Source organism: Lepus europaeus, chromosome 14, assembly GCF_033115175.1.
Source record: "Lepus europaeus isolate LE1 chromosome 14, mLepTim1.pri, whole genome shotgun sequence".
Lineage (NCBI taxonomy): Eukaryota > Metazoa > Chordata > Mammalia > Lagomorpha > Leporidae > Lepus > Lepus europaeus.
In genome coordinates this window covers 28,518,769-28,658,305 of record NC_084840.1, presented here as the reverse complement: position 1 = coordinate 28,658,305, position 139,537 = coordinate 28,518,769, and the positions used below count along the sequence as shown (strand labels likewise).

Here is a 139,537-nt window from a genome sequence, read left to right as displayed (position 1 = left end):
AGATTTTATTTATTTTACTTGAAAATCAGAGCTGGGGCTGGCACCGTGGCACAGTAGGTTAATCTTCCACCTGTGGTGCCGGCGTCCCATCAGTTCTAGTCCCAGCTGCTCCTCTTCTGGTCCAGCTCTCTGTTGTGGCCTGGGAAGGCAGTACAAGATAGCCCAGGTCCTTGGGCCCCTGCACCCATGTGGGAGATCGGGAGGGAGATGCCTGGCTCCTGGCTTTGGATCGGCGAAGCTCTGGCCGTTACAGCCACCTGGGGAGTGAACCAACAGAGGGAAGACCTTTCTCTCTGTCTCTCCCTCTCCCTGTCTGTAACTCTACCTCTCAAATAAATAAATAAAAATCTTTAAAAAAAAAAAAAAAGAGCCATACAGAGAGAGAAGGTGAGGCAGAGAGAGAGTAAGAGAGAGAGGTCTTCTATCCTCTGGTTTGCTCCCCAGATGGCTGCAATAGCCAGAGCTGTGCCGATCTGAAGCCAGGAGCCAGGAGCCTCTTCCAGGTCTCTCATGTGGGTACAGGGGCCCAAGGACTCAGATCATCTTCTACTGCCTTCCCAGGCCATAGCAGGAAGGTGGATCAGAAATAGAGCAGCTGGGTCTCGAACCTGCACCCACATGGGATGCCGGCGCCCTAGGCCAGGGAGTTAACCCATTGTGCCACAGCACTGGCCCCTCTCAAACAGTACTTTTTACATTGTACATGTGTGTGGGTGCAAACTGTTGAAATCTTTACTTAGTATAGAGTTGGTCTTCCACATACTAAGTTAATTAAAAATGAATCTTAATGAAGAATGGGATGAGAGAAGGAGTAGGAGGTGGAACAGGAGTGGGCATGGGAGGGTAAGTATGAAGGGAAAAACCACTATATTCCTAAAGTTGTACCTATGAAATTTGCATTCATTAAATAAAAGCTTTAAAAAAAAGAAGTGGAGCAGCCAGGATTAGAACCAACAATCATATGGGATGCCAGCATAGAGGCTGGGGCTTAACCAGTCGTGCCATAACCTCAGCCCCTTAACTTTACATCTGTATCATGGATCCTCTTCAATCAGTGCTTGTTACAGCAGCTTCCTATGGGGCGTTAACTCTCCCTTGTCACCTCCTCTCTGCTGGCAGCCACCCTATCCAGAGAGTGTGCACACTTTTCCCTGGCTGCTGAAGGCAGCCCATTCACCCTTCATGGAACACTCTGTTGCCTGATTCAGTTCTTCTAAACCCACACCAAGATCCCTTTTGTTTGAACTTTTTAGCACTTACAATTTATACCACATGATTGAGCTGTTAAATTTTTTTGTATCGTTCTCTAATTTTTATGTTACTCTGACTTATTTTACTACAAACACCCTATGTATAGGGATTACATCATATTTTTCTGTATCCCACATAGCTCTAAACATATTTTATTTTTTATTATTCTTTTCCTTTAGCACCACTTTACTCAAATGGTCCCTTGGGTCAGAAATATTCTTGGCTGACATGGGCAGCATCCTCAAGATGCTCTCCTGGGAGAAGAAATGAATAGGACATGAAAGCAGGAACATCTTGTAAATTTCCAAGTCACTTAACCTTTTCCAGATGATCTCACTGAACAAGGCAGATAGCACAGAGAGCTAAAATAATCAAGAGGGGTTTCTTCCTCTGCTCTTTTCTCTGTTTGAAAAACAGAGAGACATGAATTATGGGTTCTGAAATTGGAAATGTTCTATTTACCCACTTCAAGAAAATAAGCATATTAACATGCAATGTTTATTTTAAAGTTTTCTCCCGGTGGCATTCAAAATTTACAATCCAAATGAGTCACGAGTCTATCTTTATGTTTAATTCAGGGACCAGAAGTAGTCAAAATCAGTGAAGAGCTGAGTGGTGACAGGCGGGTGTGAACCACGGTGGTCCATGTAGTTTATGGTGCTCCTTCCAGGAGTCTCAGGGTCACTTCACTAACATGGATTAATTTGATAGTTAGGCAGTTAGAATTTAAAATAGTTCATTAGGGAAAGTATTGGATGAAGTGCTGATTATTGCCCATACTGTAAAATGAAATGTGAAGTACTTTTCTATCTTTTCCCATAATAACTTTTACATGTACACATGCATGACTGAAGAACAGAGGGTTATAATAACATGGGTTTCCTTAAAAGTCTTTCACGGCTGGCGCCGGGGCTCAATAGGCTAATCCTCTGCCTTGCAGCGCTGGCACACCAGGTTCTAGTCCCGGTCGGGGCGCCGGATTCTGTCCCAGTTGCTCCTCTTCCAGTCCAGCTCTCTGCTGTGGCCTGGGAGTGCAGTGGAGGATGGCCCAAGTGCTTGGGCCCTGCACCTGCATGGGAGACCAGGAGAAGCACCTGGCTCCTGGCTTCAGATCAGCGCGGTGCGCCAGCTGCAGCAGCCATTGGGGGTGGTGAACCAACGGAAAAGGAAGATCTTTCTCTCTGTCTCTCTCTCTCTCTCACCGTCCACTCTGCCTGTCAAAAAAAAAAAAAAAAGTCTTTCACTAGAGTAGGCATTTGAGTCACTGATTAAGACATCATTTGGGATGTCCACATCTCATATCAGAGTCCCTTGGTCTGGCTCCTAGCTCCTCTTCTCAGCCAGCTGTCTGCTAACGCATACCTGGGAGGCAGCAGACGATGGCTCAAGTATTTGGGTTTCTATCACTCATGTGGGAGACCCAGAAGTGTTCCAGACTCCTGCCTTTGGTCTGTTCTAGTCCTGGCCACTGTGCACTATGGGCATTTGGGGAGTGAATCAGTGGGGTAAAACGTGTGTGTCTGCCTTTCAAAATAAATTATTATTTTTAATTAAAAATAATCTTCTACTTAAGATCGACATCAACTATACTCTATTCCCAAGAAGCCTTAAGTCCCCCTTTATTTCTAGAAAGGTTTAGACAAATGAGAGCCTTCCGCCTCACCACCTCTGTCTCTGGTAACAACTCAGCAGGTCACTTAGGGTTTGTCAGCCACTGTCAAGGGAACATACTCTGAAGGTCTTTATAGCATGAATTATAAATGAAAGAGGTTAGTCCTTAGCTGAGTAGCATCCATCTAAAGATTTAGAAAAGTGCTCTAGTGAGTTGAGAAGGAGTGGATTTCATGGGCTAGAAGAGGCGGAAGAAAGCAGAAACAAGGAACAAAAAGTGGATTGATCTTTTGTACAGGGTTACTTTCTTTATGAAGTTAAAATGGAAGGGACTTCCCATCCTGTCAGCTCTGGAACTCTGGGCCCCTACTGATTGGTTGCTGTGACTATCCTGTTTTGTTTTTTAAACTGGCCAACTTTCAAGTTCAGTTTGACCACACGGCACCTAGCCTGAGAGACTCCATTCTGATTTGGTTTGGGCTGCTGGGCCTAGTGCAGGAGCTAAGTCCAAATCAATGGCTTCCCATAGATTTTAGCTAACACTGCTCACTGCACCTAATTGAACATGTCAGAACCTAAGGCTGCAGTTCCCTGCAGTTCTCAACGTGGGAGAGTGGATCAGAGTAGTCTTAAAGGAGAGAAAAAAATGCAATGCAGCAAAGAGAAAATGAGGCCATGACTCCGATCTTCAAAGGAACTCACACTCTAGACAAGAATGATACTTGATCATCTTTTAAAGTAAAGTAAGAATTTATATAAAACAAAGTACTCTTGTGCTGACACAGAGCAAGAACTGGGCAGTCCACTGCTTAACATGGATGTCTTCCCATTATCTTCCCTTAAAAATTCCATCGGCCATTTCTTCAGTCACTACAAGTTTGGAGATGTAGGCACACCTCTTAATTCTAAATAAATTGTGCAATCAATTAACTATAGGCCAATTTTAGTCGTTACTTGAAGAGCTCCAAAATCTGACCATCCTTGAATGATCGCCATGAAGTGACAAAATCAACTCAAAAACATGGAGCTTCCAACCTGGTCTAGCATCATGATCTTTAATATGAGCAGCCTGCAAATAACAACATTTGAGGAAAGCTTTGTTGAAGATAAAAGCTAAATTAAATAAGGGCAAAAAAAATTGAGAAATATAGTCTGGCCCGGAAGGAAGAAACTGAAAAAGAAAACTATCACGAAAAATCCTCAGAGGAACTTTTGGATGCCATCAGGATAGAGTAACAGCAGGGGACTTACTGATCATCCTGCATTAAATACCTAGTAACTGAATATGAAATACCGGTTTTTGGATAGTAGACAATAGGCAGGATGGGATTATAGTCTCTGAGAGCAGAGAAACCAATGAAGAGCATTAGAGTTGCCTGCTTTGAGGACTGCAAGGCAGGGAGAGAACCTAAAGAGAACCCAGAGGGGCAGGCATTCAGCACAGTTGTAAAGATACTGGCTGGGACACCAACATCCCAAACCACAGTGCCTGGGTTCAAGTCTTGGCTCCACTTCTGATTCCAGCTTCTTGCTAATGTGCACCCTGGCTTCATCCTGGCCCAGTCCCTCCTACTGTGGGCATTTGGGGAGTGAATAAAAGGATGATCCATTTAGACAATTCATTAGATAGATAGATAGATAGATAGATCTCACTTTCAAATAAATAAAAATATTTTACATGAAAGTCCATAATTCAGGAGACAGAGATGGGTTTGAGGGAAGCCTGGATATTTGAAATTTGCAGGACTTAATACAAGATGGAGTACTGCAAGGAGAAAGAGCACCTGAATTTTGGAGACCAGAGGTTGAGGTGGACTGGCACATGAGTACAAGGTGGGAATAAACTATCAGAAAGGTGAGGAATAGCCCCCAAAGGCCAAAAATGGTTCAAATTTCCACCAGCCTTTAGATAGCAGGGAAATTGAGCCACAAAGTGTACAAGAGTTGTTCAGGAAACTAGCTTTTCCTAAGAGGCCTTGTGGAACCATTTAACCTCGAAACTATGTGTCTATACATTTTTTAAAAGATTTATTTATTTATTTGAGAGGTAGAGTTACAGACAGAGAGAGGGAGAGACAGATAAAAAAACTCTTCCATCCGCTGGTTCACTCCCCCAAATGGCCACAGCAGTTGAAGCTGCACCAACCCAAAGCCAGGAGCCAGGAACTTCCTCCAGCTCTCCCATGCCAGTGCAGAGGCCCAAGGATCCTGGACCATCTTCCAGTGCTCTCCCAGGCCATTGCAGAGAGCTGGATTGGAAGTGGAGCATCAGGGACCCAAACTGGCACCCATATGGGATATTGCCACTGCAGACAGCCGCTTCACCCACTATGCCACAGCACCAACCCCTATGCATCTTTAATAAAAAACAACTTTTAAAAACACTCACTACAACAGCACTATTGACAATGACCCAAAAGTGAAAACAGCCCAAATACCTATCAACAGAGGAGTGGATAAACAAACTGGTAAACAGTCACACTGTGGAATATTATTCAGCCATAAAAAGGAATAGAGTCCAGATACATGCCACAGAATGGACGGATCTCCTACACATTATGCTAAGTAGAAGAAGTCAGACAAAAAAGAACACATAGTATATGATTCCAGTTATGTAAAATAGCCAGAATAAATAATTTGATTGAGACAAAATGCATAATATTGGCTGCCAGGAGCTGAGGAGAGAGGAATGAGGAGAAACTGCTTCATGGGAAAGGGACTTTAGTTGGAGTGATGGAAATGTTTCAAATAGAGGTGGCAGTTGTACAATACTGTGATCACACTAAATGCCACTGCATTGTTCATCATAAAACATTTCACTTTGTGTCATGTGAATTTTACCTCAATAAATTATTTCTAAAAACACTTAATAAACAGAAACAATAGCTGCCATATGTCATCAAGTTTCAGATGAAAATGGGTAATTAGCTGCGCTCTAATTGGGTTTTGTAGTAACCAACACAATTTATTTTCTCCAGAAAGCTTGACAGAAAGATTTCCAAAAAATGAGATCCACAATAAATGACAGTCATCACTGCTAGAATATTAATATAACAAGCACAGCTGCAAACTCACTTGCAATTTACTAGAGAAGCAAACATTGCCAAGAGACTGGGGGTGGTGTTGATGCTAAATCTCTGCCATATTTGGACAGAAATGCCTGAATGCACCTTTATCTATTAACAAAATAGATTGCCTTTTTTTTTTCCTGATTTGAGAGGAAGAGAGAGGGAGAGAGAAAGGCAGACAATGGACAAGAGAATTTTCCTGTCTTCTGGTTTATTCCCCAAATGCCCACCAACACCCTGGCTGGGCCAGGGTTAAAGCAAGGAACTTAATCCTGGTCCCCCATGTGGGTGGCAGGGATCCAGTCACTTGTGCCATCTTTGCTGCCTCCCACAGTCTGCACTCACAGGAAGCTGAGGTCAGGAAGCAAACCCAGGTGCTCCAATGTGGACCAGGGATCTTAACTGCTGGGGCAAAGGCCCACTGCACAAATGGCTTTTTGATTCCACACTGCTACCACAAGTGGGAAATTTCTCCTAATTTAAACTCGGTTTAAGATGAGAACTATAACCAAGTGTGCAATGAATGATAGCTATTTAGAAAGATGAATTTAATGTGGCTTGTGGTAGTTTGTTCCTTTTCAAGAACAGAGGTGTTTGGCTTCCCCAGCTTGTGTTTGTCTTCTGACTGTGAGGATGACATCTAGATCTGTGTTTCACATGACAGCGTCATTTGACACTGAAAAGTCTGGGAAATGTGATAACTTGGGGATTAGTTTTGTTTTTGTTTGACAGAAAATCAGATGACATGGAAGCATCACAGCTCTTTTTTTGGTAATATACCTTTTCCTTTTTTATTGTAAAATAATTTTAGTTTTATAGAATATTTGCAAAGATTGAACCCAACATTCTTATTTATTCTGCACCCAGCTTCCCCTAATGTTAACAACTTTTTTAAAAAAAATCTATATATTTAAAAGGCAGGGTTATGAGAATGAATGAGAGAAAGAGAGAGAGAGAGAGAGAGTTCACCCCCTAAAATGGTCACAAAACAAAGGCTGGGGGCTAGCCCAGGCTGAAGCTAAGAGCCAGGAGCTTCATCGGGGTCTCCCATGTGGGTTCAGGAGCCCAAGTACTTGGGCCATCTGCTGCTGCTTTCCCACACGCAGTAGTAGGGAGCTGGATCAGAAGTGGAAAATCTGGGACTTGAACCAGGACCCACATGCAATGCTGGCTTTACAGGTAGTTTAACCCACTGTGCCACAACACCAGCCCCTAATGTTAACATCTTACATAACCATGGTATATTACTCAAAACTAAGAAAATAACAGCAATACTATCAACTAAGCTACAAAATTTACTCAGTTTTCCCACTAATGTCCTTTGGTTTTCCTTTGGATTATTATTATTATTATTATTATTATTATTATTATTAATTTGACAGGTAGAGCTATAGACAGTGAGAGAGACAGAGAGAAAGGTCTTCCTTCCATTGGTTCACTCCCAATTGGCCGCCAACTGCTGGAGCTGCAGCGATCCAAAGCCAGGAGCCAGGTGCTTCTCCTGGTCTCCCATGCGGGTGCAGGGGCCCAAGCACCTGAGCCATCCTCCACTGCCTTCCCGGGCCACAGCAGAGAGCTGGACCAGAAGAGGAGCAGCCAGGACCAGAACCGGTGCCCACATGGGACGCCGGCGCCACAGGCAGAGGATTAACCAAGTGATCACAGCGCCGGCCCCTCCTTTGGATTTTAATATGGAGGCTTTGTGAATATTGGGAAAAGTAACTGGGGTTGGGAGTTGGAAGCACTAAAGTTTGAATCCAGATTCATTCCCTTTCTAAGTATACTTATACTGCAGTGCACATAGTAGGTGCTCAGCACTTGGAAGCTGTCTTTTCATGATCCAAAAGAAAAGGTTTGAAACCAAAGAGAATGGAAGAATAGGAGAAAGGAAAGTGAAAAGGAAAAACAGAGAAAGCAGAGGGCCAGGAAGGACAGAGTCTAATGAGATACATAAGAGGGTTTCAAAAAGTCTGTGGGAAGCTTCAGCCTCCCACCCATGAAATGATCTGTCCTCTCCGGGTGATGCTGGTACGTAGCTGAGGTCACATTTGCTCATCTATATTGTAAACAGTGGATTTTAAAGATAATACATATTTTTCATGAATTCATATATATGAAACATAATGCAAGGATCCTGAACCTGTGCCCCTAATCTTCCTTCCATTTAACTACTGTGCCCTCCCATTTTCTTTTTTCTTTTTTTTTTTTTCCTCTTTGGGGACATTCCTTGAATGGGCTCATCAGTGTTCAGTTCCCCTTGTGTAGTACCAAATAAGTACGCAGCATTCATGAACGAGACAAAATGACAACAAAACACTGAAGCACACTGGTTTGGGGGACCAAATTTTGACTAGATTTGAACATAGCAGGAATCTAGCCACTGGAGGCAAAAGACCACAGAAGAACTTCATTTTTCTGGCTCTTTTCTCTACTATAATAACTATAAGCACCACAGGATGATACCAGGGGAAAAATGAAATCGTGGTAAACACATCTCCCAGGGGATAACATAGTATTTTATGTTTTTCTCCCCAGTCTTTATTTTCTAGTCTTGTGGTCTTGGACTATGTAATATGATACTGTCTCCTGATGTTTTAGTGTTCAGTATATCATGATCATTTTCCATGTTATTACTTTCCCAAACTCATCATTTCTATTTGCATATATGTATCTTAGTTCATGCCACAATGTTAAAATATCAATGACAAGCTTTCTATCCCAGCCCCTCGGCACCACCCAAAGCACTTCTCAGAATAGTACCATGGCTCCAAAAGATATGGTTCATGCAGCAGGTGGTATATGCCCTTGGTGTCTTCTTTTTACAAATAAAGATTGAAGGTGTATCTGGAAAAGCAAAGAAAGTTGGAAAAGACTGGGAGATAATGCTGCTCTTCCCTGAGTGTGTTTTACTCCCTTGTCACTTCTGTGTGGAGTCCCACATGGCCACAAGCATAAAGCGCTTCCCTCTCTGTCCTGTTCCTCCTTGCAAGGCCATGTCCTCCAGGACAAAAAGAGATCACTTTGGCTGCAGACTCGCTCAGGCCTTGACTTTTTCATTAGTCAAGGAGGCAATTTGCCAAGAAAATCAATGAGGTCGTGTTGCAGCTGAATGCAAAGTACTCCATTTTCCCTAAAATGCTATCCAATCTACCCTAGACCCAAACTAAAAATTAAAAATAAGGATAAAAAATCATTCAGATGCCACCTTGAGCATCCCTTATTATTTATTTCAAACAAGAAAAGAGGAGGGCCGGCACCGTGGCTCACTTGGTTAATCCTCCGCCTGCGGCGCTGGCATCCCATTTGAGCACCAGGTTCTACTCCCAGTTGCTCCTCTTCCAGTCCAGCTCTCTGCTGTGGCCCAAGAGGGCAGTGGAAGATGGCCCAAGTGCTTGGGCATCTGCACCCACATGGGAGACCAGGAGGAAGCACCTGGCTCCTGGCTTCAGATCAGCACAGCGCCGGCCGTAGTGGCCATTTGGGGAGTGAACCAACAGAAGCAAGACCTTTCTCTCTGTCTCTCTCTCTCACTGTCTAACTCTGCCTTTCAAATAAATAAATAAAAAAAAGAAAAGAGGAAATGTGCATTTTTTTTGACTTTCAGGTGACAAGAATTAAAGAAAGGCATCTTAAATATTTCCACTCCTTTCAATATTTTAGCCACCAAAAACACCACCACCATGTGCTAACTATATGTGGATAAATGAGCGAATGTACTGTAGCAGTTAATGGCATGGAGGAATCAGAAACCAGAGAGGAAGAGTGCAATCGCATGAGATTCTGTGTTGGGGACAGAGGGGCATAGAGAAGCCTCCCCGGTTTGGTTTTGTACAAGTCACTTCACACTTATTTTTCCACACACACATCTCTAAGCCCCAGTGTGCCCAGCGTAACCGTCCTCCCTGGGCGATACTGGCTATCAGCTGAGCTCGGGGTTGCCAACCTCGGTCAACAGCAGGACAAGCGGATGTGCAGACCGACAGACACCAGCAGATCTTCACCGAGTCAAACTGCTCAAACTACAAAACCTGTCTCTTCCCCAGTGAAATGGGGATAATACGAATTCAGAGAACAGCAAGTTTCAAATGTCGCAATATATAGAACATGCTAAGCAGGGCCTAAATTTAACAGTAAAGGGAAAAGCTTCTTTACCAATTAGCTTCACGGCAGAAACTGGTTTGGGGGCTGCCCTCGTGGTTCAGGGAGCTGCACTCGGGCAGACTGAGTCCCCGTCTCGCATGAGCTGACCCAGCCGCTTCAGAGTTTTGGCTGTCTGCAGGCTCCACTTCTTCTCCCAAAACTGACTTTCCCAGCCATAAACTACTCAGTTTTCAGCACTTATAACTATTTAGATATAGAAGAAGTTGCAATTAACTCTTGATGCCACAATAAGAGAAAAAATTATTTGTATTTAATTATTTCCTCTCTGGTAATTTCCTGATCACAGAACAACTTTTACTATGCATGACATAGATATCAGGTAGAATTCTCAGAGACCCCTCGTAGTTAGCTTCAAAGACATTTAATGGGGCTAGGGCTGTGGCATAGCAGGTAAAGCCACTGCCTGCAGTGTCAGCATCCCATATGGGCACCAGTTAAAGTCCTGGCTGCTCCACTTCTGACCCAGCTCTCTGCCATGGCCTGGGAAAGCAGTAGAAGATGGCCCAAGTCCTTAGACCCCTGAACCACATGGGAGACTTGGAGGAAGTTTCAAGCTCCTGGCTTAAGATTGACCCAGCTCTGGCCATTGCAGCCATTTGGGGAGTGATCCAGCAAATAAAAGTCAGTCTGTCTCTCTCTCTCTCTCTGCCTCTGCCTCTGCCTTTCTGTAACTCTACCTTTCAAATAAAACAAATAAATCTTTTAAAAAATACATTTAATAAACATTAGTGATGAAACTTTGAGCACAGTTTCATAGAAGCTTAAGGAGTCTACCTCAGAATTGCCATTATATTTCATTAATTATTACCAGCAAGGGCTGGCACTATGGCACATCAGGTTAAACAGCCACCTACAGGCTGCCAACCCATATCAGAGCACTGGTTCAAGTCCCAGCAGCTCCACTTCCCATCCATCTCCCTGCTAATGCACCTAAGAAAGCAGTGGGAAATGGCCCAATTACTTGGGTCCCTGCCACCCATGGGAGACCAGGATGGAGTTGCTGGCTCCTAGCTTCTGCTTTGCCCAGCCCCAAACACTGCAGTCATTTGCGGAGTGCATCAGTGGATGGAAGATAACTCACTCTCTCTCTCTCTCTCTCTCTCTCTCTCTCTCTGTAACTGCCTTTCTTACTAGCAGAAAACATCATTTCAAGGACATATTTTATTTAGAAAACTATAATAAACCACAACCATAATAATGGTGAAGCTAGTAGGATTCAAAATTATTCTAATAAAATAGAATTTTTAAACTAGAGAGAAGCGGATCCAGACAAATAGCATGAAAATTTTGCTGCAAGTTAATGCCAAAAGAAAATAACATATGTATCTGTCATAAGTGGATCCTTTATCTTAATAGCTTAGCATTATAATAGGCATGCTTTTATATTTCCTTTTTATCATACTCTTTTACTCTAGTTGAAGACTATAAATTAGAAATCAAAAGACATGTAGTTTTTAAAGTTTCTCCAGCCTGACATGTAAATATTTATTGCTTAGAAGGCTCTTAAAAAATCTCTTTACTTAGAAACCTAGAGAACCTATAGCATAGTTATGATGTGTGTCTATTACATCACTATCAGCCCTCAGTATTTTTGGTTTTGTAAAAGAAATCAGATATTGTGTCTTTAATCTTCTGATAATCTTTTTATTCTTTTATTCTATTTCAAAGATCATTTGACTGCATTTCAAATACATATCAAGAACAGATAAGCCTGATCTTGATGAGATGAGTTAGCTAAAATTTGCATTGTTGCAGTCAACTCATAATCATTTTTAGGTTTACCAAACTAATCTTGCAGATGAAATAGTTGTTTTAATCCGTTGTGCTCGCAGACAGTACAGGGAGCCCCCAGCCTTCCTTTTGTAACACATTTTTACTGCTGCCTCCAAAGTCTTCAATTAAAACACTTGACTACTGTGTGTCTTACTCCAAATTCTTTAGGCGTTGATAGAGGTGACGTAGGTCACTACACATTTCTTGGCCTGCTGTGTGTGAAGCACAAGAGAGAATGGGCATATAATTCTCTTGTTTTGGAAATCAGTGTCAGGGTAGATTTACTTCAAAAGCCTAGGGTCTAGCTTTGAAGTTCACTCCACTTCAAAAGCTTTGCCTTGAAGTGGGTTAGAGAGAGAATACACACACACACACACACACACACCCTGAGTTTAAGGTTTATTGAGAATTACTTCCTGTGGTGAAAAATAAAACCAAAAAATAAATGGAGGCTACTCAGTCTGAAAGCAAACTCAAAAAGGTATAGAAATCAAATTTTCCCTTAACAACAACAAAAAACCTAAATGTTTATTTTGCAGAGTTCAGCATGCTTTTTCTTCAAGGTTTTTTACTTTACTAACTTCCAACCAAAAGTTACAAGTTGTTCATCCTAAACAAGATAATATTGTAAAACATTGTAGTATTTTTAAATTATTATTTATTTATTTATTTATTTGAAAGAGAGACTCACCAAATGACCATGACAGCTAAGTCAGAGCTGGGAGCCAGGAACTTAAACCAGAGTTCCCACAGGGATGACAGGGATCCAGCCACTTGAACCATCACCTGCTGTCTCCTAGAATGCTCATTAGCAGCAAGCTGGAATCAGGAGCAGAGCTGGGACTCAAATCCAAGCACTCTATTGATGTCGATACACACTGGGTCAAATGCTCACCCACATGTTAGTACTTTTTAATCCCAATAAAATTTAAGATAGCAATAATGAGATAAATCTCATATAAAGCCAACAATAAAACCAAAAAGTGAGAGTACTATTTGTCTCAGTCACTTAAAAATAAAAATGTTACTTCATGCCCTTTTATGATTTCAATATTATTTTAGTTCTGTCTTCTGGCTTCTCTAGCTGTTTAGAACTTCACCTTGCTTCCACAGTTGGGCTCCTCCTTTACAAATTCTACTCTGAGCATTCCAACCACCATCATTACCACCTTTTCTGAACACTTGCATGCATCAGTAAGTTGACACTCAACAAAACTTCAAATGTTCAGTATAATTTTATGTATGTCCATTCTAGGCCCCTCAACTGCATGAAGACTGAAGACTGACATGTTTTGTATCTCCTAAGATTGGATTTTAGGTTGCCAAACCCTAACCCTCCCTCTCATCCCAGCCCTACCTTACCAACCAGAAAATAGAGATCATAAAGTAGATTAGATGATGTAGTTGGAATCTGAGGCCAAACTGAAAACTATTGCACATGTAAGACATTTGCAATCAGAGAACATACAAAACAGCCAATCTTCTTTTTTTCATCATTAGTCCCTTAAAAAAGAAGTACTCACTTCCACCCCAGGAGCCTAAGATGTGGAGGATGGTTAGATAGGCCTATTTGGCATGACCACAGACCACAAACATCTCCCAAGAGGGAAAATTCTCACTGTCTTTCTATGCAGTGAGCTTGCTCCCAACTATGAGACCAATGTAGGTCAGTAAAATCAGCTAGTCAACCTAATTAGGTGAGAGAAGAAGGAACTTCACTGTTTGATCCAATAGCCCACACTCAGCGGGAAGAAGAGTAGTAGCATTCTTCTCTCATAAAAATACAGGAAGACGACACCTAACCAGAACAACGCTATCCTATGATGAATGAACTGAAAATGTTTAGGGGACAAAAACCAAATTGTTTGTGATGAGATATGCTGCTGTACAAAGAGAAACTGACACAGACATTCATGTTCAAATGATGTCTGACATACAACATTGGCTCCTTGCACAACAGCTACAAGTCAAGATACTGTAAGCTGAGCTGCTGTCTCCCATAAGTACACTATTATAAACTAAGTCTTCATAATGGTAACACATTTAACACCTAAAAGGTGATAACAATGGAGAAGCATATGCTTAGGTTTCTATAGATACATCCTAGGTAAGACAACAAAACACAAAACTGCATTGTAAATGATCCTTTTGAAGGGTGATGGCTCTCTCACTGACGGGTGAGGCGAGGTTCTTTCAAAGAATGTCCAAAGATGATTTTGTTCCCTGATCGATTTCCCTACAGCCAAAATATCCTTCTTTCCTCCAAGGAACTGATCTGCATTCAAAACTGAGATCACTTCAAGGAGGGCAATGTGGCCCAGTGAGTTAGGCTACCACCTGAGATGCCCGCACCCCATATCAGATTGCCAGTTCAAGTCCTGACTTCTCCACTTCTGATCCAGCTCTCTGCTAGTGCAGCTGGGAAAGCAGTGGTTGACGTTCAAGTACCTGAGTCTCTGCTATGCACATGGGAGACCTGGAGGGAGTTCCTGGCTCCTGACCTCGGCCTGGCCCAGCCCTGGTTGTCGCAGTCATTTTGGGGAGTGAAAAAGCAGATGGAAATCTCTCTCTCTCTCTCTCCCTCCATGTCACTCTACCTTCCAAATAAATTGTAAAAACCTTTAAAAAAGGTAGATAATCTTTTCTACAATTTCTGCTGCCCATGTAACATGCACGAATGTCTCCAGAGGCTTTTGAGCAGTCAATGGTAAGAGGGTGGGGAGGGGAATGGAAGGGAGAAGAGATTGTAGTTTCCATAGTGACTTCTTCAGTGTAACCAATAGATCAGCAGAACATTGGTTCAGCCCTGGTTACTTTCTTTAGACCGCTACCCATAAAGGAGAATTAAGGTCATAATAATAAACGGCATAAATGCAGCAACAGGAGGATGGTTTGATCAAATTACTGAAATGATGAATGTCCTATGCCAGTAAGTGACGGGAGTTCTGCCTGTTTATTCATTCCCTAGTCTCTGGCTTCACCAATTAAGTAAGAAATGAAGAAAGAGAAATCTGTACACGCTTATGTCATGTAAGGGCCCAAGTACACGACTCTATCCACCTCCTATCTAGCAAAGTGACAAACCCCAAAATCTATTTGAGATGCAGAGACAAAAGTTTCTGATGAAGGGAAGTACCATACACCACACATGTGGAGCTATGAATACAAAAACAAGGAGTAGCAGCATCTATTGTCCCTTCTAAGTTGTTTACCATAACTGGGTTAGCGAAGCAACCAACTGCGGAGCTGGACTCAGTGCTGGCTCCTGAGTTTGCCACTCCTCTTTCCACCGTAACAAAAGGAGTATCAAGGGTGCTCAGCAGCGAGGCTGGTGTGTGAGCTGCATGGTAAGTGAACATGAATAGGCTACTGGAAGTCCTGAAGCTTTTGTTCTATGAGCCTCTGCAGCTGAGAGTTCATAGGCTGTGACCTTCTTGAAAGGAAAATTCTTAACAGCCTAACACCAAGAAAATCAGTCACTATAACCAGTAAAGAACAACAAGCGCAGTGGCTCAATAGGCTAATCCTCCACCTGCGGCGCTGGCACACCGGGTTCTAGTCCCGGTCGGGGCTCCGGTTCTGTCCCGGTTGCCCCTCTTCCAGTCCAGCTCTCTGCTGTGGCCCAGGAGGGCAGTGGAGGATGGCCCAAGTGCTTGGGCCCTGCACCCACTTGGGAGACCAGGAGAAGCACCTGGTTCCTGGCTTCGGATTGGCACAGCGTGCCGGCCACAGCGGCCATTGGGGGGTGAACCAACAGAAAAGGAAGACCTTTCTCTCTGTCTCTCTCTCTCTCTCACTGTCCAATCTGCCTGTTAAAAATAAAAAATAAAAAGGCTATGTAAACATCAAATTAGTAAATGCTTTACCATAGAGTAACAGCTTCGTCCTAAGTGTGCACTAAGCATGTACAGAGATGTTAAGTATCTGTGCTGGATGTTGTAAGGAAATACAGTGACGAAACGCAAGCTGTGTCTGCCCTAGGGAGCTCACAGTCTGGTCTAGAGGTGACCACGCACAGGTACAATACCTCTGGACACAAACAGATATTCCAAGAAATCACTCTAGGATCAAAGAAGAAACTATACTGGAAACTGCTAAATGCTAATTCCTGAATAACTATGACAACATTGCATGGCAACTCTTGTGAGATACACTAAAGCCCTGCTCAAAAAAGTTTTTATAGTTTGAATTAGAAAAGTTGAAAGGAACTGAGTTGCATGTTCAACTTGAGATGATAGAAAAAACAGAATGAACCCAGAAGAACAAAAAGAGGTAACCTATAGCAATAAAGGTACACACCAAGTAAGTTTAAAAAAAAAAAAATTAGGGCCAGCGCTGTGGCGTAGCGGGTAAAGCCACTGCCTGCATTGCCAGCATCCCATATGGGTGCTGGTTTGAGACCCGGCTGCTCCACTTCTGATCCAGCTCTCTGCTATAGCCTGGGAAAGCAGTAGAAAATGGCTCAAGTCCTTGGGCCCCTGCACCTGCATGGGAAACCTGGAAGAAGCTCCTGGCTTCAGGCTTCAGATAGGTGCAGCTCCAACTGTTATAGCCAACTGGGGAGTGAGCCCACGGATGGAAGACCTCTCTCTCTCTCTCTCTGCCTCTTCTCCTCTCTATGTGTAACTCTGACTTTCAAAAATAAATAAATTTTTAAAAAACTAAAATGTGATTAACTAAAACAAAACTAGATCCTTTGAAAAGCTACAAGTTCTGGAAGAATGTTAGAGGGAAAAGGAAGAGCTGAAAAAACCAAACACAGAATAAAAAATGGAAAACAAAAATATATTTATCTACTTGAAAAAGCAAAAAGATAACATGAGCAATCATAAACTGAGATATCTGGCAATCTAGAAGAAATGGACATAATTTTGGAAAAATATAGAACAAGAAATCGAAAGAAATAGGAAACTTGAACAGACCCAGAAGATTGCACACATGAATTCCATCCAATATTAAATTCACTGAATACTTCTCTATTATAAAAGTTATTCAAATAAAAAAAGTTGTTCTAGAAAACAGAGAAAGAATCTACTTTGTGATTAAAATAATCTTGATTATAAAGTTTTAAAAAATGGGACTGGCCGGTGCCGCGGCTCAATAGGCTAATCCTCCGCCTGCGGCGCCAGCACACTGGGTTCTAGTCCCGGTCAGGGCACTGGATTCTGTCCCGGTAGCTGCTCTTCCAGTCCAGCTCTCTGTTGTAGCCCGGGAGTGCAGTGGAGGATGGCCCACATGCTTGGGCCCTGTACCCGCATGGGAGACCAGGAGAAGCACCTGGCTCCTGGCTTCAGATCATCACGATGCGCCAGCCGCAGCGGCCATTGGAGGGTGAACCAATGGTAAAGGAAGACCTTTCTCCCTGTCTCTCTCTCTCTCACTGTCCACTCTGCCTGTCAAAAAAAAAAAAAAAAGGACTAAATTTTAAATATAGGTCTATTTCACTTAAGATTGTAGATGCAAAAATATCTCTTAAATAAAATACTAACCCATCAGCTGATTTAAAATATCATGAGCAAATAGAGTTCATCACAGGAACATAAGATAGTGAAATCTCAGAAAAATCAATGTAATTCACAACATTAACAAACTAATGAAAGAAAAATATCACGTGATCAGGGGCAGACATTTGCCGTGGTGGTTAAGACACCACTTGGAGCACGTGCACACCACACCAGAGTGCCTGGATGTGAGTCGTAGGATCACTTCTGATTCAGCTTCCTGCTAATGTACACCCTGGAAGGCAGCAGGTCGTGGCCTAAGTATCTGGGTCCCTGATACCCACATGGAAGACCTGGACTGATTTCCTGGCTCCTAGCTTCAGTCTAGCCCAACCCTAGCTGTTGTGGGAATCTGGGGAGTGAACTAGAGGACAGAAGTTCTCTCTTTCTCTTCCTCTTCATTTTCAAATTAAATACACACACACACACACACATTTTAGAAAAATCACTTGATCAGTATGATCAATCCAGAAAAGGTTCTGAAATAATTTGATAAGTCAATTTCAAATGATCAGAAATTAATAATACAATAGAATTCCCTTGACATTGTAAAGGCTACTTACCAAAAACCTCAGTAAATATGGCTCCAAAAAAACCTTAAAGGGATTCTTTTTAGATAAGAAACAATACAAGAACGTCTTTATCATAGTGGAGAAGGTTTTGTTTGCCACAGTAACTAGAACGGTGCCAAGCATAAAACAGGTGCTCAGTAACTATTTCTAAAATAAAAGACTATTGGTAGTGCTTCAATACACCAGGACAGGGAGAGGAAAAAAACAGTCTTTTTATTTTTAAGATTTTTTTGTTTATTTGAAAGGCAGAATTATAGAAAGAGGGAAAAACAAAAAGAGAGAGAGATCTTCCATCAGGATTCAAACTGCCACTCGTATGGGATGCCAAGGTCACAGGTGGTGGCTTAACCTGCTGTGCCATAACACTGGCCCCACAAAGAGTTCTTAAAAGCATCAGAAAGACAGTTAAGCAAATGGTTTCATTACTTGCACAGAAAACTCAAGCAAATCAATCCAACAGGCAAACAGCAGTGTTCAACAGAACTACAATCACGTACTACATGATAACATTTCAGTCAACAGTGGTCCTGTAAGATCACATCTCCTATGAAATCATAGCTCTCTGAGTTTGTGCCAGTGTACTCAACAATACAACCACTAAATCGCCTAACAACTCATTTCTCAGAATACAAGCAAGTTGTCTACGGCCACACCACCCTGAACCCACCTAATCTCGTCTGATCTCAGAAGCTAAGCAGGGTCAAGCTTGGTTAGAACTTGGCGTGGAAGTGTTCAGTGACACAGGATACTAAAAAGAAAATTCAAGAATTATTATTCACAAGATCAATCCACACAAATCACTCACGTTCTCCTATTCCAGTGGTATCTGAGTAGAAAATATAATGAAAAATAAGACACATATCAGTTGAAGCTTTTGTTCACTGACTTGTACCAGAAAAGAACTTCAAGGTAAACAAACCAGTGTTGACTTTTCTTATATATCTGAAAGTGGATGGATGTTTGCATTCATTCATGGGTTCAATAATATCAGAGACATTGTTCTGTTTTTTCTTGTGGTTGCAAGATTGCTGCTGTGGCTTCTGGCATCACATCCATATTCAAGGCAGAGTGAAATGGGGAAAGATCAGACTAGGCACATCTGTCTCTTTTTTTTTTTTTTTTCAGGAAAGTAAAATATTTCACAGGAATCCTCTACACAGCAGGCTCTAGCTTGTATTTATTGGCAAAACTGTATCACAGAACCACCACTAGCTGGGAAATAAAAGTATCTCCTGAGAGCATATTTGGTAGCTAGAGAAGACAATACAAATCCTCTCTATGTCATCCAAAGCCAAAAAAAAAAAAAAAACTAACAGAGATAATGGTCAAAATCATCAAAAACTTTACTGAGAAGCTTTTTAAAAATTCTCTTAATGTTTTGCTTTTGTTGCTGAGCTATCAGGACCTTATCCAAGAAATCATCACCTATACCAGTGTCTTGAAGTATTTCCCCTACATTTTCTTTTAGCAACTTCATAGTCTCAGGTCTTAAATTTGGGTCTTTATCGTGGGTTGATTTTTCTGTATGGCGAGAGGTAGGGATATAATTTCATTCTAATATGAATAGATATATCCAACTTTGCTGGTGTCATTTACTGAAGAGATTATGTTTTTCATCAATGTAAGGTCTGGGCACTTTTGTCAAAAAGTGGGTCCAGGCCTAGCCCAACCCCAGACATTGTGGGCATTTGGAGAGTGAACCAGGGGATGGGATCTTGATCTCTCTTTCTCTCTCTCTCTCTCTCTCTCTCTTTATCTCTAACATAAGTAGAAAATAATACTTTTTAAAAAATTTAAAGCCAAGGTTATTTGTCAAGAACGAGATAACAAAGATGTTAGAAACATAAAAAATACAGAAAAGTTTTGAAATCCTATTGTCTACAATTTTTCATCAGCCCTCTCTTAGATTTTTGAAGCTCAGTATTGTATATAGGAAATATCAAATAAGAGGCTGAAATCCCACCATGTGATTAATAAACTGCAATTTGTGACTCTGATCCTGCAAACAACCTCTTCATTCACTCCATAAGCATATGTTCTACAACTGACATATCTGCTCTCTGGCCAGTAGGGCTCTCTGCCAATCTCAGACAGCATGGAAGAAGCTGGTTTTATGTAATTTGCTGAGTTTGCATTGTTTATAGAGGGGAATAATTAGCAAAATACATCCATTACTATGATGAATATTCACACTTATTTTGACCACAAGATGAGATCACTAAGAAACAAAAGCAGAAATCTGTGTTTGTAAACAATTTAATTTTAGCTAAAATAATTACAAAAATGTATTCAGATCTTAGTAGTGATAGCTTCCTCAAATTTTTTTAATAATATTCATGTGATCTCAGTTTAACCATTTTCCACTATATTAATCAAGAGCAGAGGACATCTTTAAAATGAATGCCACGTTTTTTTAAAGTGATTTAAATTATGAAGGAATTAGGTCGAACTCTATTTTTTGTTTGTTTTTTAAAGGCTTATTTATTTATTTGAAAGTCAGAGTTACACAGAGAGAGGAGAGACAGAGAGAAAGAGGGGTCTTCCATCTGCTGGTTCACTCCCCAGTTGGCCACAATGGCCAGAGCTGTGCTGATCCCAAGCCAGGAGCCAGGAGCTTCTTCCGGGTCTCCCATGTGCGTTCAGGGGCCCAAGGACTTGGGCCATCTTCTACTGCTATCCCAGCCATAGTAGAGAGCTGGATCAGAAGTGGAGCAGTCAGGTCTTGAACCGGCACCCATATGGGATGCCAGCGCTTCAGGCCAGGCCATTAACCCACTGCACCACAGCAGCGGCCCCGAACTCTATTTTTTTGAAGACTAACCATAACATTTTTTGTGGCATCAGTTTCTTATACACAGAGGATGTCAGCATCCTAATGTTTTGTTTTGAATTTTTTTTTTGCATGATAGATATGTAAGGGTGAAACGTGCATAAAACTTGATTTGTAATCTACACATTAAAAGTACGTTAAGGACGGGCCGGCACCATGGCTCACTTGGCTAATCCTCCGCCTGCGGCGCTGGCATCCCATATGGGCACCGGGTTCTAGACCTGGCTGCTCCTCTTCCCGTCTAGCTCTCTGCTGTTGCCCAGGAAGGTAGTGGAGGATGACCCAAGTGCCCAGGCGCCTGTACCCACATGGGAGACCAGGAGGAAGCACCTGGCTCCTGGCTTCGGATTGGCGCAGCGCCAGCTGTAGCGGCCATTTGGGGGGTGAACCAACGGAAGGAAGACCTTTCTCTCTGTCTCTCTCTCTCTCTTTCTCTCACTATCTAACTTTGCCTGTCAAAAAAAAAAAAAAAGGTACATTAAGGGCAAAATATAATCTTAGATTCTTCATGAGCTCTCGATTAGTATGCAATTGATGTTTACAGTGCTTGTTTAAAGTTTAATTTGAATTGAGTGGGCAGTGGATCATCCCTCCAGGAAAATTCAGTACAAATCTTTTGAAAATCAGTGCATCTTTTTGACAGAAAGGAACTTTGTAGGGAGAAGTCTGTTCCTACAATGACTGCATTTCCCTGCTCCAAAACCGTCTACAGACTCGTTCTCCTTTTTGAACAGCCTCTCTTCCACATGAGGATGTCCATTTGTGTAATTTTCAACCAATTGCTGCTGCCTCTTAAAACTCAGCTGCAGATAGTACCTGACAGTCACTCGGGATTAATGGAAGGTATACGCTCAATGCCTTTCCACCAGATATTATGACACACTTCTTGGGGACTTGTAACTGTAAGTTAAATTTTTATTTCATTTGCTAGGAGCAGTAGTTGCCCTCTCTGCATTTTCCCTAATAAACAAGGAAAGTCCCTTGAAAACAACCCCAAAGCTTTGTGTGGCTTTGTGTGGCTTTGTGTGTGTCTTTTATGTTTTCCCTCTTCAGCTGGAGTGAACACAAGAGACAGTTACCGCACACAGTGAAAGAAGTAAACAGCAGTCTGTGCTTTTCCTTTTCGCTCCCTATTTCATGTGGTCAGTACTCCATATTTGAAAGAATTACATAGTTTGCAATATGCTACTTCTTAACACACCAATGATATCCTATTTGGTCAAAGAACAGCTAATAGAAATTCATATCCCAAGGATTGTATGATTTTTCAAAATTTACATGCACTACTGGGACCAACCTCTAAAACAACTAGTTCTAGAAAAACAGCTACATTTTAAATAGAAAACTTGGGCTTTGCTCTATTCTGAAGCAGGTTAGTTCATAAATTCAAATCAATTATCAAGCGATACAGTAGGTACAATACATAGATCTATCTATAAGAGAAAATTCAGATCTCTCCTAGAAGAATTCTATAGAGCACCAAATAAATATGACAGGCCTCACACCTGGATAGAAACAGACCTGAGGCACTTCTTTTATTGTGTTTCTGTGTCTTCCTATGATTACCTCCCCTAAATATCAAGCTGTTTCAGCACCAACCAGGTCTCTTCAGAAATCTCTCTCTCTGATTGCAACTCCTGAAATTCAAGTTTGAATTTCACCACCATCTGCCTTGATTTACATACTCAGTCTAGTACTGTTTGCTTTGCACAACAATTACAAGAGGTTACTGCTTGTCCTCAGAGTTCAGCACTAGCTGCAGCTGCCTGTCATGCTGAGAGCGGCTGGTTCCTCTTCCTCTGGAATGATGCAGAGTCTGGCTCCTCAATGAACCTGTGAACACATCCATGTGGTGCTGGTGAGGGTGGGGGAAGGCGTGAAAGCTTGATAGTTGGACTGTTCTCCCATTGTGTGGAAAAATTGACTTCTTTGTTTCCTGGGCCAGGTGACCCAACATGCTCTGCCTTCTCTTCCCAACCTCATCCCTACTCACTCACCACAATGAGAGCAGTCTAGGAATGTGCTATTTTAAAATATCTTGTGGGGCTGGTGCTGTGGTGCAGTGGGTAAACCTGCCTTGTGCAGTGCCAGCATCTCACATGGTTGCTGGTTCGAGTCCCGGCTTCTCCACTTCCACTCCTGCTTCCTGCTAATGCTCCTGGGAAAGCAGCAGAGGATGGCCTGGGTACTTGGACCCCTGCAACCATGTGGGAGACCCGGGGGAAGCTCCTGGCTCCTGGCTTCAGATCAGTGCAGCTCCAGTCGTTGTGGTCAATTGGGGAGTGAACCAGTGGATGGAAGACCTCTCTCTTTCTCTCTCTGCCTCTTCTCCTCTCTGTTTAACTCTGACTTTCATATAGATAAGTAAATCTTTAAAAAAATAAAATAAAATAAAAGGGGTTGCACTTTGGTGCAGCAGGTTAACGCCCTGGCCTGAAGCGCCAGCATCCCACAGGAGCGCCGGTTCGAGATCCAGCTGCTCCACTTCCAATCCAGCTCTCTGCTATGGCCTGGGAAAGCAGTAGCAGATGGCCCAGGTCCTTGGGCCCCTGCATCCGGAAAAAGCTCCTGGCTCCTGGCTTCAGATCATTGCAGCTCCAGCCATTACGACCAATTGGGGAGTGAATCATCAAATGGAAAACCTCTCTCTCTCTCTCTCTGCCTCTCCTCTCTGTGTAACTCTGACTTTCAAATAAATAAATAAATCTTTAAAAAAAAATAAAAATATCTTGCCCAGGGACCAGCATGATAGTATAGCAAGTAAAGCCACCACCTGTGACACCAGCATCCATATGGGCACCAGTTCATGTCTTGGATGCTCCACTTCCTATCCAGCTCTCTGCTAATGGCCTGGGGAAAGTAGCAGAAAATGAGCTAAGTGCTTGGGTCCCTGCTACCCATATGAAAGACCCGGAAGAAGCTCCTCGCTCCTGGTTTCAGCCTGGCCCACCTCCGGCCATTGCAACCATCTAGGGCATGAATCAGCAGACGGAAGCTCTCTCCCTCTCCTTCTCTCTCCATAGCTCTTTCAAATAAATAAATCTTTAAAAAATAAAAATATAAAAATATCTTGTCCAATATGTGTTATCTATGTGAATAATTTTTATAGATTGAATAGTATGAAATTGTCTGACCTACAAAAATGTCAGTTCCATATGGTTCCAAACCAAAAGTTCTACTCTAATATTGACTTCCAATACATTAAAATATGCAGTTCTTTTAAATAATGGTCATCTTCAGGATGTCAGATGTTATATTACTATCACTTTTCTTACAATTAAATAATAAGTCACAGGGGCTGTCATTGCAGTGTCGCAGGTAAAGCCACCGCCTGCAATGCCAGCATCTTAAACAGGTGCCGGCTTGTGCTCCCAGCTGCAGCATTTCTGATCTAGCTCTCAAAGCAGTTGAAGATGGCCCAAGCAGTTGGGCCCCTGCCACCTACATAAGACTCTGGGGAACAAACCAGCAGTTGGAAGGTCTCTCTGTCTCTTTCTTTTTTTCTTTCTTTCTCTCTTTCTCCCTCTCTCCCTCTCTCCGATCTCTCCTTCCCTCTCTATAATTCTAAGTCAAATAAATAAATCTTTTGAAAAATAATGATCCATCACATATCATTGTTTTCATTTGCACCTACGTCATGTCATGAAGACATCTGATTAGTATCCCAGATTCTATAATTTAGGAAGACAATTTCCCAGGCAGCTGTGGCTAATCCACGCATCTGCTTGTCTCTGTTATTACCCCTACCTGTCTTTCATGTTGCGTTAGCAACTGTCTCAGAAAATAGGCAGGAAGAAGCAAGTAAAAATCAAACTAATTTTCCCAATAGTTTACAGTCTTGGCAACTTTTTACTATGAACAAGGCTGAAACGAGATTTAGAGATTAATCCACTGCTGATGTCCCCTTTCCCTGGAGAAGGCTGACTGCCAATTGCAGATCTAATGATGAAACAGAGACCTGCATCATCACCCATGAAATTCCCTGTAACTTCCAATGTAATTTTCATCCCATCAAATAAAGTGTACGTGATTATGTGAAGCCAGTACGTGCAAAACCAAGCAACAGAATCTTCTAAAACACTTTTCAGAGGAAACTGGATATGATGTGAATTCTCAAGAGCCTTGTGTTGCAAAATTAATATTACACACAAAAAGTATATAAAAGGCCAAAGGCATCATGGGAAACAGAAAAAGCAAGCCATCACTCTAAAGGGACTCATATTTAGATAATAATTCTTTCTGTAGGGCCTAGTAATTTGATTAATTTAGTGAATTACAGTGTATTTCTATTATATCCTAAAAAGATCATCTAATTCTAACAGAGAATATGTATCTCACCTGTATTACTAGGAATTCTACACATAATCTTAGTGCTTGCAGTCAATTTTATGTCTCTTTTGTGGATTGCTCAAAAATAACAAAAAATACAACAAATTATCTATATGTCTAGGTTTTTTAAAGATTTATTGTATTTATTGGAAAAGCAGAGTGACAGAGACAGAGACAAAGAGAGCAAAAGAGATCTTCCATTCACTAGTTGATTTCCCAAATCACACAACAGCTGGGATTGTGCCAGGTCAAAGCCAGGAGCTAGGAGCTCCACCCGGGTCTCCCACATGGGTGGAGGGGCCCAAGCACTTGCGCCATCTTCTGGCCCTTTCCCAAATGCATTAGCAGGGAGCTGAATCAGAAGCACAGAAGCCACGGCAAACTGGCCCACCAATGTGAGACACCAGTATCACAAGAGGTGACTTAACCCAACGCTCCACAATGCTGGCCCCTACGTTTCTAGTTTTAAAATAAACCCTATGGGACCAGCGCTGTGGCGTAGTAGGTAAAGTCGCCACCTGCAGTGCCAGCATCCCATATGGTGCCAGTTCAAGTCCCAGCTGCTCCACTTCCAATCCAGCTCTCTGCTATGGCCTGGGAAAGCAGCAGCAGATGGCCCAAGTGCTTGGGCCCCTGCACCTGCGTGGGAGACCCGGAAGAAGCTCCTGGCTCCTGGCTTCAGATCAGCACAGCTCCGGCTGTTACGACCAATTGGGGAGTGAACCAGTGGATGGAAGACCCCCCTCCCTCTCTCTCTCTCTGCCTCTCCTCTCTTCGTATAATTCTGACTTTCAAATAAATAAATAAATCTTTAAAAATAAATAAATAAACCCTTGCATCACAACATTTTACATAAAATGAGCATCTCCATTTCACTTACAAATATTTTTTGTTCTTTTTACAAGGACACTAGGGTAAAATGAAAAATTTTCTGGAATTGCATATACGTTTCTAATGTTCCCTACTAATACAAGAATCTTTTTGGATATTTCACTAAATTTTTTCAGTAGACTCTACATTTTGAATTTTAAAATGTGAAGCAAGGCCGGCGCCGCAGCTCACTAGACTAATCCTCTGCCTTGCGGCACCGGCACACCGGATTCTAGTCCCGGTCAGGCACCGGATTCTGTCCCAGTTGCCCCTCTTCCAGGCCAGCTCTCTGCTGTGGCCAGGGAGTGCAGTGGAGGATGGCCCAAGTCCTTGGGCCCTGCACCCCATGGGAGACCGGGAGAGGCGCCTGGCTTCTGCCTTCGGATCGGCGGGGTGCACCGGCCGCAGCGCGCCGACCGCGGCGGACATTGGAGGGTGAACCAACGGCAAGGGAGGACCTTTCTCTCTGTCTCTCTCTCTCTCACTGTCCACTCTGCCTGTCAAAAAAAAAAAAAATGTGAAGCAACTCCATAATTTCATTGGTTTGCTTCTAGCTGAACTCACTGATAACAGATTTCATATACTAGCTTTTGGTAAGTGACATTACTTTCATTTTAATTGTATTTCATTTGCCGATTTTTTACAATATTTGTCTTTTTTTTTTTTTTTTTTTTTTTTGACAGGCAGAGTGGACAGTGAGAGACAGAGAGAAAGATCTTCCTTCCATTGGTTCACCCCTCAAATGGCTGCCACGGCTGGCGCACCGCGCTGATCCGAAGGCAGGAGCCAGGTGCTTCTCCTGGTCTCCCATGGGGTGCAGGGCCCAAGCACTTGGGCCATCCTCCACTGCACTCCCAGGCCACAGCAGAGAGCTGGCCTGGAAGAGGGGCAACCGGGACAGAATCCGGCGCCCCGAGCGGACTAGAACCCGGTGTGCCGGCGCCGCAAGGCGGAGGATTAGCCTAGTAAGCCGCGGCGCTGGCCCACAATATTTGTCTTCTTAAAAGCTCCTGTATGATAAAAGACTTCAAAATCAAAATGAAGGGGGCAGTGCTGTGGTGTAGCAGGTAAAGCCACTGGCTGCAGTGCTAACATCCCATATGGGTGCCGGTTCAAGTCCCGGCTGCTCCACTTCTGATATAGCTCTCTGCTATGGCCTGGGAAAGCAATAGAAGATGGCCCAAGTCCTTGGGTCCCTGAACCACATGGGAGACCCGGAAAAAGCTCCTGGCTCGGGCTCTGCCCAGCTCTGGCCATTGTGGCCACCTGGGGAGTGAACCAGCAGAGGGATGATCTCTCTCTCTCTAACTCTGCCCTTCAAATAAATAAATAAATCTTTTTAAAAATCAAAAAACAAGTTACACCTGAGAGAAAATAGTTGCAATACGTGTGTTGTGGGCAATGAATGTATTGATTTCCAGTCCAGGTTCTTGTCTCCCACAGAGGTAAAAACGCTAAGCAGAGGATAGTGATGTGCAAATAGGAACAGAACTTATTTAGCAGTAGGGGAATAAACACACAGTCACATGTGAGCGTGGGCCACCCCACACGGAGACACGGCCAACATGAGTGGGCCAAAGAGTCACCTATGAAAGGAACCAGAACTGGTACCTCTCGGCGAGAACAGGAGAGGTCCCTCGTGGGCCAGTCCACGGCAGACACAGAAAACGAGAGGTCCTAGCGCGTCCCACGGAGGAAAAGAGCTCTCTTCCACCTTCCGCCTCTTTTTATAAGGAAGGGGCGGTACCCAATCAGATCCACAACCAACCGTAGGGTCTCAGCATGCGCCCTGCTCCCAGCTACCGACAGCTGCATCTTGGGAAGGTGGGCGTAGCAAGCCAACGGTTAAAGAGACAGCTTTATTTTGCAGGGTTACAAGTTGCAGGTAGTCTAAACTTTTACTGCCTAGTTCCACCATATCATGTGCATCAGGAAAAAAAAAAAATGTTAACTCTCACAGATGAGAAGAGTCAATAAAATCCATGACAGGAACACTTCCACATCTGGAAAAATGGAATAGATGTACTCTTCACATTCCTCTTACCAAAAATAAAAACCAGACACCGTCCATAGGACAAACATAACAAAACCCTTTTCCTAAATGTTTGTTTATTCATTTTATTTATTTGAAAGGCAGAACAAGAGAGAGAGAGAGAGATCTTTTCATCCAGTGACTGCCCAAATGCCTGCGGCAGCCAGAGCCAAGCCAGGCTGAAACCAAAAACCAGAAACTTCATTCTGTTCAGCCACGATGGGGGGGGCAGGGACTCTCAAGTGCTGAGTCATCAGCTGCTGCCTCCCAAGCGCCTTACGAGGAAGCTGGATCAGAAGCAGGGGCCGGACTTCATCCGAGGACCCCAAGGGGCAGCCTAACACCTTGTACCACACCACCACCCCAACAAAACTCTGAAGATGGTGTGAGGAATGCAGACTGGCTGGAGACCTTGGGACCCAAGGAAAAACACAGTGGTGAGTTCTCCAGATTTTTTTTTTACCTCATTTAGCGTGGACTTTGAAGCTGAAGAAGCTGGCAATCAAGAAATGCCAGTAGCCTGCGCTGCGGTTCAACAGGCTAATCCTCCACCTTGCGGCACCGGCACACCGGGTTCTAGTCCCGGTTGGGGCGCTGGATTCTGTCCCAGTTGCCCCTCTTCCAGGCCAGCTCTCAGCTGCGGCCCGGGAGTGCAGTGGAGGATGGCCCAAGTGCTTGGGCCCTGTACCCCATGGGAGACCAGGAGAAGCATCTGGCTCCTGCCATCGGATCAGCGCGGTGCACCAGCCACGGCGGCCATTGGAGGGTGAACCAACGGCAAAGGAAGACCTTTCTTTCTGTCTCTCTCTCTCACTGTCCACTCTGCCTGTCAAAAAAAAAAACAAGAAATGCCAATGGACACCACACAGACCAAAGAAGCTCCAAGTCTGCTGTTTCTACTCAAAGGGCAATGAGAGGGGCAGCTTGGCACAATAGAAAAAGTTGAGATGGTAACCTCTCAACTCCAAAAAGCACCACAGAAAACACATGGCCTCACTGCCAGCCGTGCCAGCGTAAGAGAGGGGAGATCAGGTGTCTATCCTCCCAAGGCTATCTGCTCTACCTACTGCAATGGTATCAGAAGAGGCCTAGTGCAGACTTGACTTCCACCATCACCCATTTGGAACCAGTGCAGACATCAGGAGAACAGGAACTTTTGCCCTTGCCCAAATGTTTATAGATTCTATACAAATACTATGCCATTTTATCAAAAGGAACTCAAGCATTTGTGATATCTTGTTGAGAGATTTCTGGAACCAGTCCTTTGAGGACACAAAGGGATGATTCTATACACCTGTAGTATTTGATCAAGAGATCAATTGAGGTGGCCAGTGCAGTGGCTTAGGAAGTTAAGTCTCCACATGCAGCACTGGCATCCCAAACAGGTGCCAGTTCGAGTACCGGCTGCTCCACTTCCAAACCATGTACCTGGGAAAGCAGCGGAGATTGGCACAAGTACTTGGGCTCCTGCAACCACATAGAAGACCTGGAAGAAGCTTCTGGCTCCTGGCTTCGCCCAGGGCTGACCATTGTGGCCATTTGGGGAATGAACCAATGGATGGAAGATATCTCTCTGTCTCTTCTTCCCTCTCTCTTTTTGTCTCTGTATCTCTGCCTATCAAATAAATAAATAAATGTTTCCTGAGAGAGAGAGAGAGAGAGAGAGAGAGAGAGATCTGTTGAGGGGCTGGCATTGTGGCAGTGGGTAAAGCCACTGCCTGCAACACTGGCATCCCATATGGGCACTGGTTCATGTCCTGGCTACTCTACTTCTGATCTAGCTCCCTGCTAATGGCTTGGGAAAAACAGCAGAAGGTGGCCCAAGTGTTTGTGCCCCTGCACCCACGTGGGAGACCTGGAAGAAGTTCCTGGCTCCTGGCTTCAGCCTGGGGCCCAGCACTGGCCTTTGCAGCCATCTGGGGAGTGAATCAGCAGATAGAAGATCTCTCTCCCTCAGTCTTTCCCTCTCTCTCTGTAACTCTTTCACAACAAATCTTTAACAGAGAGAGAGAGAGAGTCTGCTGAGTGCTCTATACAAACAGAAAAGGTTTGTGTGCCAGCACTGTGGCATAGGGGGTTAAGCTGCTGGCTCCAGTGCTGACAACCCATATGGGTGCCAGTTTGTGTCCCAGCTGTTCCACTTCCAATCCAATTCCCTGCCAATGTGCCTGGGAAAGCAGAAGATGGCCCAAGTGTTTGGGTCCCTGCCGCCCACATGGGAGACCTGGAAGAAGCTCCTGGCTTCGGCCTGGCCCAACCCTAGTTGTTGCAGCCATTTGAGGAGTGAACCAGTGGATGGAAGATCTCTCTCTCTCTCTCTCTCTCTCTCTCTGTAACTCTGCCTTTCAAATAAATTTTTGAAAATAAAACTATAGGGGGCCGGCGCTGTGGTGCAGCAGGTTAACGCCCTGGCCTGAAGCGCCAGCATCCCTTATGGGCACCGGTTCGAGACCCGGCTGCTCCACTTCCAATCCAGCTCTCTGCTATGGCCTGGGAAAGCAGTAGAAGGTGGCCCAAGTCCTTGGGCCCCTGCACCTGTGTGGGAGACCCGGAAGAAGCTCCTGGCTCCTGGCTTCAGATCGGCACAGCTCTGGCCATTGCGACCATCCAGGGAGTGAACCAGCAGATGGAAGACCTCTCTCTCTCTCTCTCTGCTTCTCCTCCTCTGTGTAACTCTGATTTTCAAATAAATAAATAAATATTTTTTAAAAAGAAAACTATAAAATGATAGATAGGTGAGAGTATTTTTGTAGTCAAAGAGGGGAGAGGCCTTCTCAAAGAGTTACAATACCAGAAATTATAAACAAACAACTGCCAGAACTGACTGTACAAAATCAATTTCTCATTTTTTTTTCCTTTTTAACTAACTATATTCTGAAATAATTGTGGATTCACTTGCAATTTTAACAAGGAATACAAGGAGATCAAGTGGGTCCTTTACCCAGTTTGTCCAGTACTAATATCTTACAAAAGTCAAGTATAACAGACATCACCATGGGAATATTGACATTCAAATAGTCAAGAAGGCACAGAGCGTTTCCACCATCACCGGGGAACTTCAGATAACCTTTTAAGAACCACACCCACTTTCTCTTGTCCCCACCCCCCCCCCTTCAACCCCTTGAAACCACTAATTTGCTTTCCATTCATACAATTTGTCATTTCAGTGATGTTGTAGAAATGCAATCATACAGAATGTAATCTTTTGGGATACTTTTAACTCAACATAATTCTCTAGAGATTCCTCTAGATTGTTGTGTGTACAATTATCCCTTGGTATCCATTGGGGACTGGTTCCAGGTTGCTGAAGTCCCTTAAACAAAATGGTAAGAAATTTGCAAATAATGTACACACATCTTCCCATGTACTTGAATCATCTCTAGATTATTTACAATACCTAACAGAATGCAAATACTGCGCAAACACTTGCTACACTGTATTGTTCAGGAAATAATAATGGGGGAGGGGGAGTCTGTACATTCTCAGTACACATACATTTTTTTCCAAATACTTTTCGAACTGGCTGAATCCACATTTGGAACCTGCGGGCATAAAATGCCAACTCTATACACTTGTCATAAACACACACACCTGACTTGAATTGTCTAAGAGACTAGTGGTGATGCTAACATACTTGCATTCTCTTAAATATCATCAACTGTGCAAGCAAAGCACTTCATATTTCTGATGTAATAGAAATTTATTCAGGTTGGCACCGTGGCTCAATAGGCTAATCCTCTGCCTGCGGCGCAGGTACTCTGGGTTCTAGTCCTGGTTGGGGCGCCGGATTCTGTCCTGGCTGCTCCTTTTCTACTCCAGCTCTCTGCTGTGGCCCGGGAGTGCAGTGGAGGATGGCCCAAGTGCTTGGGCCCTGCACCCGCATGGGAGACCAGGAGAAGCACCTGGCTCCTGGCTTCAGATCAGCGCGGTGCGCCGGCTGCAGCGCGCCAGTCGCAGTGCACCAGTTGCAGCAGCCATGGGGGGGGGGGGGGTGAAGCAACGGTAAAGGAAGACCTTTCTCTCTGTCTCTCTCTCTTACTGTCCACTCTGCCTGTCAAAAAAAAAAAAAAAAAAAAGGAAATGTATTCAAATGTAAAAACTAATGATTTCATTAGGAAGTTTGTTGCCAACCATAAAAGCAGGCCGGGGCAGGTTTCTGGAATAGCAGTTAAGATACCACTTGGGACCTCCGTATCCCATATCTGAATGGGTTCAAGTCTCAGCTCTGATCCTGATTCTAGCTTCCTGCTACTGTATTCTCTGAGTGGCAGTGGATAATGGCTCAAGTAGTTGGGCCCCTGACACCCACACAGGAGACCTCGATTGAGTCCAGGATCCTGGCTTCAGCCTGACCCAGCGCTAGTTGTTGCAGACATTTGGGGAGCTCCCTCTTCTCTCTCTTTGGCCCCTCATCCATTTTCTCTCTTTGCCTCCTAGACTTTAAAATAAGAAAAAAAAAAATTAAGAAATAAAAGTAGGCCAGCAAGTCTAAGTTTCAAGTTAAATTTCTGTTGCACTGTTATCCTGAATTAAAGTTACCTAAGGCAGTGGTGCAGGCACACATAATTACAAATAACACCATTAATGTAAGCTATAATCTGTGCACGCTTAGATGTAGCACTTTTAATTCAGCCAGGACTCGTCAGGCATCGTTCCCTATCTGCATTCTATAATGTCCAGATGCTGCAGACTATGGACCTGTAACAGAAGAAGCAAAGCTTATGGGTGGATGGAGGGAGGGTTACAGGCTTAGGTGTTGAGAAACGCTTGTCAGGAGAGTTGAAGGAGGGGCTGAGCCTTCTTCCCAAATACTCTACACTGGCATCTGACTCTGTGAGTGCTGCAAAGAACAGTCTCTTTTCTCTACCTTGCTCCCTCATCTACCTGAATTCTAGAACTCAAGTGTGGAGATGAACAGACAGCAGCCTGAACACCCAGTGACAGAACAGAAAGACAGAGACAGCCAGGAAACAGATGCAGGGCGAAGAGGCAGCCCAAAGGCTTGACCTGCCGAAGGCCACAGGACTCCCTGACATTTGGAACACGATTTTCTCTAACATTCTGCAGCTGACAGCTCAGGAGCGCAGCCTGGAGAGATCAAAGAAAGCATGATAACCCCAGGCTCCTTCTCAGCAGAAGAGACGCAATTGTCCTGAGCCAACGGGTGATTGCAGATCCAGAGTCCTGTTGAAAGGAGCTACTTCAACATCCATAAACGCTGGCCAAAAAAAAAACTACCTTAATTGTTCACTTTTCTTGAGAAAAAAATAATAAAATGGCATCACATCTAGTATATAAAGAGAATTCAAAACGTATGTGGAAAAATGGAATTAAAAGACAAGCTTACTTCAATGCAAAAATCATTTTTGGAAATGCATGCATGGTTTGTTCACAATGTGCATTCCCATCAACTTGTTGCAGACCCCCAAGGATATAGGCAAAGAGATCTGTTCATGTCAAGAGTATGTTCTCAAAATGTTTCATCAGGGGCCCAAGAGCTGGCATTGTGGCGCAGCAAGCTAAGCTCCCACCTGTGATGCCAGCATCCCATATGAGCACCAGTTCAAGCCCTGGCTGCTCCACTCCTGATCCAGCTCTCTGCTAATGTGACTTCAAAAGCAGAAGATGGCCCAAGTCTTTTGGTCCCTGCCACCCATGTGAGAGACCCAGCAGAAGCTCCTGGCTCCTGGCTTCTGCCTGGCCCAGCCCCGGCTATAGTGGCCATTTGGAGAGTGAACCAGCAGAGAGAAAAATCTATTTTTCTCTATCTCTACCTCTCTTCAAATAAATAAATAAACTTTTTAAATGCTTAATCATTAAGAATGGTTGTAACAGTTGTTCAGTACAACACCTAGGGTATGGAGTGCTGAGCCCATTTTGAATAGAGGTGTAATGTTGTAGGGAAAATATTAGCTTTATTTGCCCCCCCCCTGCTTAAAATAAATGGGCATACAACTTAGTCAAAGAAATAAATGTAAATGAAAGAATTTCAAAACGGAAATCTAGCTTTCTCATTGTTATCCTAGAACCAATAAGAAATTGTCATTTATAAAGCAATTCAAACATATTTCCAGCAAAGAAAACAGTAATATTTTATTAGTGTTTTGAAGATTTAAAACCTAAAGATTGGGATTGGTGATCAATGAAGACACCAGTTGGGATGCCCATATCCCATGGAGTGCCTGGGTTAAAGTCCTACTTCGAGTTCCAGTTTCCTGTTAATGTGCACCCTGAGTTCCTGGCCCCCAGCTTCAGCCTGGCCTATCCCAAGTCTCTGTGGATATTTAAGAAGTGAGGCAGCAGATGGGAGCTGTGTGTGTGTGTGTCCCAAATAAAATGAATTTTTTTTTGAAATTTAGAAAGATTTATTATTAGAGTCAAAGACCCCCCAGCCAGAGCAGCATGGAGGGGACCTTCCAAGAGAGGAAAAAACCCAAGGAATCTTATATAGCACTGGGGTTTTTAACTACAATTTTGAAGGGAAAAAAAAAAAAAAAAAACTTGACATCAGATTGGCATTCAGTTACCAAATGGGGACAAAATCTATCAAAAGACCTGATTTACAATTTCCCATCCTGTCTGGCCAGCTAAGGGTGGGGTAGATAACTTGTTTTCACAATAAGCTGTGAGCTCAGGAAGAGCCCCCTTGCTATTCTTGTGGTAAATTAGAAGATTCCGAAGGAAGAAGGGCAGCCTGTTTGTTCTTGCTAGAGATGATATTTTGGGGGGGGAAAGCAAATATTTTATACCCCAAATTCCATTGGGACCACCCTGACTACCTAGTAACCCATTTGACTCCTCACATCCACCCCTTAACAAGACTGTACCCTAACATCTGTTAGGAGGGACTGGACAATGATCACTCTGGCTGCTTCATGCTGAAAAGGGGCATCTTTGGGAAGTGAAGTCAAGACAGGGTTGCAGCAGGACGTGGCTTCTCAGCAGGAGGAGGCTTCTCCAGGGGGATGCAATGCCAGCGTGCAGAAACTGCTTCCATCAAAGGCTTCATGTGCATGGCCACCTAGAATTTTATGTTTTCAGGTCTGGAGAAAACGAATCTAACAATCAGTTTAAACTCACAGGATCTAAAACTGAAGACAGAGTCATTATTAGAGGCCCTAAGAAAGGTGTCTAGACCAGGAGCAAGTTTCCTCACTGAGAGGAAAATAGAAACTGACAGAAAAGGCTTGAAAATAATCAGGTGGGTTTTAAGGCCTTGCCAGTTTTGAAGCTCAGACCTATTTATCTGTTTACAGGGAGTACATGATAAGGGAAGCACCCTGTTGACTTGCGTTACCTAGCTGGCCCGGGAGCAGAGCTGGCTCAAAGAGAAGGTAGGTGGCCTTTCTAAAAGGAAAACATTCTTGTTTAATACACAGCTCTGCCTGCAATGCTGCTGACCCCACCTGGCCACCCGCTCGACAGCAGTGGTTACTTTGGAAGCTGGGATGAGTGAAGGGCTTTTCAGCTTAGAGTGAACAAGGCCTTCAGCTTAGATTCTGCGGCTCCTACCTGGAGCCCTTAAACTCCAGGACAGGTCCGTTTCCAGTGACCCAACTCTTGGCTGGCAGAGCTGCAGGGCTCATCATAAACTGAGTTCTGCTGAAGCCCTGGCTTTCCACATCAAAAACCAACGCAGGCCTGGCCTGTTGGGTCTGCTTGATGGCAGATCACTGTGCAAAGCAGCCATTAATTGGCCTGCCACCTATCTTTACATTGCTTCTACAGCCTAGCTTCCTCTTCCTCCTGGCTTTTTGTTAAAACAGACCAGAGGAAACCTTTAAGAGAATGCAAGCCAAGATTAGGGATGCTCTGTCCCTAATCTTTGGTGTCCTAAACTAGAAATCTGTAGTCACAGGCATGTTCTAATAGTGTTTTTTCTTTGAGGTAGAACATGTCCATGAGAAAAGCTATGTCAAAATGATGACCACCTTAGCTAAAAATTTTAAGTCATTAGTAAAACTGTCTCCATTTGTTTGGTTGAAAAAGGGAGGTTTTGCCTGTTTACTGTACCCATGGCAAAGTAATCTAGCTGTGGAATCATAATTTAAGCTCTCATTTTGGTTATGCTATTATTACAGAAAAATGTTAGCCATCCCTTTTATAAAGTCTAAAGATTAAATTGTACATCCTAGAGAGTCCTTCAGAATAGAATTAGTTTCCCGTCTGGAAGGGAATAGAGAAATGAGGGAACAAGTCAGGCTTCCTAGATCGCTTAGTGACAATAAGAATACCAAATGAAGACTTAGCAAATAATTTTAACTGCTAAATAACAACTTATGAAAACATTTACCAGGAGGTCCAATGCCTTCTATAAATTTCAAGGCAAGAAGTTCAGGTATTTGGAAACATTGCTTAAATATCTAACACAAATGTAATTTGTGTGACCAGCAACCCCAAGTACAAACATGTCAACAAATTTAAAACATCTGGTACAGAGATGTAGGGCACATGAACCAAAAAGGTACCTTTGATTAACTTAGCAGTTTGAATTTATGGGTAATATTTTATCTATAAACCAAATAAAACAGAGCTCTTAATGAATTTTCCCATGTAGACAAACAATATGTATACATATGTAATGTAACATACAAGATAAAACAGTAAAGCAGCTTCAGTAATAGTTCCCTAAAATCTTTAGGTTTTTTTTAATTACCATCAACCAATTAAAATCATTTTCACTCTTAACAATCTGAATTAATCATCCTTTTTGTAAGTTGGAATCTGTAGTACATTATTGGATTTATCTGCTTACAGAACTGTCCCAGAGTATAGAACACAATAGAGGTCAGGAAAAAAAGAAGTCCTTTGGAACCAAAAAGGACATATTTAAACACAGAACCAACAATGTTTTAACTTCATGAGTAATAAATCTGATTTTTAGGGTTTCGAGAATATAAAACTGTGGATGCCAAAGGCTTCAAATAGCCATGTTTAAAAATATAAACTCATTAACCAATAAGAGTAGGCACTAACTTATTCTACATGTATTTTTAAAAGCACCTGTAGAATTTTATAAAATATTTAACCCTTTTATACCTCTGGGCCTTTTTCATTAAGATAATTATCATGGTAACACAAGACTTTTGTAATCTTTGGACATTTGTATCAGTAGCATTTTATATTATCAGAACTTAAAATTTAGTACTACTAAATGTATTTCTACAGTACCTTTAATATAATCCACATAACCTTATTATTTGGTATCTCTACAAGATGAGAGATATATCCTTTGATATTTCCAGAGACCCAACTGGAAATATCAAAGTCTGATCATTTGGAACTTTGATTTTTTTTTGAATGCCTGTCAAAGAAGTCAAGAAGGCTTAAAATATCTGGTTGAGGCTGGCGCCACCATAGCTCAATAGGCTAATCCTCCGCCTGTGGCGCCAGCACACCGGGTTCTAGTCCCGGTCGGGGCACCGGATTCTGTCCCGGTTGCCTCTCTTCCACGCCAGCTCTCTTGCTGTGGCCCGGGAAGGCAGTGGAGGATGGCCCAAGAGCTTGGGCCCTTGCACCCACGTGGGAGACCAGGAGAAAGCACCTGGCTCCTGGCTTCGGATTGGTGCAGCACCAGCTGTGGCCGCCATTTGGGGAGTGAACCAACGGAAGGAAGACCTTTCTCTCTGTCTCTCTCTCTCTCTCTCACTGTCTATAACTCTACCTGTCAAATAAAAAAAAAATAAAACACAATAGATTACTTCAACAGAACACAAATTCTGTCTCTTTGGTCATCCCAAGGATCACAAATAAAAGCTTAAATTAGTTAGCATATGGAATTATCCCAAAATTGGAACAATTTTAACAGAGTCAGAACTAAGGAAGAGAAAATAACTTATTGGAGCTGGCTAGAAAACTGAGAGAGAGTCACCAATTAAACAAAACTATTAAAATGAGATGCTGCAGGTATTAAACAGATTTTTAAGAATATTTTAAAATATTTACTAACACATTGTAATCCATAAGCTGTACTTTGGAAATTTACATTCATTAAATAAAAGTTTAAAAAATATATATTTACTAACACAGAGGCAAGAGACCAGTTAGGAGACAGAGTTTTGAGATGGGGAGTCAAAGTAGAAGGGCTGGCACTTTTTACAGCTCACGTAGGCTAAGTTCTCCACCCTCTAGCTTGTAAGCAGGCCAGATGGTGGTGCAGAAGAGAAGAGGAATTTCTCTGTAAGCTCAGGGGTCAAAGAAATAAAGTAGATGGTTTGCCTCCTGGCTGGAATGAGAGCATTAAAAATGGAAGTGTACTTCAGGTCTTAGGTCCCCAGAGTTTGAGAGGTCTCTCAAAACTCTCTCACTGCCTGTGGCTTCTGGACATGCACTGAAGCCCACAGGGAAGGGAGGCAAGGGTGGGATTGGCATGTGTCACCCACTCTCACTCAGCCTTCCATGCCTGTAGCCTAGGGTACATATCTGTCAGAACAGCACATGGAGTGAGTGATCAGTTCCTTTACTTGTGGTTTGCTATACTGGGCCTCTGCCTGGTCAAATCTATACTGTCCCTTTGTTCTTAAACATAAGGAAAAATGGTTGTTCTAAGCCTCTTAACCTTGAGTCTTGTCCAATAGGCCTGATTTCAACAATGAGCCTTCATGGCGAGAGCCATAGCAGAGGTGTTTTTAAGCTAGAGTTTGGTGAAAGAATGCCAGTACTGGTTACTACCTAGACTGGTGACAAGGCAGGTGGAGGAATAAAGGGACCTAGTAAACCTCCCTGAGGTGGGTACTGCATAGGAAAAGTCTGGCACGGGAACCCAAAAGAACGGACTCAAAGGAAAGGAAGTGGGGGATACCAGAGACCTGCTGAGACTTGCCTGCACAAGTTCAGGTCACGTGCAGAGCTGAAGCTAATGGGAGCCTAGGTCAAGAGACTGCCTGTCTGCAAATGAGATAGTTAGACTTTAACCCAGAACTAATGAACAAATTATCTAGGAAATACCCACTAATGAGACCAGGAAATCGAGTTTGTAGGAATTGTGGATATTTGACAAGGTACAGAAAGCGTTTAGAGAAGCAGAGAGAGACGGAGATCTTGTTGAGATCTGAGGTAAAGGAAAAACTCACTGAGGCATTGAGCCCAGAGCCCATGGCCTCACTCCAGGCTGCACCCAGTCTCACCAAGTTAATCTATGGAAAGGAAGAATAGAACGTAGTTTTCAGCCAGCACCTTTATGGCCCATTGTGATCTAGGTCCAGTCAGGGAGTCCTTGAAAAACGACGTAGAGTGGCCCTGGTCTGAATTTCAAGGTTACTCCAAACCTTTCTCCCAGTCCCGTGTGTCGGGCCAATCCCCGTAAAAGGGAGCTCAGTTGGACCAAACCAGCATTCCCAGAGCTGAGACAAGAAGCATGCAGAGTGGTCCTCTGGCTTTGCAGCTCGTGACAACTCCAAAAGGGCAGGGGACTGGCTCCGCGCTGGAAAGTGCATCTCTTGGCCCAATACCATTCTGGCAGTCAGAGTCTGGTGCCTGGCCAAGAGGCCTCCTGTTAACACTGGAGTGTAGCCCCAGCCAGAATCCATCAGTTGTCTTAAGGGCCAATCCATGCAAGAGGGAGAGGAGGTGTTAGGATAGCATCTCAACTTCAAGGAATTGATCTGGCCTTAATCAGCAAGCTCGCCCCTGAGTCTTAAGACTGGTAGCCTCGCTAATCACTTTTAACTGGCAACAGGGACCCAGTGTTTTTGAGAAAATGTGAGTTACTGTGAAGGAGAGCAAGTCTCTCTGGAAAAAAGCGACAGTGGTCTGCATGCTCACCGGTCCGGCAGGATGATCCAACGCTGGCTGGAGTCAAACTCGAGTGGGATCCACATCACGTTGGAGTTGCAATCTGAGTCATGGCACCAAATGTTACAGGAAAATGGCGGTGGAGAAATTATTATTATTATTACCTCAGTTGTCTCGCATGGAAAAAGAATTTCCAAGTAGACAAGCAGGGAGATTTTAAAAGATTAGTCAAAGACCTCCAGCCAGAGTGGCAGGGGGGGGACTTCCAAGAGAGGAAAAAAAACCCAAAATGAATTTTTTAATATAAAAGTAGGGTGGGTGTTTGGCTCAGCAGTTTTTGGCTTAATTTTTATTAACACAAAGAGGACATATTTCATGTATTTCATAGGTAAGGTTCTAAGAAGATAACCATACTTCTCTCCCTCCCTTAATCCACCTCCTTCTTTCCTTTCTTCAATTTTTGCAAAAACATAATTTCAATCCACTCTATAATGACAGGCTTAATTCACCACTAACCATAATTTTCAACAAGTAAAAACTAGGAAGACTACTGTTCTCAGAAGTATAAACAAGGGTGAAAAATAGTAATCATATCCAAGAAAACCATTTTATTCCTACAGATTTTTTCATATTCTATATTAACTGCTACATATCAGAGAAAACATATATTTGTCTTTTTTGAGATTGGCTTATTTTACTAAGCATAGTGGTTTGCAGTTGCATCCATTTTGTTGCAGAAGACAGGATTTCATTCTTATTTATGACTGAGTGGTAGTCAATAGTATAAATGTATTTACCACATTTTCTTTATCCAATCATCAGCTGATGGGCATCTAGGTTGATTATGTATCTTAGCTATTATGAATTGAGTTGCAATAAACAAGGAGGGTACAGATAACTCTTTCATATGCTGATTTCATTTCCTTTGGGTCAATTCCCAGCAGTGGGATGGCTGGATCATATGAGTAGATCTATTTTCAGATTTCTGAGGAATCTCCATACAATCTTCCATAATGATTGTGCTTGCTTGTAGTCCTACCAACAGTGTATGAGGATACTGGTTTTCCCATATCCTCACCAGCATTTAGTTTTTTGGCTTTTGGATGATAGCCATTCTAGCTGGGGTAAGGTGAAACCTCACTGTGTTTTTTATTTGCATTTCCCTGATGGTTAGTGATCCTAAGCATTTTATCATGTGTCTGTTGGCCATTTGAATTTCATCCTTTGAAAAATGTCTGTTCATGTCCTTAACCCATTTCTTAACTGAATTGTTTGTTTTGCTGTTGTTGAGTTTCTTGAGCTATTTATAGATCATGGATGTTAATCCTTTATTAGTAGTATAGTTTGCAAATATTTTCTCCCATTCTGCTGGTTGCCTCTTCACTTGGTTGAGTGTTCTCTTTGCAGTGGAAAAGCGTGTTAGCTTGAGGTAATTCCCTTTGTCTATGTTTGCTTTTATTGCCTGTGCTTCTAGGGTCTTTTCCAAGAAGTCTTTGCCTATACCAATGTCTTGCAGTTTTCCCAGTGTTCTCCTCTAGTAATTTGATGGTATCAGGTCATAAATTTAGATCCTTGATCCATTTTGAGTTGATTTTTGTATAAGGAGTAAAGTAGGGGTCTTATTTCATACTTCTGCACACATAGATCCAATTTTCCCACACCATTTGTTGAAGATACCGTCCTTAATCCAGGGATTTATTTTAGCTCATTTGTCAAGGATGAGTTGGTAGTAGAAGCATGGATTGATTTCTGGGGTTTCTATTCTGTTCCATTGGTCTACATGTCTATTTTTGTGCTGGTACCAGGCTGGTTTGACTATAAATGACCTGTAAAATGTCTTAAAATCTGGTATTGTGATGCTTTGTTATTGTTGTTTAAAATTGCTTTAGCTCTTGGGGTTTCCTGTGATTCCATATGAATCTTAGCATCTTTTTCTACATCTGAGAAGAATGTCCTTGATATTTTGATTTGGATCACATTGAATCTGTAAATTGCTTTCAGTAGTATAGACATTTTGATGATATAAATTCTTTCAATCTTGTAGATTTTTTCCTTTTTTTGAATCTTCTATTTCTGTCTTTAATGTTTTTTAATTTTCATTGTAGAGAGATTTCACATCCTTGGTTAAATTTATTCCAAGGTATTTAAATTTTTTGAAGATATTGTGAATGGTACTGATCTTATAAGTTCTTTCTCAACCATGGCATTGTCTGGATATACAAAGGTTATTGATTTTCATGTGTTAATTTTATATCCTACAACTTTACAAAACTCTTCTGAGTTCCAATAGTCTCTTGTTGGAGTCTTTTGTTTCCCCTATACGTAGGATCATGTCATCTGCAAACAAGCATAATTTGACTACCTCCTTTCCAATTTGTATCCCTCTGATTTTTTTCTTGCCTAATAGCTCTAGCTGAAACTTTCAGAACTATATTGAATAGCAATAGTGAAAGCTAGCATCCTTGTCTTGTTCCAGATCTTAATGGAAAGGCTTCCAACTTTTTCCCATTCAATATGATGCTGGCTGTGGATTTGTCATATATTTCTTTGACTGTGTTGAGGAATATTCCTTCTATACCCAATCTGCTAAAGGTTTTTATCATGACATAAACAGAGAAAATCCTCATTATGAAAGCACGTTAAGGCAGAAAATCTCCTAGTAAAAGTACAAAAAAAAAAAATCCAAAGCAAACAACAGGAATATTTATAGAAAAATGGTGGGACCAAGTCATTACTTATCAATAATAACCTTGAGTGTAAATGGCCTAAATTCTCCAAATAAAAGACACAGACTGGCTGAATGGTTTAAAAAACAAGACCCATCTATTTGCTGCCTATAAGAAACACATCTCACCAACAAAGATACATATAGATTAAAAGTGAAAGAATGAAAAATGATATTCCAAACTAATGGAAAGCAAAAACAAACAGAAGTAACCACACTAATACCAGACAAAATAGATTTTAACACAAAAAAAATGTTAAAAGAGACAAAGAAGGGCATTATGTGATGATTAAGGGATCAATTCAACAGGAAGATGTGACTACAGTAAACATATATACACACAATGCCAGAGTGCCTGGCTATTTAAAATAAATGCTAATGCATCTAAAGAGAGACTCCAACACAATAATAATGGGGGACTTCAAAACCCCACTTTCATCAATGGATAGATCAACTAAATAAACAACAACAACAAAGAGCTAATCTATACTACAGACCAAATGGATCTAATTGATATCCACAGAACATTTTATCCCACAGCTACAGGATACACATTCTATTCATCAGTGCATGGAACTTTCTCTAGGACAGACCATATGCTAGGCCATAAAGCAAGTATCAACAAGTTTAAAAAAAAAAATGAAATCATACCATGTATCTTTTCTGACCACACTAGATTGAAACTGGAAAGTAACACCTTAAGAAACTATAGAGGCCGGAGCCACGGCTCAGTAGGCTAATCCTCCACCTGCAGCACTGACACACCAGGTTCTACTCCCAGTCGGGGTGCCGGATGCTGTCCCGGTTGCCCCTCTTCCAGGTCAGCTCTCTGCTATGGCCCAGGAGTGCAGTGGAGGATGACACAAGTCCTTAGGCCCTACACCCACATGGGAGACCAGGAGAAGCACCTGGCTCCTGGCTTCAGATCAGCGCGATGCGCCAGCCACAGTGCACCAGCCATGGCGGCCATTGGAGAGTGAACCAATAGCAAAAAGGGAGACCTTTCTCTCTGTCTCTCTCTCTCTCTCACTACCCACTCTGCCTGTCAAAAAAAAAAAAAAAAGAAGAAGAAGAAGAAGAAGAAGAAGAAACTATAGAAAATATGCATACACATGGAGACAGAACAACATGTTCCTGAATGAATAGTGTGTCATAAAAGAAATCAAAAGGGAAATAAAAAAATTTTCTGGAAATGAATGAAAATGGCAACAAAACAGATCATTACTTATAGGATACAACAAAAGTATGTTAACAGGGAAGATTATAGTAATTAGCGTCTACATCAAGAAACTGGAGAGGCCGGCACTATGGCACAGCAGGTTAATCCTCCACCTGCGGTGCCAGCATCCCATATGGGCACTGGTTCTAGTCCCGGCTGCTCCACTTCTGATCCAGCTCTCTGCTATGGCCTAGGAAAGCAGTAGAAGATGGCCCAAGCGATTAGGCCCCTGCACCCGTATGGGTGACCTGGAAGAAGCTCATGTCTCCTGGCTTCAGATGGGCTCAGCTCTGGCCATTGCAGCCATCTGGGGAATAAACCCCCATATGGAAGACTTTCTCTCTGTCTCTCCCTCTCACTATCTGTAAATTTACCTCTCAAATAAATAAATAAAATCTTTTTTTTTCTTTTTTTTTTACAGGCAGAGTGGACAGTGAGAGAGAGAGACAGAGAGAAAGGTCTTCCTTTTGCCGTTGGTTCACCCTCCAGTGGCCACCGCGGTAGGCGCGCTGCGGCCGGCGCACTGCGCTGATCCAATGGCAGGAGCCAGGTGCTTCTCCTGGTCTCCCATGGGGTGCAGGGCCCAAGCACTTGGGCCATCCTCCACTGCACTCCCTGGCCACAGCAGAGAGCTGGCCTGGAAGAGGGGCAACCGGGACAGGATCGGTGCCCCGACCGGGACTAGAACCCGGTGTGTCGGCGCCGCAAGGCAGAGGATTAGCCTAGTGAGCCGTGGCGCCGACCAATAAATAAAATCTTAAAAAAAAAAAAAAGAAACTAGAAAGTTATTAAATAAGTGATCTAACAATGCATCTCAAGGATCTAGAAAAATAAGAACAAACCAAATCCAAAATTAGTAGGAGGAAAGAAATAATTAAAATTAGATAAGAAATAAACAAAATTGAAACCATAAAAAAAAAGATACAAAAGATCAGTGAAATGAAGAGCTGTTTTTTTGAAAAAAAAAAAATAACAAAATTGATGTTATTAGCCCAACCAACCAAAGAAAGGTAGGGAGAGAAGATGCAAATTAATAAAATCAGAGATGAAAAAGGAGATGTTACAATAGACACCACAGTAATAAAAAGAATCATCAGGAATTACTACAAACAGCTATGTTCCAACAAATTGGAAAACCTAGGAGAAATGGATAGACTCCTGGACAAACTAAAATTGAGCCATGAAGACACAGCAAACCTAAATAGATCAACAATGAAGATAGAGATTGAATCAGTAACAAAGAAAAGCCAACAAAGAAAAGCCCAGTACTGGATGGCTTCTCTGATGAATTCTACCAAACCTTTAATGAACTAGTTCTAATTCTTCTCAAGCTAATCAAAACAACTGAAAGTGAGGGAATCCTCCCAAACTCCTTCTACGATGGCAGCATTACCTTAATTCCAAAACCAGAAAAGATACAATAAAGAAAGAGAACTATAGACCAATATCCCTGAAGAACATAGATGCAAAAATCCTCAACAGAAAAAATACTAGCTAATCAAATCCAACAACACGTCAGAAAAGAGTATTCAGCTGGACCAAGTGGGATTTATCCCTGGTATGCAGGGATGTTTCAACATATGCACATCAGTAAATGTGATACATCACATTAACAATTTGAAGAATAAAAATCATATGATTATCTCAATAGATGCAGAAAAAGTACAGCAGCTGAGTCACTGCTTGGGATACTTGCAACCCGGATCTCAGTGACTGGTTCAAGTCCTGATTACTCCACCTTCAATCCAGCTTCCTGCTAATGTGCACCTTGATGGTTCAAGTATAAAACTAATGGAGGCCGGCGCCGCAGCTCAATAGGCTAATCCTCTGCCTGCAGCGCCGACATACTGGGTTCTAGTCCAGGTTGGGGTGCCGGATCCTGTCCCGGTCGCCCCTTTTCCAGGCCAGCTCTCTGCTGTGGCCCGGGAGTGCAGTGGAGGATGGCCCAAGTTCTTGGGCCCTGCACCTGCATGGGAGACCAGGAGGAAGCACCTGGCTCCTGGCTTTGGATCAGTGCGGTGCGCCAGCCGCAGCATGATGGCTGCGGCTGCCATTAGGGGGTGAACCAACGGCAATGGAAGACCTTTCTCTCTGTCTCCCTCTCTCTCACTGTCCACTCTGCCTGTAAAAAAAAAAAAAAAAAAAACCTAATGGAAATATTTCCATCCCTTGCTTATTTCAAGTAACACCAACTACAGGTGATTTCCAATATATCACATGAGTCAGGCTGCAAAAGTGAGTGAGTTTACAGGCACATGAAACACCTCTCTGTGAAGGCACTGAGCTCTCAGTCCCAAAGGCACCGTGTAAATTAGAGGGACTGCTGCTATTTCAGCCAAGCCTAGCTGCTGGACTAGCTTTTTGCTCACACAAATAAATCTCTTTGTTTCACTTTTTAATTTTATTTATTTGTTTTCATTTTTTATATATGAAAGGCAAAGAGACAGATGGAGACAGATTCCATGTAGAAGATCCAGATAGAGTTCTGGGCTCTTGGCTTTGGCCTGGTCTAGACTTGGCTGTTGGCTGTTGCAAGTATTTGGGGAATGCACCAGTGATGGGAAAGTGAATCCATCTCCATCTCTTTGCCTTTCTAGCAGATGTAAAACTCTTCTGTCTCTCCCTCTGTTTGTAACTCTGCCTCTCAGAAAAACACATAAACTTTAAAACTAAAAAAAAATTAATCTCATAAACTTTGGTCAACAACAAAACACACTGAATTGTGATACCTTGAGTTTATAATGCAACTGAAAAATTCCTACCACCTTGTGACATCCTAACTACAAGATCATATCGCAAACTCATTGCTTGAATGTTTGTGGTGAGGCTGATATAAATAGTCCTGCTGTGTTGCCAATAAAGAAAAGTGTAACACACTGTACATAACACTTGATAATGATCATAAGCAACCACGTTACTGATTTGTGTAGTTGCCTTACTATACCTTGCATAAAGTATATTCCTTCTTTTTTTAAGATATATTTATTTAAGAGAGTTACACAGAGAAAGAAGGAAAGGCAGAGAGAGAGAGAGAGAGAGAGAGAGAGAGAGAGAGAGAGAGAGGTCTTCCTTCCACTGGTTCACTCCCCAATTGGCCACAACAGCCTGGGCTGCGCCAATCTGAAGCCAGGAGCTTCTTCTGGGTCTCCCACGCAGGTGCAGGACCCCAAGCACTTGGACCATCTTCTACTGCATTCCCAGGCCATAGCAGAGAGCTGGATCAAAAGTGGAGCAGCTGGGACTCAAACCGGCACCCATATGGGATGCTGGCATGGCAGGCAGCAGCTTTACCGGCTACATCATAGCGCTGGCCCCTCCTTTTCTTTTTTAAAGTATACTGTGAAAGCAATCTGCCCTGTTTCAACAGCCACAACCTTATACATTTTGCACTTACTCCTCTCTGCATCATTTCCTCTTGTGTTTGATTTGATCTCACATTGTTTTGCTCATCATGGCCCTAAGAGCAATGGCCCCAGGTTACACCACATATATACATATATACACTATATAGCTAGGCGTGCAGATTACACCATGTAAGTACTCTCTAGGATAGTCACACAACGAAATTGCCTGATGATGCATTTCTCAGAACACACCTCTGTTATTAAGTGATGCACGACTCTAGATGACTTCAAACTATAGCATACATATAAAGCCAATGAAGAAGGAGCCCAGACAGTGTAACAGAGACTGACTTGGACCACATGGGAAAAGCAGGTCTGTGTAAAAAGCTGAGACCTGAAAAGGATGCAGAATCAGCCCCATGAAGGCTCTGAGCATGGAAGGAGGCAGGGCGCAGAAGCGGAGGAGAATGTGAGAATATCATAACAACCTCAGCTCGTTTGTTCTTTTAAAGTTATAAAGAGATGCCAACATGTGGTTCATTCTGTTTGATCTCCCTATAGGCTGACAACAAAAAGAACAGAACTCAAGTGCTCCCACAAGACTTGCAAAGAGAATACCCAAAAACTCATTTGTCAACCCCTAGCCTACCACCAATCTCTAGGGTATAACAAGGGCTAGACTTGAAAAGATGAAGAGTAAAGATTCCTGTGAAGTTATAATTATGCCCTGTCTCCCCTCAAAAGGGGAATTACAGGGGTGTTTTACCCCTACACTTTGAGATTTAGTAAAGGGGTTCAGGAGTCTACATAATGGACCATGTCTGACTCAGCTGACAAATGAAAGATGAGAGGCCATAGTTCACCCATACTAAGGCACAGCATTCAGAGAAAGCGGACGGCATTGGAAGTAAACTGCACTTTCGCACAGGCAAACATGTGAGAGAAATTCCCACCAACCATGGGTCTTGTGGTCTTGAGGGAGCCAGGCTGGAGTCATCTTCAAAAGTCCTCGATCAAGAGATTTACCAGACAGAGTCTGTGGGTGCCCAGGGACCCAAAGCTTGCGTCTTTGAGTGGCCAGCCATGTTCCACATCACAGAACTAGACATTGGAGGCTCCTAATGGGCAGTCTTCTAGAAACCCACAAAACGTCTCCCAAGAGAAAGATCTAGGTTCACATTTGCCAAGCCTCATGAACACTGAGGGCATATCACAAAAATACTAATCTTTGAAGACTGAGGGAGATTGTTGATAAATATGAGATTAAAGTGCAGTTTTGGAAAGCATTAGGTCTGAGACTCCCACTGGTCAATACACTGGAGAAACAGCATAAATGATTGTATGCATGGATCAGACAGAATCATCTAAAACTTGCAATAAGAACCCCAACATAAGAGAAAAAGCAGCATGAGTATATGAAAAAATGAAGGGGGTAGGTATAGAACCTTGATGGAAAAGAAAAACATAATAGAACTAGAACATAGATTTCTGCCACTCTCTTGATCCAAAGAGATTCTGTATGTATGTATATGTGTGGACATGTATGCATATATTTTTCCCTTGGTAATTTAAAAAGTTTTTTCATACTAGCTATGCTTCTAAAGACACTCTAGCTCTCTGGATTTTCAGTTTTTGAGGTTCTTAAAATGAGACATGCCCTCATATCTTCTGACTAGGGGGAAAGAGCAGAACGCTTTGGTGAGCAGTGGTTAAAGCTTGGAGTAGAATATTGGAACATGTTCCTATAAAATTTCTCTCTAGTTTCATCCATTCATTTTTTCTTGACATCACATCTATCAAATGCATTATAAGGCAGCTAGTCTTGGAAGAATCAGCATCCCACTAACCTATCTTCCTAAGGAGTACTCAGCGCCCAAGTAGAGAATCAGCCTACTTTCCCAGGAGAGTCTCCTTTGTGGTACCATCCCAATAAGGTTCATTGGAGCCAGATCAGTTCTGTATCTCTTGGCATTGTAAGCAAAACATTTTTTGGGTTAGATGAAAGAAATAAACATCCAAATCAGTGTCCTTAATAAAACTGAAAATAGTCTTTTCCTACTTATAACTTGGAGTAAGGTCTTTCTCCAGTCATTTATTTAAAAATTTAGAGTACCACATTTCTCTTAAATGCAGACCAACAAAATTTTTTTATAGAAGAGAATGCTAATTGCTTTAAGCCAACCAGTATGTAATGAAGATTTTTGGAGTCCTCTTCATAAAGTATAACTTAATTGTCCATGATTTGAGAATCAGGGCTGCATTCTTTGGTGAAACCTCTAACCACAACAAAAAGGGAAATTTAGTCTTTCTGCGCCCAAAGAAATTGCAACTAGAGGTCAGAGGGAAAACTAAATGTCACTCTGACCCAAAGGTTTGGAAGGATTGTAAGAATTCTATTATGGAAAATGATAGGACAAGAAAAATGGTGGTAGTATTGTCAAACTTCTAGGTACACTCCAGGGTTGATTATGTTCCCATAAGGGATGGAAACCAGTACTCAGCAATATCAACAGTCTGTTCCATTGAAGTTCAGAGTGGAGGCAAAGAAATAAAGTGAGCTACTCAGATCTCCATCATCATATGGCTCTGAGACACTGAGTAATTAGGAGACAGACAGCAATGAAGCAAACACCAAAAACATAGAAGGGAGAATAAACATAGCCAAGTGAAGAAAACAATTTGTATTTAGTTAAACTCAGAAGATTCAACTTTGATTTGTAAGCCAGGGGAAGAACAGCTACAGGCTGGGAGGGTCGTTTATTTTGCCTCAGATCTAATGATCCTAATGATGTTAAATGTTCCTAAATTATTCCCTAGACTTGATTAGATTTTATATTGGGGCCATAGTTCAGATAGCAAATGCTGAGTTATTCAAAATTCAATTAACCCAACTCTCAGTTTGCCAGCATTCTGGGCCTGTCGGTACAGTGAGTGTTGAAATTTATACTCCCACCCCTAAATTACTTCAAGATTATAACATCCCTTTGGAATTACTAAAGTACAGTTTCAGGATTAACTGTACTGGCTTCTCTCCTGTCTTCTGTTTCATGATTGTTGTTTCCTATTAAGAATATGTGGAATTTTTCTGTTTCAACCAGAACATTCATCTGATTAAAAACCCCATTCTAAAGAATGGTGCTACACAACAGAACTTCAAAATACTCAGCGGTGTTGAACGTGTTCTATATCCTTGTAGTCCAATGTAGCAACTACTAGCCCCAAGACATTAAGTGCCTAACATATGGCTAATGTATCCAAGAGAACAGCATTTTTAATTCATTAACTTAAATCTAAATTTTATTTTAAAGAGTCAAATGCAGTAAATTGGTAGTGGTACAGCGGGTGGTACTGCTCTGGAACAACAGAGGAACATTGCCTTATGTCTGACTCCTGTCTTGTGATGGAGAAAGTATTATTAGCCTGTAGACAAATAACTTCTTTTGTGTGCAAACATGTCTAAAAACACACGAGTTTTGCCGGCGCCGTGGCTCAATAGGCTAATCCTCCACCTGCAGCGCCAGCACACTGGGTTCTAGTCCCGGTCAGGGAGCCAGATTCTGTCCCGGTTGCTCCTCTTCCAGGCCAGCTCTCTGCTGTGGCCAGGGAGTGCAGTGGAGGATGGCCCAGGTCCATGGGTCCTGCACCCGCATGGGAGACCAGGAAGAAGCACCTGGCTCCTGGCTTCGGATCACTGCGGTGCACCGGCCGCAGCGTGCCGGCCACAGCAGCCATTGGGGGGTGAACCAACAGAAAAAGGAAGACCTTTCTCTCTCTCTCTCTCTGTCCACTCTGCCTGTCAAAAAAAAAAAAAAAAAAAAAACACCACACGAGTTCAAGCCACACTATAAGCCAAAGCAGTTTGTCTTTCATTATATGAACTGCAGATACAGGCCTGGCCTAAAACTGCTAACAAAGTAAGGGGGAATTTTAATTTCCTAGGACTGCCTGAACAAAGTACCAAAAACTGGGTACCCTGAAAGAGTATAACCTTATTGTTCCACCATTCTGAAGGCCAGAAGCTTGAGATGGAAGCGTCAACAGGACATCTTTGCCTGATGGCTCCAGGGGAGGTATCTTTCTTGCTTCTTGTAGCTTCTGATGTTTACTGGCAACCTTTGGTATTCCTGGCCTTGTAACTGCCACTGTGTGTCTCTGTCAAAATGTCACCATTTTGGCCAGTGCTGCAGCTCACTAGGCTAATCCTCCACCTGCAGTGATGGCACCCCAGGTTCTAGTCCCAGTTGGGATGCCAGATTCTGTCCCAGTTGCTCCTCTTCCAGTCCAGTTCTCTGCTGTGGCCCAGGAGGGCGGTGGAGGATGGGCCAGGTGCTTGGGCCCTGCACCCACATGGGAGACCAGGAGGAGGCACCTGGCTCCTGGCTTCAGATCGGCGCAGTGCGCCGGCCGTGACAGCCATTTGAGGGGTGAACCAACAGAAGAAAGACCTTTCTCTCTGTCTCTCTCTCTCTCGCTGTCTAGCTCTGCCTGTCAAAAAAAAAAAAAAAAAAAGTCACCATTTTATAAGGATGAAAACATATCTCATGCTTGCACATTAGCTTCACATTCTGAGGTACATGAGGTTTGACTTCAACACATCTTATTTTTGTGGGAGAAAAATTTGAACACATGACATTTGGTGTAGCAGTAATTTTCTGGTTGGCAGTAGGAGCATCTCTGAAAGCTGACATGGCCCCTTTCCCCTTCCAGTCCTTTAAAAGCACAAGGACCAGGGCAGACTCCCGCTTCCCTGCAAACAGCAAGTGGCATCGAGGAGCTGACTCCACTCTGGTCTCATCTTCCCTGGTGTTTTCTTTGCTCAGGGTGCTGCAGGTTCAGCAGGAAACCGAGGAGAGAGTAACTTGAATGGAGTCTAAGTCATCTTCTTCCTAGCCGTTAAAACAGACCAGCCTCTGTGGCCTGGGCTAGGTGGTGGTGCTGGCTTCAGAACTCACCACCATTCACTGCTTCTCAGAAGTTCAAATGAGGAAAGTCTTCTCTTTGAAAGATTAAAGTTAAGGGCTGGTGCCATGGTTCAATAGGCTAATCCTCCACCTGCGGCGCCGGCACACTGGGTTCTAGTCCTGGTCGGGGCACCAGATTCTGTCCCGGTTGCCCCTCTTCCAGGCCAGCTCTCTGCTATGGCCCGGGAGTGCAGTGGAGGATGGCCCAAGTCCTTGGGCCCTGCACCCCATGGGAGACCAAGAGAAGCACCTGGCTCCTGCCTTCAGATCAGTGCAGTGCGCCGGCCACGGCGGCCATTGGAGGGTGAACCAACGGCAAAGGAAGACCTTTCTCTGTCTCTCTTTCTCTCTCACTGTCCACTCTGCCTCTCCTCTCATCTTCCCCACAGTGCCATTTGCTAAGGCGCTCTGATGTTCCTTTTTAACGGGTAGTACCCTTCTATTATTGGACAGAGCATTCCACCTGTTGCTTTAGAGAACATGGTAACATTACATGCCCACCAAGGACAAAGGCACATGCCCTCCAAGATGAAGGCTGACCTCAGAGAAGCCATGAATCTTAATGAGTTGGGCTCATTAAAGTTCTGCTGGTGAAGCGGGAGACCCAAAGCTGCAGGTGGGCTGAGCTGAGGCAGAGCATATGGATTGAGTAAGAAGCCTGAAAGCCACAAAGGGATGAGGTGTGAAAAGACCAAGGAGATAAGGTGGTCCAAGATGGCTTGGCAAGGCCTTAGAAACTCAGCAGAACTAGGCCCTTGTGATGGTTAATTTCATCTGCCAACTTGACTGGGCTAAGGGATTCTCAGATAGATGGGTATGTCTGGGAAGAAATCTTTAACCCTGAAATCATTAGACTGAGTCAAGAAGATCTCCCTCACCGATATGGTCAGGCATCATCCAACCCATTAAGAGCCTGGAAAGAACAAAAAGGTAGAGGATGGGCAAATATATCCTCTTTTTTTTCTGTAAAGGGGAGTAAATTTTTATTTATTCACTTGAAAGGCAGAGAGACACAGAGAGAGAGAGAGAGAGAGAGAGATGGAGAGAGACACAGATAGATTTACCATCTGCTGGTTTACTCCCCAAATGCCTGCAATACCCAGGGCTGAACAGAAGCCAGGGGTCTGGGATTCCATCTGGGTCTCCCAAGGTAGTTACAGGGACCCAATTAATTGAGCTAAAACCTGATGCCTCCCAGAGTACATATTATCAGGAAGTTGGATCAGAAGTCAAGTGTGGAAGACCAGCACCATGGCGTAGCGGGTTAAGAGGCCACCTGCAGAGCCAGCATCCCATGTGGGCGTTGTTTCAAGTTTCAGCTACTCCGCTTCTGAACCACCTCTCTGCTAATGGCCTGGAAAAGCAGTAGAAGATGCCCCAATTACTTGTGCCCCTATACCCAAGTGAGAGACTGAGAAGCTTCTGGCTCCCAGATTTGGATCAGCTCAGCCCCAGCTATTGTGGCCATATGGGGAGTGAATCAGCAGATGGAAGATCTCTCTCTGACTCTCCCTCTGTGTGTAACTTTGCTTTTCAAACAAAAAATAAATTTTAAAAAAAATGGAGTGGGGATGTGAACCAGAACTAAGATATAGAATCCTGTGGCCTGAGTGGCGTCTTAACAATTGTGGCAGGGGCCAGTGTTGTGGCACAGTGGATTAAGCCACTGCCTGTGATGCCAGCATCCCTTGTGAACATCGGATATTTGTCACCTCTGCTCACACTCCTATCCTTAACCTAGAGTATTTGTCTGAAGTCTCTGTCCTACTTAGGCTGTTCCATATATCTTCAAGTATTTGTCCTGCTGACATTGCCGTTATGTGACCTTTACTACATTGATTTGTTATAGTCCATTCCAATGGAGGGCCGTAAACAACTTCCATGCTCAATCCCTAAGCTGACTCACTCTTCTAGTCCTCTGCTTTGTCTGATGTCTTTCCAGAAAACTCTACTCTGATTATTTTTTCTGGGCCTTCTCCTACCCTATATTGGCTGCTTATTACTGGATTTGAGTATTGGATCCTTGGGTATTCTTTGATGACCTAAAATGTAAACAAAAGAAAGCAGCAAGAGGAAGCTTTCTTTCAGGAACAGTTCCATCAACTAAAATGTTACTGTCAGTGTCCTAATGAAACACAATCAGAAATCAGAAAAGAAAATCACAAACATCATTTTTCTGTTCAGTTTTCTAAATGTGTTTCTACCTAAGGCAAGAAAATATCTAAAGTAGCAGAAGTTCCATCTTAACAGTGGACTCCCACGGTAGCCAGCATCTGGCTGCATTTCAAAATAATAAGCATTTGATTCAGGAGGCTGTTTGAAGGAAATAAAAAAGGCATAAAATCTCCATCATCCAATATGGTTTGTATTAGAATAAATTGATTACCCAAAACCTAACGTGATCAGAGCTCTGCCAAGAGTCTGGCAAGCAATAATTGTTGACATGGCCCAAATCCTAATCAGCTATTTCTAACAAGTGAGTATTTAATAAGCACTCACATTCATCTTTGCTCTTTGGCCAAATGAGAAAAGGAGAGGGAGGACTCCTCAGAGGAAGTAAAAAGATCTCCAGGTCTATTTTTTCACTCTGAGTACAAGGAAATATATTCTTGGGCAATAAAAAGTATATGTTGTCAGTCAGACCTGGCACAGTGAAAAGTAAGTCAACTTTTCTGCGCCTGAACTTCCCAAAGAGTTGACTTATTAAATCATTCCTCAAAGTGAAAATACTAAATGATGCTTCTTCTAAGGTACAAATTCTTTTTCCTATTGTGACATGTATACAGTATAGAATATCCTTGAATCATACTGACACAAATAAATTACTGGATAAGTTAATAAATGAGGGATAAAAGATAAATCTCCAAGAATTTCAAGCAATCTCCTTAGATGCTCTACCCTCAAGGAGCAAGAACAAAACTCCTAAGGTTCTAAGTGTGGGTTATATGGAGTACATTCTTGTCAAAGAAAAGAGCTGTGGAAAGGATTGGAGCAGTGATTCCACAATAGACAAACCTGACAGACAGGAATCTAGAAAAGTGATCAAGCAGCCAAAAATCATGGTGTCAGTATCCACCCTTTGTACAATGCAATGAAAAAATCACTGTAGTGATCTTCTTCCCCCAAAAAACATAAACTCAGTCTAACATGAGAAAAAATGTTTAGGAGCTGGCATTGTGTGGATTAAGCCACCGCCTGCAATGCTGACATCCCATGAGTGCTGGTTGGAATCTCAGTTGCTCCATCTTTTTTTTTTTTTTTTTTTTTTCAAGATTTATTTATTTGAAAGGCAGAGTTACAGAGAGGCAGAGGCAGAGAGAGGTCTTCCATCACTCCCATCACTCCCCAAATGGCTGCAACAGACACAGCTGAGCCGATCTGAAGCCAGCAGCTTCTTCCAGGTCTCCCATGCAAGTACAGGGGCCCAAGAACTTGGGCCATCTCCTACTGCTTTCCCAGACTATAGCAGAGAGCTGGATCAGAAGAGGAGCAGACGGGACTCACACTAGTACCCATATGGGATGCCGGCACTGCAAGCGGCAGCTTTTACCCACTGTGCCACAGCACTAGCCCCAGCTGCTCCATTTCTGATCTAGCTGCCTGCTAATAGGCTTGGGAAAAGCAGCAGAGGATGGTCCAAGCACTTGGGCCTCTGCAACCATGTGGGGGACCCAGATGGAGATCCAGGTTACTGGCTTCAGCCTGGCCCAGTCCCAGTCATTGTGGTCATTTGGAGTACAAACCAGCACATTCAAGTTCCCCCAACCAACCCCCTTTCATTCTCTTTTTACTTTTCAAATAAAACAACTTTTAAAAAAAAAAGACAAATTCCAATACAGAGGCATCCTGCAAAATACCTGACTGGCATTCCTCAAAACTCTCATACTGTCAGTCATTAAAAACATGGAAAGACTGAGAAACTGATGGACAAGAGGAGCCTGAGGAACCATGACAACAAATTGTAACATGATACCTCAGATGGGAGACTGTAAAAGATATTAGACAAAATCTAAGAAAATCTGAATAAACTACGGATTGTAGTTAGTAAAATGAACAGTCTTGCTCATTAATTTTAACAAATATTGCATTCAAATATCTGATGTTACTAATGAGAGGAAAATACCTGTGAGGAATAGCTTTGTATTAGCTTCTCAATTTACTTGCAAACCTAAAATTGTCCTAAAAAATAAAGTCTATTTAGAAAATTGAATGAATCATTAAACTGTGGATCTCCAGGACAAGGCCTGTGGTTTTCTTCTCTTCAGTATTCCAAAGAAGTGTCTAGCTAGGAAAACCTTCACACGTTATTAGGTCTAATTCTTTTCTCCCATCAACATGCACAGATGAAACAGTGGACAAAAGGCCTATCTTCAAGGAACACATCAGTCAATAATGAGATGGGTTACTCTGAGTTAATTACATTAAAGGGTTTCATTTCCATCATCTGCAAAATATGTAGAGATAAAAACAGCTGCTTCATAGAATTATCATCATGAAAGATTTAAGGACAAATATCCCATAATGAAAAAAAAATGAAAGAAAAACAGAAGTTCTTAGCAAATGAGTCAGAGCAAGGAGTACCACATCTGAGCTCAGAAATTCTCAGAGGAGTTTTCCTCTGACCTCAGAATAGCCGGCTTCAAAGACAGAGTGTCTATCCCTAACCTCCACTGGCACTCATGCTGAGCGATGTAAAAAGGAATATTTGGATCAATTTTGCTACTCCCTTGGAGGCTACATCTCCCCCTGGTAGGAGTAAGAAAGGCCATGATCAGCAGCCTCCTGGGGGTGATGATGCTTGTGGTCTTGTGTCACTTCTTCCTGCGATTTGGAAGTGTCACAAGAGTGTGGCTGACTTGGACACTCCTGTTATGAGCCAGCCCCTCTTTCTGGGGATACGAGTGTGTCAGGCAACAGAAAACAATGTCAATTCTTACTGCAAATGGAAAATTTTGCATTTGTTTTTAAGTCCTTTTTTAAAAAAATTATTTGTAGGCCGGCGCCGCAGCTCAATAGGCTAATCCTCCGCCTAGTGGCGCCGGCACACCGGGTTCTAGTCCCGGTTGCCCCTCTTCCAGGCCAACTCTCTGCTGTGGCTCGGGAGTGCAGTGGAGGATGGCCCAAGTATTTGGGCCCTGCACCCCATGGGAGACCAGGAGAAGCACCTGGCTCCTGCCATTGGATCAGCGCAGTGTGCCGGCCGCAGCGCACCGGCCACAGCGGCCATTGGAGGGTGAACCAACGGCATAGGAAGACCTTTCTCTCTGTCTCTCTCACTGTCCACTCTGCCTGTCAAAAAAAAAAAATTATTTGTATTTGAGAGGCAGAGTTACAGACAGATAGAGGGACAGAGAGTCTTCCATCAGCTGGTTCACTCCCCCAAATGGCTGCAATGGCCAGAGATGGGCCTATCCTAAACCACTTCTTCCGGGTCTCCATGTGGGTACAGGATCCCAGGGACTTGGGCCATCTTGTAGTGCTTTCCCAGGCCATAAGCAGAGAGTTCGGTCAGAAGTGGAGCAGCCAGGACTCAAACCAGTGCCCATATGGGATGCTAGCACTGCAGTATTTTTTTTCACTTTGTGTTACTATATGGGGGCAAACTGTTGAAATCGTTACCTAATATATACTAAACTGATCTTCTGTATATAAAGAGAATTGAAAATGAATCATGATGTGATTGGAAGGGGAGAGGGAGCGGGAAAGGGGAGGGTTGTGGGTGGGAGGGAAATTTTGGGAGGGGGAAGCCATTGTAACCCATAAGCTGTACTTTGGAAATTTATATTCATTAAATAAAAGTTTAATTAAAAAAAATCAACTTTAAAAATAGGCTCAACTTTCCTTCTAAGACCTTGTTTATCATTTTAAATTCATTTTAAAATCTATTCCTCCCAGATAATTACAAAAACAGATGGTAATCCATATACAGTATCAAAGACATTTTCTTTTCACAAATTCCAAATTTATGAAGAGTGGATACATTAGGCCATACTGTATTTGCTGAGTCAGTTAAGGTAATTTATGAAAAAGCCAAGAGATTGAAGCACTTCCTAACTTCCTGGGGTTTAATTTCTTGACCTTTCCATGATAAAAATCCTTGGACTAAATCCCATCTCAAAGAAAGACTGAGAGCAGGTTGTACTGAATGGCAAGCAAATAGTTAGCAAACAAGTAGGAGCAAGTTCTTGTCAATGTATCATTCTCTTGGATAATGAGAAAAGCTCTGTAGATTCTGAGAAAGACCTTAATCACATGAGAATTTTCCACAAGATGTTCACCCAACACATTCACTGAAGCAGCCATGCTCAAAAATCTGGTTGTTTGTTATTAGCTATTTGGTCTAGACTTTAATAAAACCAAACTCTAGAAGGCAGCTCATACTACCAGCCAGGGTTAAGTCTGAAAAGTCAATATATATCCTTCTTGTGTCCTGGTAAAAGAGAGAAGGCAACTGCCATCCAGCTAATAGTCATCAATAAATATTCATAGGTTGGGCTCTGTACTTGAACTGAGATTATAAAGTGGTAAGGACACTTTACAATCCTCAAATGTGATCTAATTCAGATGCAGAAGTCAGAATATACTTACAAATATCATATGTTTCATTGCTATGATTGAAATGACAACCAAATGGGAGGTCATAACCAAGGGGTGGGGGGGTGGATCAGAGAAGACTGTGCAAAGATACAGATTACACTTGGAATAAAAGGATTAGGTTGGATCAGAAGTTGCGCAAGGTCCGCTGAAAATAGTAGTTAATAATAATAATTAGAATGGGGCCGGCGCCACGGCTCACTAGGCTAATCCTCCACCTGCGGCGCTGGTACCCCGGGTTCTAGTCCCGGTTGGGGCGCCAGTTCTGTCCCAGTCGCTCCTCTTCCAGTCCAGCTCTCTGCTGTGGCCCGGGAAGGCAGTGAAGGATGGCCCAAGTGGTTGGGCCTTTGCACCCGCATGGGAGACCAGGAGGAAGCACCTGGCTCCTGGCTTTGGATCGGCACAGCGCGCCAGCCATAGCAGCCATTTGGGGGGTGAACCAACAGAAGGAAGACCTTTCTCTCTGTCTCTCTCTCTCTCTCACTGTCCACTCTGCCTGTCAAAAATACAAAATAATAATAATAATAATAATAATAATAATAATAATAATTAGAATGGGTGGATTAGGGAACCATAAACCATGTATTTAGAGTGAATGTTTGTTCTAAGGTTTGATGAAATGTACTATTTCAAGAGGAGATCATGGCTACTACAGCTTTAAAAATGAAACACAGGAAACGTTGGAGCTTTCTTCTTTCTGGCAAATATACAAAACTGTGGTCTAAAACCCCACCATGACATTCTTGACTTTCTACTTGTAAAAATCTATATTTAGATATTGAGCAATTTTAGTTTTTTTAATTACTAATTCAGCTACTGGTTGATCAGTAACTATTTATTGAAACTTTTTTCATGCAGGGTACTGTGCTGGGATTCCCAGTTCTACAACAAATTTCAGAGTATGTTCTATTTGTAGACAATGGGCATGTTAAGATAAGCAACAACAATTTAAGGCAATACATGATAAATAGAAAATGAGTAACAAAAGTAGTGATGCCTGCTGTATGTCTACAACTCAAGTAATGGCCACCCCATTGGACTTTGGCTAACTTTAAGCCAGTACTGTGCTAGACAGTAAAAGGAGAAGGAAGAAGAGAATAGCATATGGAGCTGGTTGTTGGGGAAGCAGTCTGCAAGCCAAAGGATGCAAGAAAATCCCATTACAAAGCTGGTGCAGTAGGTAATCCAAGTGACTCTTATAAGAGGGTGGTATTGATGGATATGGAAAAATGGATGGAAGGAAGAGACTTTTAGGGGTAGAATAAATGGCCCTTGGTGACTGATCTTATCTGGGATATGGGTCAGAGAGAGACATCAAGGACATCTCCCAGGTTTCTGGCTTAAGACCCAAGTGAATTTAATCAACTGAAGAAAAAGGGAGCCAAGAAAGGAGGGTAAAGATGATGCCATCTCTTAATGATGGATGATAGATTATTTCTTTTGGTTTGTGTTCTATATTTCCCAAATTTTCTCAGGTGAACTTGAATTACTTGCACAATAAGGAAAAAAAGGACTGCAATTAAGATGGTAGAGTAGGGAAGGAGATTGCTGCTCAACTATAGAAGATACTTTAAAAAAAAAAATGCAAAGGGTACAGTCTCAAGGAAGAGTTATGGAGAAAACAGCAGAGGAAACTACACAAATTGCAGGAACACAGTGAACCTACATGGAGAGTGAGGACGCACACAACTTAGGACTCAAGCAGCTGAGAGCCTCTGCACCAGTGGTGAAGAGTAAGGTGAGACTAGACTGCAGCATCCCAAGCCACAGGAAAAGAAGCTGCAGGAAGAGCCTAGAGGGAATCTGTTTTGGAACCCAGTGAGGGGATACTGTACCTGCCAAAAATGATGCTGAAATTCATATGGAAACACAGGAGACTCCAAACAGCTAAAGCAACTTATACAATAAAAATAAAGCCAGAGGCATCACAATACCAAATCTCAAGACATACTACAAGGCAGTTATAAAAAAAAAAAAAAGCCTGGTACTGGTACAAAAACAGGTGGATAGACCAATGGAACAGATTAGAAGTGCCAGAAATCAATCCAAGCATCTACAGCCAATTTATATTTGACAAGGAGCTAAAATCGATCCCTGGAGCAAAGACAGTCTCTTCAACAAATGGTGTTGGTAAAACTGGGTTTCCACATGCAGAAGTATGAAGCAGGACCTCTACCTTACACTACACAAAAATCCATTCAAAATGGATTAAAGACCTAAATCTATGACCTGTCACCATCAAATTATTAGAGAACACTGGGGAAACCCTGCAAGACATTGGCATAAGCAGAGTTCTTGGAAAAGACCCAAGAGGCACAGGTAATAAAAGCCAAAATTAAATAATGGGACTACATCAAATTGAGATGCTTCTGTACTGCAAAAGAAACACTCAGGAAAGCGAAGAAGCAACCAACAGATTGGGAGAAATTATTTGCAAAGAATGCAACTGATAAAGGATTAATAACCAGAATATATAAAGAGATAAAGAAACTCCACAACAACAAAACAAACAATACAATCAAGAAATGGGCAAAGCCCTGCCTTTACCTGGCCAGCTCTCCTCCCAGGCCAGCCAAGTAATGAAAGTCAACAGAGTGCCTTCCCCTAGGAGGTTCACACCTCCCTTAGGATATACCCCATGTGAAGAGATAGATAGGTCTGGGCCTCTTAGCTTACAAGGCCTAAAGCCCAACAGATTATTATCAAGCCCCTTCTATCAGGTTCTATTTGCCTCTCAATCAGAAAAATTACTTGTAGCTTAGACAGCACCTTTCTTAGCTCCTCTAATAATGACTCTGTCCTTTGTTCTAGACCATGTCTAGTCCACTTGGGCCTCATTCCTTTGTAATCATAACCTCTACTCTACCACCAATGGCTCTACTCCCAACCTGTGTGTACTGATGGTCCTCTTCCCCACTTAATGCTGTATAATTGTTCAGACCTGGTTAAGGCCACTCTTAGGATCATTGGTTACTATCCTCAACCTGTCTTTTATGACCTTGTCTAAATATGATCAGAGTCGGGGAACTTGGAAGGCTTCCATAGCCTTGGCAACTCATGACGACAGCCTAGGGTGGTTACTGGCGCCATAAACTAGAGTGTCAATTTGTTGGGTCAACAACAGGAGCCACTGTGCGCTTGCTCCTGATGTGGGATCTCTGTCCTTAATGTACTGTACATTTTGATTTAATGCTATAACTAGTACTCAAACAGTATGTTTCACTTTGTGTTTCTATGTGGGTACAAACTGTTGAAGTATTTATACTAAATTGATCTTCTGTATATAAATAGAATTGAAAATGAATCTTGATGTGAATGGAAAGGGAGAGGGAGCGGGAGAGGGGAGGGTTGCGGGTGGGAGGGAAATTATGGGAAGGGGAAGCCATTGTAATCCATAAGCTGTATACTGGAAATTTATATTCATTAAATAAAAGTTAAAAAAAAAAAAAAAAGAAATGGGCAAAGGACTTACACAGATGTTTTTCAAAACAGGAAATCCAAATGGCCAGCAGACACATGAAACAATGTTCAGGATCATTAGCTATCAGGGAAATGCAAATCAAAACCACAACAAGGTTCTACCTTACTCCAGTTAGAATGGCTTTCAAACAGAAATCAACAAACAACGAAGATGTGGGGGAAAAGGTATACTAATCCACTGTTGGTGGGAATGTAAACAGGTAAAATCACTAAGGAAGTCAATTTGGAGATACCTCAGAAATCTAATATAGACCTACCATATGATCCAGCCATCCCACTCCTGAGAATTTACTCAAGAGAAATGAAATCAGCAAACAAAAGAGTTATCTGCACTCCCATGTTTATCGCAGCTCAATTCACAATAGCTAAGACATGGAATCAACCTAAATGCCCATCAACTGAAGAATGGATAAAGAAATTATGGGATATGTACACCATGGAATACTACATGGCAGTTAAAAAAATTGAAATCTGGTCATTTGCAACAAAATGGATGAATCTGGAAAACTTCATACTTAATGAAATAAGCCAGTCCCAAAGGGACAAATATCACATGTTCTCCCTTATCTGTGATAATAGAGCTCCTAAAAGGAAATCTGTAGAAGTGAAATTGACACTTTGATAAGCAATGACTTCAACAGCCCTTTTCTTGACTGTCAGGAACAGGTTTTTCTTGTTTGTTTTGTTTTCTTAATAGAGAATGGAACTAGAAATGGGAGAGGGAGGAGGAGGTGGAGTGGAAGTGGGGATGGAAAGCCAGGTATGGTGGGAAGAATCACTATATTCCTAAAGTTGTACTTCTGAAATTTGTACTCATTAAATAAAAGGATTCTTTGGGAAAAAAAGAAAATTCATTCTATTTCAAATATCAATACGTAGAACGAAGGGATTAGACAGGCTTTTTGAGTCCTAACTAAATGTTGGAGTAATGGGTAGACTTTTCATTCCTTAAAAACATTTTTCAGTTGACACATAATATTTGTAGATTTTTGGGTTTAGTATAATTTCATACATGTATGCAATGTGTAATCAATCCAGGCTAATTTTAGCACTTCTATCTCTAAAATTTATCATGTTTGGGATTCTTCTAGCTATTTTGAAATTATCATAAAATATTGTAGACAAGTTATTCTACTATGCTGTAGAAGACCAGAACCAGTTCCTCCTATATAACCACTCTCTGTCCCCAACCCCCTTTCCTTGCCAGTCTCTAGGGAGTACAAATCCATTTTCTTCTATGAGATGGAATTTTTTTTAGCTTCTACCAAGTGAGGAGAATTTTTTTAATTCCATATTTTTAAAAATATTTCCTAATTTGCCAACAATGGAGGTGTATATGGGTATACTTTACCATTAGGAAAGAAGTTCTCTATTTTGTTACCTGTGTTTTTTGGTAGAATGTCAAAGTCATACTTAATGATTAACAGAACTAGTCAGCCTGGTCAGGAACAGAAGAGTCATGGATCCAGGCCAAGACAAGGGGAAAATGAAAGGGAGAACCAAGACCAAGAGAAAAGGGCAGATCAAAAACCACACTCTAGAGGCCGGCACTGTGGCATAGTGGGCTAAGCCTCCACCTGCAGTGCTAGTATTCCATATGGTTGCTGGTTCATATCCCAGCTGCTTCTCTACCAATCCAGCTCTCTCAAATGGCCTGGAAAAGCAGTGGAAGATGGCATAAGTGCTTGGGCCCCTGCACCTGTGTGAGAGAGCCAGAAGAAGCTCTTGGCTTAACACTGATGCGGCTCAGGCCGCTGCGGCCATCTGGGGAGTGAGCCAGCGGATGGAAGACCTCTCTCTCTGCCTCTGCCTCTCTGTAACTCAGCTTTTCAAATAAATAAATCTTAAAACAAAAAAAGAAAAAAAAATCACATTCTGCGGCTGGCACTGTGTAGTAGGTTAGGCACCTGCCTGAGGTGCCAGCATCCCATATGGGCACCAGTTTGAGTCCTGACTGCTCCACCTCTGATCCAGCTCTCTGCTGATGGCCTGGGAAAGCAGAAGATGGCCCCTGCACCTACATGGGAGACCCAGAAGCAGCTCCTGGCTACTGGCTTCAAATCACCTCAGCTCCAACCACTGCGGCCATTTGGGGAGTGAACCAGTGGATTGAAGATCTCTCTCTCTCTCCCTCTCCCTCCCTCCCTCCCTCCCTCTGTCTATAACTCTGCCATTCAAGTGAATAAATAAATCTTTTAAATAAATACATAAAAACTTTTTTAAAAATCACATTGTAACAGCCTTGAAGACTGAGCCTCCACCCTGCGGACACAAGAGCCAATTCCTTGGCCAGCGCCGTGGCTCAATAGGCTAATCCTCCGCCTTGTGGCGCCAGCACACCGGGTTCCAGTCCCGGTCGGGGCGCCGGATTCTCTCCTGGTTGCCCCTCTTCCAGGCCAGCTCTCTGCTATGGCTCGGGAGTGCAGTGGAGGATGGCCCAAGTCCTTGGGCCCTGCACCCCATGGGAGACCAGGAGAAGCACCTGGCTCCTGCCTTGGGATCAGCGCAGTGCACCGGCCGCAGCGCGCTGACCACGGCGGCCATTGGAGGGTGAACCAACAGCAAAGGAAGACCTTTCTCTCTCTCTCTCTCACTGTCCACTCTGTCAAAAAAAAAAAAAAAAAAAAAAAAGCCATTTCCTGAGTGATTCAACCCTTCAGGCTACAGGGACTCATCTAAGGGAAGTTTCCCAGAGATAGGAAAATGGAATACACAAAAAATCACCGTGGTCCAAAGTCTAACCTTTCCATTAAATTTCCCTCCCTACTACTGACTTTACTTTCAGATGAGCGTTTGACTTCATAGGTGGCCAATGAAATCGTACAAAGATGTTCATCTTCAGCATCATCTGAATGAATTGTGAATTTTTATATTATTGAGGCTTGTTTTCTATTCTTTTTTTTTTTTTTTTGAGATTTATTTATTTTACTTGAAAGTCAGAGTTACACAGAGAGAGCAGGAGAGGAAAGGAGAGAGGGGAAGGGGGGTGGATAGAGAGAGAGAAAGGGGTCTTCCATCCACTGGTTCACTACCCAATTGGCCACAATGACTGGAGAAGCACCGATCCACAGCCAGGAGCTTCTTCCAGGTCTCCCACACAGGTGCAGGAGCCCAAGGACTTGGGCCATCTTCTACTGTTTTCCCAGGCCATAGCAAAGAGCTGGATCAGAAGTGGAGCAGCTGGGACTCAAACAGGTGCCCATATGGAATGCTGGAACTGCAGGCAGTGGCTTTACCTGCTACGCCACAGCACCGGCCCCTGTTTGTTTCTTTACTGATCATCTATCTGCTTTTCCTGACTAAATCCCACTCACAGTATATTATCAATTACTTGTGGAGTATCTAAGCCAATCAGTCTTTAAAAGCTCCCTGGCTTACTTATTTAAATTATTTTCATTTTACTTTGGAGACTGGAAACCAGTTAAAGTGGGCATTTAATACATGAGACCAAAAAAAAAAAACCAAGAACTCTGAAATGTTTACCTTTTTCAAACTTAAAAAAAAAAAAAAAAAAGATGATAAACAAATCATCAAAACCAGGGGAAACAATCATAAAAGCTAACACAACAGCCTGTGTGGTTAAGACCTTAGTTCTCAGGACATGTCATAAAATCACATGGAAAGAAGTAAGTTCTCAAAATCTGTTTGGATTACAAATTATAATTTTTGAATTAGACAGTTTTATAAACAGTTCTTCCCCAAACTCTTTGTTGTTACTAAGATATTGACTTAAAGATGATTTGGTTTCCCAACGACCATTGCAGAAATTCTTCCTAGTATTTCTACCTGATCTTTAATGGGGTGTGAGCCTCTACAACCCTGCCTCTCAGACAGGTGGTTGTCTCTAAAATAAAATGCAGGGTCCCAACTCCTGTTATTCAAGAGGAATACTAAGAAAGTGGTGAGTTCAAAACTCAATCTCTGATTTTGCTCTGGCCTTCATAAACTGGTTCTAATTCAAGTAGATTGTACCTGAAAAAGGAAGAATTCTGGGAGGAGAAAAGGTCTTTAAAATTCTGACATGTTATGCTCAAAGATATTTCAAGTTTTTGAAAGTCCAAATTGTGTGAAAGATGCACACTGCCATCAAGACAGCTTGTAAAAGAAGGGCACAGGATTTGGCTCGGGGGAAACCTGAAACTGAAAGGTCCTGTGATTCTGCTCAGTAGCAGTGACTGTCCATACTCCAAGTGTCAGTCTCCATAACTATTCCATTGACATGCACCCATCCAACTCTCTGCAGCTGGCAATATCACAGTTTCTCTGCCAGCTCTATCTCACACTATTTTATCAAGGACCTAGTGCCCTCCCATCTTTCTGATCTGACAACCTCAGTCTTTTGGAAATGCCTCAAAATTGATTGCTGCAGGGAGGTCATCAAAATCAATCACTGGCAAGAGAATAGGTTGACCATAATTGGCCTATGCTAATTATCCTTCCTTCCCTGGGGATGGGTCCATACTTCCTGAACAATTTGCTGCCCAATATCTGAACAAAAACAGTGCTCTCTTCAAGAAAGTGTCAGTGGTGTTTGGATGGACAATCACCATCTCTGTCATATCAAAAAATGTTCTGTCTGGAAGTAGGAAAAAAAAAAAGCTTAAATAGGTTTTAAAACCATCTCTTCAGAGATTACAATCTATTCCATATTTGGAAAATCAGTGGGGGAACTAATCTAATTTTGTTATACATGTTGGAACTTGGAACTAGATTTAGCTAATTTGGGCTTTTTAGTTTTCATACCAACAGATTGGCAGGTAAGATTTGCAGTAATTTTTTTTTTCACTAGCAATCCTCCATTTATTAGTCCTGTGATCAAAATAGGCTATAGACAAGTCCATGAACAACTGGTATTTCCACATGGAGAAAGCTCTGATTGTCTCAGGTTGATTGTCCAACTAGTTCAGCAAAGCCAAGAGGTAGCTCACCTATCTGGTCTGAGTCCTGGACATTTCAGAAGGCCACCCTCACCACACCTCTTTACACCAAGAGCAACAGTACTTCTTTCCTTCCTTGTAAGTCAACTGTCCCAAGAAAAGTGCCTATCAGGTCCATAACAAGTATACAATTAGGCTGCACACAAATAGCACAAAGGGAACAGAGCACTGTGGCCAACACAGGGCACCCTCATGACCCTCTAAGGGCCAAAGTCCAAGAAGATGACCATTAGGACAACAAACAGATTGTATCCAGGACAAATAAAACCCTCACGTGGACTGCCCAAGGAGTCAAAGTCCAGCAGGAGGGGATGGGCACTCAGCCAGCAAAATGCTCTGTTAGATAACACAGCTGTGATTTCAATACCAAGTAGCTCCATTCACACTTAAAATGCAGGAATATCCCAACATTAATATAGGCTGTAACTGGAAAGCTGCCCATTTTTCCACCCTTTGGAAATGCAGCACTGGAGAAAATAAAAGTGGAAGAAATCAATATAACTTATTATTATTACTAACAATGTAATTTTTACTAGAAATCTGGATGTCAAATTCCCAACTACATCAAAAGACTAAATTAAGGAAACTTTCCTTAGGCATGGAGTTGTCCTACCAGAGGTGGGGATGGGAAATGTCCAGTTCATGGGCTATATGAGACCTGGCAAATCCCTTAGTCTGACCCTGCCCAGGTAACCAGAGGCAGGACTCAAAATTCAATAAATCTACAGCAGGCTAACTTTTAGGTTGGCTTTCTATGTGGCTCACAAATGATGTTATAAACATCTGAACGGCTGGAGGCAGAAAGGTGCCTCACCCCTGCAAGTAAACTTATTCCACTGAGTACAGATTCAGATTTGAAAAGAAACCTGCCAGGCTGGTAGTTGGCTTGTTAGCTAACTAAATCCCTTTATTGTCTACAGGGGAGCTGTCTGGTAATAGATGCAGACCTTTGGGCGGTAGGTCATGACTAGAGCCCTCTGTCTTAATACAAACCAGTCTCTTTGTTTCTCTTCTTAGATAATAAAGTAGGACCTACTTCTCAGGACTACTAACTTTCAAACAAGATAAAGCATTTGAAATTGCAAGGACTTCGAGTGGCAAATATACAGCAGTTTTTCTACATTACTTCTGGTCACCCCCAAGATGTCCTAGAGCAGAGAGGAGTTAACAGTACAGTAACCTTATTCATCTGCCATTTTGTACTAAAGGAGGCTATGGGAAGCTTACAGACTCGATGTCAAGCTGCAAGTCAACAGAAATGTACCAATTTTAGAGATATGTTTCTTTGTGATTTCCTAAAACATCAATAGAAAAAAAAAAAACTTTACCCATATCAATATTACACAAAACTGACCTTGTCTGCAATGCCCAAATCAAAACCACCACTTTCCATTTCAGACCAGGAACAGCTGCCATTCTGGAAAGAAAGATGGCACATAGCAGTCTACATCCCATTTCTGTCCAGAGACCACTGGACAACACTTGTCTGCTCCTGCAAAAGGGAAGACTAGGACATATCAGAAAGAAGGTCAAGGGGTAGAAAAATGAGTTTTGGGCAACTCCTTTTAAATTATATTTTTCTAGAGAAGTAACATTATGAATGGAGATCCCCTACAATTGAAACAAGCCTAATTGCCATTTTAGCATGGTAAGAGCTAATCTGGTTTTCTGGCCTTAAATTTAAGCACAATTGGCAATGTCGTTTCTATAAAGAAATGTACTCAGAGTTCCAAAAAACAAATTTATATTTGAACTTGAGAACACTACTTACTGATAAATAAATTACGCTGTTTTCTCTGTGTATTTTTTGAGCCAAACTAAAACCACAAACTAGTGAATGGTACATTTGCAAAATCAGCAATTGAGTGATATGTATAAATCTATAGTACTTAAACATATATGCAAAATAAGCATTGGTGATACTGCCATTAATGAGAATTTTGTGGGGCAGTTTGACCAAAATCAATGTATTATATTGGGTGAACAAATTTCTCTAACAATTGTAACTGCAATATATTTTTAAATTACCTGATTATATACAGAATAACCAACATTAGATGAATGAAAAACAAATATAGCCAAGTATTAAGCAACCAATTTCATCATTCTGAGCACTTTGAGAGGTATCATTACTACACTAATTTTATTGATGAGAAAACTAAGGCACAGAGAATTAAGTCGTTTGTCAAAGGTCATATAGCAAACTCAAGCACTTTGATACCCCCCATCACCTTTAATGTTTGTAACCTAGTAAGCTTTTATATTCAAGGCTTTACAAATCTTAAGTTTTCCAAAACAGGTTTTGAAAGCATTTACCTTACTGGTGTTGTAACACAGCTGGTTAAGCTGCCACTTGCGATGCCTGCATCCAATGCTGGAATGCTGGTTAGAGTCCTGGTTGCTCTGCTTCCAATCCAGCTCCCTGATACTGATCCTGGGAAAGCAGAAGATTGCCCAGGTACTTGGGACCCTCAAATACACTTGGAAATCCAGGATGGATTTCCTGGCTCCTGACTTCAGCCTGGCCCAACCCTGAATGTCAAAGCCATTTGGGAAATGATCCAGCAGACAGAAGACCTCCATCTCTCTTTCCCTCTGTTTTTCTGCCTTTCAAATAAATAAATCTTTTATTTATTTTTATTTATTTATGTAAAGGATGCTTATCAGGGCCAGCATTTGGCACAGCAGTTTAAGTCACTGCCTGCAATGCTGGCATCCAATGTAAGTGCTGGTTTGAATCCTGGCTGTTCTACTTCCGATTCAGTTCCCTAATGAGCCTGGGAAGGCAATGAAAAGATGGCCCAACTCCTTGGGTCCCTGCCGCCTATGTGGGAGACCCAGATGGAGTTCCTGGCTCCTAACTTTAGCCTGGCTGAGCCCCAACCATTGTAGTCATTTGGGGGAAAACCAGCTAATGGAATTTTTCCCCCTCTTGCTCTCTCTGCAAGGGAATTTCTCTCTCTCTCTCTCTCTCTCTCCCCCCCCCCCCCACTCTGTAACTCTGCCTTTTCCTTAAAAAAAAAAAAAAATATTTATTTCTTTGAAAGGCAGAGTTAGAGAGACAGAGGCAGAGAAGGAGAGGTCTTCCATCTGCTGGTTCATTTCCCAGATGGCCTCAACAGCCAACACTGGGCCAATCTGAAGCCAGGAGCCAGGAGCCTCCTCCGGGTCTCTCATGGGTGCAGGGGCTCAAGGACCTGGGCCATCTTCCACTGCTTTCCCAGGTCATAGCAGAGAGCTGCATCGGAAGTGGAACAGCGGGGACTTGAACCAGTGCCCATATGCCACAGCACTGACCCCGTGCCTTTCAAATAAATAAATATTTTTAAATGCTTGTGAAGTCACAATTTTTATGAGTTGAAATTTATAACTTCACATTTGATATTTTTGAAAATTCTATAATTTGATGCAACTCTGATTCAACCATCTTAGACTTAAGATGCTTCCATTACAGAGAAAAAGTAGAAAAGCCACTTATATCATCATAATATCTATCAGAATTAGTCTGGAACTGCCTGCTAGCCTTCTAGAAAAGCAGCAGGACAAATTAGAAAAGCTGAGTTCCAAATTCAACTTTATTTTTGGACCAAATATTTCAACTTTGAGCTCACTTCATCCTTAATCCAATGAGGAAAATCTTCACTTTGCAAACTGTTTCATTATTAAATAAGAGCTCCCTAGACCTGAGTCAGAAGCTCTACTACTGGTGTCTACCTCACCCCATAAAGTGGAGATTCCAATATCTACCTCACAAAGGTGTGAGGTTTGAACAAACACATGCAAATAGCTTGTAAAATGTATAGAACTTTAGATACAAAGTAGATAGTAGGGCATTAGATACACAGCTGTGCCTGTGGTTAATTGTGTTAGCTTGAGGTCCTCAGACTTTTCAAAGTAGAATGGCTGGGTTTTCCTGAAGCACTCAAGGCTCTAGTCTCTCTTTAGTGAACCTATCATAAAGCTGCTCTCTCCAAAAAGCAGCAGCTTATAGAAACAGAATGGGGAGAACACAACAGCTCAGCCATCAGCTACCGATTGGCAATGACCAGTTTCAGATACTTATGTCCTATTCAAGTATTCAGATACTTATGTCCCTTCACAGAGAATGATGAAAGCCATGCTAATCATCAGTTCAACTTATGCTGGGTACAATAAACCTATGACTTGCAAGAACTGATCAGTTCATCTTGTTTGAATTTCTTCAGTTACATACTACCATATCCTGGTTTTGGGAGAACCTAGAAATTCTAATCAGTTCTAATTTCTAAATCAATGTTCTGAGCCACCCTAGAGTATTTATAAGCCCTCTGCAGATACAAACTAGTTGGGAAGTCAGAGTCCCTTTCCCTTGCCCCAAGAAATCAGGGGCCTCCGGGACAAAGCACTCTGATTTCTGCCTATGTTCAAATATCTGTGTGAAATTCTAGTATTTCCAATAAAACAAATAACTTGGAGACAAATTAGAAAAATCAGAAATCTCAAAGAGCGTGAGTACGTGGGGTTGGGAGAGTGGAGACATAACTGCAAACTAGACTACAGTGAAATGCTGGCTTCATTCCCTTCTTATTGAAGATGCAGTCTCTTTGGACTCCTGACAACTCTCATAAACAAAAAGGGTCATTTCAGTTCCAGAGTCAAAAGAATCTTTTTTTTTTTTTTTTTTTTTTGACAGGCAGAGTGGATAGTGAGAGAGAGAGACAGAGAGAAAGGTCTTCCTTTCTGCTGTTGGTTCACCCTCCAATGGCCGCTGCAGCCAGCGCATCGCGCTGATCCGAAGCCAGGAGTCAGGTGCTTCCCCCGGTCTCCCATGCAGGTGCAGGGCCCAAGCACTTGGGCCATCCTCCACTGCCTTCCCAGGCCATAGCAGAGAGCTGGCCTGGAAGAGGGGCAACCGGGATAGAATCCGGCGCCCCAACCGGGACTAGAACCCGGTGTGCCGGCGGAGGATTAGCCTGTTAAGCCACGGCGCCGGCCTAAAAGAATCATTTCTAACAAGCCCCTCAGTGTACAGATGGGGATACAATTCCAAGATCTCTGGACTAGGTCCATTCCCCTTATGATTTGTTAGATGGGATCTTATTGTGATCATAAGATACTCAAGAGTGGACATCCCATGTGTAGCAAGGCTCAAAGTATAATGAGTATGACTATCTTGAAGAAAGAATATTTAAGGTTCTGGCTGGCCATTTTTAAGATTTTGAACAATATTTCATTTACAAAAATGGAACATGTAACAAAAGCAGCAGTGATGGCATAACTAAAACAAGAGGAAGATGCTCTCAAGGACCCAAGAAATTATCCAGCAAGGCCTACTGAGTGGAATCTTCCAATCACTAGAGACAGCCAATAAAGCTGATGGCCCAATCCCAGCAATGTCTACTCAGGGCCAAGCCCTTGAGCACATGGCTGCCTTGGAATTATTTATAACAAGGAAGTCATCAAACCAGACCATAACCCCAAGCAACTGAAGAAACAAAAGGAAAAGTCAAGATATCTCTTTCAGTAGAGGAATACTAAGTAGCTTAATATTATTAAACCATTACCCAACAATAGAGGCTGCCTTGCAAAGGACAATTTAAAAATATAAATAATGGTATTTGTCAAGGTTTGTACATCACTCTGAACTGAAAGCCAAGAAATTATCTTTTACTAGCTCATGTCCCAGAAAACTTTTTTACCCTGATTCAAGGACACAAGGGCTTGTTCACATGCTTTTGTAAATGAAATGGCTCATAATTCCTGCATATTTTAAAAACTTCTCATCAATAAATGAGCTTTAAAATACCATAAACACTTGTACCATTGCTAGTAAGATTTAACAGATATAACCTATAATACTAGGCACTGAGCTGGATATTAGATTCCCATATAATCATTATGACTCACATTCCAAAGCATGTCTTTTATATAACTGAATATGTTCACCAAATATACTAGTACCATTTCTTCAAAGATCTACATCATTTGTTCAGACATTTCTATTTTATGAGGCTATAGTAGTTATCCAAAAATAGTGCCAATATTCACACTTTTACAGTTAAAAATCATTTTTACACAAAGCAGATGATTATGAAAAGAGCCATATTTTAATACAAAATCACCAGATATGAAAATAACAAAGAACTATAAGGATCTTAAAAAGAGAACACAATGACAGAAAACATGATATACTATACCTCTAAGGAAACTACAACCAGATTAATTGGAAATAAACACACACCTCCCACCACCTACACACACATATGTACAAATTATGTAAGTAAAGAGTTATCAAACACATTGGGAGGGATGGATGAACACCTTCACATGTGTATTATGTGTATATGTTTTCCTTAAAAACATACAAAATAGTTTTTCTACATTGTACTCAGTTCAAAGACATTCTCAATCTATTTCATGCTTATCTTTATACATAGGAAAGGTCAAAAAAAAAAGTTTACATTTTCTTGTGAGCTGTCAGTTGGAAATGTTTTGCATTTTTTGGTGTAAATTCCACAGTTATGTAACACTTGCTACTTAATTGTAACATACTGAAAAGTTTTATCCAGTACTATTTACAGTATAGTAGAGGAATATTAACAATGAATAGGTAATCAGTGCTTTCAAACTTTTCCAATATCTACACAGGGGAGATATAAAGAGTATAACATACAACACATTTAGATTACTAAGATATTGTTTTCTTCCCACTGATAAAGTGCTCCCTGACTAAAGCAAAGTCCCTGTGGGCAGAGAACTGTTTATGCAACGCTGCCACCATCCAGGGGTGCTGACCCAGGGTCTCTCACTGGACCCGACAGTTCTCACTGCTCTTGGACTCAGGTCCAGCTTCTGGGCTGCAGATAAGTTGGTCTCGCTTGGCTTTGGGGTCCTCTCTGGAGCTGTCTGGTGAATTTCTCTTGAGAAGATTGTTGACAGAGACAGATTTCATGGTGGGTTCTTGGAAGGTGGTGCATGAACCTACTGGGCTCTGTTGAGCAGCCTTGGCCTGTGGCACAAACATCTTCATTAAATATTTAAATCACATGGACATTTCTACTATATGAAAAATAAAGCAGTATGTCATGGAGTTTTAAGTTATACATAATTTAGTATTTCTTCTTCCTTGCAAACAGGCCCCACTTAACAGAGAAGTTAGAAGGATGCTGGACACAACTTCTACCAGGTCATCAAAATTTCTGTGCTACCCTCTAAGGGCCAGAGACTTGTTCCCCAGGAAAAGTTGACCTTTTCAGTCAACAAGGTAAGCTTTTCGAGGTCAACACTCTGTCTTACTTACTTATATATTCCTAATGTCCACAGTATGCCTTACTACATTATAAGCACTCAATAGATTCCTAAGTGAAAACCCAAATTTTCTTGCATTTGTCCTAACTGAGCCAATGCTGTCATTTAAAATGAGCATAATCCAAATGAGTGATATTAACTTCATAGGCTGAAAGCTTCATTTACAACATTTAAGAGTCTTAGGACCTATTCCCCAAATAAAGGTATTTGAATCATTCTTTATGATATTGAAGTTTGTTTCCATATTCGATATAAATTATGGCAGAAGGGCAAGAGCTATCTAAAGTCCAGAAAGAGTGAACATCCTCTCCATTATCCTGCTTTTAAGAGAAAGAGATAAGAAAATGTAAGACTTTATGAAACTGATGAGAGGCTAATGAGTCAAGTTTTTGTTTTTTTGTTTTGAGATTTATATAGTAGTGGAAAGAGATACTGGATCAGAAAAGATAAAAAGCAAGACAAATTAAAGAGGAAATCTTCATTTACCAAAGATATGAAAAGGAATAGACTATTCAAGAAAGATCTTTAAAAGAAATGGAGGGGCGCTCTTAACAAAAGCCAACCTGCATTCAGGACAAATGCTGAACAGGACCCATGTGACAGACACTGCCTGAGCAACCAACTTCCAGGAACTGCCTTCTGAATCAAGAAGAATAGAGAATGGAAATTATTTTCCCATTTATATTCTTTCCATAGGAAGTAAGTGGTTTTAAAAGGCAGTTAAATGCTCTTTACTACAGAAAACAGTAAATCTGGCTAACAGATCAAACCCTGGAAAACTTGATTCTACTCCAGATCACATGCAAGACAGTGAAAAGGAACAGCCTTGAAGAATAAGGACTTAATGGAAAATTACCATCCATGGAAAGTTGAAGGGAAAAATAAAAATAGAGTTTTACTGGAACTATCCTTTTTTTTTTCTTCAGTTAAACAGTGAAACCAAAAGGCAAACGCTTCCCTGGAACCTTCAAGATGCAGAAGAGTCAAATATCTAGGTTACTATAAGAAAGAGACAAAGACAGAGAGGGACAGAGATTGAGATCACATGGAATACAGAATGTGAGCCAGTATGTTTTCTTAATTGCAATTAAGACTCCATTTCCATTATCTTGAGTTGTAAAAACTGTATTCTATCAGCAGCTTAAATTATCAATTCAATCCTCATATATATGGTTCAAAATGATCTATAACTAGGTATGCTAAAATTCAAAAAGTATTTACATTTTTATTTATTTACTTGAGAGGCAGAGACAAAGATAGAGCTCCCATCTGCTGGTTCACTATTTAAATGCCTAAAACAGGCCGGCGTCACGGCTCACTTGGCTAATCCTCCGCCTTGCGGTGCCGGCACACCAGGTTCTAGTCCCGGTTGCCCCTCTTCCAGGCCAGCTCTCTGCTGTGGCCAGGGAGTGCAGTGGAGGATGGCCCAAAATCCTTGGGTCCTGCACCCCATGGGAGACCAGGAGAAGCACCTGGCTCCTGCCATCGGATCAGCGTGGTGCGCCGGCCACAGCGCGCCTACCGCGGCGGCCATTGGAGGGTGAACCAATGGCAAAAGGAAGACCTTTCTCTCTGTCTCTCTCTCACTGTCCACTCTGCCTATCAAAAATTAAAAAAATAAAAATAAATTAAAAAATGCCTAAAACAGCCAGATCTCAGCAGGGCTAAAGACAGAGGCTGGGAATTTAAATCAGGTCTCCCACATGGGTGGCAGGAACCCACTCACTTGAGTCATCACCACTGTCCCTCAGGGTCTATATTAGTAGGAAGTCTGAGTCAGGAGCCAGAGCCAGGTACTCTGATATGGGCTGTGGGTGTCCCAATCAGCATCTTAACCACTAGGTTTACCCTCACCAAGCATTAATTTATTAAGTTTTGTGTGTGTGTGTGTGTGTGTGTTTTTTTTTTTTTTTTTTTTTTTTTTGAGGAATACTTACAAAGAGAAAGACAGAGATTCTATCCTCTGGCATACTCTCCAAATGGCTACAATGGCCAGGGCTGGACCAGGCCAAAGCCAGGAGCCTGAAATTCCATCTGGGTCTCCCAGGTTATGTGGCAGAGGCCCAAGTACTCATGTCATCATCAAATGCTTTCCAGGCTCCTTAACAAGGAGCTAGATTGGAAGTGAGCATTCAGGGTTGAAATCAGTGCCCATATGGGAAGTCAGTATCACAAGCATCAGCTTAAACTACATTACCACAATGCTGGCTCTAGGATTTCATTTATTGAGACACTGCAACCATAACTAATTGTCTCATAAATGATGTCCTCAGTCACAATAGGGAAAGGGTGAAGATCAGATAGCTGAGTGGTGACAAACCTCACTAGAAGAAAATGAATGTCCCCCTCTAACCTGCTGACTGCCACCGTGATGGCATCACCACCATTCATCTTGGGCTTTACAATTTAGTGGCACTGACCCCCAAGTCCACGCTCAGGAGATCAAGTCTCCAACAATGAGTTTCTGGATTTATTCACCCTAGTGACATAGTAAACAGAGGATGAATCTCACCTAATCTATATTTTACCCATTTTTCCCTCTTTGAATTTGTCAGATGTCACTCAAGATCTTACTGGATGACCTAGATTATTGCCTCTCTCAAAAGTAAGCTAGTCACCTGAAGGAAAATCTCCTAATCCTTAGAGTCCAAGCAATTGTTTTAGGAAATCAGATCTTGTTCTGCATTTTTAAACTAAACGATGAAATACACCTAACCGGGGGCTGGCGCCGTGGCTCACTTGGTTAATCCTCCACCTGCGGCGCCGGCATCCCATATGGGCACCGGTTCTAGTCCCAGTTGCTCCTCTTCCAGTCCAGCTCTCTGCTGTGGCCCGGGAAGGGAGTGGAGGATGGCCCAAGTGCTTGGCCCCTGCACCTGCATGGGAGACCAGGCAGAAGCACCTGGCTCCTGGCTTCAGATCAGTGCAGCGCCACGCGTGGCACCCATTTGGGGAGTGAACCAATGGAAGGAAGACCTTTCTCTCTGTCTCTCTCACTGTCTACAACTCTACCTGTCAAATAAATTATAAAAAAAAAAAAAAAAAGAAAGAAAGAAATACACCTAACAGATGAGGCAAGCATTTTATAAAACATCTCAGAAAACATTGAATTAAAAATTAAGACTAGGTTTGGAAGAGTTTCAGTCTACTCATTAAGTCTCCTATAATCTCTGAAGAAGGCCCCCCAACCACCCATTTGCAAGCACACAAAACTGCTTAGCAATTCATAACTCATGGAGCTAATGCACTGAACACAGATATGCAGGAAACCATGGTTACTACTCTGCACTTAGCAGGTACAGCAGCAGTGTGGAGAGCAGGCCCCCTAGTGTGCAAAGCTCTTTTTCCTACTAATAAGGCTGAACACCAACATGCAACTGCTTTACCATAATTCTTCATAAAAGAAGGGGAAAAAAACCCAGGTGGTGATCTATTACTGCAGTCACTTCAGGACAACATTCACAACTCCATTCATTCAGCACAGATTTGACTGTCAAACACTGCCTTAGACATGAGGATACAGGTAAACTATAGAAACAGCTGGTAACCTCACTGAAGAACTCACACTACAGGTCAGATGAAAGACATTTAGGCAAGTAATTACAATAAAGGAGGTAGCTTTAAAATAATAGAAGGACAGAGCTCTAGCAACACTTATGGCTTTCTAACAAACTCAGACAAATTCGTTATTTGATCTCCATCAGTGTAAGACAACCAGGAATGGATATTATTTTTCAGTGTGGAGTAAGGAGTGGTTCCTAGTACACCATAAGGAAATGGCAAAGCCCATTATACCAGGAACCTAAACTCAACTCCTCCTATATAGCAGTTCAGTATCTTGTGGTTAAGGAGCTAGGTCAGGCTTAGTAGCTTCACTTTTTTATGGGTACTTGTTGTACAAAGAAGCTGTTCTTATGGTCATTGCACAGTTAGAACCTACTCCAGTACTCGAGTGTTTTGTTGTTAGTAGGATCCCAAAAGTTAAATGCAAGTGCTCAGGAACAGGGTGGGAAACAAGAGGTGGAAAGGGAGGGCTTGTAGTGAAAGAAAGGAAAATCTGCATAAAAATATAATATTTCTAATACAAGTAACATTTTAATGACATTCTTCTTCACTAAGTTAATAAAACATTATAAAGTAAATTATGACTAAACACTACTAGGTATATTCTTTAATGTCTTAGTTCTCATATACTAACAAAACAAATCTGCAAATATGTTGCTGTTTTGATGCAACTCATCACCAGTGTTTCTGTATTTTGGTATCCAAATCCTAATGAACAAACTTGCTTACTTAAGGATTAGTGTATATACAGGGCCTTACTACATTTTCAAAGCTTTGCTTGCTTGTTCCAGGTTATCAGAATCTATGCTTAATCAAACTCAAACAAGTGAGAATCAAAATTAAAATTTTTTTAAATACAAACTTTTAAACTTCTTGAAGTTTTAAAGTTAAATTCCAATAACTTCCAACAATATTCCAGAAACACTGGTATCCTGACAAGAGCATGACTGTGGAGTTGAGAGGGAAGAGATTGTAACAGTGGGAGGTTAAACCTTTGAGTCTCATTTTCTTCATTATTTTACAATAGCACTGTGAGAGTTAAATAAAATGCATGTACTTTCCACACATAACTGATAATTGTTCATATGAATTATTAGAAATACAGAAGTTCTACTTAATACCACTGGTGGAACTCTGTAATCAATACATAATCATTCTTAGGTGTTTAACAGAAAAGTGATCTCTGTTAAATATAGGAGTGGGAATAAGAGAGGGAGGAGATATATAAGTCAGCACATGCTCACTCGGACTTAGCTCCAATGGTAGAGCTAGAAATGTGCCAGGGGATTTCAACTCAATCTTATCAAGGAGGCATGTACCAATGCCAGCGCACTTGGTAAAGTGATAAGTATAAGTACATCATCAATCAAAAAGATAGGGTAAGTGTCAAAGAGATTTCACAAATAAGACCAGTTTAGGCAAATGAAGGATAGACTTGAAAGGGAGAGAATGATCCTGCGGGGGAAGCAGGACACACAGCAGACTCATAGAATGGCAAATGCCCCAAACAGCACTCCAGCCTCAGAATCAACCTTGGGACATTAGGATCTGGCTAAAAGGCCCATGAGAGTCTCATAGGCATGGAAAGCCATGACACGGTGGCAAAAACAATCTAAATGAAAGATCCTGGTGAACAAGATCCCAGCAGAAGGAACAGGCCATCAAGGAGGGAGGCGCCTTTCTCTGAAGGGAGGAAGGAAACTCCACTGTGATATGGCCTTGACTAAACAAGTTCAGAGTTGGTGAACTCAAGGGGCTTCCATAGCCTAGACAGCTCATGGCAAGAGCCTTGGGTGATTACTGACATCATAAATAAGAGTGCCAATTGTTAAATCAACAACGGGAGTCACTGGGTACATGCTCCCCATGTAGGATCTCTGTCCTTAATGTGTTTTACTATGAAACTTAAAGACAACACTACTAGTCAAACAATACCCTATAGCTTGTGCAGTTGTGTGAGTGCAGCCTGTTGAAATCCTTGCTTAGTATATACTAAGTTGATCTTCTGTATATAAAGGTAATTGAAAATGAAACTCGATGAAGGGTGGGATGGGAGAGGGGAGGGCTGTGGGAGGGAGGGAGGTTGGGGGGGGAAGCCACAATACAAAAGTTGCACTTTGTAAATTCACATTTATTAAATAAAAAAAAGAAAGAAGAGTTAAGCAAACATTCTCTAGGCTATAAATAACATTTTCTAGGCTGTAAGATACACAAAGGTCATGAAGATCCTACTCTGTGGGACAGCCTAGTGGTTAAGATGCTCACATCTCACAGAGTACAGAGCTTTGATCCCCAGCTTCCTAATATAAATCCTATGAAATAGCAGTGTTGGCTCTAGTGACTGAGTCCCTGTCACCCAAATGGGAGACCTGGATTGAATTCTGGGTTTCCATGGTCAGCCTGGCCCAGCCCTCATTGTTGCAGGCATTTGGAGAGTGAACCAGCACAGTAGAGCTCTTTCCATCTGTCTCTCTCTCCCTCTCTCTTTCTCTCTCTACCTCTCAAAATTTTTTTAAAAATCTTAAGAATAAAGCATTATTCTCAACAATCACAATAGAGAAGTAAACAGAGCTTTCTTTAGACATCGCTGAAATACGTGATTTTCATAGAAAGTAAAAAGATTTTCATCAACTGTAAGAAACAGTAGCTGGTGGGAAGATAAGAAGTTTGAAACAATGGCCAACACCTGTGGCCAAAAAGAAACCTACCTCTGCAACTCCTTCAATAGCAATGCTTGTCATTTCCTTATACTGAGTTGTGATGTAACAATGCCACTTCCCAGCAAACTATTTGTAAGTAGCTTGTGGGATCAAGGATGAGATTGTGCAGCAAGATAATGCAATACTTATCCTCAAGTTTTCTCACTAATGACTTAAAAAGGTCAGACTTTAGAGGGCTCCTGAGTCACACGGTGCAGTGTCCAACTCTCTCCCAAATAACGCTGCAATTTCCTGGATTTCAAATAGTACACGAATAGGCACAGAAGTTTACCTTTTGTGATCTACTGCCACCAGCTGTTGGTTTGGAGGACTCTGCAAGATTTTCTTTGCCCTGATTTACAGAGGAGAGTGCTGACTTCTGCGCAGCGAGGCGGGGGCTTGTCCTCGTTGCCATGGTTGTTCTCCGCAGGACATAAGGGCTGGTCTTTCCTGTTGGGATGTCTGCAAACCCTAAGGAAAGAAAAGCTGACTGTCAATACTGCCACATCCAGTTTTATCTCCAATGGAAATGACATTGAATAGTCAAGTTTTTTTTTTTAAAAAAAGATTTATTTACTTGAAAGTCAGAGTTACACAGAGAGGAGAGGCAGAGAGAGAAGTCTTCCATCCACTGGTTCACTCCCCAATTGGTGACAATGGCCAGAGCTGCGCTGATCCAAAGCCAGGAGCTTCTTCCGGGTCTCCCATATGGGTGCAGGGGCCCAAGCACTTGGGTCATCTTCTACTGCTTTCCCAGGCCATGGCAGAGAGCTGGATAAGATGTGGAGCATCCAGGTCTCGAACCGGCACCCATAAGGGATGCCAGCACCCATATGGGATGCCAGCACTTCAGGCCAGGGTGTTAACCCACTGTGCCACAGCACCGGCCTCTCATTAGTAAAGTTTTAACAAAAATAAAGATAATTCCAAAAAGCACCATAGAAAACAGATTAAACTTCACAGTTGTCCAGGATGTCACTAAATTGAATAAATGACAGATTTTCTCTTATTAAAAACTTTAAGAAAACCACAATGGGTAAATACAGAGGATAAGGAATAACATTTACACAGAAATATTTTTTCATACTTCTGCTGCTTTATTGTGGATGCTTTTTATCTTGCACTTTTCTATGATCTGAAGAACACTGACAGGCCTTATTGTAAAATTTGGATTGAAGAAGAGGGTAAAAATTAAAAAGAGGCTGATATTGTAGTGTAGTAGGTAAAACTGCAGCCTGTGATGCCAGTTCAAATGCCAGCTTGCTCTACTTCCAATCCAGCTCCCTGCTAATGGTCTGGGAAAAGCAATCAAAGATGACCCAAATGTTTGGGTCTCTGCCACTGATATAGGAGACCTGGTTGAAGCTCCTGGCTCTGGCCTGGCCCAGCCCTGGCCTCTGCAGCCATCTGGGAAGTGAACCGGTGGATGGAATACCTCTCTGTCTCTTCCTCCCTTTCTGTAGCTCTGGCTTTCAGGTAAATACATAAATCTTAAAAAAAATATATGCAGAAAAGCATGAATAATATAATTTTTAAAAAATGAAAAAGAAAGGCCAGGGAATTATTTAAAGGGAGGAAATGTAAAGTGGTGACAGCTACTTCAGGTGACTGCTCTGATGTAAGCCCAGGCCAGGGGAGAAGCTGATATTCTGTACAGGGATTTCTCACTTGCTGACATTATCCTCCTCCCCATCAGGCACTGACATGACTTTTGATGGCCAAGAAGAAAAAGCCAACACCAAGAATACTAAAAGACAGTATATCACACACACTCCAGAACAGTACTCACAGTTAACTAAAGCAATGTTTATCTGTTAAGTACAAATAAAAATCTCCAATGAGAAAGACACAGTTAACTATTTGGGGGCTAGAGTTACTTACAACAATGCTACTCAATCTATGGCAAAGAACCAGTTTTGATTTGTGGTAGGGGAGAATGAGCTCTAATCTATGGAATGATTTTTGTATAGTAAGAATGAATGAATAGAGAAAAAAGGATTATACATTTAGATATTGCAATGCTAAATTTCTAAAATCATACTCAAAACTTCTGTACTTTTTTTTCATCTTTTACCAGTAAAAATCAGTTCCTAGACTGGCAGCAGACCCAGGACCACACCTGGAGCAGCACTGAGTTGAAAAAAAAAAAAAAGCCAGGATCAGTGGCTTCAGCCCCACTACTATTGGGATTAGACATGACTCAAGGTGGAAATGTGTGAAGGATGTCTTTGATATGAAACTCTTCAGCATGGAAACATCAAATCCTAAAATAGGTTTTTGACAGTCATTTTTCAAACATACCAGCTTTTTCTATAGTGTAACATAAACAATTCAATCAGAGTCATTCTCTCATGACAGAAAGGAAAAATATACCTTAGCAATTTAAACCATAGTTTCCAAAGGTCAATTAGGATTGTTATACAATAACCTAAAAAGTCAATGCTTCTTTTTGTATACAAGTTTGTACATGGCATTTCAAAAGAGCACATATAATTTTGTTTTTAAGTTAGGCATACCTTTCTTGACAACTTCTGGAAGTCCTTCAGGCTCAAATTCTGTATATTCTATGTCCTCTCCTGGGTGAATACTACTTTTGCCTACTTTCCTACTTTTTTTAGAAAACATCTCTGGGGTAGAAGGTGTTGATCCTCCTCCAGTCTCCCGAATCCCACTAGACCTTTGCCTCTTGCCTGAAGCTTTCCTTTGGCCAGATGATAACTTCTTTTCAGTAACAGAGGGGATCGGAGATGGTTCTGGAACAACTGAACTTAGCAAAGGAGAACTTCGGAGACTGGGCTTAGATTGTTGTAAACTCAAACGAGCAACTTTTGTTTCCAGCATCTCTTTAGCTTTCTCCAACTTCTCATGGCTTATAAGCAGAGAACAGTACTTGTCCAAGTATTCGTCTGCTTCCTTGGTTTTTTCTTCAAGAATTTCTTTTAGTTCTTTCATCTCAGTCAACAATTCACTTATATTAGCATCTACAACAGTACCTGTCCAAAATAAAGTGATATATCACATGTAATTTGATGTTTACATGGTTAACATTAGGCATTCTGAAGTGGACAATTTTAGGCTTATTTTTTCTTTTTCTTTTTTTTTTTTTTTTTTTTTTTTTGGAGGAGTAGAGAAGTTACATTTATATATGCTTTATAATCCAAACAACTCATTTGGCAGGTGTCTCGTCAAGATATAGATTCTAGTAGATTACATGATTCTTATTGGGTTAGCTTAAATAAAAATACACCCAATTGTCAAACTCCTATTTTAGCCAATCCATTAAACTTCATTGTAGAATTTGTTACATGAAATTGAATGTATTGATCCTTTTCTTCTCCTATTTCCCAATATCCATTCTTCCTCCCATGTAGTCTTTGTACCGTAAGAGAATAAACAGAAATCAGGCAAAATTATGAAGTCTCTGTTGTATGAGTTTGGGCGACAGGATGAAGCCAGTGACACAGAAAGCCCAAAAAAGCACTTAGCCACTGGAGGTAATGAGGAATCTAAATGGACAAGAGTTTGGAAGAACACTATTAAGATGTCACCTTATAGCTGCCATAATTGGCTTTAAGTCCATTAGCCAAACTCCCTGAAATTCTATCTGTCCCAAGTCATCTTCTCAACAAGAAAGACTGAACTACCCCCACCAAGTCACATTTCAGAGTGGCCACTCATAACATGTCTGTCATCATTTATCCACACAGCAAGCATATTCTGCTCTGGGACATAAGTGGAGAAAATTGACAAGGAGAGGTATTAAATCCTTTTTGAATTTGCCTATACATCCAAAAATATTGCACCCCAGGCCTTCTCTCTAGTTGTCCATGGAAATGAGCTAAGGTCAACCCAGAATCAACTGTTTACAAATTACAGATGACAATTCAAATGCCAATCTGATTTTGATGAAGAAACCACTTAAATGTACATCACCATCAAAAAAAATCTTAGAATAGCTCATTTGCAAGAAGTACCACCAGTTATTTGAATGTTTTACAGAAAAAAAGATGTGATGATAATCTTATTTCAAAATGCAGGATTCATCCTGAATTGTATAATGACCACAAGACTAAGTACAAAATTCAGAAACTGGAAAGTGAATAATCAGCACTCAGTAATAGAATAGAGCAGTTAACAGTACCTGTTTTCTGCTTCTCCTGCACAGCTTCAAGTTGAGACAGCTCTTTCTGCAACATTTTCTTTTCCTCTTCCAGCTGCTTACAGGATTTGAGCAACAACTTTATTTTCCCCTGGGCCTGTTCATTTTCCTTCTTCAGCTGATTTACACATTTTAGATTATTCACCTAGAAAACCAAAGTAATTCCATTTACAGCCTTGAATTTCTTGGTATAAGCATGTGGAAAAAAGATTAATGAGCTATAACTGGGAATCATATGCTACAAATTTAAGAATTATTCTGGAGGCCAGCACTGTGGCATAACAGATAAAGCCACTGCCTGCAGCACTGGCATCCCATACGGGTGCCAGTTGGAGTCCTGGCTGTTCCATTTCTGATCCAGCTCTCTGCTCATGCTCTGGGAAACAGCAGCAGATGGCTCAAGTCTGTGGGTCCCTGCTAACTCAGAAGAAGCTCCTGGCTCCAGACTGGGCCAGCTCCAGCAAATGTAGCCATTTGGGGAGTGAACCAGCTGATGGAGGATCTCTGTCTCTCCTTCTCTCTCTCTCTTTCATATAAATAAATAAATTTTATATTGCCTTTTCTTTTTTTAAAGATTTATTTTACTTGAAAGTCACAGTTACACAGAGGCAGAGCGAGAGCAAGAGCGAGAGAGAGGTCTTCCATCCACGGGTTCACTCCCCAGATGGCTGCAACGGCCAGAGCTGCGCCGATCCGAAGCCACGAATTAGGAGCTGCTTTTTCAGGGTCTCCCACGCGGGTGCAGGGGCCCAAGGACTTGGGCCATCTTCCACTGCTTTCCCAGGCCATAACAGAGAGATATACTGGAAGTGGAGCAGCCGGGTCTCGAATCGGCGCCCATATGGGATGCCGGCACCACAGGCAGTGGCTTTACCCACTATGTCACAGCGCCGGCCCCAAATAAATCAATCTTTAAAAAGAATTTTCCTGTTCAAAATATCTTAAGATACACAAAACAATTCTTCTTTACCCAGTTGCCTAAGTCTCCCAGATATACAATGTGGTTTTGTCTTTCTCAAGTATCATAACTCACGGTTCCTAAGATAATGTCCCATGATTTCTTCTAGGCTCATGACAGTGCTAGATGGTACAGAGGACTGCAATTCTGTTCATGGCATAAGCTCAGGGATATTCCTTTCAAAGGTTAATATAAAGTTTAGTGCATTGCAGAAGGTCCTAGAAAACCAACAAGGAGAGTGTGCACATGGAATTTTCATAGTGTAATCAATCTATCACAATGAAGCTTACTTTGCTGCTCTGTATTTCCTCCAACAGTACTTTTAATTCTTCAGTTAGTTTCTTTTTCTCCACACTAAACTCTTCTTTCAGCTGTGTTGTTTTCTGGACCATCTCATGCATCTCCCTCTGCAGTTCTGCTTCCTTCACTGTCATTTTGTTGACCTGAAATTGGATATTTCATTAGGCTCTGCTTCGGGCTGTCTGTTTTGATCAAATTAACCACTCTAATACAACATATTCATGACATATAATACTTAATATTAAATAGCCTTTAGTAATAACATAGTCTGGCTAATATTCTCTACCAATCTACTCAACTAGTTTCTGAAAACCTAACAGTAAGCTTACCTTTCTTCTCAGCAAAGATCTAATAAAAGACAGCAACAAGAAAAGTAATGACAGATATTACTAATTCGTAAAATCTTACAATTAGGTATTAATTTGAATTAAACTTAAACATGAGAGAATATTGTACGAGGCAGAATCTTAGGTTTTTATCAGTGCTTGGATCTCTACTAATCCCACATTGCCATACTAATCTACATGAAACATGCCTAGGATTAGTTAGAAACAGTTAAAAGTCCTAGCTGGCGCTGCGGCTCACTAGGCTAATCCTCCGCCTTGCGACGCCGGCACACCGGGTTCTAGTCCCGGTCGGGGCACCGATCCTGTCCCGGTTGCCCCTCTTCCAGGCCAGCCTCTGCTGTGGCCAGGGAGTGCAGTGGAGGATGGCCCAAGTGCTTGGGCCCTGCACCCCATGGGAGACCAGGAGAAGCACCTGGCTCCTGCCATCAGATCAGCGCAGTGCGCCGGCCGCAGCGCACCTACCGCAGCGGCCATTGGAGGGTGTACCAACGGCAAAGGAAGACCTTTCTCTCTCTCTCTCACTGTCCACTCTGCCTGTCAAAAATAAAAAAAAAAAAGAAACAGTTAAAAGTCCTATCATGTGGCACAGTAGATTAATCCTCTGCCTGCGGCACCAGCATCCCATATGGGCACCAGTTCTAGTTCTGGCTGCTCCTCTTCCAATCCAGCTCTCTGCTATGGCCTGGGAAAGTGGTAGAAGATGGCCCAGGTGCTTGGGCCCCTGCACCCATGTGGGAGACCTGGAAGAAGCACCTGACTCCTGGCTTTTGATCGGCCCAGCTCCGGCCACTGGGGGAGTGAACCAACGGAAGGAAGACCTTTCTCTCTGTCTCTCCCTCTGTCTGTAACTCTACCTCTCAAATAAATAAATAAAATCTTTAAAAAAAAAAAACTAAAAATAAAAGTCCTATGGTTTGCACTTCTCCCTTGAAGTTGAAAAAGACGTAACACAGTTTGTCTCATCATCTCTACACTCATTGCTACCACTTGCAGGTGTGTGAAACCTGAAATTCTTGGAAAATATAGTTAGGACGAATTGCATTTTCTGGCTTTTTATTATTTGTTAAGTGGAAAATTAATTATAAAATATTTTGATAGAATTTCAAATAAATATTAAATTAATTAATTAAATAATTTCAAAGAATCACTTTCCTAGATCAGTAAGTATATTGGGCCAAAACTTAATCTTGAATAATCGAACCTCTTGATGACATTAGCTAACAAAATAAGACTACAAAATTAAGAGAAGGTGTACAAAATAGAGAATACAAAGCATAAAATTCTCAGGACACTCCCAGGAGTCTATGAGTACTCTATCAGTTATAATTACATAAATTTCTTTGAAAGTTTTCTCCCAAAGGTGAAAAGAATTGGATGGTACACAGGGATCTCTTCTGACTCGAATGTCTGTTATACTCTTGACAGCAGTGGATCTTGACTGGGAAGGGGCAAGTTACTATTTTGACATACTGTAAGGAAGGGAAATGTAATGAGAACCAGGAACTATATATAACCCAAAGCATATTCTACGTCAGGACTAAAATCTGCTCCCTGGAGCAAGCATTTGGCACAGTGGTTAAGATATCACTTGGGATGCCTGCATCCCATATAAGAGTGCCTGATTTGAATCTCAACTCCACTCCCCAATTCCAGCTTAGCTTCCGGGAATGCATACCCTGGGAAGCAACACATCATGGACCTTGTACTTGGGTCCCTGCCACTGACATGGGAGAGTTAGACTGGGTTTTGGGCTCCTGGCTATGACCTGGTGCAGCACCAGCTACTGGAGGTATTTTGGGAGATGAGCAATCTTTTTGTGTCTCAGCTCTTCAAAGAAAATGAAAATAAACATTAAAAAATAATAACTGGTCCAATCCATGAAAATGTCCCATATGAACCTGACAGAGCAGTCACTACTACAAGAACTGACTCAGTGTTCCCTCAGTTCAAGACACACAAACAGAAAGCCTCCTTAACATCTGGTCTGGCATGGCAAATACCGCCTAGAAGGAAATACAATTCACAAAGTGGTTTCTATAACTACATATTTAAATACAAATATATAAAGCCACTTACTTTTTCAACAAAGGATATTTTTTCCATTTTTGCCAGTTCAAGTTCCTTCTCTACATCCTTGTAGGAACTCTGCTGCACTTCCAAGGAATCCTGCAGAGTGTGATTTTTGGATTGCAGCATTTGGATCTTCTGCTCCAATTCCACTGTCAGATTCTCTAGTTCCATTTTTTGCTTCATCCAAAGTTGCTGCTCTCCTTCCACCTGTGCCAGCTTGAAGACAAGCTGCTCTTGGTCCTGAATTTGATCTTTTAGCCTACTAACTTCTTCCTCCTTCTTCCCTAATTTCTGTTTGCTATCTTCTACTTCTTGCATGAGGCCATCCACAGAAGACTGCAAAATAATGTAATTATTTTTGCTCTCATCAAGGTCTTGTAGCAACTGAGCCTTCTCAAGTTCAAGACAGTCAACTTGACTACTCAGATTCTGTTCTTTGGTCTTGCAGGTCTCCTGGTCATTACACAAGGCCATCATCTTCTCATTTAGCTCTTTCAATTGTGCTTGAAGCATCTCCACTGCAATTTCAGATTTTTCTTTAGTCTGTATTTTTTCTTGCTCTTTTTCTTGCAATGTATTTTCAAGTGAAGAGTTCAGTACCTCTAATTCTGATACTCGCTCTTGCTCTTTTTGTAATTCTTTTGTCATTCTTTCTTTTTCTGACCTCATATTAACAAGATCTAATTCCAAATCTCTCAGGTTTGAAGCCATCTCTCCTATTTTTGATTTTAGGGCCTCAGCCTCTGCTTTGGAATTCTCAGCCTCAAGAAGCACATGCTCTTGATTTTTTACTGACAACTCTAATTCTCTCTCAAGGTTTTTAACTTGATTCTTGAGCAAATCTGCATGATGCCCACTTTCTTTCAGTTGTTCCAAGACATGGAGCTGCTTCTTTTCATCAGCTTCTGCGTGCACTTTTAGCTTTGTTATGTAACTTCTCAGCTGATGCACTGCCTCTTCTGGTGGGTCTAGACTTTGTTCTTTGTCCTTCCAGGTCTCTTGGTCATTGCACAAAACTGCTACTTCCTCATTTAGCTCTTTCAATTGAGTTTGAAGCATCTCCATTTTAGTTTCAGATTCTTCTTTTATCTGTATTTCCACTTGCTCCTTTTCTGCTAACAGACTTTTAAATGAAGAGAGCAAGTTGTCTAATTCTGACACTTGACCTTGTTTTTCTTGCAGTTGTTTGGTCAGACTGTCTTTATCAGATCTTACTATGACAAGATCTGATTCTAAAGCTTTCAGGCTTTCAGTCATCTCTTCTATTTTTGCTTTTAGGGTCTCTACCTCTGCTTTGGAATTCTCAGCATCAAGAATCACCAGCTCCTGGTTTTCTTCAGACATCTGCAATTCCCTTTCAAGGTTCTCAACTTTATCCTTAAGCAAATCACTCTCACGCTGACTTTCTTTCAGTTTTTCTGTGACACGAAGGTGCTTATTTTCATCTGCCTCAATGCGGACTCTCAGTTTCTCAATGCCTCTTCTCAGTTGATGTACTTCCTCTTGTGTTGAGCTCAGCCTCACTGCGAACTCACTTTTCTCCATTAGTGCAACCTCCAAGGCCATAGAAGCAGACAGCTTTTCCTGTTCCATCTCACTCAGTTTGGCCTGCAGGCTTTCCGATTCCCTGACCAGTGATTCTTTCTCTTTATTCAAGAGTCCGATTTGGTTTTCCAACTCGCACTTTATCAATGACCATGCCTGTGACTCCTTTTCCAAATCCTGCAGCTGCTCTTGGAGATGAGTTTTATCTTTTAACAACTTGCTCACTTCAGAAGACAATGTCTGGACACAGTCAGTTTTCTCCTTTACCTCAGCTTCTACCACCTGAATGTGATGGAGACACTCACTGTGACGAGACTCGAGTTCTTGCATTTTCTCCTTCATCTCTTCAGAGATTCGATCCAATGCTTTCTTTTCTTTCAACACAGTATCTAATTCTTCATGAAACTGGTTTCTCTCACTAGTGACCACAGAGAGTTCTTCTTCAAGACACACAATAACTTTCTGCTTATTTTCATTGTTTTTTTCTAAATCTAGCTTCTCTGTTTGAACTATCTCTAAGTCCTTTTTTACAGAAAGAGCCTGGAGCTCAATGCTAGCTTTCTCAGACTTCATCATGTTTAGCTCATTTTCTACATCAAGAAATCTCTCTTTCCAGTTGTTATTTACTCCAGTTACCTTATCTCCAATAACTTCATGTGAGAATTTATCTGTGCCCATTTCTAAATTAGAACTGAGGTCTTCTGAAGTCTCTACTCTCTGGAGTAACTCCTGGTTATCACAAGAAAAGGACTTCAATTTTTCACTTAAATCTGATTTTTCTTTCTTAAGTTCCTCAACTACTTTTTCCAATTGTGTGCATATTTCAATATTAGTCATTAGTTGTACTTCCTGTAAATTGAGTTTTGAATTTAAATCTTTTATTTCATTCAGTAAATTTTCAGCGATTTTGTCCTGGTCCTCTATCCTGTGAAGTAATCTCAAATTCTCATTTGATATCTCCTTAACCTGCAGTTGGAGGGTCTGGATGGTTACCTGATTCTCCAGAAAATCATTCGGTACCACAGCATTCTGAACAGAAAGTGACAATTCAGAAATGCATTCTGAGCTGCCTTGGGCTTTGTCTTCCCCTGGAGTCTCATAATTTACTTCCGAGGGCTGTTCCCCAGACCACTTTACTGTATGCCTGACTGCACCAGCCCCAGGGAATGTCTCAGTCTCTCCACTGGGGTCCTGCTGATCATCTTGATCACAAGTATGATGAGTGTTACACTTAGGTGTTCCTTCTGCAGTTTCTGGATTATTCTTTGCTGATCCTTTTATGTCACAGCTATCCTTTTGGCCATGAATAGCCTGTAATTATAATACACAGAAAGAATGCATTTCATTTTTCAAGAATGAAGATAGAATAGTCTTAATTATTACTTCAAAGAAACTAACTCCTGGCACTGCTAAACCATCTCTTCAAATGGCATCCTTCTGAGTACATCCTCTTTCTCTGTTCAAATATCCAACACAACAGGTTCCTCCAAAAGGCACTGGGTAAAGTATTCATCATGAAGATAATCCTTTAGATCAATTATTTTATCAATTAAATTGCAATGTGTTTAATTTTCATATTTTTTCCTTACTAGAAAAATTTTCAAGATTATCAAATAAGAGGCCAAAAATTCCATATAAAACATTCACCTTCCATTTTCAGTAATCATAATAATCACGATAGTCTTTAAAGAAAGTAGTAAGGTTTCATGAGCAGATTCTCAGGGGACTTAATCAACAATGCAGCATTTATGTACATTTTTAGATAAATTACACATTGGATAAATTTGAGTGTCACTTTCCTCTCCTCTATAAAAAGGGATTGGGGTTTGTGTCTGCCACATCATCATGACAATCATATCCTCCTTAACTTACAGAGGATCAAATGAGACCCACACATGGAAAAGTATTATTATTATCAGTTGATAGACTAGAAAGGACAAAATTATAGGCAATTCATCAGCTATATACTCAGGCAAAAAAAAATTCTCAACAGATAAATCTTTAAAAATGTTCAGTAATATATAAAGTCTCCTATATTTAGTTTCATAACTGTTATGCTATTATATTACATCTGAAAAGGACATCACACACTACTCAAAAGCTCTTAATTTACTATTTGTGTGCTTTAACTCAGAGTGAAAACCCACATTCTAAAGACCTTCCAACTCCATAATATTTTCTCCAGAATTTAAAAACATCTTTAGTAATTTTGCATACAACAGTACTTAAATCTAATCACTATAGAAAATTATTTCCCAAATAATGTTACTCATTTTCCCAAGTTCACTTTAAAAACATTTTTATTTTCTTAAACACTAAAAATATTTCAATTTAGATTTCATGTAGACTCCAATTCAACAAACATTTATTGAGTGCATACTAGTTGCATAAACAAAGAAATAGCATGTAAATCCCAGGTACTTACATCTTCTAGGTCAGTGCCAAGCAAAGATCGAGAACTTAAATCCAACCTTTGTAGCTCAAGTCGTGCAACTTCAAGCTCAAGGGACAGGTGCTCTGTCTGCTTCCTTTCTGCGGCCAATTTAGCCTCCATCTCCAAAGTCACATTCGTCAGCTTCTGCTGCCACTGTTCATTTTCTGACAAATATTGTTTCCTAAGGCAGGCAAGCCCTTTTCTTTCAGCACTCAGTAACTGTTCAAGCTCCTGAATTTCCTTATTTTTCATAACCCCTTGACTTTTGATTTTTCCTTCCAGATTCTTGAGGGACTGCAAGTGCAAGTGACAAAGTGTCTCAAGTTCTTCAACAGTCTTCACTGGGGCAAAGGGGATCTCTCCCACCATCAGGTTCTCCTCCTGAACACTGCTGCAAGATACTTCATCTACATTTGACTGGCTTGCTGAAACACTCCCTTCCAAATTATTCAAAAGAGACAACTCTCCTGTCTGTTCTAAAAGATCTTTGTAAAAAGAGGATTTTCCAAAGTTGCTAAGACTAGGGCTGTCACAAATCAAGGACCTCTCCTCAGGTCCTAGCTTCATCTCCTTTGCTAGGTCACCTTGAAAGTTTCTCAGATTCATCAACAAGACAGGATTTTCTATCTTTAATGGGTCAGCGCAGGACCGGAGTTCTGACATCTTAGATTTCATTTGACAGATATGATCATGTGAAATTCTCTTTTCCCTTTGTGGAGATGAGAATATGTCCTGCAATTCAGCAAAGTGTATTAGAATTTCTTTGCTAGACAATGGCATGCTCTCACAGGAATTACTATCATCCAAAGGAGTCAAGCACACACATTTCTGCTCATTTTGTTGTTCACCAAATTCACCTTCTGGCATTTCTTTCACTAACTCACATTGAACACCATTTACATTGTTCAATATTTTATCTTCACTTACTAGTTTCTCTGCCTCTTTTGCCATTTTACTAGCTGCTATGGTGCATTCTGATCTTGAATCATTCAGCTCTGATACCAGTTGAGGTTTCCCAACCTCCAACATTTCACATTTTTCCAGTTGAGCTGATTTGTCCATTGCTGTCTGCAAAGAACACTGAAGGTGTGGATTGTCACTGTGACTTGTTGACAGCTCATGGAGCACTGAAATATACTTTCCTTCTGCATCTGCATCACAGTCTTGAAGGCCACTAATTTCTTGTGACTGACTGCCTTGCAAATTTCCAACTTCCATTTCTCTTCTAATTGTCTGTAATTCATGCTGCAGGCACTCTTTCTCCTCCTCACTTTGCTGAAGCTTTAATTCCATATTTCTTATAATAGCCTCTAATTGTACCATTTGTGTGTTATAACCGTCTACGCTGCCTGGAGGAATGTCTTTCAGCTCAAGATCCATTGGAAGCTGAAAACTAGAGTTATTTACCTCGTTCTCTCTAGATTTCATAGAATTCCTAACTAGTTCCAATTCTAGATTTTGATGCTCATGCTTAGGCTTTGTTAACTTCATCAGCCGCTCATTCTCTTGTAGCAAGTCATTAACTTCCTTTTGCATCTTAATTTGTTCTTCCTTTAAGATCATGATTTCTTGCTTTAATCCATCAGCCTCCCCCTTGGAATGGTTTTGGATATCTGTTATCTCAGATCTCAGATTCTGCTCCACCATCTCCAACTCAAGTATCAGTTTCTGGTTTCTTTCTTCAGCAGAAGCCAATTTCGTCAAGATTTCTTGGTGTTCCTTCGTGAATGTGTCCTTCAGCTGTTTCAATTCATCTTTTCTATGTTCACAGGCACTAGTGCATTCATTTAGCAAGGATTCTAATTTAGAGTTCTTTTCTTGTGCTGCTTTGTAGTTTACACTAAGATCTTCAAATCTATTTTCAGTTTCTTCACATCTTTGCAATAAAATAAGTCTTTCTTGCTGGTACTGAGCAGCTAACTCTGAAAGGCTTTTCTCTCTTTCCTCTAAACAGTTTGAAAAACTCTCACTTTTTTGGAATAAGAATATCTTCTCTTGATTTAAGGTTGCATTAATTTCCTTGAGAGTTTCATTCTCCTGGGTCAGCACTTCAATTTCTTTTTTATTTAGAGCAATGACAGAACTCATTTCCTTTTTCTCTGAGTTGAGGGTTTCAGATAAAAGCTGTAGCTCCTTTAGAGAGTTTTCAAGTAAATGGTTGCTCTTTTTTAATTCTTCAATCACTGCTTCCTCAGTTTCTAATTTTTCATTCAAAAGTTGCAACTCTCTTTCCTTCTTTGCAAAAGCAACTAAAGTTCCTGCAACAGTCTGATGACAAGAAGTGTCTTCTTGTAACTTACTAACATGCTGACTTTCTTCAGCCACAAAGCTCTGATGCATCTGTTCTGTTTCACTGAGGTTTTCTTCTTTTGCGCCTTTGATTTGCACCAACTCTTCATACTGCTTTTGCAGATCTGAGTTCATCTGCTTTTGAGACTCTAATGAAAATTCAAGTGAAACAACCTCATTTTCTAAAATATGTGAATTTTTCAGACTTTGGTCTGCTTGTAATTGGCATTCACCCCTTTCAGAAGGCATGCTTCTTTGTTCTCCCATTACATTTTCAAAGGACTTATTCACTGCAGGCTGCTGTTCTAATGCCAGAAGACTTCTCTGATGGTCCTCATTTGTTGTGAGAGAACAATCTTTGAATTTTAGCAAATCCTGAAGACTCTCATACTCAGCATGCAATCTTTGGTAACACTGGTCTTTGTCCTTTATTTCACTTGAAAATAACTGAAGTTTGTGTTCTAGATCTTCAACTTGCCCTGTAAGCTGAGACATTTTCAAACACATATTTTCTATTTCCTTCTTATGTTTTTGATCAGAGAATTCAGCTTTCTGCTGTAATTCTACATAAGCTTGTTTCTGAGTCTCTATCTCCACAGACTTGCTGTCTATCACATTGTGAAGGTTTCTGATCTCAACATTTAGGTTTTCTCTTTCTATCTCCAGTGTTCTTACTCTCTCATTATACTCGTGACTTTTTATCTGTTGAGTCTTCAGGCAGGTTTCTAAGTGACTGACTTTACTCTGCAAGCTTTCCTTTTCTGATTCCATCTGAGTTAAAAGTTTCTCATGTTCACTTTTCCAACAAGAAATCATGGTTTTCTCTTCTTTCAATTCTTCATATTCTTTCTTTTTTAATTCCAAAGCACTCAATAAAGCTTTGGACTCTTTCTCTAGCTTGCTTAGCTTATCATTCAGTTGTTCAATGTGATGTTCTCTTTTCTTCAAAAGGTCTTGAGAACAATCTCGCTGCTTTTCCAGGTCAGCCAAGGCAAGCTTCAGTTTATCCAAAGTCAAGGAATTTTCCTGCTGATTTATTTTTTCTTGAAGATCTCTTATCACAGTTTCCTGAGAGGCATTCTTGGCTATTAAAAAACAAAAGCAGTCAAAGTTTTAAAGAAATATTTACTCTACTAGAATTCTAAGCTCTCATAAAAAAGAGAAAAGTCCCAAAAAGTAACATCTCCTGAAGACCTATAAAATCAGCATTATTCCCTGGGTGCTACTGTGATCACCTAATAGTTATTCAAGCTTACAGAGAGCAACAAAAATAGTCACTTTGGGGCCGGTGTTGTGCAGCAGGTTAAGCCACTGCCTGCAACACCAGCATCGCATATGATTGCCAGTTCAAGTCCCAGCTGCTCCACTTCCAACCCAGCTCTCTGCTAATTCATCTGGGAAAGCAGAAGATGGACCAACTACTTGGGCCCCTGCACACCTGTGAGGGACCAGTATGGAACTGCTGGCTCCTGGCTTCAGCCTGGCCTAGCCTTGGCCATTGAAGCCATATGTGCAATGAACCAGTGGATGAAAGACCTTCTTGTGTCTCTGCCTACTCCCCTCCCCTGCCTTTCTAATAAATTTTGTTTTAATAAATTAACAAAATTGGTAACTTTAAGGAAGTAATATATTGTTAATCTTCTTCCTAGGAGCTTAAATGTTATTGTATAAGGCCGGCGCCGTGGCTCAACAGGCTAATCCTCCGCCTTGCGGCGCCAACACACCGGGTTCTAGTCCCGGTCGGGGCACCGATCCTGTCCCGGTTGCCCCTCTTCCAGGCCAGCTCTCTGCTGTGGCCAGGGAGTGCAGTGGAGGATAGCCCAAGTGTTTGGGCTCTGCACCCCATGGGAGACCAGGAGAAGCACCTGGCTCCTGCCATCGGAACAGCGCGGTGCGCCGGCCGCAGCGCGCTACCGCGGCGGCCATTGGAGGGTGAACCAACGGCAAAAGGAAGACCTTTCTCTCTGTCTCTCTCTCTCTCACTGTCCACTCTGCCTGTCAAAAATAAAAAAAAAAGAAAAAAAAATGTTATTGTATAAAATACCAAGGGATTATTTTCTTAAGCACCTGGAACTTTCTTTTCTTTTTCTTTGGTTATGTTTACATTTGTATATTTTTCATTTCTTTGGGAATATTTATTCAAAAAGAGGAAACTAGGACAAGAACATTGCCAAAGTGGGAATACTCTATTTGTCTCTGCAGCAATTCTCTTTAAGATATTTTCTTTCTTCATTTATTTGAAGGCAGAGACAGGTAGACATAGTTCCTATACACTGATTCCCTCCCTCAAATGTCTAGGAGTTGGTAACTTAATTAACCCAGGTCTCCTACATAGATGGCAGAGGCTCAACTACCAGAGCCGTTAGCTGCTACCTGCCAAGGTGAGCAGTAGCAGGAATCAGGAGTGGAGCTTTGACTCCCACCAGGTACTCTAATATGGTATACGAGCATGTTAATCAATAGGCCAAATGCCAGCCCCACTTCTGGAGTAATTCTCATGTCTCAGAAAAGGAAACAGCTCTTCCACCACTTTAGCCAAAAATACATAATACTACATATCAGTAACTAAGTTCTACATTTGAGTATTCTTGAACAGTATCACCCATATCCCACCCTCTCAGAGTAGGGATGCTGTCTGAATATGAGGAACATCTGGAAGTTTCTTCAAGCTCTATGAACACCCTGTTTTCTACCCAATGATTCTCCTCTATCCACAAGACCTTCCCAGTCAGGAACAACTGCAATGTTTTCATTCAACAGTTAGGAGAAGGTTTCATATTCTTCAAGTACGTTAGGGGAGAGTACAACTTGAGAACATCAAGCATAAATGATATAGGTGGTTTGCATGATGATCTCAGATGTCACAATGAGTGGAAAACAATACAGGTTTCTAATCTACTAATCTCAATCCACCACTGAGAGGTGCAAAACTGATGAAACACTGTCACCAGGGCTTCAATCTGCTTCACTTGTGAGGACCTCAAACAAGACACTGGTGACCAATACTTAATAATGTCCCAGCCATTCCTTCAAAGAACTAAAAACTGACATTTCTGTCTGTTGCCATGGAAAAACTGAAAGCTGCCTTAGAGACTAAAATTTTTAAAATAAAGAAATGTGGCACACATTTCACAGGTCAGAGTTAAAAGAAATCCTAGATGTACAAATACTCCAGGTAAGAATATCAATGTAAGATAAAGACATATGGCATAAATAAATAAATATGGGATGACTGGTGGAGTCATCTGGTGCATATAGCGTAATTCTCTGGCTGTAAAGTATGATAATAAAATCATTCAGTCAAGCAAGTCACCAAAAAGCAATGGTCATTAAGAGCTTAGAAAGCACACATTTAATATAAGCTTTTTCCATTATAAGGGAAACAGTAATGAGTAAGATGAGCTGTCTGGATATAACCAACAAACACAATTGAGACCCAAAGAACAGCACTCTCGGGTGAGAGACAGAATGACAATTTAGCTTTGTGTGGAAAATATTTACCCTTCTGGTTTCAAAGTGCTGAAAAACAGACATTTTAGGACTCAATATGTCCCAATTAAAGTATGTCCAACTATCACTCTGGAATCTAAAAAGTAGAAGAGGGAAAACTCTCCACATCAACTTTAAACAACATTATGGGTGAATATGTGGAAAATTTGAAGAAGTTTCTCTAATGTGCTAATGCTACCCATCCTCCTTCACAGGAGTAAAAGCTCATAGTCAACTCTAAAATACTAAGTTTCCATACCTCTGATCTCTTCTGCCCAACTCTGGCTCTGATTTAAACACTCTTTGACCTTCTTGAGCTCTTCCTCCAGGTGGCAGACTTCTCGGGCCCGCAGCTCAGACTGGCTCTTCAGGAGGCCATTTTCCTTCTTCATGTCCTACAACCATATTCACTCCATTACAAACAAAGAAATGCTCACCAATGACGACTTTTGTTTTTTGGGTTTTTTTGTTTGTTTGTTTGTTTGTTTGTTTTTACAGGCAGAGTGGAGAGTGAGAGAGAAAGAGAGAGAGACAGAGAGAAAGGTCTTCCTTTGCCGTTGGTTCACCCTCCAATGGCCGCCGCGGCTGGCAGGCTGCGGCTGGCGCACCGCACTAATCCGAAGGCAGAAGCCAGGTGCTTATCCTGGTCTCCCATGGGGTGCAGGGCCCAAGCACTTGGGCCATCCTCCACTGCACTCCCGGGCCATAGCAGAGAGCTGGCCGGGAAGAGGAACAACCGGGACAGGACAGAATCCAGTGCCCTGACCAGGACTAGAACCTGGTGTGCCAGCGCCGCTAGGCAGAGGATTAGCCCATTGAGCCGCGGTGCTGGCCCACGACTTATGTTTTAACAAGGGTCCCTAGTAGAGTTGTTTATATGTCTAAGGGAGGAATGACACACTTATTTTTTCTTGTTACTGCTCTTATTTTTGAAAGGGAAAGGAAGACAGATATCTCCCATTTGTTGGTTCACTCCTGCAATAGCCAAGGCTGAGCCAGTCCTAAGCCAAGAGCCAAGAAGTCCATCCAGGTCTCCCACATGGGGTGACAGGAACCCAACTATTTGACCTGTGTCTCCCAGGACACATGTTAACAGGAAGCTGAATTAGAAGAAGAGTGTGGCCTTAAATCCTAGCACTATAATATGGGATGCAGGTGTCCCAGTGGGCAATTTAACCACCAAGACAAATGCTTGCCCCTCCCTTTCCTTCTGAATATCTAATTAAGCCAGAGAGTCTTAAATAATGGTATGAATAGAAGTCAAAGCAAAAACACAAAATACAAATCTGACAATAATCCTTTTCCTTCAAAAAATGTATTTCTGTGAATATTCTGGTTGCCCATATGCCTGTTAAAGAGACACAGAAGGAAAAATCCTAACTATAAGATCTTCAACAACAAAAGCTCCAAGTTCCCATCAGATTTGAATGAGCAACCATAAATTTGCAAAAATTTGACATGTTAACAAAAACATTCACATAACAAGATTTTACTTTTTATTGAAAAATCATCTTAAGATTCAGTTATGGGGGCATCATTATGTCCTAAATTATCTTCAATGAATGTTTATCAAGAAAATCTACAATGAGGTGGGTGTTGTGGTACAGAAGGTTAGACTACTGCTTGAGACACTTGCAACCCATACTGGAAGTCCTGGCTACTCTGTACTTCCCCATCCTGCTTCCTCCCAATGCATCTAGGAGGCAGCAGATGATGACCCAAGTGCTTGGGTTCCTGCCACCCAGGTGGGAGATCAGAAGGAGTTCTTGGCTCCTGGCTTTAGCCTGGCCTTAGCTCCAGCTGTTACAAGTATTTGGGGAGTAGCCGGCGCCACAGCTCACTAGGCTAATCCTCTGCCTGCGGCGCTGGTTCTCCGGGTTCTAGTCCCGGTTGGGGCACTGGTTCTGTCCCGGTTGCTCCTCTTCCAGTCAGCTCTCTGCTGTGGCCTGGGAGGACAGTGGAGGATGGCCCAAGTGCTTGGGCCCTGCACCTGCATGGGAGACCAGGAGGAAGCACCTGGCGCCTGGCTTCGGATTGGCGCAGCACGCAGCCATGGTGACTATTTGGGGGGTGAACCAACAGAAGGAAGACCTTTCTCTCTTGTCTCTCACTGTCTAACTCTGCCTGTCAAAAAAAAAAAAAAAAAAAGAATTTGGGGAGTAAACTAGCAGAGGGAAAATCTCTCTCCTCTCTGTCACTCTAATTTTCAAATATTTTTTAATCTACAATGAAATACTAGGAATATGCATTATGAAAATGCAAATACAAAAGTATCTTTGACCTCAAGGTAGGTGCCCTCCAGTGAAGACTGATGTGAAACAGATCATTTAGTAAACACCAGGATATGCTAAATACTAAATAAACATTCAATGTGTTATGGGAAATCAGTGGGTTGGACCACAAAGAAAGAATTAACACTAGATGGGAAATCTGAACTTTCACCGTGCAAACGACTTCTGTGGGTATCTGATTAAGTCCATATCAGGCATCAGTGTTCAATAATAAGGTAACAGAGTTACATATGCAATTCCATTGTATTTTGTAGGGAGATCCGTATATTTTTCTGAATCTTAAAACCAAGCTGTATTAACATGGCAAATAAAAACTTTTGCTTATTAACCACATAAGACTCACATACTAAACATTATAAATATTCTATTCATACTTGAAACTACCATTAATTTTAATCACTGATAAGTAATATCTCAACCTTTATTACACATCCCGCACTGGACCACAGGGAGCTGGCACACATCATTATAAGCAGACAAAACCAAGAGCCTCAGATTCTTGAGGGGAACAAATATTCACAAGGTTAACTATTTTTAAAATTGTGTTTCAAAAATACCACAAATACCTCTCTGAGAAATAGGGAGAATATGTTAAATCTTGAAGAAACAATTAAGACCCATACTCCAAAACCCTACTGCACTGTTAGAAAACAGATGGCCCTGGCAATGTTTGTTGGAAGTCTGCCTTCAATTATCAGTCTGGTTACTACCAGCAGATGGGTACTGATGTAGCAAAGCCAAATTCAAGAAGAGGGAGAATCTGGCTAGTACAACGTACTTGAAAACTTGCTGGCAGCTGCTGTGCTCATGTATATACATTCATTTCATCATTAAAAGAAGACAGAACCTGTTGTAGTTATTATACTTCTCAGCCTCCTGTGTCCTAATCTTGTCTCCCTTCCCCAGCTAAACTGACGTGCTATCAAATTAAGATATCAATCAGAACTAAAGAGCTGCTCCAGCTGATCTTAAGACTGAGTGGCTAATACACAAGTTAGTGTTAAATTCTGCAAGGAATGATCATTAAAGGTACCACAGTGTTATTGATTTAAAATCATCATTAAACTATAGAAACTATAATTTTTTTGTTCAGGCTAAGAATAATCACCTTTCAAATGAGATCACAGATGTGAAAGGAAAACACTTTAAAGTGCTTTGACAAGGGTAAAAAAGCATTAGTAGTATTTCTCCCCCAAATTTAACAGTAGCTACATCTCTATGATCAATGCTAAGAATGGCTGAACAAGGTCAACATAAAAGAGTAACTACAATATAATTATCTGGGTTAACTTAGCATTTTGGATTTTACAACTTAAAAGATACGCTGACCTTAAAAAAAAAAAAAAAAAAAAAAAACTCAAAGCTGGGAAGACACTGTGCAAAACTGGGTACATCTCAATTGACAGGAAGATTTAAAAAAAAAAAAAAAAGGAGAAAAGGGATGAAGGACATCAGAAAGGAGGGGAAATTGATGTTCATGAGTCTATTGGCCTCTATCTACCCATCTCTGTCCATAACTGGGGATATTTAAATGAATAGGAAGCTCAATGGGAAGATTAACATGTCTTTCTCTAGTCTCGTATTAGCTTTGTAAATATTTGCCTCTAACAAAGAAATACTCAGCCAATCCTGGGACGATCCAGCAGGCTTATAATGCCATGGCTATAACCAACCCAAGAATTTTAAAAGGCCAGAATTTAGAAAAAGAACATCTGAAAATGGATGTGCAGGCTTCCATCCATCAACAATTAGTTTTCTGCAAGGCTGCAGCCACTTAAGACTTGATTGGGTAGCTCATTATCAACAATGAGTTAAGCATACAAAGATATATTCTCCTAGGCATCTCCCACATCACATGATTTGCAAAACTGGGCACTACTTTGGAAAAACACATCAAAAATCCCTATAACCACAAGCCAGCATTAGAGCTTAGCAAGTAATTCTACCCAGATCAACTTCTGTTTAGGAGCAGCAAGGGAAGCATCATTTCCTAGGGCCAGACAAAACAAATTTCAGTTACTATGTGGCATTTCAGGATTCCATCCATGAATATAGCTTAATATGTCCCTTGCTGGGGAGAAGTCTATATGTGTGAACAAGGGTAGGATGCAAAGGAGGTGTTTTCCCCCTTCTACCTCATCGTTCTTGCTTGCCAAACCAAGCCCCTTAGAGGACCTAGTGTAGCACAGAGTACTATGCTTGGAAAGGTCCCCAAGCAAGTAATCCCTCATCCTGTCCATCAAATGATGGTATCTCCCTGCCAAACCTCAATGCTATGGGGGCTGGCACTTGATGCTGAATGATCAGCTTATCTAGATGCTCCATTCACTTTGATATTAAATGTTAACTTTATCCTTGATTGGACCTCTAAAGCACATTTCCAGTACTGATCATTTCTCACTGTGAGCAGTATATTAGTTTACCCGACACAGACAAGGACAGCTGTCACATTATTTATTCAAATCCTTGTAGGTGTGTGGAACTTTATATTTACTTATATACTATTTCTGTATTAGGCACAGAAAGACAAAAATACTGTATCTGTATTAGGTACAGAAAGATGGAAGGATAGTAGAATGGGCAAAATTTTAAACACAAAACATCTCAAATGTTCCCTGGTCATGACTATCTGTACGTGACAGCAAGCAATGCTTAACATCAAAAGGTCCTAACAGTTACAAAGGCCAAAGCAACAATCAACTTGGGCTCAGCACTTTACACATATTTAATTTAATCATGAACATAGCCTTGGAAAGGAGAGAAAGCATTATTTGTGCCTAAATGCACATTCATGACAGGGAGACTCAGAAACAAAGTCACACAGCAGGCTTGTAGCAGAAGAGCAATGCATTTCAGATTTTGCTCCCTCTAAAACTACTGCCACCATTTTACCACTAAATTAAACCATGACTCTTACCAGGTAAATCATTTATCTAACCCCAATTCAAAATGCAAAAATAAGCCAAACCCTTTGAAATACAGATACTATCCTCAGAAAATGACATATACAAACACAAGCATAAATTAAGAAAAACAATAAATTCATTCCCAGGCCCTAGGTATGCCCATGAATGTCTTTATGTGAAAAGTGAAACTCTGTAGACACTGGAGTTACTGGACAGCCTACAGTTGACCAACCAGACCTTGAGGGGATGAACAGATCTTCAAAAACACCTGCAAGCACCCACTACTGCAACCTGGCCAGGAAACCAGTTTTAAAAGAGTTTGGACCCTCTAAACTAGAGGATTGTCTTACAAAATATTTCCGCCAGGCAGCCACTGGAGTGACAGGAGAGTTCCTGGCTGAAAGGGAGGCTCACAGAGGGAAGAGCTCAGTGCCAGTCTGCCTGTGGAAATGTTAGCAGAAGCATCTGTTGGTTGGTCCTCACTGGCCAAAAGGCAAACATTTGTTTTGCTGAAACAAACACTTCCATTTAAAAAGGTTTGTTGGTGAAACTATCGTCTGATGTGAAGTTTTCTTCCACGAGGGTTATGGAGTCAGAGCCCCTGACTCCAGCAGAACTTTCCCTGTGCAGCCTGCTCAGTAATCACCTCTATGCTACTAACAGATGTGCTAGGTTTCCAAGCAAGCTATGCTCTGCAAAGTGGTGAGGATAAACACACTTAGCCATCCCACACCTTTATTATAAACATCTGCTCTTTATAAAGAAAATATTCTTTAGGAGTCAGCATCTTGGCGAAGCAGATAAAGCTGCCACCTGCAATGTTGGCATCCTATACAGATCTGAGTTGGTGTCCCAGCTGCTCCACTTCCAATCCAGCTCTCTGCTAATGTGCCTGGGAAAGCAGCAAAGGATGGTGCAAGTCCTTGGACCCCTCTGAACCCATGTGGGAGTCTCAAAATAAGCTTCTGGATCCTAGCTTTGATCTGGCCAATCCCGTTGCAGCCATCAGGGAAGTGAACCATTGGATGAAAGATCTCTTTCTCTTGCTCCCTTCCTCTCTGTAACTCCACCTATGAAAATAAATATTTTAAAGATATGTAATTTTTTAAGATTTATTTCTTTTCAAAGGTAGAGTAGCAGAGAGAGAAGGAGAGGGCGAAAGATCTTCCATCTGATGGTTCACTCCCTACATGGCCACAATGCTCAACGCTGTGCCAGGCCAAAGCCAGGAGCCAAGAACCTCATCTGGGTCTCCAATGTGGGTGTCAGGGACCCAAGCACTTGAGCCGTCTTCCACTGCTTTTCCGAAGCCATTAGCAGGGAGTTGGATCAGAAATAGAACAGCTAGGACACAAACCAGCACACACAACACCAACCCAAAATATATGTTTTTTATCTTTCAGTCTAAGAATTGATTATGGCTTAACAAGTTAAGCCGCCGCTTGCAACGCCAGCATTCCATATGGGTGCCAGTTGAAGTTCCGACTGCTCCACTTCCGATTCAGCTCCCTGCTAATGCTATGCTCCTGGGAAAGCAGTGAAGATAGCCCAAGTCCTTTTGCCCCTACAGCCACACAGGAGACCCAGATAAAATTCCTGACTCCTGGCTTCATCCCAGCTGTTGTGGCCAATTTTGGGAGTGAACAAGCAGATGGAAGTTGTCTCTATTTCTCTCCAACTCTTTCAAATAAATAAATACATTTTTTAAAGTTGTATTTATTTATTTGAAGGCAGAGTTACAGAGAGAGAGAGAGAGGTCTTCCATCCACTGGCTCACTTCCCAGATGGCTGAAATGGCTGGAACTGCACCAAGCCAAGGCCAAGAACAAGGAGCTCGAGTCGAAGGACTTGTGCCATCCTCCACTGATTTTCCAGGCCACAGGCAGAGAGCTAGATCGGAAAAGGAGCAGTGGTGTCTTGAACTGGCGACCATATAGAATGTCAGCACAGCAGGCGGCGGCTCTACCTGCTACGCCACAGTGCCAGCCCCTGTTTGTCTATTAAATGTTGTTTAATTAAGCCCTTTAATATCAACTCCAGGCCACTAAATAAATGCCGAGAGAAACCAGAGTAAAATACTGTGTATACAATCTTATCAGTGAACCATCTTAGATCCATGCCATTTGGATGCCCTTCTCTGTCATTTTGTGGACAAAAGCAAAATCTCCAAAGACAATGTTACCAGGGCTTGCACATGCTGAACACCAACATTAATGTTCACTGGTGAAGCTAGAGTAATATAATTATAATTACCTGACATTTTATAATAATCTTTAGATTTTAGATTCTCATAACTGTCATTATTTTGCTCATTTAGATCTAAGGCTTTCCGTGGGCTTTTTTTTTTTTTTTTCTAAAGATTTATTTTATTACTTGAAATCAGAGTTACAGAGGTAGAGACAGAGAGAGAGGTCTTCCACCTGCTGGTTCACTACCCAAATGGCTGCAATGGCTGGAGCTGAGCCAATCCAAAGCAGGAGCCAGGAGCTTCTTCTGGGTCTCCCACGTGGGAGCAGGGGCCCAAGAACTTGGGCAAATCTCCCAGGTGAATTAGCAGGGAATTAGATCAGAAGTAGAGGAGCTGGGACTTGAACCAGTTCCCATATTGGATGCTGGCGCCACAGCACTGATCCCTTTTCCACAAGCTTTAATACTGGACAACTCAAAAGCCAACCCTCCATAAAGCATTTTAAATACTCCCATCAATCATGTTGTTTCCACCTGGAAAATTCCTTCTTTTCATTCTTCCATCCTTGCACCTCGCAGGTGGTGTCAAACAATCTTTAAAAAAGTCATGCTTGCCTATAAAAGCTACATGGATATTAGTAATTATATCAGAATGGAAAGTGGAAAAATAAACACATTCTATACCATATATATGTGCAGAACACTTTGTAATACTAACTTTTTTCTGGCAAATGGAAATCTATATAGCCATGGTAAACTACTGGCAAACAGTACAGGAATTCTCCTTTAATTTTCATGCTTGGTGCTGTACAGAGCATTAGAAATATTTGCTGCCCCCGCACTCACCTCACTGCTTCTCCTCAGCTCACTCTCCTGGCTCTGACTCTCCTGCAGCACCTGCTCAGTTCTCAGGAACTTCTGTTTCAACTCGGCCAAATGCTTTTCTAGCTCTTGCTTTACTGATGTTACCTACAATGAAATGGAAAAAACCACAAAGTTTCATTTACATTCTTTACTTTTTAAATAAACAATGACTTGTGACTAATAAAAAGGATATGCAATATAAGAATTGATGCAGGGGCTGGCACTGTGGCACAGGTTAAGCCACTGCCTGCAGTGCCAGCATCCCATATGGGTGCCAGTTCCAGTCCCAGGTGTTCCACTTTCGATACAACTTCCTGCTAATGTGCCTAGGAAAGCAGCCAAAGATGGCCCAAGTCCTTGGGCCCCTGCACCCACATGGGAAACTGGGAAGAAGCTCCTGGCTTCAGCCTGGCCCAAGCCCAGTCATTGGGCCCACTAGGGAGTGAACCAGTGGATGGAAGATTTATCTAATTCTGCCTTTCAAATAAATAAATAAATCAGCAGATGGGAGCTTGCTTTCTCTCTTTCCCTGTGCTCTGAAAAAAAAAAGGAAGGAAAGGGAAGGGAAAGGAAAGCAAAGGGAGTGGAAGGAGAGAAAGGAAGAAAAGAAACAGAAAGGGAGAAACAGAAGAGAAGGCAACGTTGTAGTGCAGTGGGTTAAGTCGCCAACTGCAATGCCCATATGAAATCAATTCTTACCCAGCCTGCTCCACTTCCAATCCAGCTCCCTGATAATGTGGCTTGGAAAGCAGCAAATAATGACCCAAGTGCTTAGGCTCCTGCTACTCACATGGGAGACCCAGATGGAGTTCCAGGCTCTGGATCAGCCTGGCTCAGCCCAGGCCATTATGGCCTTTTGGAGGATTGAACCAGCTGATTTAAGATTTCTGCTCTCCCTCTCTCTGTTAACTGCCTTTCGAATAAATCTTTAAAGGCCTTGGAGGAAACTCATCAAACTATGAACATTCTGTCCTTAGTAGATGGATTTGGATAGTCCAAACTTGTATAGATGAACAGCCTTACCTACAAGTACTTCAGATAGAGAGCACAGGAAGAGTACGAGGAGATGAGATCCACCTGGGGTGCTGCAACCCTTTTAGAAGGATCAAGCCTTTGGGGTTGGCCCTGTGGTGTAGCAGGTAAGGCCACCACCTGCTGCATGGGCGCCATTCCAGTCCTGGCTGATCTACTTCCTGTCTAGCTCCCTGCTAATGTGCATGGGAAGGCAGCAGAAGATGCCACAAGTGCTTGGGCCCCTGTACCCATATGGGAGACCAGAAGGCGCTCCTGGCTCCTGGCTTTGCGGCCATCTGGGGAGTGAAACGGCAGATGAAGATCTCTATCTTCCCCCTTGCTCTCTAACTCTGCCTTTCAAATAAATGAATAAATCTTAAAAAAAAAAGGACCAGCCTTTCCCCTAACAAAAACAGGAAGTGATAGTAGGGTCTGGGGGCAGAGAAGCAACATGATCTAGCAGAATGAAAGGCCCACACTAGCTGACAGGTAAAACCAGATCACAGAAGGTAAAAGCAGAAGCAGGGAGACCAGTAAGGGGGTTATACAGTGATGCAGGTGAGAAAGGATGGTGGCATACACCAGGGTATAATACTAGATACAATAAAAAATAGTCATATTCAAAATATAAAAGATAGACATAAAAGCAGGGAGGTAGAAAACACCAGGAGGCCAGCACTACAGCTCAATACGCTAATCCTCCACCTGCGGAGCCAGCACCCCGGGTTCTAGTCCCGGTCGGGGCACCGCATTCTGTCCCGGTTGCTCCTCTTCCAGTCCAGTTCTCTGCTGTGGCCTGGGAGTGCAGTGGAGGATGGCCCAAGTGCTTGGGCCCTGCACTCGTGTGGGAGACCAGGAGAAGCACCTGGCTCCTGGCTTCGGGTCAGCGCAGTGCGCCGGCCGCAGCAGCCACTGGGTGGTGAACCAATGGAAAAAGGAAGACCTTTCTCTCTCTTTCTCACTGTCCACTCTGCCTGTCAAAAAAAAAGAAAAAGAAAAAGAAAACACCAAGGTGGGTGACAAGAATCTATCACCTGTCATTGGTAATGGTTACAAGAGAACATGCCATACTCTATCATGCCTTGCTAAACGGCAGGGGTATGTTCTGAGAAACATCTTTAGGTGCATCCATCATTGAACAAAATTCAGACAATGCATTTACACACAATAAGATGGCTATGATGTCATTAGGCAATATAATTTTAGGGGACCACTGCTGTGTACGTGGCCCATGTTGCAAATAGTATAAGAGACCTGAATTGAGATTCATGCTCCTGGTTTCAGCTTGGCCCAGACCCAGCCATGCAAAGCATTTGAGAAGTAAATCAACCCAAGAAAACACTCACTCATGCTAATCAGTTAATTCATTCATTTAAAAAAAAAAAAAAAAAAAGATGTTTGTTTTGGTGTAAAAATACTCTTAAATTTATGCATAGTTTTTCCATAACACAGTTTTTCATGAAATTTAATACCCCTGTTATTCAAGATTTAAAAATTTGGAGGAGTGGGGCTGGTGCTGTGGCACAGGTTAAACCGCCTGCAGCACCAGCATCCCATATGGGCACTAGTTCAAATCCCAGATGCTCTACTTCCAATCCAGCTCCCTGCAAATGGCCTGGGAAATCAGTGGAAGATGGCTGAAGTGCTTGGGCCCCTGCACCCACATGGGAGAACTGAAGAAGCTCCTGGCTCTTAGATTTGGATCAGCTCAGTTCCAGCTATTGCAGCCATTTGGGGAGTGAACCAGCGGATGGAAGACCTTTTTCTCGGTCTCTCCTTCTCTATCTGTAATTCTACCTCTCAAATAAATAAATAAATCTTTAAAAAAAGTTGTTGTTTTTTTTTTTAATTTGGGGAAGCAAAATAAACATCTTTTTTTTTTTAGATTATTTATTTGAAAATGAGGTTTACACAGAGAGAGAAGGAGAGGCAGAGAGAATATAAACATCTTCCAATTCAACTTTCCATGAATGTTTTAAAAGATATCTTTATTTGAAAAACAGATTTTTGAAAAGAGAGAGAAAGATGAAGAGATAAAGTGGAGCCAGCACTGTGGTATAGCAGGTGAGGGTGCCGCCTGCAGTGCCAGCATCCCATGTGGGTACCGGTTTGAGTCCTGGCTGCTCCACTTCCAATCCAGCTCTCTGCCAAGGCCTGGGGGAGCAGTGGAGGATGGCCCAGGTCCTTGGGCCGCTGTATTGGTGTGGGAGACCCAGAAGAAGCTCCTGGCTCCTGGCTTCGGATTGGTACAGTTCTGGCCATTGCGACCAATTGGGAAGTGAACCAGATAATAGAAGACCTCTCTCTCTGCCTCTCCTTCTCTGTGTAACTCTTTCAAAAAATAAATAAATCTTTTTAAATAAAAAGAGAAAGTGAGAGAAAGAGAACAATATATTCAATTTGCTGGCTTACTCCCTACATGGCCACAGTATATGGGGTTGGGACAGGCCAAAGCCAGGAACTAGGAATAGGAAGTCCATCCAGGTCTCTGATATGGGTGACAGAGGCCCAAGTAGTTGGGCCATCCTCTGCTGCCTTCCAAGGGCATTTTACAAGAAGCTGGATGGGACACAGAGCAGCCACAACTCAAACCAGCACTCCAACATAGGATGCCAGGGGCAGTTTAACCTGCTGTACCAAAATGCTGACCATCCCAAGAAAATTTTGAAGTACTCTCATATGTGCATACATATACACAGATATACATACATACATACACATACACACACACACACACAAATAAATGCTTATATAAACAAATTAAGGTAGTCATCAGTTTTATGAAGTTTGAAGTATAAGAAAAAAAAGAACTGAAAATGACATGAAGGTTTTGGCCTCAGGAATGTGGTGAATGGAACTGCTATTTACTGAAATGAGGAAGACAAAGGGAGGAGCAGGTTTGAGAAAAACATTTGGAGTCCAACAATTAGCATGTCAAGTCTGAAGAGTATCTTCTGTGCAAGGGGACTACCAAGTACACACACACAAGTCTGAAGTTCACCACCAAGAGCCAGGCTGGAGGTGTAAAATGTTAGCCAACATCATGTGGATGACAGGTAAAGCCAGTAACCTGAAGGAGACTGCTTTTGGAGTCTTTGACTACTCAGTGCTTTAACTACTCGGGGACATAAATTACAACAGTTCCCATTGGATCACATGACCAACAACCACAAGAATATGGGGGACCTTGACAGACCTTCAGACCTGAAGTTGTAGCTCACACACTGCTTTCTACAGATAAGAAAACTAAGAGCCAGAGAAGTTGCACTCGCCCTCCACTTTGATAAGGAAGGAAAATGAAGACATTTTTTCTTTGAAGGTATTCACAGGTTCCTGCAGCTCTACAAAATGCAAGTATAAGGAAAAGAAGAGAGTATTACAGAGAAAAAAGTTAACTGAGTACCCTACTTTCTCCAGTTCAGCCTGCAAGATGTTGTACGTCTTCTTGGCTTGCTGTAGCTCCTGGGTGAGCTTCACTTTCATTTGAGTGTACTCTTGGTCAAGTGTTTGGAAAGATCGCTGTTGACGGCTGAGCTCCTACAAAACAAAGGACACATGCATCAAACCAACCAAACAAACACAGGAGTTTCAAAGTGAGACAATCACATCCTAAGAAGCAACACCATAATCAGAGCAGGAGATAGCAGAAAGCCAAGCCAACTCTCCACTTAATGATAAACATAATCAGCCTAAACCCTAGTCTTAGTAATCAAAACCAGGATTCAGAAGGGAAGAAGGAGACCATCAGTTGACGAGACAGAAACAAGACTGTCCCTGTCTTGTCCCCACCCTTAAATAATTCATTTCTACCTTGAAAAGATCAGGACCAAGTGAGAAGCACCAAGCTGCAATAGCCACAACTCAAATTAGAAATCAAACACTCAAAAACAGTTTAAAATATCAAAACCCAGTAGGAAGACCACAGACAATGACAATATACTGAATATTTTCTTTTACAAAAATTTAGGAAGAAAGGATTTTGAATATTCTCATCTGAAAGAAAACTGAGGATATAGATGTGTTTACTCTGCTGTGAACATTACACAGTGTATATACAAATGGAAACATCACATGGTAACCTGAGTATGTATACTTTTTAATGTGTCAGTTAAAAATAAACTTCAGGGGCAAGTGTTGTGGCATAGCAGGTTAAGCTGCCACCTGCAGTGCTTGCATTCTATATGGGCACAGGTTCAAATTCTGGCTGCTCTACTTTCAATCCAGCTCCCTGCTAATGAGCCTGCGAAAGCAGAAGATGGCCCAAGTCCCAAGTGCTTGTGTCCCTGCACTCACAGGAAATAAACTTGAAAAAAATAAAAAACTATAAACTACTTCCAATAGTCTTAAATATAGGAAGACAGCAAATATGAAAAGATGTCACCAATTAACCATGATGACCATGGAAGGATACCAGTTACAATTCCTGGGGTTATAGCTTCTCAATCTATCTGACACACTTTCAGGCTAATTCACTTCAAAGAATCAAACTGGCAGCAATACTTACCAGTCCACTTTCAGCCCTAATTCTTCTGTCAAATTCTTTCCTCACCATGTGACTACTTATTTAGTTTATTTGCCATCTCACAGCTTCTAAAAACAACTTGTAGACCTAATACAGTTTTTGTCACAACAGAGAAAGTGGTGTGAAAGAACTATGATCCTTCCCTACTCAGTTATCAAATCACAAGCAAACCAGAAAACATGCTAATTCCATTCGCCAAAGACTGGAAGATGGAAAAATCACAAAAATAAAAGTGTGAAGGAAAATAAAGCTCACAAAACATTCCCCCTTCAGAATTTCTCTATCTCTTGTTCCAAATGATCAAGCTATGAAATGCTCACAAAAGCCTTTCAGATAAACTCCTGAATCCATTTACCTTACCTCATGAAACTCCTTTTCTTTTTCCTTAATTTTCTGTTCCAGAGAACACTTGGCACTTTCTGCATTTTGTCGCTGACAACTCAAATCTTCAGTCAGTTTTTTCAGTTTTTGTTCCAGTGTCGTACACTAATAGCAAATAAAAATGTTCAATACAAAACAAAAATTATTCAAGAGGAGCAAACTTTTCATGCTTAATAAAAATCTTAGTTACAAGATCTATTTCAAGTTTATTAGTTTTGTATTTTTATTTTATCAAAAGCTGAACTGAAAACTACTAGCCAGCTACTAAAATCACTATAATTATTTTTAGCACATATAAAATGTGTATTTATATTAGTAAGGATGTAAAGCATTAGCCCAATTAAATAATACTTCATAATCTGTGCTATAAAAAACCACACAGCATGTCTAATGGTTTACCTAATATTTTATTGATAGAAATGAGAAGGTAAAAGGCAGTGGTGTTGACCTACTTAACTGAGAGGCTGTCACATAATCAGAGGGTGTCCATAATCACATAAGATACTCTATGTTAAGCATAATAGGTTTTGGTTTTTTAAAGATAGATTTATCTAAATATATATCCACTTATTTGAAAGGCAGAGTTAGAGAGAAATCTCTATCCACTGATTCACTCCCCAAATGACCACAACAGGCAGGGCTAGGCCAAAGCCGAAGCCCAGAGCCAGGAGCTTCATCTAGGTCTCCTGCATGAGTGCAGGGGCCTTTGTACTTGGGCCATCCTCCACTGCATTCCCAGGCATATTAGCAAGGAACAGGATCAGAAGTGGAGCAGCCAAGACCCAAACCAGCACCCATATGGGATGCCAGCACCACAGACCGTGGCTTAACCCACCATGCCACAGTGCTGGCCCCTAGCATAATGAGTTTCACAGAGAATTTTAAATGTTAAAACGTTTCTTCCCATAAATGTCCAATTATGTCCATTTGAACTGCTGAAAGTTCACACACTGTTCAGAGAGTATCACCTGTGGTTGTTAACCAAGCTGCCACCAGCAACACAAAGAACATTCTAGTCTTCCTATATAGCCAGTTATCCCTAAAATAATTTTTAAAATGAGAACTACATAGAAATTTAAACTTCCCTTCTAAGTTAGATTGGCACAAAATGGTCTTAATTCTTTACGTGTTGAAATCTGTTCCCGTCCTGACTCCATGGGCTTAAATCCCAAAAGCGCCCTATAAAATCACTATAAAAACCCACGGAGTAGTAAGCCAACTCTGTATTGGTGAGGAAAAATTTCTTGCTCCGAATGAAATGTGCCTCAATCTGGTACTTCTCTCCGCTGAAGTGTTTCTCTGATACCTTTCAGAGACTGATTTTAAACTATTAAAAATATTAAAAATTGTGGGAGGGGGGTATTGTGGCATAGTAGGCAGAGCTGCTGCGCCAATTCATATCCTGGCAAATCCACTTCCAATCTAGCTCCCTACTGATGGCCTGGGAAAAGCTTGGATGTTTGGTCCCCTGTCACCCACATAGGAGACTCAGAAGAAGTTCCTGGCTCCAGCCTGGCCCAATACTGGCAGTTGCAGTCCTCTGGGGAATGAACCAGCAGATGGAAGATCCCTCTCTCTCTTGCAAAATAAATAAACCAATCCAAGTATTTCTAATATGTATTAGAAATTTAACTGAGAATCTAGACAAAATGAAAATAACTTATAATCTGCTAAAAGATCAGTCAGAAACAAATCATTAAATAACCAAAAGCAGAGGCCGGCGCTGTGGCATAGCGAGTAAAGCCGCCGCCTGCAGTGCCAACATCCCATATGGGCACTGGTTCGAGTCCCAGCTGCTCCACTTCCAACCCAGCTCTCTGCTATGGCCTGGGAAAGCAGCAGAAGATGGCCCAAGTCCTTGGGCCCCTGCACCCACGTGGGAGACCCAGAAGCAGCTCCTGGCTCTGGATCAGCACAGCTCCAGCCGTTGCAGCCATTTGGGGAGTGAACCAGAGTTTGACAACTTCTCTTCCTCACTCTGCCTCTGCCTCTCTGTAACTCTCTTTCAACTAAATAAACTTTAAAAAAAAGGGGGGGGGGGTTCATAAAAATAAAATATGACTATTCTACAAATATTAAAAATTTTAAAGTATCAAATTAAAAGGTAAGGTTTTGGGGTGGTGGCTTGGCCTAAACTTTGGGATGCCTGCATGCCTTATTAGAGTGCCTGTGTTCAAGTCCCAGCTACATTCTCAATGCCAGCTTCTGGCTAATGTGCACGCTAGGTACACCTAAGTGTGCAGTGGTGATGGCTCAAGTAATTGGGTTCTTGCCACCCATGTGGGAGATTAAAATTGAATTCCTGGCTCCTGGCTTCAGCCTGGCCCAGCCTTGGCTATTGTAAGCCTTTAAGGAATGAATCAGAGGATGAGAGCGTACATGAATGCTGTCCCTGAATTTTAAAACCCAATGAAAAATATTACAAATTATTTCTAAAAATTATAGATATGAATTCAACAATTATTTATTAAGAGCCTACTATATTACAAATACTGTTCTAGGCACTGGGGATAAAGTAGTAAACAAAAGTCACTGCCCAAAAAATGGTCCAAAACTTTGATGGTTGACAAATCTGAGGAGGAAAAATAAAAATCCAACCACAATGAGCCCTTGGCACCCTCTACTGGTACTCTTTCAAACTGCAACACATTCCCAAAACCAATCTCAAAATCAATGTTTTCCTAGTAGACATAGTAGGCTTTAAAAGAGCCTTTAGAAAGTATTTTACACTCTATTTAAAATTTTGTTAAATGATATCCTACCATTAGTGATGCATGCAAGAACAGTTTACCACTAGGTGTCATGAATGCTCCATAGAAAATTTATAGCACATGACCCTGGGCACTCTCTTACCCTTTCTGGACTCAGTTCACCATCAGTGATATTTGAGTGCTGAACTCCAGGTCTGTAGCCAGCTCAACACTGTTTCTACATGAATTCAAGCCTCACATCCCACACAGATTATGAATACTCAGGAAAACCCACACTCAAAATACTATCCATTCACTTCAGAATATGGTATTGATTTCTTGTTACATTAGCTCCACTTCATTTAACAGGTAATTCTTGATGGTAGTTCAGAAAACAAATAACAGAAATCAATTTCAGCAACACATCTGACAATCTTAAGATGCACACAAGGGAGAAAGGTAGACTGACTTTTCAACTAGGTGAATTTGCACCTGACTGGGAAAAAACAGAATCCAGAATACTGAGCAAGAGTCTTAGAACCTGGAGAGACCCCTCCAATAGGACAGAGCTTTGTTTTCAGTACTGCTCTAGGCAAAAAATCTTAATTCATGATCTAATATAAAGAGACATCATCAAATATGTTACATAGAATCAGGATTTAGTGATCTTGTCACACAAAAACAAGGGAAAACATAAAAAAGAAAAATATAATTCTTATACATAGGAATGATTACTTGACTAAAACTTAACTGAAAATCAGCTTAAATAAGAAACTGACAATAAGCTATGATAATAACATCTAATATTATTGTAAGTTCACCATTTGCTGAGGCATTTACAAAAATTATCTCAATCTATGTAACAACTCTGTGACAAAGGTATTGTTAACATCAGTTTATTGATTAAGCTCAGATAGTAATAATTCCAAAAGCAACACAACTGGGATATGGCTAAGCCAGGGCTCAAATTCGAATCCTTACCACATAAAGGACCAAAGGCCCTTTACAAACTCAGCGTGAATAGGAATATTAATCAAAGCAGGGGACTGCTCCTTCATCCACCAAATCAATATTCATCAAGAGTTTCTCTGGGGGCTGGTGTTATGCTATAACAGGTTAAGCTGCCACCTGCAATGCTGGCATCCCATATGGGCACTGGTTCAATTCCCAGCTGTCCACTTCTGATCCAACTCCCTGCTAATGCACCTGGGAAAGCAGCAGAGGATAGCCCAAATGTTTAGGCCTCTGCAATGCACCTGAGAGACCTGGAAGAAGTTCCTGGCTTCAGCCCACCTCAGCCAACCCTGGTCATTGTGGCTATTTGGGGAATGAATCAGCAGATTGAAGATCTCTGTCTCTCCTCTCTAACTCTGCCTTTCAATTAAATAAATAAATATTAAAAAAAAAAAAAGGTTTCTCTATGTAAAATTCTCTGCAGTAGAATATGTAAAAATGAAGTTGGCTTTCACCTCCAGGAAGATGGAACAGACATACTTTTTTTTTCCCTATTCCTCCCAACAAGAATAAAAAATGTGGATATTAAAACAAACATAACAAGTTCTGAAGAATAGTGAGAAGGCAGATTTGAAAAGGGAACAGACCCAAAGACAAACACTATGACACAAAAAGAAAAGAACTATCAATCCAGAATTACATTAGAGATGAAGAAACCTAGATATCTTCGAATGAAGGAAATCTAAGAGAATTTGTGGTCAGTAAATAGATCTGTCCAAAAAAAATTATCTAACCAGAAAGTAGAGGCAGGCATTGTGGTACAGCAGGTTAAACCACAGCTTAATGCCAGTATCCCATACGAATGCCAGTTCCAGTCCTGACTGCTCCACTTCGTTCAGCTCCAGCTTCCTGCTAATATGCCTGACAAAGTAGCAGAAGATGGCCCAATTCTTAGGGGCTCTGCCATCTATGTGTGAGACTTAGATGGAGTTCCAGGCTCTTGGCTTCACGCTGATCCAGACCTGGCAACCAACTGGGGAGTGAACCAGCAGATGGGAGATCAGTATCTCTCTCTCTACCTAATTCTCTCAAATAAATTAATAAATCCTTAAAAAAAAAAAAAAGTTCATTAAAGCAATCTAGAAAGAACAAGGCCCAGAACAATAAAGGAATGTGAGTGTGTCTATATATAGTAACATTTCATTTTGCTCTCCAGCTTTTTTTTATTATTTATTTTATTTTATTTTATTTTATTTTATTTTATTTTATTTTATTTTATTTTTGACAGGCAGAATAGACAGTGAGAGAGAGAGAGAGACAGAGAGAAAGGTCTTCCTTTACCGTTGGTTCACCCTCCAATGGCCACTGTGGCCAGCGCGCTGCGGCCAGCGCACCGCACTGATCCGAAGCCAGGAGCCAGGTGCAGGGCCCAAGGACTTGGGCCATCCTCCACTGCACTCCTGGGCCACAGCAGAGAGCTGGACTGGAAGAGGGGCAACCGGGACAGAATCCGGCACCCTGACTGGGACTAGAACCCGGTGTGCTGGCGCCGCAGGCGGAGGATTAGCCTATTGAGCAGCGGCGCCAGCCACTCTCCAGCTTTTTAAAATATATCTAACAGGTAAAGCAAAAATTATAATGTTAGTACAGTTCTAAATACATATTAAGACAATATGTAAAACAATTATAAGTGAAGAAGGATGAAGTAATGAAAAGAGAGGTAAACGTTCTACATTTTATATGACCTGGTAAAATGAAGACATCAATGAACTGATAAATTTTGTGTGTGTATATATATATATATATATATATATAATGTAATACATAGAACAGTCACTATAAAAAAAACCTCTCTAAAGACAGTCACTCAAAAACACAAGAGTCACAGCCCCTCTATGACTTGCTCACCATCTGAAAACAAATTTTGCCATGTTGTATGCAGAGGAAAAAAATTAGATCTCTGGGAACACAAAAGAGGATGTAGAATCAGTAATACTGGGTCACTTTTATTCTTAAATGACACCTATTAGTTTTATATTTCTGATGTTTCTGACATACAATGAACCACACAAACCTAAAGTATATAATTTCAAAGTTATAAAATATACACAGGCCGGCGCCGTGGCTCAACAGGCTAATCCTCTGCCTTGCGGCACCAGCACACCAGGTTCTAGTCCCGGTCGGGGCGCCGGATTCTGTCCCGGTTGCCCCCCTTCCAGGCCAGCTCTCTGCTGTGGCCCGGGAGTGCAGTGGAGGATGGCCCAAGTGCTTGGGCCCTGCACCCCATGGGAGACCAGGAGAAGCACTGGCTCCTGGCTTCGGATCAGCACAGTGCGCCAGCCACAATGCGCGGCTGCAGCGGCCATTGGAGGGTGAACCAACGGTAAAGGAAGACCTTTCTCTCTGTCTCCTACTCTCTCACTGTCCACTCTGTCAAAAAAAAAAAATATATATATATATATATATACATATATACACACCTCATAAAACTGCTACTTAAACCAAAGTAATAAATAAAACCATTTTCCAGAAAGTCCTCTCATGTCATCTTGCCTCTTCCTTCATGTTTTCCCCAAGTCTGGAAACCACAAATCAGCTTTCTGAAATGATAGATTAATTCATATTCTCTGTAGTTGAAAACAAATGGAATCGGGGTAGGTGCTGTGGTACATCCCTGTGCTAGCATCCCTTATGGGTAGCAGTTCAAGTCCCAGCTGCTCCACATCCAATCCAGCTCCCTGCTGGTGTGCCTGGGAAGGCAGCAGCAGATGATCCAAGTACACTGCCATCCATGAAGGGGACCCAGATTTGAAAGCTCTTGGATCCTGGCTTCAACCTGACTGCTGCAGCCGTTTGGGGAGTGAACCAGCAAATGGAGAATTTCTCTGTCTCTCCCTCTCTCTAACTCTGACTTTCAAATAATAAAGTAAATTAAAAAAAGGAGTAGAATCATGTTTTAAAATACAAATAAATAAAAATCAAATATTAGAAAATGTTTACCCACAGAGGAGCAAGGAAAAAAGAGAAATGAAAAACAATCCGAAAACAAAACAAAAAAAATGGCAGACATAAGTCATGCCATATCGACAAACACATTAAAGGTCAATGGTCTATATATACCAATTAGAAGATAGATGACAGAAGAATGGATCTGAAAATATGACCCAACCATATGTTGCTCACATGAAACTCACTTCATAAAACAATATTGGGGGGCCGGCGCTGTGGCTCACTTGGTTAATCCACCGCCTGCAGCGCCGGCATCCCATATGGGCGCTGGGTTCTAGTCCCGGTTGCTCCTCTTCCGGTCCATCTCTCTGCTGTGGCCCGGGAGGGCAGTGGAGGATGGCCCAAGTCCTTGGGCCCTGTACCTGCATAGGGAGACCAGGAGGAAGCACCTGGCTCCTGGCTTCAGATCGGCACAGCACCCAGCCATAACGGCCATTTGGGGGGTGAACCAATGGAAAAAGGAAGACCTATCTCTCTGTCTCTCCCTCTCGCTGTCTAACTCTGCCTTTTAAATAAAAAAAAAAAAATATTGGGGGGCTGGCTCTGTGGTATAGCAGGTAAACCCTCTGCCTGTAGTGCCGGCACCCCAGATGGGCACCAGTTCGAGTCCCGGCTGCTCCACTTCCAATTCAGCTCTCTGCTATGGCCTAGGGAAGCAGTAGAAGACAGCCCAAGTAGTTGGGCCCCTGCACCTACATGGGAGACCCAGAAGCAGCTCCTGGCTCCTGGCTTTGGTTTGGCACAGCTCCAGCCACTTCGGCCATTTGAGGAGTGAACCAGCAGATGGAAAGCCTCTCTCTCTCTCTCTCTGCCTCTCAAGTAAATAAATCTTTAAAAAAAAATTTGATGGGCTGAAAATAAAAAGAAATACATCATAGAAACATTAATTAAAGTAGAACTGAAGGGGCCGGCACTGTGGCGTAGTGGGTAAAGTCGCTGCCTGCAGTGCTGGCATTCCATATGGGCGCCAGTTCAAGTCCCGACTACTCCACTTCCAATACAGCTTTCTGCTATGGCCTGGGAAAGCAGTAGAAGATGGCCCAAGTGCTTGGGCCCCTGCACCCACGTGGGACACCTGGAAGAAGTTCCTGGCTCCTGGCTTCAAATTGGCTCAGCTCTGGCTGTTGCAGCCATTTAGGGAGTGAACCAGCAAATGTTAGACTATCTCTGCCTCTCCTCTCTCTGTGTAACTCTGACTTTCAAATAAATAAATTAATCTTTAAAAAAAAAAAAAAAAAAAGGAGAACTGAAGTGATTCAATATCAAATTAAAGAGACTTCCAAATAAAGAAAATTACCATGGACATTATATAATGATAAATGAGCCAACCAATGAAGATATAGCAATCCTAAACATTTAAGTACCAACCAACAGAGCTGCATAATATGTGAAACAAATAACTAAAAGGAGAAACAGACAAAACCCCAACTAAAGTTAAAGACCAACAACCCTCTGTCAAAAACATGATAAACCAAAATACTGACATGAACTCAGCATCATCGACCAACAGATGTAACATATTTTTCTGAGAGCCAAGACAAAACTAAAGTGAGCAAAAGAAAGTAACAAAGAACAGAAGTCAGTAACTGAAGGGACCAGCACTGTGGCACAGCAGTGCTAGCATCCCATACGGGCACTAGTTCAAGTCCCAGCAGCTCCACTTCCAATCCCACTCCCTTCTAGTGTGCCTAGGAAAGCAGCAGAGGATGGCCCAAGTGCTTGGGCCCCTGCACCCATGTGGGAGACCTGGAAGAAGCTCTCGGCTCCTGGTTTCAAACTGGCTCAAGCTCTGGCTGTTGTGGCCATTTAGGGAGTAAATCAGCAGATGGAAGACTCTTCTCTCTCTCTGCCTCTGCCTCTCTATAACTCTGCCTTTCAAATAAATAAATAAATCCTTAAGGAAAAAAAAAGTACTGAAAAGAGAAAAACAAGAGAAAAATTAACTAAAGGACTGATTCTTTTTAGAAAGATCATTAAAGATCAACAAAACTGAGAAAGAGAGAAGACAAAAATTACCAATACTAGAAATGAATAGAGATATCACTACAAATATCAAAACACAAAGGGAATATAACTCTATACACATATACACATGACAACTTAGATAACAAACACAATTCCAATTCCCCCAATATGAAACACAGAATTTTAATAGCTCTGTAACTATTAAAGAAATTGAATTTATAATTTTAAAACTCCCAAAAAAAAATCTCCAGGCCCAGGTGATTTCACTAGAGATTCCTACAAAATATATACAGAAGAAAAAACACCAGAAGTGCAGTCTCTTTCACAAAACTGAAGAGGAAATATTTCCTAATTCTTCTGTGAAACAGTTTTACCCTCATGTAAATATCAAAGGTGGCAAAAGAAAGACCAATATCCTTCATAAATACAGACACAAAAATCCTAAGTTATTAGCAAATAAAATTCATAAATTATACATCATAACCAAATATGGTTTATTCAAGTATTTGTAAAACAATCAGTGTAATTCAACACATTAACAAGCTATAATTTCATACAACTGCATAATATATAAATATCTTAAAATAAACTTTTAATTAAAAAAAAAAGGAAAATAAGAACCCCAGACAGCATTTTGGCAGGGTGGGCTAAGGTGCTACTTGTGATGCCATCATCCTATATCGAAGCACCAGCTGAGTCTCAACTACTTCACTTCCAGTCCAGCTCCCTGCTAATGTAGCTGGGAGGCAGCAGCAGATGACCCAAGTGTTTGGGTCCCTGACAACCACAGGAGAAACCAGGATGGAGTTTCTGGCTCCTGGCTTCCACCTGCTCCAGCCCTAGCCTTTCGGATCATTTCAGGAGTGAACTAGAGAACAGAAGATCCATCTCTCTCCCTTCTCTCTCTCCCTAACCCTATCTTCACATCTCCCCCCACGCAGCCCCAGCCTTTCAAATAAGTAAGTACCTCTAAAGTATTTTAAAAAGAACCTACCCCCAGGAAACAAACAGGAGTACAGGTCTACTACAGTGGTTTTTACCAATAACATCAGAAATATCCAGAGAGTTTATAAAAAGTAAACTGCTGGAGCCAGCACTGTGGTGTGGCATGTAAAGCCACCCCTGCAAGCAGACATCCCATATGAGTGCCAGTTTGAGTCCTGGCTGCTCCACTTCCAATCCAGCTCTCTGCTAAAGTGCCTGGGAAACAACAGAGGATGGCCCAAGTCTTTGGGCTCCTGTACCTATGTAGGAAACCTGGAGGAAACTCCTGGCTCCTGGCTTGGAACCAGCCCAGTCTTGGCTACTACAGCCATTTGGGCCATGAACCAACAGATGGAAGATCTTTCTCTCTCTCTCTGAACCTGTCTCTGTAACCCTTCCCTTCAAAATACATAAATCTTTTAAAAAAAAGGTAAATTGCTAAGGTTAACCTCAGACATGGAACAAAGAGGATTTCATTTTAATTTATTTATAAAGTTGGAGTTACAGAGAAATCTTCCATCTGCAGGTTCACTCCCCAGACAGCCCCAATAGTCATGCTGGGTCAGGCTGAAGCCAGAAGCCAGGAGCTTCTTCCAGGTCTCCTATGTGGGTGCAGGGGCCCAAGCACTTAGACCATCTTCTGCTGCTTTCCCAGGGAGCTGTAATGGAAGTGGAGCAGCCAGGACACAAACTGTCACTCATATGGGATGCTGGCATTGCAGGTGGCTTTACCCAGTACACCACAACGTCAGCCTCAGAGGATTCATTTTTGCAAAGTTCTCCGTCATTCTCACAGCAAACCCAATGTGTGAATGAAAAGGCTACAACATAATGATAAAAGGGTGTCATAGGGAGGATGGCAGAACATCTCAGGGCATAGGAGATGAGGGGAGGTGCTCACAAGGATGAGGCATTCCAAGCTAAGGTAAACCTAAGCAAAAACTAAATTCAGGAGGCACTGAATCAGTCTTAGAGAAGAACCCATTTCTTCTACCATATGTTACTACATACTGCACTACCTGTGTTACTTATTTACATTTTATTACTTCTGCCTCTCCCTATGAAGATGAAGCTCCTGGAGCCAGCACTGTGGTATAGCGGTAAAGCCACCGCTTACAGTGCCAGCATCCCACATGGGCCCCAGTTCATATCCTGGCTGCTCCATTTCTGATCCAGCTCTCTGCTATGGCCTGGGAAAGCAGTAGAAGATGGCCCAAGTCCTTGGGCCCCTAAACCTGCATGGGAAACCCAGAAGAAGCTCCTGGCTCCTGGCTTCAGATTAGCACAGCTCCAGCAACTGCAGTCAGTTGGGGAGTGAACTAGCAGATGGAAGACCTTGCTCGCTCGCTCTCTCTCTCTCTCTCTCTCTGCCTCTCCTCCTCTGATTTTCAAATAAATAAATAAATCTTAAAAATGAAGCTCCAGAGACCAATGGTTTTCATCTATTTCTCACTGCTATGTGCCCAAGTCTAGAAGTATCTGACAGCAAGCACCCAAAAAATACTGTGAAAAGAGTCAGTGACTAAATAAATAAAAGGAGGGGGGGCTTGTGGGAGAGGGGGGTTTGAAAAGGGAGGTTGAGGCCAAAGCAACAAGAACAGAAAGAAGCTGGGCCTTCATTGGAGCCATATAAGGATTCAATGTCAGGAGCACATACAATGGATGCATAGAGATCACTTAAATCTTACCATGTCCTGAACTGTTAAAGCTCCATTATTTTTAGTGCCTATTCCACATATGACACACTGAGCCATGTACTACAGATATATAATCTTTAGTCTCCACTACCATTGAAACATAAAAGAGATCAATGTTTTGCCCAAAGTCACTCAGCTGGGAATGTGTACAGCCAGCAATGATCCCAGTCATGCCCACAACTGTTTCAACACTGCCTAAAATATATTAGCAAAGATCATTACTAGTCTTTATTTTATAGATGTACGTACAAAATACCTTTTCAAAACTTCATATGAAAACATGGAAATCTCTAAATAATTCAAGAGAAATAAAGTACCTTGGCTGCTGCCTGGTCATATTGTGCTGTTGTTCTCATGAGTTCATCCCTATTTTTGTTCAAAACTTTCTCTTTTTCCATTAATTCAACTTTTGTTTTATCCAGTTGAAGTTGCAGCTCTTGAAATTTAATCACTTGGCCTTTTATTTCTTTTTCTTGTCCTTGCAGACGTAGTTCCAACTCATTAATCTTGTTTCTTAGCTCTTAAACCACAAACAAAAACCACACTCCAATTCATATATATTTCACAGGATATTCAGAATTTATCACTTATTTTACTCTGAAATCTTTGATTAGACAAATATAAACAATTTACATTGAATGAAAAAGCTACTACAATTGGATTTAATTTCAATTATTTGTTTCCATTGTCATTTGTATTCAAGTTTTCTACAGAAAAGAGATTAATTTTTCTTATGTTGTCATAGAAACATGGAGGTTAAACACTTCTCTAAAATCACAAACACTATCTGTTGTGACTGCAAAAAGTACATCACATATAACACCCCTTTAAGATTATCACTTGGTTTTATACACTGTCAAGCTATTTGTTTTGTGTCCAAAGCAACACAAATATCACTAAGCAATAAAAAGTTCACCCTTCTAGTATTCCCCTGTAGCTCTACCTCCAGTTTAGATCAAGACAATGTCAATCTTCCATATATTGCCAAAATTAACATTTTTTTTCCCCTACATACACACACTATCAGTTCCAATGGCACTGGCAGTGTGACAGCTCTCTCACGAGTGAACACCGACGACAACTTTCAATATATCACAGCACTGGAAATTTTCATATTCCATAGAGTAGATTCCAAAACACCACCTGGTACCCTTGGCTGTCAGCTGCAGCAGGGCACAGCAGCCAAGGTTACAGGTTTACTCCCACATGGACAACCTGGCAATGCAGAGCAAAGCTATTCTACAGACACAAGAACAAGGTACACCTCTGGCCAAAGCTGGTTAGGACACAGGCTTATTCCACAGGCTTCAAAAATAGCCAGATAATAATGGAAAACACAGACCAAAATCAACCAACTCATCCTGTTTCTGCAAAAATATGTCAAAGTCCCTCAGCCTACTTTTAAAGGCTTCAGGACAACTTTTCAACTCAAATAAAAGTACATTCCAAAAATATGATGTCTTCTATCATTATCAAGAAGACAGTATTTATTTCACCAGTCTGGGTTGTTGACCATGGCTGTGTCTAATAAAAACACATAAGTACTTTCTAGATCAAAAACATCTGGATGTACCTCTGAAATTATCTCAAGAAAATCTAATTAAACTTAATTCAACTCAAAAATTACCTTGATTTTGGGCTTTTAGTTGATCCAAAAGGTGGGAACTGTTAGAATTATCACAGAAACTGCTATTAGCATCTCTTTTCCCTCTTTGCAAAGCTGATCTACTTGGAGTCACCTCCTGGTCCCCAAAAATGAAATCTCTCCTAACTGGAGTGTTTTGAGAATTGGATGAAAGCCGACTTGGGGTCCGTTCCTGCTGCCAGGAGAACACTGACGACGAAGCCTGGTGTCGAGCAATGTCTCGGTGATTCATGGTAGTTTGGAGAATAGCCTGGTTGGTATTCTGTGAAAATAGAAAATTCTTCAGAGCCCTTTGGAAATCTCAATATTCCAAGTTTGTTTTTTGTTTTTTTTTAACTTTCAAATGGAACATAATGTCATAATACTAAAAAGTTAACTCTTGCACTGAATATCAAGAACATTCATCAAGTCAAGGCAATTATTAAGTCCCAATATCCTGTGACGGCATTTTCTAATGGTCAGTCTTCATAGCACCAAAGAGGTAAGCCAATACCATCTGAGGTCCACCCTTTTTCTAAATGGGCTATCTTGGGGCAGGTGTTTAGCACAGTAAGATACCTGTATCCTATATCAAAGTTCTTGGGTTTGAGTTCCAGCTCTACTTTCCATTTGTTTCCCTCTAATGCATACCCTGGGAGCAAGAAGATGGCAGCACAAGTACTTGGTTCTCTGCCACCCCCATGGGAGACCTGGATTGAGTTCTAGGCTCCTGGTTTCGGTCTGGCATAGGCCTGAATGCTATGGGCATTTGGGGAATGAAAAAGATAAAAGATTTGTGTTCCTACCTTCTGAGTAAAATCAATAAAAATATTTTTTAAATTTTTAAATAAAAATGGATATCACAGTATTTAGTCCATACCCCTCTACTAAATGTATATATCCACCAAGATTATAAATTCAAAATTGGCTTTCCTTTGGCTTTACTTGGCCACCTCTATGCATAAAGATAATCAAAATTAAGTACTGGCCTAAAGAACTCTGTCAAAACTCAGTTTCCACCATAATCTCACTTTCCACCCAAAAACAATGTCTCACATATTTGTGGGTTATCCACTCCGATGAATTGTTTCTTCTGTTCTTGCTTCTGCCTTGATTCTTACAAATCTAAGACATTATAGAGGCTGCATTAAATGTTTTTTTAAGTTTTTTTGTTTTGTTTTGCTTTGTTTTGTTTTTTGACAGGCAGAGTTAGACAGTGAGAGAGAGAGAAAGGTCTTCCTTCCCTTGGTTCACCCCCCAAAATGGCCACTATGGCCTGTGTGCTGTGCCGATCCGAAGCCAGGAGCCAGGTACTTCCTCCTGGTCTCCCATGAAGGTGCAGGGCCCAAGCACTTGGGCCATCCTCCACTGCCTTCCCAGGCCACAGCAGAGAGCTGGACTGGAAGGGGAGCAATCAGGACAGAACCAGTGCCCCAACCGGGACTAGAACCCAGGATGCCCGCAGGCGGAGGATTAGCCTAGTGAGCCACAGTGCCGGCCTGCATTAAATGTTTTATAACTCTATTCTTGCCATAGGAAGAGGTTTAACATTTATGAAGACTTATTTTCTCAATAAAATACCCTAGCAATCAGCGTCACAGGCAGAAATCAGAACCAATGAATGAACTGAATAACAAAGCACATATTTCTTTTTTTTTTTTATTTCATAAATGTGAATTTACAAAGTGCAACTTTTGTATTGTTGTGGCTTCCCCCCACCGACCTCCCTCCCTCCCTCCCGTAGCCCTCCCCTCTCCCTCTCCCATCCCTCCCTTTATCGAGTTTCATTTTCAATTACCTTCATATACTGAAGATCAACTTAGTATATACTAAGCAAGGATTTCAACAGGCTGCACTCACACAACCGCACAAGCTATAGGGTACTGTTCGACTAGTAGTGCTTTTAAGTTTCATAGTAAAACACATTAAGGACAGAGATCCTACGTGGGGAGCATGTACCCAGTGACTCCTGTTGTTGATTTAACAATTGGCACTCTTATTTATGATGTCAGCCATCACCCGAGACTCTTGCTATGAGCTGTCTAGGCTATGGAAGCCCCTTGAGTTCACCAACTCTGAACTTGTTTAGTCAAGGCCGTATCACAGTGGAGTTTCCTTCCTCCCTTCAGAGAAAGGCGCCTCCCTCCTTGATGGCCTGTTCCTTCTGCTGGGATCTTGTTCACCAGGATCTTTCATTTAGATTGGTTTTTGCCACCGTGTCATGGCTTTCCATGCCTGTGAGGCTCTCATGGACCTTTTAGCCAGATCCGAATGTCCCAAGGGTTGATTCTGAGGCAGGAGCAAAGCACATATTTCTAACACAAACCAGAAAATAATATTTATTCATCTTGATAAGCAAAGCCTTTGCCACATATCAAAATCCTAGTGAAGGCTAAAGGCATGAAAATAGCACTTTTTGTTCCTCAATATCTATGGTACCTACATATAAATCAAGTCTTAATCTGCCTGAATTGTGCCATCTCACCAAGTTTTTAGGGCTAGCAAAATTGTATCAAACTGGGAAAATAACATCATGTGAACAAAAATGTTAGAAGCAAAATTCAACATATAAAAAGTATTTCCAGGATTAGCCCTAAAAGTAAAATCAAGGATTTCAGAAACCTGCATTTTGCTTTAGTTGTTGAAATTAAATAAATCTCTTAATCTACCTCTTTTTTATTTACCTACATAAAGATGAAGCTTAAGACACTTACCAGCAACTTATTTAAAAGAACCAGAAGACTGTGTTAACACATTCTCTTTTGAAACAAACATTTTACAAACAACCATCCTCCAACCCCACATGCCCGGGAATAAACTGCATTCTATCGGAAGGACTGAATGGGAAGCAGCTGTCTCCAGATGGCAATGCCACCAAGGAGCATCTATAGTAATCTTCTAGTCCTGTCACCTCCAAATATACTCCTAAAACCCTGGAGATTAGGAGGAAGGTAACTACATGGCTATAGTTTCCATAAAGTTCTATGAATATGTAATATTTGGGGATAAACTAATCACCCCACTCTATTTTTTTTTTTTTTTAAGATTTATTTTATTTATTTGAGAGGCAGAGAGAAAAAGAGAAAGGTCTTCCATCCACTGGTTTACTCCCCAGATGACTGCAACAGCCTGAGCTGCACGGATCCAAAGCTAGGAGCCAAGAGCTTCCTCCGGGTCTCCCACACGGGTACAGGGGCCAAAACACTTGAGCCATCCCCCACTGCTTTCCCAGGCCATAGCAGAGAGCCAGATACAAAGTAGAACAGCCATGACTCAAACTGGCGTACATATGGGATGCTGGCACTGCAGACTAGGGCTTTAACCCGCTGCACCAAAGCACCAGCCCCACTCCTATTTTTGGCATAGCGGGTAAACCGCCGCCTGCAGTGTCGGTATCCCATAACGGCACCGGTTCAACTCCCAGCAGCTCCACTTCCAATCCAGCTCTCTGCTATGGCATGGGAAAGCAGTGGAAGATGGCCCAAGACCTTGGGCCCCTGCACCCGCATGGGAGACCCAGAAAAAGCTCCTGGCTCCTGTTTTTGGATTGGCACAGCTCCAGCTGTTGTGGCCAATTGGAGAGTGAACCAGCAGATGAAAGACCTCTTTCCCTCTCTGCCTCCTTCTCTGTGTAGCTTTTTCAAATAATATATAAATCTTTAAGAAAAAAATAAAAATTAATCATTACCAATAAACCAGGCTCCCTTTCTCAGTGCAAGAAAAATACATAAGCTCTTTGTGAAACAGAATTTTCCTAACCATGTTCTATCCTATATCAAAGTCCTTCACTAACTGCACATTCTATTATAGAACACGTAATTAACTTACTTTAGCTTGCAAGGCTTTAACTTCTGCTTCTAATCTTTTTCGTTCTTCAACTTCTCTATTATATTTTTCTTTTAGATCCTCATACTTGGAACCTAAACACATTGAAATACAGTTTTATTTCAATCAATTTCATGAAGGAATTTATAGATCAACAATAACTATGATAGTCTAGAAATGAGTATCTCAGTACACACTAAGCAGAAAAAACATTTTAGTTGAGGTAACAGATCAAAAAAACACTGATAAAATTAGTCAAAAACTTAGAAATGCTTAGAAAGGTGTTTTGAAAACTCTGATGTTGAATTTCTCTTAAAACATACCACACAGAAGGATAAAGTGAAAAATTTAAAGGTTTCACCCAGTGGCTCAACAAAATTCAACAGATATACAAATGGATATATAATAAGCAAAGTTTTTAAACATATAAATTAAGGTTAAATTCAAAGCTGAGTTCATTTTTTTCTTTCACAGCATCAAAATCCCCATTAAAGAACTATTTATACTAAGGGAAAAAAAATCTTTACCACTATAATATTGACTAGGTGTAAGTGGTGTTGTAAAAATTTTTTGTGGTGTATTGCACAGATTCAGGGAGACATCTGCAGACTGCACAGCTTGTTGGCTTCTTTCAAACTCAGATTTACACCTGTTAGAAAAGGACACAAGAGGCCAACAAATCAGTTAGAGCAAAGGCTACAGAATACCAATGCCATAAACTCAAAAATAACAATAAACCCCCAAAGCAAACTATATTCTAAGAATTCTTAACCATTTCATTTGCCCAAAAGACATTTAGTAAGACCTGTGTGCCAGTCATACATGCAGTCAGTCCCCTGTCTTCAAAGGAACTCAGTCTAGTTAGAAAAACAGAGATACAAATCAATATTTAATATCTTATAATGGCTATAATGAAGGTTTGTAATAACCACCATAATACCTGAGTTGCAGGGCTAGGAATATACCCAAGAACATGTTCAATCTAATCCAAAGAAAGACACAGGAATATAAAAGATCCTAACAGTTCAGAAACACAGGAAAAAAGTGATGTCAACAGGACTTCAAAACATGAGAACACATAACACATATTTAATCATTTCAAAAACATACTTGATATGCAGATCATGAACTATATGGCATTAATATATAAAAATTAATATAGAACATCTAGAAGAGATACAGCTGGAAATAGTTACAAGAAATGAGATCATAATATATATATATATACACACATACACACACATACACACACACAGAATATCTCTAACACTCTAGTAACTTTGGAACACCTTTTAGAATGAAACAAACCACATTAAAAGGCTCGGGGCTAGCACTGTGGCATAGCAGGTCAAGCCACCACCTGCAGTGCTGGCATCCCATATGGACACCGGTTTGAGACCTGGCTGCTCCACTTCTGATTCAGCTCTCTGCTATGGCCTGGGGAAGCAGAAGATGGCCCAAATGTTTGGGCCCCTGCACCCTTGTGGGAGACCTGGAAGAAGCTCCTAGCTCCTGGCTTTGGATCAGCCCAGCTCTGGTCATTGTGGCCATTTAGGGAGTGAACCTTGCTTTCTCTCTGCCTCTCTGTAACTCTTTCAAATAAATAAATAAATCTTTAAAATAAAAATAAATGCTGGTGTTTCTAGAAATGAACTTTGAAAAACTTTGCAAAACCAAGTATTCTTCCTCAAACTCAAGTCTTATCTCTTTTTCTCTATATTTTTATTAAATAAGTTATTTATTTTAAACATTAAACATATCCTGCTACCATTTTTACAGATCTTGCTTTTTCTTCTCCTTAGAAAAAAAATAATAATGCTAACATTTAACAGTTGCTACATGTCCCCAGTACTTTATATCTGTAGATATTACTACTGAATGGCACTCAACAATGAAATACAGGAATATACACAAAAATACCCTTTTCCTAAAATGTCAAAATTTCTGCCTACATTATTGAAACCAGTATTTCTAAAACCTGTACACAAGAATGTACTTTCCAAAGAAATAATTATCCTAGCATAGTAGAGTAAGAGGTAGGGAGCATCCCACTTCCCTAGCACCTAATGTCTATCTTTCATCCATTCAATAGCTACCTGAAAGCCTACAATTGTCAGGTGCTATGGATACAGTAATGAATAAGACAAAATCCTTTTCTCAAGGAATTTAGATAGTAAACAACAAATAAGAAAATAAAAAACTCAATAAAATAGAATTATCTCTAACATGTAACTTATAGATAGCAACCTTTCTACGTGGAAACAAAATGATAAAAAGATTTTTACGTTTGCACAGGAAGACAAATAAGAGTCATTTTTAAATACTGTAACTTTTTTAAGATTTATTTTATTTAGGGCCGGCGCCGCGGCTCACTAGGCTAATCCTCCGCCTTGCGGCGCCAGCACACCGGGTTCTAGTCTCGGTTGGGGCACCGGATTCCGTCCCGGTTGCCCCTCTTCCAGGCCAGCTCTCTGCTGTGGCCCGGGAGTGCAGTGGAGGATGGCCCAAGTGCTTGGGCCCTGCACCCCATGGGAGACCAGGATAGGCACCTGGCTCCTGCCATCGGATCAGCGCAGTGCGCCTGCCGCAGCGCACCAACCACAGCGGCCATTGGAGGGTAAACCAACGGCAAAGGAAGACCTTTCTGTCTCTCTCTCTCTCTCTCTCACTCTCCACTCTGCCTGTCAAAATAATAATAATAATAATAATAAAAAGATTTATTTTATTTATTTGAAAGACAGAGTTACTTCTGAGGTAGAGACAAAGAGAGAGGTCTTGTATCTACTGATTCACTCCCTAAATGGCCACAACAGCCAGAGTTGAGCAGATCAAAGCCAGGAGCTTCCTCTGGGTCCCTAACATGGGTGCAGAGATCCAAGCGCGTGGGCCATCTTCTACTGCTTTCCCAGGCTGTAGCAGAGAGCTGGATTGGAAGAGGAGCAGCCAGGACTAGAAACAGCGCCCACATGGGATGCTGGTACCACAGGCAGAGGATTAACCTACTGTGCCACAGTGCCAGCCCCTAAATAAATTTCAAAAACAATTTGGATATGTAGGGAGAATTAAGATTTTATAACTATTCTGGGGGGAAACTTCAAAAATTAAAGAGAATTTTCAAATTTCAAAGAGAAAATTAGTAACTTCAAGTTGAGGACCTCAGACATTTACAGTGCAGGAACCTGAGCCCACAGTGGAAGAAACTTAACTAAAAGATCCATGTTACAAGTCATCTTTCAGAAGGCACCCTCTGATTGGATGCACTGAGAAAAGCACATCATGACTTCTACAGTTTTTTACCAAAAATATGTAACCCCACCCTGACCAGTAGTTCTCAACCACAGTCACTTTTGCCCTCTAGGCAATGCCTGGAGACATTTTTGACGTCATGACTTGGGGATGGAATAGATGCTGCTGGCATCCAGCAGTTACAAGCCAGGAATACTGTTTAAGTATCCTCCCATGCACAAGTCAGCCCAGTGCAAAACATTAACAAGGCTGTTGAGAAATTAGGATCTAATCAGAATGAAAAGCCATCAGTCAAATCCAAATTGTGGGCATTCTACAAAAAAACTGACCAGCAGATCTTGAAAAATACCAAAACCACAAGACAAAGAACCACTACAGCTTAGAAGAGACTAACAAAACATTCATTAAATACAGTGTGAAATCCTTGATTAGATCCCAAAACAAAAAAAAGAACATTACTGGTAAAAACAGTGAAATTCTAATAAAGTCTATAATTTAGGCCGGCGCCGTGGCTCAACAGGCTAATCCTCCGCCTTGCAGCGCCGGCACACCAGGTTCTAGTCCCGGTCGGGGCGCCAGATTCTGTCCTGGTTGCCCCTCTTCCAGGCCAGCTCTCTGCTGTGGCCCAGGAGTGCAGTGGAGGATGGCCCAAGTGCTTGGGCCCTGCACCCCATGGGAGACCAGGAGAAGCACCTGGCTCCTGGCTTCGGATCAGCGCGGTGTGCTGGCCACAGTGCACCGGCCGCGGCAGCCACTGGAGGGTGAACCAATGGCAAAGGAAGACCTTTCTGTCTGTTTCTCTCACTGTTCACTCTGCCTGTCAAAAAAAAAAAAAAAGTCTATAATTTAGTCAATAATAATGAATTTTTATTTCTTGGTTTAATAATTGTACTTTAAGATGTTAATAATTAGAGAGTTTAGGTGAAGAATATTCAAGAACTCTATGTTTGCAACTTTTCTGTAAGTCAGAAGTTATTTCAAAATAAAGTTTTCTTAAATTTGTGAGTATGCATTTTTGGACACAACAATGCAGCGATTTGCTGAAGTACTTTTAGCTGTCATCACTCCTTGTTATCTTGACAAAACACCATTAGAACAAGATATGATTTAGAAAATAGCAGTGTTTAGGTCCCATTAAATTTATCTTAATTAACCCTTTTAAATGGTTGGGGGATCTTCTAACTGGAAAGTAATAATAAGAAACTTCATTGCTTAAATATGGCAACAGGCAAATTGATTTCATAATGATTAAAATAGAAGATGGGGCTCTTATACAAGGATCTCAGCAAGAACCTCCTCTTGAATTCATTGTTCTCCTTTTCTAGCTCAGATTCCATGGACCACTACTTACTTCAAACTCTCTCTTCCCAAAGTTCTCAATTATTCCTGTACTCTATCCTGTGATCTTGGTGAAAAGCAACCCTAAATCAACTCATCTGTTCACTTGCTCAGCATTTACAGATGCTTAAGGAGGGGCATGGGAGAGGAGGGAGATATCACACAACCCTACAGATTGGTCTGCTGTAAATTCCTTACCTCCAACCTCAGCTGGCCCCATTTTGCTCCTCAATCCTTTACTAATTCCCTAGCTCTCCCTCTCATTTTCTACAAAAGCTTTTCTACTCAGAGAAAACTGGAGCCATCAGTATATACCACGTTTTAACTTCCTTCCATCTTTTCAGTAACCGCTGTTCATAGCTTTGTTATTATTTATTATTGGATCACTCAGTAACTAACATAGTGTCTGGAACATAGAACAGCTTAACACACACATATTGAATGAATAAATAAATGAATAAGCAAGTAACCAGTTGATGAATTTATATGAGATTGAGCCATGGAACAATATAACTGAATCATTGTTTATTCCAACAGTCAGGGGACATGGGAAAGACAAAAAACAATTGCAACGTACAATAATCATATGGGTAAAGAAAAAGATAAACATATCTGATGAAAACTTATGAGTACCAACAACACCCATATTAATACCATTCTCCAAAATTACCTTTTAAGTTCCTGTTCCAGTTTTTCTATTTGTTTTTTGCTTGAATTCAGTTGTCCTTCTTGGAAATTTACTTGTGATTCCTTGACTTGAAGGTCATGAGAAATCTTCTGCTTAGTTTTCTCCAGGTTTTCACATATTTCTATCAACCTTTGATTTTCCCTTTTCAGGTTTGTGCCCTCAGTTTTTTCATTCTCAACCTAATGGAAATCATTCAGAAGGAAATAGGTCCTGATTCTGTGAATTTACCAGTATTATTTGCAAATCTGACTCTAATACTAACTACTAATTTTCCAAAATATGGTTGAAATAAACCAGATGTCAATGTTAGGTGACCACACTTAAATTCTTTTGATAGAAAGGCTCCATAAAGTCATGCATTACATTGTCTTTAGACAGGGCTCTACATACCCATCTCAGAAAAGAATTTAATATCATTTCAAGAATGAAAGGGGCCGGCGCTATGTCGCAGCAGGTTACGCCCTGGCCTGAAGCGCCAACATCTCATATGGGCGCCAGTTCTAGTCCTGGAGACCCAGAAGAAGCTCCTGGCCCAGTCCTAACTGTTGGGGCCATTTGTGGAGTACACCAACAGATGGAAGATCTCTCTCTTCCTTTGAAATAAATAAAAATAAATACAAAGGCCAATGCAGACCCTAGGAGGTAGTAGTGATGGCTCAAGGATTAGGGTTCCTGCCATCCAGGTAAGAGACCTGGATTGAGTTCCCAGTTCCTGGTTTTGGCCCCAGCCATGGCAAGCATTTAGGGAGTAAACCAGCAGATGGGAGCACTCTGTCTCTCCCTCCTTCTACCTCTTCACCTTTCAAATAAATAAAAATGTTTAAGTAAATAAATTAACTCTATAAACCTCACTTAGCAATTTATTTACAAGTTTGGTTGCTACAGCCAGCTATTCTAAAGAAAAAGATAATCCTCCCATACACAAAGTCATTTTAGAAGCACACTGTATCACTACTTTGTTGGCTAATACAGAGGCAAGAAAGTAATGCCATTTAGATTTTCATGTACTAGCCCCAAAGAGAAGAGTTTTGGGAATACCAAGGCAATGAGCCTCCTCTCAGAAAGTGGTGTCCATTTGAACTGCAAAATGCAGTCCCCAGATTTGGAGCCCAAGACATTGGGCCTTGACCCTGAACAAAAAGCCAATCCTAATTAATGGTTCCAAATGGAACTGAAACTCAGTAACCCTATGTATTAACAAGTAGACAGAAATGAGGATTAGGAAAGAAGATGGAAACAAGCAGGCATTTAAAACAAAAAATGACACAAAAGAGAGGGGAGAGTACAATATGAAGATAGCAAGATCATTTTTCTCTAACTATAAAGACAAATAATCCAAAAATGAGTGAAGAGTGTTAAGTACAAGAGCATCAGTTATGAGTGAGCAGATGCAATCAGCAGCAAATATTTCCATAATACCTTCTGTTTTTGCTTCTGCAGTGCAGCCTCCAGAGTTTCAAGCTGAAACTGCCTTTGCTGTTTCTCTTTCTTCAGTTTGTCCAACTGTCCTTCAAGTTCTTGAATTTTCTGAAGAGCTCTTGTAGGCAGGCCTTCCTTCCATTCTTCCAAAGCCCAGCTCATTTTAGTCTTTTCTTTATTATTCCAACATTTGTAAAGAAACTGAAAAGAATAACCAGACTGTTGGTCCTACTACAATAAAAGGAAACAAAGTCTCACAGACTAATGAATGAGTTAACCTAACCATTGCTAAAAACCAAGTTTCAAAATAGTTCTTTTTTGTTTGTTTGTTTAAAGATGTATTTATTTACTTGAAATGCAGAGTTACAGATAGAGAAAGAGAGGTCTTCCATCTACTGGTTCACTCCCTAGATGGCTGCAACAGCTAGAGTTGCACCAATCTGAAGCCACAAGCTTCTTCCGGGTCTCCCACTCAGGTGCAGGGGTCCAAGGACTTTGGCCATCTTCTACTGCTTTCCCAGGCCATAGCAGAAAGTTGGATCGGAAGTGGAGCAGCTTGGACTCAATCAGTGCCCATATGGGATGCTGGCACTGCAGGCAGCAGCTTTACTCGCTATGCCACAGCACTGGCCCCCAAAATATCACATTTCAAGAGAATAAAGTAGAATAGGCACTTTAGGGTTAAGTCACTGGGAGTACCAATTCAAGTCCTGGCTCTTCAGCTTCCAATCCAGCATCCTGCTAATGCATCCTAGGGTACACCAAATGATGGCTCAAGTGTTTGGGTATCTGTTACCCAAGTGGGAAACCCTCGTGAAGTTCCTGGCTCCTGGCTTCAGCCTGATCCAGTCCCAGCTGTTGAAGACGTTTGAGGAATGAACCAGAGGATGGAAGTGCTCGCTCTCTCTAGCTTTTTCAGGCTTTCAAGTGGATGAAAATAAACATTTTTCTTTAAAAAAAAAAAAAGAGAGAGAGAGAGAGAGAGAGACATGTTTCTATCTTCTCTATCCTCTGAAAGGTATCTCTGATCATGAAGAATGTAATATACTTATTTGATTTCCCCTGTGGTTTTTTTTTCCCCCGTTTTGGCTTCTTACAACTTTAACTACTCATAGGTTTTTCTTCTCTCATTATATAAAACATGGATATTTTTGCTTTAAGCTTTTCAAGTAAAATAGGTACAGAAAACAAAAAGGATGCATGACAAGGCACTTTGCAAATCCTCTTTGTTCCATTTTCACATCATTAATTATCATTCATATTTTATCCCTTTCCACCCTAAAAAATCTCCTCAGAGACCCGTGAAGGAACATCGCTCCCTTCACTCCCTGCCAGTTCCTCACAGCACAGGTATCCCATCCTCTTCCAAGTCAGTTGAATGCATGCATGAGCAAAGAATGAAGGCCATTATTACTACCGAAATCATTCCAAACAGTGGCAAAATCAAGCCCTGGACAGACATGAAGCAGAAACAGGTAAACAGCCTTAGTGATTCAAGGATTCAATTCCCAGCAGTCACTTAGAAGCTATGTGACTCCACACATTACTTATCTGCTCTGTGCCTTAACTGCTTCATTTTTAAAATACTAATAAATATTTCCTAAAACATTTTAAACAATAGTTCCTAGTGACCTTTCTACAAGTGTTAGCAATTCTCTAACAGTAACTGAAAACACCTTTGGTTGTTTCAGCCTATGTTACAAGTAGCCACCTCCTTCCCAAAAACATCTTAAGATAATTTAAATCAACTGCAAGTAAAAGATAACAATCATTCTTTACCTTGGCCTTTTTAACATAAATGAAAGAAAAACCATCCCTTTTTTCAATCATTCTGACAACAAAGTTGAAAATACACGCTTTACTAAAAATAGTAAACATTTTTAAAAATAGTAAAATTCTTAAAAATTAAGAGGGAGAAGCAAAGCCTTAGAAAACATATAAATTGGATATGCAGCCAGTTCTTTATGGGGGGGGGGGCTGTTGGGGCAGTCTCACTTATGGAAAGACACTATCTTAAACCCCACTCCTATTTAACAAAATAAAAAATAAAAAATAAAAAAATAAATTCCACCTCTCGACTAACAAAGGACAGGAGACCCTGTCTTAATAGCCAACATCTATTTAGCTTATTTGTTCAGGATGGGAATACAGTACCCCAGAGGCACACAGTTACACTTCCTTAAACATTTCAGCCAGACACTCAAAGCCTTCTATGAAGACGTCAGAGCACAAGTATAAAAACAGCAACTTTTCACTGATGATAGAAATGAGGGAAATAAACTGAGGCCAGACTGGCAAGGCGAATGCTCTTCCATTTCACAGCTGAAACATACTTGTCTATTTAAAGCAATTGCCAGACCCAAGCTAAGCATGATTGAGGCGGACTTGGACTCCTTCAGGATCCGCGGAACTGGGGTGGGGAGGAGTGATGAAGAGAAGCTCTGGACATGAAGGTTCCTGCAAGGGGCATTTGAAGGGCCCCTATCTTTTCCAGAAAATGCTCTTTCTACCCAAATATGTGGACAGTCTTCATGTCCGAATCACCCAACCCCTCCAAAGTCCCCAAGGCAACTCTAGTGGGCCCCACCCGCCCCACCGCTGCAGGTCTTTGTGCCCCCCCTTTTATCAAAACTCCCCAGCCACCCCCCCCCAAAAAAAAAACCGACTCCTCCTCTAGACCCGGCTCTTCGTCGAAAAGCACTCGTGTCCTGTATTTTGGGGGCCTGAACACACAGCAGAGCCCGGCACGCCGGCGCCCCCAAATAAACGGGAAAGGGGCGACAAGGAAGCCAGGAGGGCAGAAATGCTCCCGTGACGCCCAACGCGCACGCCGCCCGGCCCCAAAACGCAGGCTCGCCTCTCCTAGCCGCCACAAAGGCCCCGAGCCGGCGCTGCCGCTCAGGCGTCTCCAGCGGTTTCACCTGAGGAGAAAACTGCTCCCCTCGGAGCGCGAATCCGCGACCGAGCGCGGCGGGCCCCGGGCAGAGAGGCGCCGCCGCCAGCCGGGCGCGCCTCAGCCGCGGCCTCTCCTCCGGTCCTGTCAGGAGGGAGGGCTCCGGCCGCGGCACCTGCAGGGGCCGAGAGGGCGGGCCCGGGGCGTCCCCGCCCGGTACGCGCGCGCAGAAAGCCAGCGGCTCCGCTACGCCCGCAGCTCGGAGCCGGCACCCAGGCGGGACGCTCACCTTTCCACCGGGGAAGGCAAACCTGCCGCCGACAGTCCGATTCTGCCGCAGCCTCCACGGGGCAGAGCGCAGCTTCCAGTTCAAACCGCCCGCTTCCGGTCCCGACCCTCACGCCTATTGGGTGCTGTAAGCAGCTGTGGACCAATCCGCTTCCGCGCCCTCAGAATGCCTCCTCGGATTGGTCCTTTCGGAGGGATTTGAAAAAAACGAATCCTCACAACGGGAGGAGTCTGCGCCCGGTTAAGGTGCGTTTTTGTTGTTGCGGAAAATCGGAGACCACGAGCTTCCGCAGACGCCGGAGGCCCTCAGAACCGCTATTTCCGACCAAAGCCAGGGAGTGGGCGGGCTGATTAGGAGGGCGTGGGTCCTCGCCTCGGGCCTGCAGCGTTTGCTGTCTGGTTTTCGCACTCTGACTCGTTTACTGCACCTATGTACCTATTTGTATGTTTTGGTTTGGTTTGGTTTGGTTTGGTTTGGTTTGGTTTGGTTTTTTTGGGAGGGACATCTGTAAGGACAGATGGGCACCTCTCCAGACAGAGCCTGAGAGACTGGGGAGGAGGAAGGAGCGAGGTTACATGTTGAGTGGAGAGATTACACCTGACCAGGCCTGGCGGGCGGC

The 139,537-nt window shown here is 41.8% G+C and overlaps 1 protein-coding gene across 1 annotated transcript; it reads right to left on the bottom strand.

Moving 5' to 3' along the window:
- Positions 1–73,047: 73,047 nt before the first annotated feature.
- CENPF (centromere protein F) lies at positions 73,048–139,018 on the bottom strand. The gene is made up of 18 exons (XM_062210345.1): positions 138,919–139,018; positions 135,737–135,937; positions 134,300–134,496; positions 129,573–129,694; positions 129,049–129,140; positions 125,224–125,503; positions 123,914–124,116; positions 112,277–112,402; positions 110,803–110,931; positions 106,363–106,485; positions 98,392–98,527; positions 92,346–95,728; positions 88,382–91,231; positions 85,949–86,101; positions 84,683–84,845; positions 83,058–83,534; positions 80,834–81,012; positions 73,048–73,979 (listed from the first exon to the last, which is right to left on the bottom strand). The coding sequence occupies exons 2-18, from the start codon at positions 135,896–135,898 to the stop codon at positions 73,776–73,778; spliced, it is 8,979 nt and encodes a 2,992-aa protein (XP_062066329.1). The 5' UTR covers positions 135,899–135,937; positions 138,919–139,018; the 3' UTR covers positions 73,048–73,775.
- Between the last annotated feature and the right edge of the window lie 519 nt (positions 139,019–139,537).

Coding starts and splice junctions, on each gene's coding strand:
- CENPF (XM_062210345.1), bottom strand. CDS start 135,898: ATGAGCTGGGCTTTGGAAGAATGGAAGGAAGGCCTGCCTACAAGAGCT. Junction 125,504..129,048: donor TTAAAGCCTTGCAAGCTAAA/GTAAGTTAATTA, acceptor CTATTTTCACAG/AATACCAACCAGGCTATTCT. Junction 73,980..80,833: donor GTGGCAGTAGATCACAAAAG/GTAAACTTCTGT, acceptor TTTGTGCCACAG/GCCAAGGCTGCTCAACAGAG.